Source organism: Hakea prostrata, chromosome 4 (assembly GCF_041222555.1).
Source record: "Hakea prostrata isolate BN-2017 chromosome 4, UWA_Hpros_2, whole genome shotgun sequence".
Taxonomy (NCBI): domain Eukaryota; kingdom Viridiplantae; phylum Streptophyta; class Magnoliopsida; order Proteales; family Proteaceae; genus Hakea; species Hakea prostrata.
The window spans coordinates 17,020,179-17,162,308 of NC_142603.1; the positions used below are offsets into that span (position 1 = coordinate 17,020,179).

The following is a 142,130-nucleotide window of genomic DNA, read 5'->3' on the forward strand; positions in this document are numbered from 1 at the left end:
TTTATGATGCTATTCTCAAGGATGATTTGGTGAAAATTGAGAATTTCCTCATTGAATATCCAGTAGCTTTGACTGCCAAGATTACAAAGGATGGAAACACAGCTCTTCATGTTGCATTAAAGGAAAGGAAGAAGGAAATGGCACTGAAGCTGTTAGCAAAACTGAAGGAAAATAACAAGCATAAGAACCTAGAAAAGCAGGACATGCAGGGCCAAACGGCTTTATACATTGCTGCTTTGTGGGATTTCCAGGATATTGCTGAGGAAATAGTGGAAATGAACAGGAAGACATTGCTAATAGCGTGTGATGACGACGCCTATCCATTTCCACTTTTTACGGCTGTCAAGTTAGGTTACAAGCAAATGTCTCAATATCTTTACGAAAAGATGAGCGAAAAGATTGAAGTGGAAACAATGAAGCCTCCTGGAAAGTGGGCTTCACTTCTTGGTGAATTGATCTATAATGATGATTATGGTGAGAAAGTCAAATATGATAGAAAATGAAAATGAGCATTGTTTCAAAACACTCTTCATTCAAAATTTTTATTTATCTGATCATTTTTGCAGATCTAGCTTCACGCATAGTCGATGATTACCCCCATTTAGCGCTCATTATTACAGCAGACAAATATAGTAGGGAGGAGACATGGACACCCCTATTTGAACTTGTTCAAAGGCCTCTAGGTATGTATATCCATTATCAGGAAGAACAAAGAAAATGAAGTATAGCGATCTAGTTAGTGAAGAGATTCAAGATTAACCCACAAATCATGTATTGATCTTGGATATATAGTTTATTCTATTCATATGTGTTGACATTGCAGTTATCAAAAGAAGGTTTCATCCCGATACTCCTTCAAAAGCTTCAGATTTATTGAAAAAAATAATTTCCAAAGTTGAGGATTTGGAATCGCAGGAGCCCACATTGAGGGCTGCACTTTTCAAAGCTGTGGAGGTTGGAAATGTTGATTTTGTTACCAAGGTCATTGATCATTTTCCTCTAGCAGTGTCATGGCTCAATGATCAATATCAAAATATCTTTCACGTTGCCATCATCTACCGCCAAGACAAGATTTTCAACCTCATATACAAGTTTGACCCTCAAAGGAATGAGCTTTCACGTTTATCAGATAAGTCAAATAATAACATGTTGCATTTAGCTGCAAAATTGGCTTCCCAAGATAAACGGGATAAAATCCTTGGTGCTGCTCTTCAACTCCAACGGGAGCTACAATGGTTTCAGGTTATTCTCTTTCCCTCCTTCCATTGCCCCTCTCTCTCCATTAATTCATTCTTCATTGTTAATCTCCAGCTTGCTTGCATTTTTCATTTTTCTTTTTTCATTTTAGGTTGTGCAAAAACTAGTGCCAAATATTTATACGAAAAAGCAAAACTTGGATGACAAAACACCACAGCAAATATTAATTGATTCAGAGCATGAGGGCTTGAGGCGAGAAGGGGAAATCTGGATAAAGAATATAGCAAAATCGTGTTCACTTGTTGCAACACTTATCACTACAATTATATTTGCAACAGCCTTCACTGTACCAGGTGGGACTGACCAAACTACAGGCGGCCCTATCTTATTGCGAAGGACTCCTTTTATAATCTTCATAATATTTGATGCTGTAGCACTTTGTTTTTCATGCACCTCGGCATTGATATTCCTGGCCATCCTAACTTCTAGCTGTGCACAAAAAGATTTCCTCTCATCTTTGCCAAACTTGTTGATCCGTGGGCTTCTCTACTTATTTGTCTCTATGGCGGCAATGATGTTTTCCTTTGGCGTTACAATTTATATCAATACCCATAACCAATATCTTTGGTTAGCTATTGGAGTTATGGTTGCATGTATGATGCCAATTTTCACATTTGCCCATACAATGTTTCCCTTATTCAAGCAGTTGTTAAGAACTACCATTCTCCCCCCTGTTGGAAAAAGAAAATGAAAATTAGGATCATGCATGTCTAGCATGATAGTGTAACTTTTTATGCAAAAGAAATGTATGAATTGGTTTGCATTATGGAATTTTAGCAAGATTGGATCTTTGATTACTTCTACCACTAATTTATATCAATTAAATCTAAATTAATGTTTTAATTGATATTACTTCACCTTTATATGTGCAATCATGCATATGTCTATATCTGTCATAAAGCCAAATTTTAAACTATGAAGTAATATAATAGCATTTTACATAAAATGTAATATAGTGATGTCTCCTCAAAATTACGCCGTTATAGCACCATCGTAAGTGCCCTAAAGACCCCTTCTCTTGTAGTGTAGCCATGCATCTTGACTTCTAGTTGTGTACGAAAAGATTTCCTCTCATCTTTGCCGAATTTGTTGATCCGTGGACTTCTCAACCTATTTGTCTCTATGGCGGCAATGATGATTTCCTTTGGTTTTACCGTTTATATTATTGCTCATAGTCAATAATCAATATATGTGGTAGTTTATTGCAATTATAGTTACATATGGTGATATCGATTTTCACATTTTGTTTATACAATGTCTCCCTTATATGCTTGTTAAAAACTACGTTTCTTTTCCATCTTGGAAAATGAAGTAGGGAATTAGGGCCGCACATGTCTCACACAACAGTAAAACTTGTATAAAATAGAAATGTATGTAATGCTTTACATTAAAGAACCCTTGCAAGTTTGTATCCTTGATTAATTCTATTGTTGATTTGCGTCCATTAGACCCATATAAATGCTTTAACTGATATTACTTCACATTTGTAGCCCCCAAATATTTAAATTTGATGTGTTTGGGGGGTTTTGGGTTTTATGGTTGATTTATATTTATAATTTTTATTTTTTTTTTTTTTTTTGTGTTTTTATAAAAAAACCCAAAGAGGGCCCCCCCCATCATTTTTTTTTTGCTAGGGGGGGGTTTTTTTCAACCCGCCGCAATGTTATTTAGCCATAATATGACCTTTGGAGATCTTTGGAAAATATGACCGTTGGAGATCTTTGGAGAATATGACCGTTGGGGATCTTTGGAGAATATGACCGTTGGAGATAATATGACCGTTGCAAATAATTTCTTTCCTTATGTATAGCATGTTACATTTATTTTATTCTTTACTTGATTGTATTATATATATACACATGAAGAGGTAATACAAAATCACTCCTACACAAAATCATCTTAACATGGTATCAGTTTAGGACGATCCAAACCTTTTCAAGTGACGCTATTTTTTTTTTCAAGAGCAGTAAACGATCCCTACGTTGTTGTTTTCTTTCCGCTGCCTTTACAATGACGGATCCATCTATCAATGCTCTTGCTACAACTGTTGTTGCTTCCACTAATGTTGTTTCCATCAACTTTGATGGTTCTTCCCCAAATTTTCTACATCATTCGGATAATCCTGGTGCTATACTTGTCACGCAGCTTTCACGCGGCGATAATTATCCCACTTGGAATCGTGCGATGCAGATGGCTCTTGAGGCCAAACATAAGCTTGCATTTATTGATGGCTCCTTGCCTAAACCCACCGCTGATTCTTTGGAGCTTCACGCATGGACACGATGCAACAGCATGGTCCTTTCTTGGTTGCTAAATGCTCTCTCACCTGATATTGCTAATAGCATTCTTTACATCTCTACTGCCCATGAGGTTTGGGATGATCTTCGTGATCGTTTTTCTCAAAAAAATGCTCCTCGAATTTTTGAGATCCGACGTAGCATTTCTAATCATCGTCAAGGAACCTCTTCTTTGGCATCTTATTATACTATTCTCAAGGGTTTTGGGGATGAAGTCAACTCATACAACTCGTTCCCACCCTGCACTTGTGGTCTTTTGTCAAAACACACTGATCTTCAACGACAAGATCGCTTACTTGAATTTTTAATGGGCCTTAATGATTCTTATTCTTCTGTTCGAAGTCAACTCCTTTTGATGGAACCCTTGCCTAACATCAATCGTGCTTATTCTCTTCTATTGCAAGAGGAGCTTCATCGCTCCCTCCATGAGTTACCGAATCCATCATTGCATCAATCTGCCCTTGTAGCCACTGCTCCTCGTACACATTCTAAAAATGGTAAGAAGCCTATGTATCACTGTGATTTTTGTGGCATGGACGGCCATTCAAATTCCCGTTGTTTTAAGAAACACGGTTATCCTCCCAAGAGCAACAATACACACATTAAATCAACATCACATGGACTCTCTGCTCGATCCTTTGCTGCCATCAACCCAGGAACAAATTCTGCCCCCTCCTTTACTTCGGCACAGTATCATCAATTATTGGCATTGATCAAATCGGGTAATCCCCCTCCTTTAGCAAATGCTGCAGGTAATTCCCCTTCCCCATGGGTTATTGATTCTGGGGCAAATTTTCATATGACTTCTAAGTTACAATTTTTTAACACTGATACGGTGGTTCCTTATACATCTCCGATTACATTACCCAATGGTGAAACAACCCTTGTGTCCCATTTAGGGACTTGCACCCCCACCCCTTCCATCTCTTTTAATAATGTCTTATATGTTCCTTCATTCCGTTTTAATTTATTATCTGTTAGTCAAATCACTAAAGCTCTCAATTGTTCGGTAACATTTTTTCCTCATCATTGTGTCTTTCAGGACTTACCAACGAAGAAGATGATTGGATTGGGTAAAGAGCATAATGGCTTATATTATTTGGAGTTGCTTCCCTCCATTATTGCAGCCTCATCCACTCATTCCCACTCCTTTGATGTGTGGCATTGGCGCTTAGGCCACCCATCTCGCAACATTATTAATTCTTTATCACGTTTTAATTCTTGCATTTCAGTTTCTAATAAATGTGTTTGCACTATCTGCCCTTTGGCAAAACAAACCCGGCTACCTTTCCCATCTAGCTCCATATCCACTTCATCTTCTTTTGATTTAATACATTGCGATGTTTGGGGTCCTTATTATATTCCTTCTATATGTGGTGCTAAATATTTTTTGACTATTGTGGATGACTATTCTCGCTATACTTGGGTTTTTCTAATGAATTTCAAATCTGACACTTGGTCTTATTTGCATGATTTTTTGCAATGGTTAAAACTCAATTCAATTTTCAAATAAAAAAAAATTCGCACTGATAATGCTCGTGAATTTTTTAATCACTCCACCACCTCCTTTTTTTTCCAACCATGGAGTTATCCATGAACATAGTTGTGTTGACACCCCACAACAAAATGGTGTTGTTGAACGCAAACACCGGCACCTACTCAATGTTGGTCGGGCCCTTTTATTTCAGGCCAATCTTCCACAAGATTTTTGGGGTGATTGCATTCTTACGGCCACACACATTATTAATAGGTTGCCTACCAAACTTTTAAAAGAGAAAACTCCTTTTAAACTTCTTTTTAATAAAACCCCCACATATGTTCATCTTTGTACTTTTGGTTGTTTGTGCTATGGACACAACCATTCCACCATCAAGCACAAATTTGACCCCCGTGCTTCTCCAGGAATTTTCATTGGGTACCCTTTTGCTCAAAAAGGTTATAAAATTTTTTATCTCACTTCTTGCAAGGTTTACACAAGTAGAGACGTTGTTTTTATTGAACATATTTTTCCTTATCACCTAAAGACTTCCCCTTCATCTATTAACCCTACCCTCCCTGTTCCAATTCCTGATTTTGAATCCTCCTCCATCCCAACCAACCCAGTTTTCCCATCTCCACCATTAGACCCGCCAACCCCACCACACAACCCTTTCCCACCTCCAGTTGTGTTGTTGCCACGTCGCTCCGCCCGGTAGCATAATCCCCCCTCCCATTTGAAGGACTACATATGCTCAGCTACTCACGCCACATCATCTTCTTCGGATGCCGGTAAAATCTTTCCTCTTGATTCTTCTATCTCTTATAAAAAGGTCTCACCTTCTCATCTTAAGTTTATCAGGTCTCCTTCCTCTTCTGAAGAACCCACTAGCTTTGCCAAAGCAATGTTGTCACCTGACTGGAAAGATGCCATGCAGTCAGAGATTGAGGCTCTTGAAACCAATAATACTTGGTCACTTGTTCCTTTGCCGCCTCAAAAGAAAGGCATTGGTTGTAAATGGGTCTACAAAATTAAAAGACACTCTGATGGTTCTATTGAACGCTACAAAGCACGTTTGGTGGCCAAGGGGTACACCCAAACTGAAGGTGTTGATTTTCATGAGACTTTTGCTCCTGTGGCCAAACTCGTTACTGTACGCGTCTTGCTTGCTCTTGCCTCAATTAAAAATTGGTCAGTTCATCAACTTGACGTTAATAACGCCTTCTTGCATAGTGATCTTGACGAAGAAGTAGATATGACTCTACCTCCTGGTTATCATCGTAAGGGGGAGAATGTTGTTTGCCGCCTCCACAAATCTCTCTATGGTTTAAAGCAGGGTTCTCGTAATTGGTTCGCCAAATTTTCTACTGCCTTAATGAGTGTGGGCTTCATTCAATCGACTGCAGATTATTCCCTCTTTTTTAAGGGCTACGAAAATTCAATCATCTTTGTATTAGTATATGTGGATGACATCCTTATTGCCGCTTCTGACGCTTTGGCGATTTCCACCTTAAAGAGTTTCCTTCACCAACAATTTCGTATCAAAGATCTTGGACCCATGAAATATTTTCTTGGTCTTGAACTGGCTCGCTCACAAAAAGGTATTTTCCTCAATCAACGAAAATACACTTTGGATATATTGTCGAATGTCGGCCTCATCGGTGCTCACCAAACTTCATTTCCAATGGAACAAAATCTCAAGTTTACGGACTCCGATGGTGATATCCTTCCTGAACCTGCATCTTATCATCATTTGATTGGACGGTTGATTTATCTCACCATCACTCGTCCAGATATTGTGCACACTGTCAACATTCTTAGCCAGTTTATGCACCAACCTCGCAAACCACATATGGACGCTACAACTCGCCTTCTCCGATACCTTCACAAGTCACCTGGCCAGGGTATTTTGCTTCCAGCTAATAGCACCTTATCACTTCGTGCTTTTTGCGACTCTGATTGGGCCAGTTGTCCCATGACTCGCCACTCCACCACCGGTTACTATGTTTTTCTTGGTTTTAGCCCTATCTCTTGGAAGACTAAGAAACAACATACAGTTTCTCGATCCTCTGCCGAGGCGGAATATCGAGCCATGGCAATGGCCACTTGCGAGCTAATTTGGTTAACTTCGCTCCTTCAAGATTTTGGTGTTCATTTGAAGCAGCCAATCCCTCTTTTTTGTGACAATCAAGCAGCCATCCACATTGCTGCCAATCCTGTGTTTCACGAGCGCACCAAACATATTGAAATTGATTGCCATGTCATCCGTGATAAGATACGCTCTGGCCTCATCCGCACCGTTCATACTTCTAGTTCTACCCAAATTGCTGACATTTTCACCAAATCCCTTGGCAAAGATTATTTTCTATTCCTCAAGGACAAGTTGGGAGTTCTTGATATTCACTCTCCAACTTGAGGGGGAGTATTAGCCATAATATGACCGTTGGAGATCTTTGGAGAATATGACCGTTGGAGATAATATGACCGTTGTAGATCTTTGGAGAATATGACCATTGGAGATAATATGACCGTTGGAGATAATATGACCGTTGGAGATCTTAGATAATATGACCGTTGCAAATAATTTCTTTCCTTATGTATAGCATGTTACATTTATTTATTCTTTACTTGATTGTATTATATATACACATGAAAAGGTAATACAAAATCACTCCTACACAAAATCATCTTAACAGTAGTACCATCCCAAATGCCAGTATAGTCCCCTTTGCTTGTGGCTATTTGTTTATACAATTTCTGTTAACAACTAAATTTCTTCTTTACCTTTGGAAAAGGAAATGGAGAACTAGGGTCATGCATGTCTTGCATAATAGCAGAAATTGTATGAAATAGAAATGCATGTAATGCTTTGCATTAAATAACCGTAGCAGGTTTGGATCTATGATTACTTCTATTACTGATTTGTCTCCATTAAACCCGTATTAATGTAAAAATTAATATTACTTCACATTTGTGTGTGTAACTATATGTGCCGTAAGGCCAGATTCCATACTGATTGTAGACTAGGAAGTAATATCGATGATCAAGTTACATGACAATTCGTATTTTCATGTTACATAGTTTGTATTATTTGTTGGTCCGTGGACTTCTCTTTCTATTATTTTCTATAGAAGCAATAATGATTTGCTTTGCAACTATAATTATAGACTTGTTAAAAACTACATTCCTTGCCATTTTTGGAGAAAGGGAAAAAATATTAGGATCACACATGTCTTGCACAATAGCAAAAATTGTATGAAATACTTTATGAAAATGTATGTAAGGTTTTCTATTATGGAGTCCTAGCTAGTCCAGACATTTAATTACTTCTATTTTTAATTTGTCTCCAGTAAATCCATATAAATTTTTTAGCTGATATTAATTCATAAGGTTTAAAAAAATGATATTAATTGACATCTGTTTGTTTGTAGTTGTAAATGCCCAAGTCTAAGTTCAAACTATTGCAAACTAGGAATACTAATATAAGTGATCAGTTTACACTTGAAGATTCCTCTCCGCCGTCAAGTGGGGTTGCTTGATTGGTAAGTTTAGCACCTTTAGTGAAGAGGTCATGGGATTAGCTCTTGTTGATGGCACATCTAATATCCCCATCCCCTCTAAATAAAAAGTGTCTTTATATCACCCCCCCCCCCCCCCCCAAAAAAAAAAAAAATCCTTCCCGCCAATATGACAAAATAATGTTTTGACATGCATGTGTCTTTTGAATCAAGGTTTAAAGTATCTACACATATTGTTTCCTCTTGACTGATACATATATGTATCCTTGGCATGTCATATGATACAAGCCTATACATAAATGGATTTAATTTTTTTTAATATAATTTCTCATGTCTATCAAATCTTAATAAAACACCAGATTTTTTATCTTCGCCATCTATATCCATTGGTCCTGATTCCAATCCAATAGTCTCTACTTGGATGACCCACAACTGTTTTCTACTAGCATTTCGGGTCTCGGACTTAAAAAATGGGTTTTGGGTTAGGATTATAGGGGATTTCACATCCTCCCTCTCTAAAAAGAAATTTTATCCTTGAAATTGAAGCATATATAGGTTTCCAAAGAGGTAAGGATATTTTGCTTTCATTTCATTATCCTTCTCCCAAGATAAGGGTGTCAATACGGTACGGTATCGGTAATTCGGTACGGTACCACATTTCAAACTGTTCAACCATAACCGTACCATACCATATAAATTCGGTACGGTATGAAAACGGTTCGGTACGGCTTCAGTATGAATTCGGTATAAAATCATATCACTTTGCTAATGAACCTTAATTTAGAAGGGCACTCCAATAGATGAGAAAGAGAAAGAGAAGAGATTGATTAAGCAAAATAACAACCAAGGGAAACATACCCTTAAGATAGCTTGAAGGACATGGATGAGACAAAAAAATGGAGACAACATTAGCTATTCTGGAATTCAAACTTGCCTACATGTTTGTCTGTTCTCTCCTATACAAGACAACATTTTTTAGGCTTCCAATATAATGAAACACCCATGTAAATTTCATACTTGAAATGCTTGGAAAATTGCAAATACAAATGAAACGCTATGCTTTCTTGGCTCTTGTTGCTAGGAGGTTAATGGTTATTAGGCAAGTAGGCAACTTGTTTGGTGGGGACACAAATAATAGAAATACCCCAAATTAGCACAAGTTGTTTAGAGACTAACTGGTTAAGATCTACAGAAATGAAAGAACCATCTATTACAACTATAGTCCTTTAGCACCTTGGTTATTCACCTATTAGGGTTTAAAGGTTAAACTAAAATTACAAAACTAATTTTAAAAACAGTATTCGGTACGGTTCGGTATTCGGTAATTTGGTACGGTATACGGTATGTACCAACTGTATACCATCTGAAACCAAAACCGTACCGTACCAAATTCCAGAAAACGGTTTCGGTACATACCGTACCGAATTTGAATCGGTATGGTACGGTGAGATTTTAAACTGTATGGTACAGTATGGTTAAACGGTTTCGGTACCGTATTGACACCCTTATCCCAAGATGCTTCCTTGGGGGTGTGATTCTTCCATCGATTCTTAACCAAGGATATGGTCCGATTACGTAATTGTTGATCCTTCGATCCAATATTCTCAGTTGTGCCATTGTTTCTTTTAGTTGATCCATGTTTCCCTTCTATACTTCCATTGAGGCTTGCAGGTTTGTGATAATCATTCCATGCTCGGAAGTGATGGTGTTGAGCTGTTTCAGGTTCTCGTTCATTACGTGTAAACGAGTTCAATCGGCCATCCGGCAGGTCGGACCAATGTCACGATCCCGTATCTAAAGCTTAGAGCAGAGGGATATTAGAGGGGAAGAACAGCAATTCAGAAGAGGGAATTGGGAAAGAAGAAGAAGAAGCGTAGAGAGAAAGTTAGAAAATTACAAATATCATTCTCCCCTACAATTGCCTTTCTAGTTACATTTATAGACTAGGGTATCCCTCTAATCATATGACACCTCTACCCCTATATTCTCTCATATTCCCAAACCCAAACCCATGTCTCATACTAACATTCTAACCCTTGACCTTCTTTCAACTACACTTACACTATATCCATGACACTGTCTTTCGCTGATTTCTCGGCTGTGTTTGAGCGTGTAGCCTTTTAATTCGTCGATAAACATTTAGATCCTCTTAAGATAACTTTATGTTCTTTCTTTTCTGAATCAATTATGGCTATTTTTCTCTTCATTCATGTACATAATTTTCTACTATTTTGTGAGATTTTAGCGAGTTGAAATTTTCCCTTCTCATGTTTTTTTTTTTTTCATTCCATTTATAGATAGTATCGCCAAAGTTTGATTGATCTCGTTACTAATATGCTCTATGAAAAATATAGCTCTACAGAGCCCATGCTGATGGATTAACTAACGTTTGTTAAGGCGTCCCCACTTTTTCCAACATCCATGAGAGAGGCAGAAACTAGATCTAGTGAGGAGCAAGAGTTATCGACACTTAAATTTGATGTCATGGAGAAGCATGCTGTATGGACTTCAAATCTTGAAGGTATTAAAGATGACTTTTTCCCCTTTGGAAGTTGGAAGTTAGATTTGGAATTTAAGCTGAATGACATATTCGATCTCTGTTTTTTGGATTATGGATCCATGTTTTATTAAAATTGAATATTTGTTATGATGCAAGATTTGAAATTCACATTTTCATTATTGAACCTTCTCTTCTAAATTTGAAAAGATTTCATATCAGATGAAAACACAAAGATGCATGATATGATGTCAGATCTTGTATTTTGGGTTACCACTTTATATTTTATTTTAAAAATGTGTAAAGATATGTGATTTTTTTTTTTTGGTCAATAACACTGCTAAATAAAAGAACGAGAAGAGAACAAGGGCTCAGAAGACATGACCTCCTGGGCCCAAGGACTGGATATGGGCCACTCTACTTTACTCGTTACAATGAGAGCCCTCCGGGCTAGGGAATGAGCAAGCCCATTAAGATCCCTAGGAATAAAGATAAAAACACAATCTTCAAACTCCTCCTTCAACCTCTTAATGTCAACAACGATGGTTGAAGTCCAACGGCTGCAATACATCTGCTCCTGCGAATTCAACATCTTGATGACCCCTTCACAATCAGATTCCACCCTAAGTGAATTCCATCCTAGCTCCTTTGCTAGTAGCATCGCCTCCTTAATTGCTTCTACTTCTCCTTGCTGAGCTGAAAGAAGAAGGGTTGGAATTGACAGCAACTTCTTGATCATTGTCTCATCCTCCCATATTGCAATACCCAATCCTCCTTTGAGTTCATCTTCCAAGTAGGCTGCATCGCATTGAATTATGTTCCTGTGTGTTAATATTTCCTCATGAAATTGCCTTGCATGTCATTCCTTCCTCTTTATCCAAATAACCTGCTAGGGACCAGAATTCAGCAAAGGCTTTATGTGCCTTGGTAATGACTTCTTCAGCACTCCATGTGATTCTTTGGTACACCAAATCATTCCTAGCCAGCCAAAGATACCAGCATATATATGCACATTGGCTGAGTACTTCTCTACTATGATGTTTACTTTCAAATCTAATCAAGTTCCACCTCTCCAGCCAAGTATGCAATTCGGGATTTCCTTCATCTGGTATACTAAAATTTAGTTGACAGCCGAAACATACTAGCTTTGCAAATACACAACCCATCAGAATATGGTCAATTGTTTCTAATGTTGCTCCACATCGTCTGCAACTATGGTCAGTTTGTATTCGCCTTGCTAATAAGTTCTCCCTAGTGGCCAATGCTTGTGCACAAGCTCGCCATAAGACTGTCTTGATCTTGGGCATAGTTTTGATGTTCCAAATTAATTTCCACACTTTTGGTTTCACTCTATCCCATTTGTGCTCCCTAGATGAAGAAGCTGTGACCTGATTCCCATATCCCTTCGATTGGTGAGAAGGTGATATGCTGATTTTGTTGAAAAATATCCATTTTTGCTAGCCCCCCACACTTGTCTATCCGATTGAGGGAATAGACTAATCTTCATAAGCTGAATTGCCTTCCTGTCTTCCTAATTGAATAGATTCTCTAACATTTCTCTTTTCCATTGTCTAGTCTGAGGGTCAATCAATTCTGCCACTTTAAGGATATCACAATTCAAGGGCCTTAAAGTAGATACTTTATGGTCCAAATTAGTGCTTACCCAACGGCTGCTCCATATATCCACCTCTTCACCTGAACCTATATCCCAAATAAGGCCCTCCTCAAGCACATCTCGACCCACAAGAGCACTCCTCCAAGCCCATGAAGGCTTATTTCCAACTTCGGCGTGAAGAAAATCTGTTTTGGGAAAATAGATTGCTTTCATGAACTTAGCCCATTGTGAATCGGGGTTATCAAATAACCTCCATGCCACTTTTGCAAGAAGCGCTCTATTATGAAGGATTGGATCACGAAAACCAATGCCACCATTTTCCTTCGACCGACATAGCCTTGTCCATGATACCCAATGTAATTTGTTTTCACTCTCCTTTTGGCCCCAATAAAATTTTGAGATGCCCTTCCTAATCGAATCATGTGTTGATTTCGGGAGAGTAAAATGTGAGGCCACATAATTTGCCATCGAAGAAGCCACAGATTTGATGAGGACTTCCTTCCTTGCATGTGACAACATTTTGCTCTTCCAACCACTTAACTTTTTGCAAACCTTCTCCCCAACCTCTTTAAAGACTTTAGATTTGGATACTCCTATCTTTGTTGGTAGCCCAAGGTATTTAGAAGGGCTAGAGCTGTATGGAACCTTCAGTAACTTAGAGAACCACTTCTTAAATCTATGATGGGTATTAGGGCTAAAAGAAAGTGTGGATTTCTTCAAGTTCACCTCTTGACCACTAGCTTTACAGTATATGTCCAAACAATTCTTTAAATTTGTAACCTCTTATAGCTTCATTTCTGAAAATAGAAGACAGTCGTCTGCAAATAGCAAATGGGATATCCTGGGAGCTCGGCTTCTCACACTAATACCTTGTATCAATTTATTCACTTCTGCTTCCTCAATGATGGCACTGAATACCTGTGAGCACAAAATGAAAAGGAAAGGGGATAGGGGATCTCCTTGGCGAATGCCACGAGATGGGGAGAAAGATCCTTTTTCAACACCATTAACGAGTAGGGTGTACAACACGATGTAACAGGTTTCCATTATCAATTGAACCCACTTGTTACAAAAACCCAGTTTCTCCAGAGTAGCTTTTATAAAACACCATTCCATGCGGTCATATGCTTTTCTCATATCAAGTTTTAGAGCTAGCAATTTCTTTTTTCCTTTGGTCTGGTGTTTTATATAGTGAAATACCTCATGCGCAATAAACACATTATCTGATATAATTCTATCAGGAACTGTTAATGACTAAAATGGTCATTCTATATCCCCGGTTTGAACCGACGGTTGAACGGTTCGACCAGGATTACAACCCAACAGGATCCGGCCAGGTGGATCATGGTAGGACCGACCACATTAAAAGTCCATCTTTATGGCAATATGAGATGGCTTGGTGTAGGCAGACTCCTACCACCAAACAACTGAAAAAGAGAGTTAGTAAGGTAAAAGGACTCTTCTAAAAAGAGTTACTCTCCTACAACAACTCATAGCAGGTTATTTCGAATATAACTCTATCACCATATACTATATAAAGACCTCTGGTAAATACTAGAAGGCAGGTAATCATATTTCTTGTGATCAATTACTTGAATTCTCTATTGAGTAGTTGAGATCAGATTATTGGTACTGACTTGTTCGTCGGAGACGTACCTCGACCCTCCAAGGTCGAGCTCGTATCTTGCAGGTTCTTGACAGGGAAGGGCGAGCGAGATTCCGTATCAACAATTGGCGCCGTCTGTGGGAATTGCATCAAAAAGTCATGGTGCGATCGAAAGTGAAGGCTGTAAGCCAGAAGGAGGTGGAGGATGATGCTTCGAAGGGAATTCCTCAACCTGAAAAATCAGTAATTCCCGACCAGGTGGAAATTAATTCCGACCAGGTGGAGATAAATACCGATCAAGGGAAGAAAAGCCCCGAGCACCCGAATCATGGAGCATTAGCAAATCAAGTTGAGACACTCTAGAAGGAACAAATAAAGCTTCGGGAGGAATTATCCTCCATGAATGAACTACTCAGGATGGCCGTGGGTCATATAATTGCCCCTAATGCAGATCCTAAAAATACTCAAAAAATATTGGAGGGAAGCAAGAATAACCACTCGGTCCTTCCTGATCGAACGCCTCGACCATCTCTAGAGGACGGACAGAAGTCAAAAGAGAAGGTAGGCGAAAAATCCCGGGCATCTGAGAAAGAAATTCCAAATAAAGATCCTCTGTTCAATGAAGATCATGATCGTGGAAGTAGCAACGATCCTCTCAAAGAACCAAAAAACAAGAGGGTTGAGTCCGTACCGAACAAGCGGGAAGATCGTTTGAGCAAACAAATCAAAGAGTTAGACGAGAAGGTAAACAAGTTAAACGATCCAAAGAAAGAAGAGCTATATGCTTTTCTAAAAGAGGATCCTTTCATCCAAGCTATCTCTGAGGCGGAAATACCAAAGAGTTTCAAGTGCCCAACTTTCATACTGTTCGATGGCTCGCAATGTCCAAAGCATCACATCACTCGCTACAGATCGACCATGTCAATTTATAAGCATAATGAGGCAGCCATGTGCCAAAGTTTTGCAGCCTCTTTAACCGGTTCCGCATTGGACTGGTTCTTGGCACTGGCAAGCGGTTCGATTGTGAGTTTCGATCAACTAGGACGAATGTTTGTGCTGCGCTTCCAAGGAGGAGTCGGATTGAAGAAAAGAGAAGATACTTTGTTTTCTATAAAACAAGGTAGAGCGGAATCTATCCGAAGTTTCCTTCAGAGATTCAATAATCTTACCATGCAAATTGAAAGCATGGACGAGAAAATTGCCTTTCATGCGTTATACCAAGGAATTACTCATGAAGGATTGCTAGAGCAGAGCTCCAAGATATGCCAAAAACATATGCGGAACTGAGTGAAAGATGTCACAAACAAGCAGAGATTTCGGAAACCATAGAGTCTCGAAAAAGAGAACCAAGGGTCGAAAGAAGAAGCAGTCGAGAAAGGGTTCAACCGACCAGGATGTTAGGGATAAGCTCGACCAAGAAAGGTCGAGCAGAATCTCCAAAAAAGCAGGAGATTAGTAATCTTCACCACTGAATACAAGAATATCCGAAATCTTGATGCAAATCAAAAATCAAGGACATATGAAGTGGCCGGATAAAATCCGAGCACCGCCAGGAAAGCGTGATAAACGAAAGTATTGTGACTATCACAAAGATCACGGCCATTGGACGGACGATTGCAAAAATCTTAAGACGGAGATAGAAAACTTAATCTCCCGAGGACACTTAAAGAAGTATATCCAATCTAAAGAGGATGGCCGACCACATGACAACCATATCCCAAAGAGGGAAAGGTCGAGCCACAGAGAAGAAAGAAGAAGTCCGGCCAAACGCCGACCTGAGGCGGATGAAAAACAAAGAAAAAGATCTCCAGTCTATACTGTATTTGGTGGTCCGACAGAAGAATCAAATCGACAAGCAAAAAGAAAAGTACGATATATTGGGAATACTGAAACCCATAAAAATATATCTACTGAGCCAATAATTTTCTCTTCCGAGGATCTGCGGGATATCACAATCCCTCATGATGATGCCTTGGTAGTCAAAATTCTCCTGGAAGGAACTGAAATTCATAGAGTGCTGGTAGACACTGGATCGTCAGCAGACATATTATCTTTAGATGCGTTCAAAAAAATGAAGCTAAAAGAAAACATGCTCGTCCCATGCGAAACCCAGCTTTATGGTTTCACGGGATCATCAACCCGAGCAGAAGGAACGATCCGATTAGAGCTACGGATTGGAGAGCATCCACGAGATAGAATCATACAGACTAATTTTATGGTCGTACGAGATTTATCAGCATACAATGCAATCATAGGACGACCAACCCTATGTGCACTTGAAGCAGTGGTCTCCTCGCTACACATGAAGATGAAATTCCCAACCACTAAGGGAATTGGAGAATGTTTAGCCGACCAGAAAAGTAGCCGGCAAAGTTACAATGACTACATGCGGAAAAAGAAAAGAACGAAGTCGACCATGACCATTGAAGTTAGAGACGACCGTGATGAAGAAACCTTGCAAAGAGCTGAACCGGTGGAAAAACTAGAAAAAATCCACTTCAATCCCGGCCAGAATGAGCAAGGTACCATGATCGGTTCCGAGCAAGAAACAGAATTCAAATCAGAACTCACCGAGTTTCTAAAAAGAATTCCGATGTTTTCGCTTGGTCGGTCGAAGACATGCCAGGGATCGACGAGGAGGTGGTCGAGCATAAACTCGTATTGATCCACAGGCAATTCCGGTTGTTCAGAAAAGAAGAAACTTCGCCATTGAAAAACATGAAGCCATTCGAACTGAAGTGCAAAAGCTAAAACAATCTGGCTTTATAAAACGCACAGACCACCCGCAATGGCTAGCTAATGTGGTAATGGTCAAAAAAGCAAACGGGAAATGGCGGATGTGTACTGATTACACAGATCTCAACAAAGCCTGCCCAAAGGACCACTATCCATTACCAAGAATCGACCTTCTTATTGATGCAACGGCAGGACACGAAATGCTCAGTTTCATGGATGCATATTCAGGATACAATCAGATCCTTATGCATCCTGATGACGAAAAGCATACGGCATTCATGACTGATAGGGACAGCTATTACTATAAAGTAATGCCTTTCGGTCTAAAGAATGCGGGAGCAACATACCAAAGAGCGGTGAATAAAATTTTCAAACATCAAATTGGTCGGAATATGGAAGTGTATGTGGACGACATCTTGGTGAAAAGCATCTCAAAAGAAAATCATCCGATCGACCAAGCGAAGTATTTAAAGTACTACGGAAATACAAGATGAAGCTCAATCTGAAAAGTGCGCTTTTGGGGTATCTTCGGGCAAATTCCTCGGGTTCATGGTATCCCAAAGAGGAATTGAAGCCAATCCTGAGAAAATCAGGGCAATTTTGGATATGAAAGCACCCAAAACCATCAGAGAAGTCCAATGCCTAACTGGTCGGGTGGCCGCACTGAATAGATTTATTTCTAGATCAGGGGAGAAATGCCTGCCATTTTTCAAAATTTTAAAACAGGTAGCAGGTCAGAAAGGAAACATCTGGAATGATGAATGCCAGGGAGCATTTGAGGATCTAAAAGACAAACTATCCAGACCACCCTTACTTGTTATGCCGACCAGAAAGAAGGAGTTACAGCTATATTTAGCCGCTTCGTCGGTAGCGGTTAGTGCAGTTCTCGTGCAGGAAGAGGGTAACATACAACAACCTGTCTACTATGTTAGTCATGTCCTGAATGATGCCGAGACTCGCTACCCGTAAGTGGACAAACAAGCCCTGGCACTGGTTATAGCGGCCAGAAAACTCCGTCCATATTTCCAATCTCATCCCATTACAGTGATGACGAATTTACCACTCAAAAAAATTCTTCACCGACCAGACTTGGCCGGAAGGATGGTGACATGGGCCGTGGAATTGAGTGAACATCAAATAGAATTCAAACCCCGACCAAGCATTAAGGCTCAATCCCTGGCAGACTTCATTGTTGAAAAACAAGAAACAAGTCAAGAGGAGGATGAGCAAGGGGTAGAATCAATCAAAAGATGGACTCTATTCGTGGACGGATCGAGCAACTCGACAGGAAGTGGAGCAGGCCTATTAATGAAAAGCCCTGGGGGATTTGAAATAAAATATGCCCTTCGTTTCAAGTTCAAAGCATCCAACAATGAGGCTGAATACGAAGCTATGTTAGCAGGACTCAGGATGGCCAAAGCTCTAAGCATTCAACATCTGGAGGTCAAAAGTGATTCACAGCTGATTGTAAATCAGGTGAAGGGAGTTTATGGAGCCAAAGAAGGAAGAATGGAGAAATACTTGAACCTGGTCAACAACTACAAACAGTACTTTAAAGAGCTAGAAATAACTCAAGTACCAAGGATTGAAAATGACCAGGCTGATTCATTATCTCGCTTGGCTACGGAAGGAATGAATGTCCAAGCACCAGTGATCTATCTTGAAGAACTAGATAGTCCTAGCATAAACAAGGTCGACCACATGCAAATTACAACCGACCTGGGTTGGATGGAGCCGATCATACATTATCTTGACAACGACCAGCTCCCAGAAGACCAAAAAGCTGCTCGGGCAATAAGACAGAGAGCAGCCAGGTTTACCATTAGGGACGGATTGTTATACAAAAGATCATTCACTCGACCACTTCTAAGATGTTTGGGACCAGTAGAAGCTACAAATGTGTTAAGAGAGGTTCATGAAGGAACCTGCGGATCTCACGTAGGATCCCGAACACTCTCTAATACAATTATACGCCAAGGATTCTATTGGCCGACCTTAGAAGAAGATGCCAAAGACTTCGTCAAGAAGTGTGATAAGTGCCAGGCGCATGCAAAGATCTCCCATACCCCCGCAGTTCCTTTAACATCAACTCTATCCCCAATACCTTTTGCAAGATGGGGAATAGACCTAGTAGGGAAGCTACCTAAAGCCTCGGGAGGAAGAGAATACTTGGTAGTAGCAGTAGACTACTTTACAAAGTGGGTAGAAGCTGAACCCCTTGCAACTATCAGTACCGAACAAATGAAGCGTTTTGTCAAGCATAACATATCATACAGATATGGAGTTCCAAAAATATTAGTAACCGACCATGGAAAGCAATTCGAGAACGCAGCATTCTCAACATTCTGCAAAGAACAAGGGATTGAGCATAGATTTTCTTCAGTAGCTTATCCCCAGAGTAATGGCCAGGTCGAGGTTACTAATAGAACCATGCTCGACGGACTCAAGAAAAGGCTCGACCAGCTAAAAGGGAGATGGGTAGATGAACTACCTAGTGTACTGTGGTCGTACCGAACAACTCCTAGGACGACCACTGGAGAATCTCCATTCCGACTAGCATATGGAGCAGAAGCTAGAGTCCCAATAGAAATCCAAATTGGATCACTTCGAGAAATAGAATTCGAAGAAGAGGCAAACATTGAAGGAATGCGAACCAATTTGGATCTGATTGACGAAGTAAGGGACAAAGCTCAGTTCCGTCTTGAAGAATATCAAAGAAGAATAGCGACGTATTATAATGCCAAGGTTCGAAATGAACAATACTTGCCAGGCGAACTAGTACTTCGCCGAACAGCTGCTTCAGATCCGACCAATCAAGGAAAGTTGTCCCCCAATTGGGAAGGACCATACATAATCATACGACAAGTCGCTCCCGGAGCATATCATTTACAAGATCCGGAGACAAGCGATAGGATACCTCGATCATGGAATTCGAACAATCTCAGGAAATACTATCAATAAGAATAGTATCTGAGAAAGTCGTAAACATGACAAATTTTGAGCGTATTTCTTTCAGTTTTGCCATTTATTTCAGTATGTAGATAACTTGGGAGATTCATAATCCCAAGAAGTCAAATCAGTATTTATATATAAATAAAGACATTCGTACAAATAATTACGCAACTTCAACAAGACGCTCAAGGAAAAGACCTGAAATTCTCAGAGCGAAAAAGACTCAAAACTCTCGAGTGAAAAGACCAGAAATTCTCGAGGTGAAAAAGACCTCAAATTCTCGAGCGAGAAAAAGACCGAAACTCTCGAGCGGGAGAAAAGACCTGAAATTCTCAGGCAGAAAAGACCTGAAATTCTCAGGCAGAAAAGACCTGAAACTATCAAGCAAAAAAGACCTGAAATTCTCAGGCATAAAAGACCTACACTCGATAGGCAATAAAGACCTAAAATTTCTTAGGTATAAAAACTCCAGAATCATACCAAGTTAACATGCCCGGAGGAAAGGGGTTATGGACGAGCAGTTGTTGACGAACAGCTACTTAGTTCTTGACCGAACAAAACCTTACTATACCGAACAGCATGGCTTGAGATGATACAAAAGTAAACCTTTGTCTACCGAACAAGGGTATTAAACCGACCAAGTAAACTTGATATGAAGGGGGAATATGCCAAACAAGGTTATCTTACCGACCAAGTAAACTTGATATGAAAGGGGAAATATGCCAAACAAGGTTATATTACCGAACAAACCCTACTATACCGAACAGCATCGCTTGGAATGATACAAAAACATGACAAGACGAGCACATATATACCGAACAGAACAACTTGTGAAGAAAATTTTTGACCAAAAAGGACCGGCCATATATACGAAATATATACCCGGACCCTTACAAAAATTTGACCATGCAAAGTACAGAGATAAGGTATCATAACTGGGCAAGAATATTTGAGAATACAAATAATTTGTACCGACTATGTATACTTAAATCAAAACAGAAGGGTTGTCACCTACTTTCCTTTTGGATTTCGAAACTAAGGAACCTCTCTTCGCTATCACCATGGCTTCCTAAAGTTATCAAGGAAGTTTCAAGTAGAAAAACAAAGGGAAAGTACAAACAAAAAACACCACGAAGAAGCATATAAGACTCTGCCAAAAATAAACTGTTCTTTCGAAATGCAGAAAGAAAGCTAGTGGAAGACACTTACTTGTTTAGAGAAAACGAGCAAGGAAATGAAGGAAAGAAGACTGGAAGCTTTAAACCCAGCTCTCGTTTCTCAAACAAAGGAGATGGCTTCAAACACAGCTTCAACAGTTGCTTCAACAAGTGCAGAAAGGAAGAAAACGCAGATGAAGATGCAAAATGGCAGAACAGAAAGGAGAAGAAGAAGAAGCCTGAAGAGGATGTATATATACAGACTCAGATGCCAATCTAAAGGCTGGCATGCATACATCATCAACGGTAAAAAACCCTCATTTACAAATATCTACATCCAACGGCTACTGTAGCGCCTAGATGGACGGTGGGAGATGAAACGTCTCTTCATCATAATAACGAGCATTTATTGCGAAGCGACAGCAATGACACGTGTCAAACAAGGACGAACCCCGAAGAACGTGCATTGATTTACGTGCGCAAAAATGACGGCTATCTATGAGTGGGACGTTACAGATTTCGATAAAGGGGGGTAATGGTCGTTCCGACCATGCATCCCCTAAATGAGAAAATAAACTCCCTTGAGCCGAACACACCGTCCTCGACCACAATGGATTGGGGGGCTTATGTTAATGACTAAAATGGTCATTCTATATCCCCGGTTTGAACCGACGGTTGAACGGTTCGACCAGGATTACAACCCAACAGGATCCGGCCAGGTGGATCATGGTAGGACCGACCACATTAAAAGTCCATCTTTATGGCAATATGAGATGGCTTGGTGTAGGCAGACTCCTACCACCAAACAACTGAAAAAGAGAGTTAGTAAGGTAAAAGGACTCTTCTAAAAAGAGTTACTCTCCTACAACAACTCATAGCAGGTTATTTCGAATATAACTCTATCACCATATACTATATAAAGACCTCTGGTAAATACTAGAAGGCAGGTAATCATATTTCTTGTGATCAATTACTTGAATTCTCTATTGAGTAGTTGAGATCAGATTATTGGTACTGACTTGTTCGTCGGAGACGTACCTCGACCCTCCAAGGTCGAGCTCGTATCTTGCAGGTTCTTGACAGGGAAGGGCGAGCGAGATTCCGTATCAACAGGAACAAAAGCAGATTGTGAGTGAGAAATAATACCTCCAAGTAGTGACTTCATCCTTTCCGACATTATTTGCTAATCACCTTGGTCACCATTCCACATAAGCTGATCGGGCGATATTACTCCGCCAATTCCGGGGATGCCACCTTAGGTATCAAGCAAATGTACGTTCAGTTAAGGTTTGGGTCCAGTCTTCCATTCACAAAAAATTCCTTGACTGCTGCATACATCTCTTCCTTCATGATTTCCCAACATTTTTGAAAGAAAATTGGTGGAAACCCCTCCGGTCCGAGAGCTTTAAGAGGGCCAATACTAAACATTGCCTTGCTCACTTCCTCCATGGTAGGAATTGCACATAGACCCACATTTGTTTCCTCTGAGACACCAGTCTTTATGCAGCCCTAGGCTTGCATCATTGCACTTTGATCAACACCTTGAGATTGTACCACATGATTGAAATGGTCCAGCAATAATTTACTCACCTCATCTTCTTCTTTCACCCATTCTCCATTCTCATTTTTCAGTTGGGAGATTTTATTTTGATGCCTTCGCTGAATAGTAGTGGTATGAAAGAAACTTGAGTTGCGGTTGCCACTTTGGATCCACTTCAAGCGAGATTTTTGGTGCCACATGTCTTCCTCCCTCTCAAACTCCTCCTCTAGACATTGAATAAGCTCGTCTTCAATTAGTTGGTTCTCCTCTGAGCTTGGTTGACATTGTAATACTTCCAAATTCAATTTCAATGTTCTAATCTTCTTTTGCACATGCCCAAACTCTCTTTTATTCCATACCTTTAGATGTTGCCTGCAATTCTGCATGCCTAAACTCTCTTTTAATCCAACAGCTTGTACATAGGATTACTCGATTTTTAAGAGTTTGTTTTCATAGCTCGTATTTTGGATTTTATTTTTTAAATTAATCAGTTAAGATTTTCTTTCCCTGATTAGATTTTCCTTTTTGGTCTTCTTCATGCTATTTAAAATGTTTCATAACACTTTGGTATTTAAGACATTATTTGGAAGAGTAAAAAACTATTTTCCCCTTACTGTTCAAAATATCTTCTGTTGTTGAAACAATGAAAACATATATGCATAAAAGGAACGTATGCATTTTTTTATGAACAAATTACTTATATTTAACAGGGATCAGTGTAGTAATGTTTGGCGAACTTTTTTTGTGAGAAATAAAGGATTTTATTAAAAGGAAAAACCTCTATTACAACCTAAACCTAGCAAATCAGACAGTAAAAGTCAACAAATAAGAGGTGGAGGGGAGTTGATGGTTAAGAAAGCTTCTTGTGTAAGAGCATTATCCTTGGCTAATGAATCTGCCACCATATTAGCCTCACGTAGAACGTGTCTAAACAAGATAGACTCAAAGGATTCTTTGAGGTGCAATGCCACCATATTAGCCTCACGTAGAACGTGTCTGAACAAGATAGACTCAAAGGATTCTTTGAGGTGCAATATGTCTGCAACTATTGGGTAGACCTTCCAAGGTGCATTCGAGAGGGCAGCGGCGGACCTATGTAGGGACCGAGGGGGGCCATGGCCCCCCCCACCGGATTTTTAAATTTTTTATCTAAATTCCCTTAATTCTCTTGTTTTTTCCACTTTTTTCTCTTCCTATATGTGAAATGTCGCTATTTGGCCCCCCTCCAATATTGAGAACAATTTTTAAAGGTCAAATAATAGGCACATATGTCATTCCTAATTAAAAACTAATTCGTCAATCCCTATTTATTCTCCCCACTATTCTCTCTTATCTTTTCTTCCTATTTATTCTCTTCTGTTTCTATAAACCTGGTTAAAGGAAATTTTTGAAAAAACATCTTATTAGGCATTCAAAAATCAAAATGTCATTCATAATTAGAAAGTAACTCTTCAATCCCTATTTATTCTCTTCTACATCGTCTCTCCTCTCTCCTCTTTTTTTCTTATTTATTCTCTTCCTATTCTTTCTTTCTATTTATTCTCTTCACTTTCTATAAGCGTGGGTTAAGAAAATTTGGAAAAAAAAACCTACTCCACAATTAGTTATTCTTTCTCTTTCTCAATTTATTTATCGTTTCTCTTTTTCTCCTTTTTTTTATTCTTTTTATTTGATTTTATATTCTATGTTTATTTATTTTTCTGCAATTTTTGTTATTTGATTTTGAATTGTGAATAAAATATCTATAGTTAGTAGGTAACCAATTGCCATTGATTTGCATCTCTTACCTAAAAAAAATTTGGTTTACATCTCCTACCAAAGAAAATATTGGCTTGCATTTAACTTTTTAAGGTTGAAGTCATGTATATATATTTTTTCTATATTGTTGCTTTATTTTACCTATATTTTGTCGGAAAAAAAATCATTATCAACAATTTACCTTTTATTTTTCAAATATGTGTGGGCCCCACAAAATATATGTTGTCTATTTTTTAATATAATAAAATAATTTAGAGGTGGGACTTTAAATGAATCTTATAAGGACCCACATAATATGTGTGACAAAAAAGCATTAGTGCTTCCCTAACGGGAAGGTTATCTGGCTTTCGTTCTTCGGCCCCCCCCAATATTTCATCCTGCGTCCGCCCCTGCAAGAGGGGGTTTTGTAGGATACAGATGATCGCTTGGTTATCAGAATCTACCTCAATGTTTGATAAGTTGAAGTCGAGAGTCCAAATCAGTGCTTGGCGAATGGCTAAGGCTTCCACCTTAAGGATATCCTGAGCTTCCACTCCTCGTCCAAAACAAAAAAGCATGTGTCCCTGGTAATCTCTCGCTATACCTCCATAACCTGCAACTTGTCTGTTCTGGAAGAGGGATCCATCCACATTTAACTTGATCTGAGGATAAATAGGTGCCTCCCATTTAATGTTGTTATGGCATATGTGAGTGAGAGTTTCCTCTGCGCTTGGGCAAAAAAATTGAAGACCTTTCCAGATTTGAAAGTGTGCCTGAGTAGGAGATGTAGTCTCCATGGAGTCTATCAATCTGGTATAAGCTTTCCAAAATAACCAGAGAGCTGTTAAGATCTTAATTGTGGGCTTTGTGGCTATTTCTGTATGCCAATGGATGATCATTTGTGAGACTTTGTTCTTCAGGTTTCCATCTATGACCATAATGGGAATGTGTAGAGCTTGTCAAACTGCTTTTGCAAATGAGCATTGTATGAAGATGTGATCAGGAGTTGTATTATCTTCACCACAATGTAGGCATAGGTGAGAGCATGAGCATCCTCTTTGGAGCAATAGTGAGGCAATTGGTAGCTTTTTATGAAGAACCTTCCACAGGAAATTAACAACAGAATTTAACAAAACAGTGCAATAGGTGAAATTAAGCATATAAACTATTTAAAATTAGATTAACAAATTGTGTTTAAAATATGCATGTATTAGTGGCAGAAGGAGATTTGACCCTTTATTTGTGAAATATTTGTGTTTGCTAAACTTGTCCCTGCCTGACCCTATTAGGGCTAGTTATTTTGTAACCCAAACCTACCATTCAGGTTAAAAAGTCAAGACCAGGCTTGATTATTGACTTGGGCTTGGGCTGATTTTGACCAACAGGGTTTATTGACACCCTTAAACAGTTAAATTACCATTTATTTTCAAAAATATCCCTATAACAACCGTGTTTGAACGTGTTTGAAAGGTTTTCAGTAATAACTTGGACAAATATATCCAATGAAAATTCAATTTTGGGATTTCTGTGCTTTTTAAACATCATTCGCAATGGAACTAAGTACCTAAGATCCCAAGATAAATAGAAAAGGGGAGAGAGAATTGCCTTGACGAATACCTCTGGTAGGCCAAAAGGAACCTTTCTCCACTCCATTAATCAATAGAGTATAGGACACCGAAGTGGTAAACTCCATAACCATATTCACCCACTTAGATGAAAACCCCATCTTGAGAAGCGTGGCTCTAATGAAAGGTCATTCCAACTGGTCATATACTTTTTGCATGTCTAGTTTCATAACTATAAATTTTTTTCCCCTTTTTTCCGATGCTTCACATAATGAAACAATTCATGGGCCACGAAAACATTATCTGAGATAAGCCTATCTGGGAAAAATGTTGATTGGGAATGAGAGATGATACCTGCTAACACTTTAATATTTAGGTGTGGGTTTTACTTCTTTTCTATTTTTTTTGCCAGTTTTGACACCAATCATTGTAACTAGGGACCCACAAATCCAAGAGGAATAAAATAGGGGAAGGAAAAGATGTGGAGGGAATGGAGGATTGAACTGTCGACATCCTTGGACTTTATGCCTCTAAATAGAAACATAGGTTTAACTCAATTAGGGTACAAAGTATAACTCACCATAGTAATGTTTAGGGTAATTTTCATTTGGATGTCTAGAGGTTTGATTCTATTTTTCTTTTTTAATTTAAAAAAAAATACTTTACATTTGCCTCTGTAATGATATCCAAAAAGACCAACTAAGGACACATTATAATTTTCTGACCAAAATACCCTTATTATGCAACAATCAAGATTTACCATATATGCCTATTTTATTTTATATTAAAAAGGCTAAGTATAGTTGTAATTACAATGTTTTTTATTTAATATTCAACAGTCTTGACATTTCAAATTTACAAAATTATGCCCTTGATTGAAATTCAATAAAAACCCCATTCTCATCCTACAAAAAAAAGTTTGAAATTCAAATCGCAGAACCAGACCCATCTAGCCCACTTTTTAAACTTCAACTGTCCAAAGCACATTAGAATTAGAGGGCTCATGTTTGGATGAATTGGAAACAGACTGAGTGAATAAAAAATTAGCAGATGAAAGACAATCTCGCCAAACTAAGGTATTTTTGCGAGATGGGAATGGGGCTTTCGTTGAGCTCCAACAAAGGGCATAATTTTGTAAATTTGATATTTTAAGACATTTGGTTATAAAATATAAAAGACTATAATTACAACTATAGTTCACATTTTTAATATAAGTCATTGGATCGAAATGGGCATATAAGGTATAATCCTAACTGTTGCACAATAAGGGTATTTTTATCAAAAAAAAATATGATGTTGTTTTGGAAATCATAGAGGAGGTTAATGCAAAATATTTTTTTTTTTAAACAAAAAATAACTTAGATCAAAACTTAGGAGTCGAAATAAAAATTACCCTTATGTTTATAGTATCATATGAGTTTAATTAGCTAGTATTAGGCTATTTCATCAATGACTTAGGATTAGGATTATCTGATAGAAGTAAACCAACATTTGCAATGATGTGTTCTCATTGTATGACAACAGGATCCTAAACTGTGGAACGATCTTGAAATAAATGCATCATCATGCACCATAAATTTAGAAGAAAAAAAAAAAAGACTTCTAAACTCAGGTCTGTATGTTTTGATCTTTGGCACGCCTAGCTAACCGGACCAATAAATTTCCCTAGCTAACCCATTGGTTTTCTCTCAGTCGGTCAGTCCCATGTATGTATCAAGTTCCAATTTTGCCTTCCATTGTTACATAGCAAGAGTAATTGGAATGCTAAGAAGTAGGAATCAGTGAAGCAGAGAAGCAGATGAGAAGTTGCAGCTCTCTTCAGTCTTCACTCCACATTAGATATGGTTTAGCTCTCTCTCTCTCGCGCGATCTCGCTATCTATTCTCTAACAGGTAAACAGACATGTAACTTGGTTCTCCATTTTATTTTCGACAAGTTTTCTATATACAATAGTTTTGTGTTAATGAAATCTTGTCCATCTTCTTTTGATCAATAGGGTTTCTCAATAATATGTCAGTTTTGATGAGTTCTTGGGCTAAATAATCATATATTCTTTTATGGCCAAAGTCATGTTAAGTAAAATCTTTTACTATTTGTAGCTGTTTTTCAAAGAAAATTGTTTGGGTGTTGCGTGATTAATGCACAACACCTGCAGATTTTGATCTCTACTATCCATTTTTGAAAAATATATTTGCACACTTTTAAGAAACAGATAGTTGAGATCTCTATCTCCACCATTTGCAGCACTAAAGTCAGCCACTTCTCAAGTTTCTCTATCCGTCCATGCTCTTGTTTATGAAGGAATTGAGATGTAATGGATGAAATAGGTTTCTAGGTCAACTAGTTGCATGTGTGAGAGTCAAGTCATTTTCACTCATTCGATATCAAATTTTCGTGCCCAAACCTTGTGTTTCAATGCAAGTATCATTGTATTATGCTTTTCCTTTTAAAATGAAAATTTGCATTGGACAGTTGTGTACTCTTTGGCCTGGGCATGAGTGTTACCGGCTTCTGTGGACTATACTAGGCCTCCGGTGGGGCTCCGTTGACGGGGCCAGTGCTTGCGCTGGTAGTGCACAGAGCTAATGCTTGCATAGGTCGCACTCGATAAAAAGTCCGAACATTGCGTTGCGGGGGGCGCTAGGTCGCCGCTACTGCATCCCCTCTCTTTGTTTACCAAAAAAAAAAAAAAATTTGCTTTACCAAAAGGTTTTCATTTTCTATTGGAATAATTTTGAAATTATTTTATTAAAGAAAAATCAGTATAGCATTACCTTCTCCCATAAAGGAAGTCAGTGAAATGTCTCCCTAGATAAAGTATGAGCATTAGTTTGGTTTGATTGACAAACAAACAAACAAAAAAGAGTGGGTTTGAAAAGAAAAAGCAGTAACACCTAGAACTACTCAGTCACAAAGTTTTGATTATCCACAAAGTTCAACTTGGGACGAACTGAATTGATTGGCTTCCGATTCAATTCAAATACTTTGAAGAGATGATGCATGTTGAAATGCCCTAGGATTTCCAAATTATTGTTACAATGCTCATGAACTAACTTTGAATCTAGTTCTTTGTATTCTGATGAGGTATAAGATATCTTGGTGGTCTCCCTATGCTGGAATTTTACTTAAGTGAATGTATAGCATGAGCTCTGTGGTCTTGTTGTGTTGTTGACAATTTCATTTTTTTGCTGGGTAGGGTCTGTCCCAGAAAAAAAGAATTCTGAAGCAACAGACACTGAAACAATTTTAAACTCATCAAAAAATGGCTACCAGAGGTGGAAGACTGACTTGATGAATAAACCAGAGATAGAGGAAATGTTGGAGATAACACACTTTGTCATCTGATCTCCTTCCAGACCTGATAAAGCTAAACGTGAGCATTCTGGAAACTGGCTACAATAAAAACTGTCTCATGAAAACATATCTTCTTGAGCTGATGAAGTTGAATATTGAACTGCTGATGAGATATAAATCATCTGATCTCCTTCGGTTTGCACTCAATCTTAATGTGGATTCTATATACCTTGATCAGCCTTTGGCTCCATTACCCCCTTGTATTCACTCTAATGCCCAACATGATCCACCTCAAAATTTGAAACGTATGTATACCTACTTGAGAAAGCTAAGGCTAACGTTGAACAAGTAGAATTTGTTCAAAAGTTGATTGAGGCCCAAAGGTTCATCCAAGATAACAATGAGCAATTCCAAGCTGAATTAGATCAAGTTGGGTCTCATATGCATTCAGACAACCTAAAACATGACCTGATCAAGCATATTGTCGACTATTCCATCCGACTACCTCTAAATCTAATCTGCACTTAGCCCAGCAGGACCTTGGGCTGATGAAAAAGATCATCAATTCAATCAATCCAGAATTTCAATTCACAAAAAACTGATGTTATGTTCTTGGAACAAGGGAATGATACTAACTGGAAGAAGATTAATTCAGACGCTGCAATGAGCATCCAAAACAGTTTTCCACAACAAAAGGTTTATAGCGACACAAAGGACTCATTCACATGGAAGGCAGCCCTTGCCCATCACTCAGACCTTCATGGGTCTTATTTTTTCAGGGCTAACATCTTCTTGGGTAAGATAAAAGAGTTGTTATGTTAACTCGGATCCAATTAACCTACCCTAGCTCCTCAACCACCATTTAATCAAAGGAGTCTCATTTAATCCTATTATATTTTGACGGATTTGTATATTATCCCAATAGGTTTTGGACGGATTCAGTTAGATTGGATCATAGTCAAATAGTTATTTTCTCTAGTAGATTCTTCTAAATAGGTATAAATATAGATCAAATACAATTTTTGACTACATGTTGATATTTTTACCATTTTATTTGTCAGGGTTAGGTTTGAAATTTAAGAATTTAAGAATTTTGGTGTTTATTCTAGTTGTGTAAAAGAAGATTTCCTCTCATCTTTGCCGAATTTGTTGATCCGTGGACTTCACAATCTATTTGTCTCTATGGCGGCAATGATGATTTCCTTTGGCTTTACCGTTTATATTATTGTCCATAGTCAATAATCAATACATGTGGTTGTTTATTGCAGTTATAGTTATATGTGTGATATCGATTTTCACATTTTGCTTATAGAATGTTTCCCTTATATGCTTGTTAAAAACTACGTTTCCTTTCCAGCTTGGAAAATGAAGTAGGAAATTAGGGTCGCACATATCTCACATAATGGTAAAAATTGTATAAAATAGAAATGTATGTAATGCTTTACATTGAAGAACCCTTCCTACTAGTTTGGCTGATATGATATTTTTTTCTAGTTGCTCTAGAACAATTAGGAGATTCTCTGACAGAAATAGAGTTCTGGCGGCAGCATGCTATTGGGTGATGGTCCATCCAGGGAGAGAAACGTATGGATGAGAAGAATGAAAAAAAATGTTTATGAAGTGATCCCACCTGCGTTTAGATTTCAAATCTAAACAACTGATGAGGAGCTGGTTGGTATCTATCTCAAGAGGAAGATTCAACAAAGACCTCTCTCTCAGTCGAGCTTATCAAGCAACTGGAGTTTACAAATATGATCTTTGTGGATAAACCAAGTAAGATAAACCATCTGTGATGCATGGACTAGATCAACTACTCAAGTAGAAACTCGATATCTTTTTCCTCTTATCCAGCTCCAATGGTTCAATCATTTAGCTCAGTTTGAGACTAATTCACTTCTTAGACAAGGGACCGGAAATATCGGAACAGTGATTGCTCGAGTTACAAGAGCTGGGTTTTGGAATGCCACTGAAGGTACCAAGTGCATTAGCCTAGAAAAGTCCCTTCTGTTCTACAAAGGAAGAGCTGCAAAAGGGATCAAAAGTTCAAAACTGACAAGATAATGCATGAGTTATGGCAGCCTTCTCTGACTGAACCCCAGCCAAGAGGTCTATAGATAAAACATTTCCTGCTGATGTAAAGTTAGAGCCAGTCGTATTTCTAATTTTTGTTTTTTATAATTCATAGTAAACTTATTCACTGTTTCCTTCTCTTGGCCTCCAGGACTCATGGGCGACAAGAAAACCAAATACACGGCACCGAGAGCTCTCTCACTCCTGGGTCTCTCCGTCGCCTGAAACCACTGGATCTGACATTCCAACTGAAGACGCATACTGCACTCAGATCAGTTCAGAACTTCAGATAACATCTCTTTCATGAAGAGTTGGACCTGCTGTTCAGTTTTCTTCTCTATGATATCTTCCAACAGAAAACAACTACTAATCTCTCCCTTCCAGACATTTCTGCCTACAAATCCATTTTTCGTAGAACACCTTTACCGCCTATTACCAATGGAGAACTTTCTGCTGGATTCATGTTCAGTCCACATGAAACACAAAGACCTGCTAGGCGTACAGTTGATGTCACTTTGATGCTGTTCACTTTGTCACCTTCTCGACTCAAAGATGTCTGTAAAGCCTCTGATGGTATAGATTACAATGGCTCACAGCAGCAGTGCAATAGCTTCTCAATCACTTTAACAAAGGAGCTGCAAGGGAACATGGATTCTGGAGTAGAGGAGGCATGCTTGAGGGAAAATTCAAATGCATCCCCTGCAATCAACCCGTTGGGAACTGTCAAATCCATCAAACTCCCACTTAGCATGCCACCAAATGTACCAGATGCATGGGAGATCAATCCACCGACGAATGCATACTTCTGATAACTACACAGCACTCCATCCCGGTTCCTTCTTCATCCCAGTTCCCTTCATTAGACCTCTGATCTTCATGGCTTCTCCCCAGTCACCCTGATCTGCACACATGTTTGACAATGAGATATAAGCTCCAGCATCACCAGGATCCAGCTCAAAAACTTTTTCAGCTGCTAGCCTTCCAAGATCAACATCACCATGTATTCTGCAAGCACCAAGTAAAGTCCCCCACACTAAAGCATCAGGTTCAATAGGCATGTTACTGATAAATCTTTCTGCATCTCTTAATCTCCCTGACCGACCAAGTAGGTCGACAATACAAGCATAGTGATGGGGACCTGGTTCAATTCCATAGTCTTTAGTCATTGAATTCAAATGGAAAAGACCTTCTTCTACCAAACCATTATGACTGCAAGCAGTTAAAACCCCAACAAATGTTACTGAATCAGGTACCATTCCTTCTCTTATCATAAGCTCGTACAGCCTCAGAGCTTCTGCACCTTTTCCATGTTGAGCGTAGCCCACAATCATAGATGTCCAAGTGACCAAGTCAGGTTTTCCAATCCAATCAAACACCTTATAAGCATCATCAATGCTGCCACATTTTGAATACATTATAACAAGTGAACTGCCCACCGAGAGATCTGAATATAAACCTTTTTTCATGATGTAGGTATGTAGTTGGTTACCAATATGTGAGCTTGTTAAAGTTGTGGCCGCACAAAGAAGTGATGAGATCATGAAGCAGTCGATCTCCAAACCAAGCATGAGCAATTCATTGAACATCAAGAATGCCTCTTCAATAAATCCATTTTGGACATAGCCAGAAAGCAATGATGCCCCTGAGAACTGGTCTTTTTTAGGTATATCTTTGAAAACCTGTCTAGCGGAAACCAGGGCTCCACATTTCCAATACATAGTTACAAGTGCACCACCAACAAGAGTCTCCATAGCAACTCCCATGCGAAGAGCATGCCCGTGAACTTCCTTGCCTTTCTGTAAGGATCTTCGAGAAGAACTTGCAGTGAGAACAGCAGCTAAGGTCTCTTGACTGATTCTAATTTCCTCAAGCTGCATGTTTTGGAATAGATTAAAAGCCCGATCTGCATATCCATGTTCTGCAAAACCAGCAATCATTGATGTCCAAGCTACTTCATCTTTGTCATTCATTTGTTCAAAAATGTCACAAGATTCCTCTAAGCTATCACACTTGGAGTACATAGTAAAAAGAGCAGAAGCCACAGAGACATCAAAGATCAGTCCAGCTTTAAAAACATAACAGTGGATCTGTCTCCCCAGATGCAAACAATCAATTATACTCAAAGTGCTAGAGCAACAAGCTACATCAGGGCTCAAACCTTCTTGAAGCATCCTCCTAAAACACTCAATTGTCCTTCCAAAACTCTGGTTCTGAGAAAATGCCGAAATGATAGATGCCCAAGTACCCACCTGCTTGGTGCTCCCTGATTCTCTAAATAGCACCTCAGACATATCAACAGCTCCTAATTTGGAGTACATATTTATCAAAGAATCCCTTACTGTGGAATGTAAACAAAAACCAGATTTTAGAATCCAACAATGAATTTGGATTGCTTCTTTCACCATTTTTGTATTTGCACAGGCTCGAAGTACACTCGTGATAGTGTAAATATTAACTTCTTCCCCTTTTTCCCTCATTTGATTTAAGAATTGAAGTGCAGAAGTGTAATCCTCATTCTGAACGAAACCTGAAATTATGGCAGTCCATGAGACCACGTTGTGGATTGGCATCCACAAAAACTCCTTTAGAGCTTCATCAATATCACCACATTTAGCATAAAGATCAACAACAGCAGTTCCAACAAAGATATCATCTTCTGCACCACATTTAAGTGCCCATCCATGAACTACTCTACCCATCTCCAGGTCTCCAACTGCAGCACAAGCAGTTAAAATACTTGAAAAGGTAAAGCTATTTGGCACCAGCATCTCACCTACCATTTGGTGAAAAAGATCTAATGCCACAAAGTTCTCCCCGTTTCTAATAGCACCAGCAATTATAACATTCCAACAAACCACATTCTCACAGATAACATCTCGAAATAACCTCAAAGAATCTTCAAAGCAACAATTTTTCGCAAAGAGGTCTATCATTCCAGTCCTTACATAACCATCAGAAAAGAACCCATTTTTTATTACAAGAGAGTAAACTTGCTTGCCACAAAACACAGCTTGAGAGGCAGTACAAGCTGACAGAACACTCCCATATGTGAATTGGTTGGGAGTAAGCCCAGAAGAATGGATTCTGCAAAAGATTCTCCAAGCATCCTCGAATTTCGAGCTCTGGTTGTAACCTGATATCATGAGGTTCCAACTGATTAGATTTGGGTGAGGAATTTCACCAAACAAAAGGAGGGCATCTCTCATCGCAGAACACTTGCAGTAGCTGTCAACCAGAGTGTTGGCAATTACTATATCCGAATGAATTACAGCTGTTTTGAAGAAATATGCATGATAAATTTTAGATTCTTTGATTGTGGGATCACGGTTTCTAGTTTGAAGACCAACGAGACTATAAAGGTTAACAGTGGTGACACCATCTTCAACAGGGGCGAGGGAGGAAATAAATCTGATTGATGGAACTGAAACCCTAACTTTGAAGGTTTGGCCAGTCAGAAAAAAGTCAAGGGTGTGATTCGTTCTTAATTTAGAAGATAATTTGTACAACAATATTGTTGCTCTCATGGTTGCAGAAAGCTCGGGAGTCAGCAAAACAAATCACATATGATGTTGATCGTAGAGCTGTCACTGTATATGCAAAACATTCTTCATGTTAATAAGCAACCCAACTGCAATCACGGTATCATACATACATCACTGCTACTTAAACATGCAACACATTCTTCATGTGACTACATTTTACTTTCTCTGCATTCTGGGTAGCTATTGCATGCTAGAAATGCACATCACTTGAGCCCAACAGATCAAAGGACAAGCTCTTGATGCTTAATTTATAAGAAATAGAACATCACCAACCATATGGGCTGGCAGGAAATATTGAATTATTCAGGTACAGATTTAGCATTACACATTGAAGGTGCAAGTACAATGAATACACACCCCTTGGATCCTCTTTCCGGTAACAGGACACATGGGTCTGCTAGCTCTCTTCTAAGAGGTCTGGTGAACGAGCTTTCCAGCTATATTCTGACAAAAAACACAACGATAAACCAAAAAATGTATAAGACAAACCATTAGACAGAAAAAATTAAGCAGATAGAACAGCAAATGAATTAAAGAAGATTAAACATCAGTATGAATATGAGAAAGAATGAAACAAAAACAGTAGTCATAAGAAACTTAAAACTGGGCATCCATTAAACAGATTTGCATAAACGTGGAGCTATGGGCAGAGGGCGACAGGGAAGGAAAAAGATGAACACGCGAAATATGGCTCGAGAAGAATCAAAATTGACGCAACTGCGTGAAAAAGAATAAGAAGCATTGGCTAGAGTTGCAGATAGCAAATAGCAATTTACGAAGCATCAAACGAACTTTTGGTAAACACTTAAAAACAAATATAACGGATTTTCATCAGACTCGGAGAAAAGGGGAATTTTTACACCATACCAGGTTCCCAAGCAAAGCAATAGGCATCAAAATGACACATGAAAAAGAATAAGAAGCATTGGCTAGAATTGCATATCGCAATTTTTTTACGAAGCAATAAAAGAAAATTTTGGCAAACACTTAAAAACAACACAGCCAGTAGGCAACCAAAATATAACAGATTTTCAGAGTCAGAAAAAGGGGAATTCTTATACCATACCAGGTTCCCAAGCAAAGCAACAGGCATCAAAATGACGCAGTTACCATCGAGAACAACGACACAAAATTAAATTAAATTAAAAAAAAAAAAAAAAAAAAGGGACGAACAGTTCGTGAACAACAAAGAAATCAGGTATGAACAATTACATGTAGGTGTAGGGTTTTAGAAAGGAAAGAGACAGATTGAAACTGAGGAGTATTCTCATTATTTAGGTTACGCTGAGAGAAGAAAACAATACCAGGGATTTTGACAACCCTCGTCCGGTTTGGATTTGATGGCATAGCTATGCGGCTTCTATTGGTGAGCCTCTGAACCATCAGGGACTGCGCCTCCTCCCGCACCTCTGAAAATTCTCAGTGTCACCCTTAATTATTCCTAAAGTTAACTTCACTCCTTCAACTCTTTCAATTTATCAATGAGCCTCCTATAAGGAACATAAATATATCAGTAAGACACTCTACTCTTACCGTAAAGGAAATCAAAACAAAGTGATTATTTAAACAAGTCTTTAAAAAGACAAATATATCCAGAGAAGCTAGGAACGATCTAAGCTTCAATGGTGTGGCCTGGAACCCTGAAATCCCTGATAGAATTATTGATAAAGCTTGGAAGGCTTACCACGAGTTCTGGAGTGTCTCTAATTCGGTGGATTTCCTCCCTGAAGTAGTGGCTAGAACCTGGTCTCCGCCGGCTAACCCCTCGGTCAAAATCAACTCAGATTTCTCCTTATCTGCTGAAGAGAAGACCGCTGGTTTGGGGTTCGTGATGAGAGAGTTTAAGGGTGTTTGCCTGTATGCGACGTCAATCCCAGCTTCAATTTCCTCTGTTCTTGCAGGAGAGGCGATGGCCCTCAGGGAAGCATGCTTTTTGGCGAGCGAAGAAGGTTTGAAAAATGTGCTGTTTGAATGTGACTCTAAAGCTTTAGTTCACTTCTTTGAGATCATTTCCTTCAGGTGGATCTGGATGCCCATCGTGCGGTTGAGGGCATCTGTCTCTCTTGCTCTCTGTTGAACCAGTTTAGTCGGTTCTTTTGTTTTTAGATGAGTTAACTCTGTAGCCGAATTGTCTAGTTAGAAAGTCCAGTCCGTTGCAAGTAAGACTGTCTGGCCTAATTCCACTCTTTGGCTTCTTGAAGTCTGTACTTAGGAGTGACCGTCAACTAATTGAAAATCAGTTTACCAAAAAAATATAAAAACAAATACATCCAAAAGGAAGAAAAAATGTCACGTCTTTGTCTTCTTTTATCATTTGCAACCACTCCTTTTCCCATTTTCTTCATCTCAATAATTTCTATTCTCACATGAATATATTTCCCCCTTTCTTTTGCGATCTTCTTCCCATAAAATGTGGGGATATTATTGAAAATGGATATAGAAACTAGTTGAGAATAGTTGTGTTAATCAGTAAAGGGGATAATCAAAATTAGATAACTTAGAGAGTGGTGTGAAAGATTTCACTAATATTAACGCTTTAGATTAGCCACATGAAACTGAATTCTCATAGGAAAGGTTTTAATGTATCCCAAAATATGATAAAATTAGCCAATAAGGATACACATCGATGATGTCTCTCTGTTGATTGCACTAAATTACATTGACCAATATTATACAATACTAGATACAAGATAATATGCCTCTATAAATCACTCGACTAATACGATACTCAATGCTAATACTCTAAACCTTACTTAGTTAATTTTCATTTGAACCCCTTAACTTTGATTCAAATTATTTTTTAATCCATAAAAAGAAATAGTGACATTCTTCATTTGTCTCTAATATCCAAAAGACTGAATCGTTTTTTTCTAGGGGTATAAAGATGCTCTTTGTGTATAGAAATGGAGATACTATATATAAAATGTGCGAGAGTTAAATTCACGACATCTTCCCCAAGAGGTGGTCATTTCGAATCGAGTAATCCTACATAATAAGAAGTAGTGACATTCTTCAAGGAGGTTGGGCCTACTACCAAGGGTTCTTCGCACCACTACCTCCAAGATAAAGCAACTTCCAACTAGAATATGAGGTAATTCTTCTAGTCCTTTCAAGGAGTCAAAAGCTAAAGCACAACATTTAGACAACTCAAAGAAAAAATTAACTTTGTAACACAAAATAATGTGAGAGTGAAGAGTATCTCAATTGCACACCACATGCAAGGAAATGTTGGGTTTATATATATAGGCTCAAACCTCACCTTACACCCCTTATGATTCTTAAGGCAATGAATTGGATTTAAGTCATTCAAAGACCTTAACTACAACTCATGGTAATGGCCATGAATGGTCATGAAATTGAAATGAGAATTGATGGTCAAGAGTTAGAATTGAAGTAAATTCCACCCTTCAAGTAACCCCACAACACCACCATGATCAAGACCATTAAGACCCATGACCAATATCATAAAGAGCCTCCTTTACTCATGGTGCCTCATTACCACCCTTACCTCATGAGTTCCACAAACTAACAAAAAATTAAATAAAAGAAATGCAAAAAACTAATTTTGAAACTTTATATAGATTTTTAATAAAAAAAACTTAACAACTAAATTAGTTAGTGATTAAGTTCGATCCCTCTAATGACCTCAAGCTGATTTTGTTCAATTTCCCCTTTAGTGAGGAGACTTCAAAAGAAAAGAAACCAACGTGTGAAACTATCAATTGGGACAACATCTAGTAATGAAAGATCAGATATTGTCAATGCAGCGTTGGTAAAGTGGTAGAATCCATATTTTTCAGTGGAGAGGTCATAGGTTCGACCTTTGCGGATGACAAACATCTTCCCTGAGGATGTAATTAAAGTGCACACAAACTAGCCTGGATGAACCCCAAATACAAAATAAAAAAATAAATAAATAAATCAGATAATGGCTGCAAGTATGAAGGTTTTGCTCTTTTTTTTGGGTTGCGGACTCTCACAGTAAACTCGTGAGACAGCTTTTTAGGTGGAGTTCTTCCGATGAATCATGTAGTAAATCGATCACAGATTCAATTTGATTCTTTCTTCGATCAGAGTTTTAATTACAAGAGCAAAGCCGTATTGGGAGCTAACGCGCTACCTTCCATCTTCAGTGTTTTTAATAAAGGTTTAAGAGAAGGTTATTCACTTATTCCCTTCCATGAAAGAATCGTTGGTGGGATTCTTTGGTACGATTGTGCAGAGACTTGAAATAGGTCGGAAAGAATGCTCGTCTTCCAACTATTTTGCAGGGACTTGAATGTAGGATTTTTCTTTTTATCCTAATCATCAGATGTTTTAGAAAAATTAAAGAAAAAGATACTAGAGGAGAGAGAAATGGTAATCGCAGGTGTAGTAGGGCAGGAATGTGAGTGCAGCAGAAGATGGAAGAAGACGAAGAAGTTTGGGAAATGGGGTTAAAAAGACGGTTTGGTCTTTATAAGACCCAGTTTCTCTGAATCTGTTGAAGATAGAACAACGAGAATAATCACGAGAAATGGAAAACAATTCAGAAATAATCTGATCAATCTGGGTTTCAGGAATTAACCAGACGGAGTACAGAAGAAGAGAAGCCTGAAAGTGACCTAGGAAAGAAAGAAATAAAGAGATAGATAGATTCATTTGAATTTTGTGGTCAGAAACTGGAACAAATTGTAGATCGAAACAGAAAAAAAGCTGTATTTGGCAGATTATTTTATTTGGATCGCAATACGGTTACCTGGTCAAAGATATTGTCAGCAAGGATCGAAGGACCAAAAAAAAAACTAAAAATAGACAAACGAGCAAGAAGGGAAAAATAAAGAACGAAGAACAACGCCGATATGCTTCGATAAAATCGTGCCCACACGATCGCTAAACGTAAGGGGAGCCTTTGGCAGAGATAAGTTTCACCTTGAGCAGTTTCGATGCCCACAAAGCCGATTGCTTTGCCTTCATTTCTCCATTAGAAGAGCTTTGACACGAAGGGAATGTGGCCTTTTCCAAAAGGCACATTCCTGTTCCCTGTTGTTATCTCTATCTCTGTATGTCCTCCTGCCCCTCCTTGTTCTGCAACTTCAATTCCCCACCACAGTTGTTGCGTAGTATGAGGAAACTGTGCCCAAATTTCGATCGTGAGGATGGGTTAGAGACCGTTCTTGAGGTCCCTATCCCAGAAGAAATGTTTTCATGCATGAGCATGAATAACAATAACAATAATAACAACACAAATTCCAATGCCCTTCGATGGCAGAACATGCGTACCTGGATGAAATCCCAATGTGCAGACAAGATGAATTCTGCTCCTCCCCTCGCTGGCCGCAACGCCGACCTTCAATTTCTCCTCAACGTTGTGGGTTCTCCTCTGATTCCTCTCCAAGTTCAGTATGACACCACAATCATCCGACCCATCAAAGATTGTTCGATTGTAAGCAAAAACAACAACAACAACCCATCTTCTGAATCAATTTTTATTCAATTCCATTTTGATTTATTTATGACATGAAATGAATGTGGGTGATTTCTGATAGGAAGCTTCAACAGCCAAATATATCGTTCAGCAATACATTGCAGCTACAGGAGGACTGGCTGCATTGAATTCCGTCCATAGCATGTATGCCATTGGACAGGTGAAGATGACCTCTTCGGAATTTCACCTAAGTGAAGGTGATGAGAGCGTGAAGGCCAAAGGTAATGCTGAGATTGGCGGCTTTGTTCTCTGGCAAAAGAACCCTGATTTGTGGTACCTTGAGCTGGTGGTTTCCGGCTGCAAAGTCAGTGCCGGCAGCGATGGCAAGGTTGCCTGGAGACAATACGCAGCTCAGCAATCACATGCCTCTAAGGGTCCCCCAAGACCTTTGCGTCGCTTTGTACAGGTATAATGTTTGACCTGAACTTACATCGAACACCTAATAGATTAAAACACTAAATGATTTTGTTTGTGTATTTGTGTAGGGATTGGACCCAAGATCAACGGCAAACTTGTTTGCAGACGCAGTGTGCATAGGAGAGAAGATTATTAACAATGAAGATTGCTTCATATTGAAGTTGGAGGCAAGTGCATCAACCCTGAAAGCCAGAAACACAAACAATTTTGAGAACATACACCACACAATATGGGGATACTTCAGCCACAGAACTGGGCTTCTGGTTAAGTTTGAAGACTCACATTTACTGAGCATGAAGAAAGGTAGAGGAGATGATAGTATCTTCTGGGAGACAAGCATGGAATCAGTGATTGAAGATTACAGATATATTGATGGTCTCAATATTGCTCATAGTGGAAAAACTACTGTTACATTGTTTAGATATGGAGAGGGTTCAACAAATCACAAGAGAAAGATGGAGGAGACATGGACGATTGAGGAGGTTGATTTTAACATCTGTGGCCTCTCCATGGAATGCTTTCTACCTCCTGCAGACCTTAAAAGGGAATAACAAGGTGGTCAGAGGCATTTAAGTTTGAATGAGTGTGAGTGAAACCTTAGAAGTTTAAGACACAGGAAAAAAAGAAGAAAAAAAAAGAAAAGAAAAAAGACAAATTGTATATACCTTCTTATGTAACTGAATTGGAGAGATCTTATAATTTCTTAATGAAATTAAGAACATACTTTCCCCTCCTTAATCTTTGTTTATTTAACTAACAGATTGTTTTTAGAAGACTCTGTGTGATGCATGACCCATGCTTTCAACCATTCATGGTATCAGCTGCATCCAACAATTGCAAGCAAAATCATACACAAAATATTCTGCTTTATTTATTTCAAATTTCTTTCTGTTCATTGACATTACAGAGGTGCAGGGTTTGTAAAGTTGAGTTGGGCACCTGCCCAGTAATCTTCTAGATTATCTTTGTTAATCTGGAGTGCTAAGTGATACATGTAGGGAAGGATTCAGAAAAAAAGTGCATTTTATAAAGTCAAAAGCAGTGGAAGCCAAAAACAAACCCTGAAAGTTCAAAAGGAAGAAGAAAGTGCAAGCCACCAGTGACTGTGAATCGGGAGTTGTGAATTTAGAATAAAAATATACAACATGGTAGGTGAGATGGAAATTCCATCCTCTCCACTTGTTACCAATAAATTTTTTAAGTTATTTACTGTAGCCGTTATAAAAACGCAAACCCCCCTATCAGACAGCCGTAACTGATTCATAGTTCGTCTGGAAAGTTCAGCAGCTCAAAGCGTCGAAAGGGCTAAAGAAATTAGTCTGGTTTCGTGAGTGTTTCAGTTTGATTGAGATAAGAAAAGAGTGAGGCTTGAGATGGCGATGTTTTCAGGGACGACTCAAAAATGTAAGGCTTGTGAGAAGACGGTTTACTTGGTGGATCAACTTACGGCTGACAACAAGGTCTATCACAAGGCTTGCTTTCGATGTCACCATTGCAAGGGTACCCTCAAGGTTTGATTTTGGTCTTTTCTGATTTTCATTCTCAGTAATACGTTTATTCACCTGTGATTTGTATTTTGTATTGGTAGTTGCTTTTGTAATTTCTGGGTTTTTCTTCGATGATTCTGATGATCTCTGCTTCTTTCTTCCTGAATAGCTCTTCATTCATGGTTCGATTTCTGATTATTTTCAGTTCTGTTGCTCTGTTTCTGTTGTGACTAATACTGGATTCTGATTTTCTAAAGGCTCTTTATATGTTCTTTGACTCCTCCTCCAATTCAGTCCACCCCATATCCCCCCCCCCCCCCTTTTTTTTCTTCTTTTTTCGTGTTTTTGTATATCTAGAATAACTGGGTTTCCTTTATGTGATGCTGATGCAATGATAACTGGGATTCCATGTATTTGCCTTCTATTATACATATTTAATATTTGAAAAATGTGGTTTATTTTTCATAGGTTTATCTTTCTCTATTTGCCTTAAAAACAGCATATCCTTTTCTGCCATATGATTGCTTCTTTGAATGTTACTTTGTAACTAGACCACCATAATTTTATAAAATTTGTCTAGGGTTTTCTTGATACTGATTCTTAGTGATGCTTCAGACTAGGGGACGACTAAATCTGAGGGGTTATAATGTAGAGGAGGACATGAGGGAATATAAGTAACAAAAGGCAGAATATAAAGAATGTTGGAAAGCTACTGTTTATTTGATCCAGACTAGTTGAATTAATGAACAGATGTGTGGATTGTCTTTGTAAAACTGTTTCCATCTTCATTCATATTAACTGGGAACTAGTACTAGAACAAGCCAATTCATCACTTAGGGGAATGGTAGAATGCTGGACTTTATTCTTCACGTGTTTTAAGACTAAAACATATAAAATCTTGTAACTGAATGGATAGTCTTTATATCTTGTTGCTTCTAGCAAACACATGAACTATCCTAATTGTCAATTCGAGGAAAGACATATCCCTGTGGTGTCTCCCTCCCCTGACAAAAATAAAGCTTCCTTACTTTTGTTTCATCATTTTATTGGGTTGAAGGGTTTTAACATGATAACAAAATTATTCAACTAATGGAAGAAACGAGAAATATGAATGAGACATACGTAAGTCACTCTAGTTAACCCTGATTTGACTCTCCTATATGTAACATATCCTCCCAGTGAATATCGGTTTGAATGACACCTGATAGCCAGATCATTAGCGTGACATATTGTGAGGGAGCATACCCAAATATTGAATTGTGCAAGGAATCACAGAATATTGTACCTATCTGTGAGTAGAAGAACAGACATGGAATAGAGAAAATTTTGAGGTTTCTTGTTTTTATTATATCATTGATTGATTTCACACATATATAAGATAATTTTATGATTACTGTCATCTTATATTGCCTCATTTCTGGCTCATCTCGTATTCATTTTAATTTTTGAAAGAAGCATTTCATTATCAGACTTTTTTTTTCTTTTGGGTCAATGTTCTCATGAGACTTATATCCTTCAAGTTTCCTTTAAATTTTCTTTTGTTGATTTTTCGAACATTAATAGTAATCTTTGCACAAGTATCATAAGGAGCAGTCTTCCCTTTATATGGAAGATTTTCTTACTTTTGGCTGGGATTGAGAGGATAGCTGGGGGAGGTGGGGATGATAATATTTGTTCCTATGACTTTATACTTTCTTTATCCAATTTCATGTTTTTCTGATTTTATTGCTTTTTCTCCTCCTGTTTTTGATGGCAGCTTAGTAATTACTGTTCCTTTGAGGGTGTCCTGTATTGCAAGCCTCACTTTGACCAGCTCTTTAAGATGACAGGAAGTTTAGATAAAAGTTTTGAAGGTAACTCGCTGTTAACGTATGCCTTTCTATTACATTCTTCTTTTCCAAAAATAGTTTTGCTTTAATCTGGATCACTGTTTTATTTCCCTTTTTTTCTTCTCCCCTCTCTATTGTAGGTGCCCCAAAAGAAGTTAGAGTTTCTGAGAAGGTGCTCCACTTGTCAAGTTTGATGACTACTCTTTTATAGTTGAGAAAACTGGATAATCTGTTAGTTGAAATATCAACTGCTACTAAGTTTATTTTTTTATTATTAAATTATACAGGGCCATGTCAACAGAAAAGTCTCAAGTATGTTTGCTGGAACACAAGACAAGTGTGTGGCTTGCAAGAAAACTGTGTACCCACTTGAGAAGGTAGACTTTCTTATTTCTCCCAGCTGTTGAAATGAATTTTACAAACCACTAACAATTTCCTTCTTGATAGAAGAGAAACTTTCCTGTGTGATCCATATTCACATAAAGAGTTAATCTGCAACTCCTGAATCCTTTCTTTTATGGTCATTATCCCTCTGAAGTTTTTTACTACTACGAGGTGATGGGCTAGTGAGGTCACTGTTGCTATTTTCTTCATTTCAATGAAGAAAATTCATCTTTTCTTTTTGTCATGGACAGAATGAACCATAGCTGACCATTGCTGGTAAGGCATTGCAGTAGCATGTAACAAGTGAAATCTAGTGCATTTTGAACACAGTAATCTAAGATATAATCCATCTATCCACCACTAGTTGATTTAATATTTCTGATCATAGTCTTTCTTAGTGTCAACATATTTTCCATGCATTAGGCAATTGATTGATATATCCTCACAATGTCTGTAGAAACACACTCAGCATTAACAAATGGCTCCCCTCTATTTTAGCCCTAATTTCAATTAGTTCATTGATGATAAGTCATATTTTCTAACACTGTTGCTCTGTTCCACACACCACTTATCTCAGGTAGCAGTTGATGGTACTTCATACCATAAAGCATGTTTCAAGTGCTCCCATGGAGGCTGCGTAATCAGCCCCTCAAACTATGTTGCCCATGAACACAAACTCTACTGTAAGCATCATCATTCTCAGCTTTTCAAGGCAAAGGGTGATTTCAGCCAACTTGCCAAGCATGAAGATGCTACAGCAGTTGATGAAAATGCTGTTTCTTGATTGATGCCCAAGGATGCTCGTCTTTTCCTCTCTAAGAAGACTTGTGTGTCTGTTGTTTTTTCCCCATGTCTGATTGTATGCGAAAATGTCCGATTAAGTCAGAAGTTCCACCCCCCCCCCCCCCCAAACCCCAAAAAAAGGAAGAAAAACACCCAAATAGCAACCGTGATGGATTATATACATAGAGGTATTAAGCCAAGATCATGGCAAAGGAGTGCTTTAAAGTTGAATAGAGTGCTATTATTGTTAATCAGAGAAATCAGTTTTTCTCTGGTTAGTTTCTTTGTTACGTGAAAATTTTGGTGACTTTCGTGTTCGATGTTTGATGTTTTTCACAGAGCTGGTGTTTTTTTTTTTTTCTTTGCTTGGTGGCTGTATTAGTCACCACTTGGCTCATTGGGTTATGCTTATTGTCCTTAATGTTACTCAGTTTTGGAATGGTTGACAACCATTTCGATTCTAGGATGGTTCACATGGAGCTCTAAGGTTATATTGAGCAGCTCGACGACATTAAGAAACAATGCTAGAGTTGAAAATGGTGAGCTCACAGAAGTCTTTTGAGGAAAATCTTAGATTCAAGTCTTACCTGATGCTTGTTTCACCACACAGTCGAGAGGAGAGTCCACACTATTGAACAGAAACAAGGTGGATCCTTCCCTAATGTATGGTGGTGGCCTGGTGCGGGATTTGGGATAAGGTTATTTTCTACCCTCAAGGGTAGAGGAATTGGATATGTCTCCCTAGCCCCAAAAACGGTGAATGAAGATGGGCCTTGACATAATGGTTGCTGAGATCAAGGTATCGAAATACTCTCCAAGTAAAAATTACTCAATTTACATCCCTCTACAATTAGCCATTAGGATTGTGACATGCGATGATAAAACACCTAACATCACAAGTAAAACCCAATATTAGGAAAACATTGATCTCCTACAATTTTTCCCCTGTTTCTCTCATCTTTCCTCATGGCCTTGATGGGAGTGTTTTGTGCTCCCGGACGCTTCCTGACCACAATACCTAAGGGGGACGAGGGACGCACAGGGTAGTACCACTTTTTTTTGTGGGTCCCACCCCTATTTATTTTTTATTAATTTTCATTTGTGGGCCTTACTTGATTTTGTAGTTGAAAAGTGCAAGGGAGCACCTGATTCAAGATTTCCACTCTTGCTCTCTCTTAACAATCTTTTTCCTCCTCTTTCTTCAATTTAGATATTATACTTTTATACATGTTATTCAATCTTTTTCATCCAATTTCTTTAATTCAGCCATTAATAATGTGAATGACTTGTTTTAATGTAAAAATGGAGTTTATAAAGGCTTTACGTTGGATCCCCTCAAAAAAAAAAAAAAAAAAAAAAAAAGAGGGGGGAGAAGAATTTGGGAATTTAGGAGAAATTTAAGGGAATTAATAGAGGAAGTTTCTAATTGAATTTTAATTATTGTTGGTGGAGAAAATATAGTCTTAGCTCCACGGTTCGCTCTGGATCCAGCCCTTGCTCTTGAGACCAAAACAAAGTTAAAGTGGACTCTGTCTTTGAAGACGAGAAGCCACCTCCGATGATCGAGTTAGTTCAGGCCAGCAAATCAAAGATTCTATTGAGGAGTGTCAACCCCAAGAGATGATGAATACCATGCTCTTGAAGGGTTAGAAAGCTAAAGAGAGTAGTGGTTAGAATGTTCAAAGCTTACCCATTTAAGCTTGGTGAAGGGTTATATAAATATATAATTGATTCATACCTCCAGAGATGACATGCTTATCATCCTTTGGATGTTCATGTCATGAGATGGAGGGTGGAGATGGCTTCTACAGCTTGAGGACTCAAGGCGCAAATAAGGGAGTCGCCTTAGCCGTCAGGGGGTTCCATCAGAGGGGAACGCACCTGTTGTGCCTTTCTGCCAATGTGACTGAGGCCCACGAAGAGGGGTTAAGCAAGCCGCCGCCCAAGGGCTCAAGAAGATCCTTGAGTGCGCGCAAATCCTGACGTCTGCAGCAGGGGCTCTGAGCTTATTTAATATGGTCTTGCCACGTGGGACCTCCTTGCCAAATCATGGATTGGTGATTGATATGGGCTTTTAAATTACTTCTCAGTCGGTGGGTTTTCATTGAGACATTAATCGAGAAAGAGCCCAAGCCCAATATGTTGTCAAGGGTTACCCCAAAACCTAGTTCTTTGGACCATACAAAAATGTCAATAACAATTATCATAGTTTAATGTTTTATTGCAACATGTCACAATTTTAATAGTTAATTGTAGAGAATTGTAAAATTGCTAATTATAGAACATGTGAAAATAGTTATTTATTTGAGAAAATTACAGAGAACACCCATAATGGAGGCCTAAAAGCATTGACACCCCACTTTATCTTTGAAAAACAAAGATATCCCAAAGTTGGGTTTACATTGGACACATTAGTCCATTCTGTCAATGAAAACTGTTAAACCCCTGTTTGTATCTTTTTAATTCCAAAAATACCCTTATCATTCCCTTCAACAAACCCCTACACCTTTATGGGGGGGGGGGGGGGGGGGGGGGGGGGGGGGGGGGGGGGGGGGGGGGGGGGGGGGGGGGTTTAAAAACAAATCTTATGGTAGATAGATGTGAGGGTATTTTGGTCATAAAAATCACAAATTGTCCTTAATTGATCTTATTGAATACCTCAGGGGAGGCAGATGCAAAGTGTCTTTTTTGGACTAAAAATGACATGGACCAAACCTAAGGGGTCCGGATGAAAATTACCCTGGAAAGGGAAAACCCAAAATGCGGCTTTTTAATTCCAAAAATACCCTTATCACTCCACTCTCATCTCCTCCCACTCCGGCTCCTACAGCACCAAACTCACCCGTCTCTCCCATAAATGAATTAGCTGCCTTAAAATTTATGCCTATATCAAGTGTTTCTTTAACTGGGTTAGAATCCACTGTAAGATCCTTACCAGAAAACACAAAGAAAAGAGAAGAAATTGTACTATAACGGCGATCTTGCTTTCAGGGCTTCTGTGCGATTAGTCGGCTGATTGAATTTATATACGAAAAGGAGAACAATGGAAACCTTCATAAACTACATTAGTTATATGAATGGTTCATCCGAATAGAAAGAAGTTTTTCATCCAAACAAAAAAATTGAAATCAATTTATTTCAAGCTTGAAAATCGAGAAGAAATGGAAAAACACGACTTTGATCTCCATTCTTCCAAGCAGAAAACCTTGTGCACTTGAGTTGATTAAAATCTCTAAAGTCTTACAAGAAAATAAGCATTACTGTTGTTGTCTCTTCAAATTACGCAGAATCTGGGAAGAGTGATCAAACTCATCAGTTATGTTGCAACTCAAAAATTGCAAAGATGGGGGAGAAAATCAAACCAGCTCTGGAATGAGGGAAACTTCATTTAATTTTTTTTACAAATTATGCTTCTTCTTCACCGGCTCCAATGATTCTCTCAGAGCAGGAGATGGAGACGATTGAGGAGCTTGGGCGATTGAAAGAGAAACGTTAACATCGAAGATCTTTTGAGGTTGCAACTGTTCGAGTTCAAGCTCTGAACGAACAGAAAGAATTGATCGGGAATGATTAGGAAAAGGAATAAGCCATCTTGCAAGAAGATATGCTTGGGTAAACACTTGAATCATCCATGATTAGTTGCTCTTTCCATCGCAAAACATCTAGGGTTTTGGCAAAAAAAAATGCATTCATAATCACAGGGAAACAAATTAGGGTTGATGAACAGAGGCTCTGATATGCGATTCAAGCACATCTTGAATAGAGGTTTGAAATAAAAATTTGATCAAGAGTAAATTAATGAAGGTCAAGAAATAGTTCATCCAAATCATCAGAGAATAGTAATTTTCGGTTAGGTGCAGAGAAGTAGGTTGAGGTGGTGAGGTTGATGCTGGAGCGGAATATGGGGAGGTAGAGAGCCGAGAGAGGAGAGAATTAACCATAGAGTGAGTCCTTAGGTTAGGGCATAATGGAGAGTAAGTTTAATTGAGGGTATAATTGTCTTTTTTAATTGTACAATTAATCATTCTAACATAATAAGGATCTACGTGTTTTTTAAACATAAAGTGGGGTGTCACTGCTTTTAGGCCTCCATTTTGGGGTGCATGTGCAATTTGCTCTATTTATTTTGGATTCAAAAATTATTTGGATGTAGAATTATTCGTAATTATTTGAATCAATCAATTTCCCAGTTTGGTCAACAAAGTGGACAAATTAAAATTTGGATTCAAATTCAAGAATTATTCGTTTGCTAAAAAAAAATCAGGAGAAAATTTTGGATGTTTAAATCAAAGCAAATATTAAAGAATTTCTAAGTGGAATGGTTGATATAAAAGAAAATCCAATATGCTTGGGATGTTGTCTGCGTTGAAATAAATTAAGTTTAAGAGAAATTAATTATAGAAATAATCAAAAGCCTATTGTTATTAAACAAATACTCAGTAGTTTATCAAAATCTAAAACTAACATTAACACCCAATAGAGAAAGTTAATTATATATATATATATATATATATATTAAATAATACTACGGTTTTAGATTTGACAGGTTCAAAAAGTGGTGAACGTACAACAAATTCAGCCTTTGGCTTCAACTAGATTGAAACAAGAGCATGTTAGGACTGGATGTGATAAAAAAAAAAAAAATCCATGTACACAAATAGTCAGAATTATTTGATTCATATCCGATTCATTCAGATATGCTAATTTTAAATTTATATCCGATTCATAATCGGATTTGAATTCATATATGTTAATTTTAAGTCTGGATATTATTCAATTAGCTGATAAATGCCTGATATATTTAATTTTGAAGAATACATCATTATTCCATTATTCTTTTATTAATATTTATTAATAATAACAAATTACATTAAACTAGCAATACATCATTCTATTAATTGGGCCCAACACTCAAGAATGAGTTTAAAACCTCATCTGAATTCGAATATTTTTATTCACCGGATTACTTTAGATTCAGATTAAATATTATCCAAAAATCTGATTAACTAAACAAATTTAAATCCGATTTTATATTTACACATCTGAAGATTTGAATTTAGATAATGTATTTAATAATTAAATTCAAATCCTAATATTACTATATTCTAGCAAAATTCGATCTGTTTACCTAAGTGTGTCAATCGGTACGATTTCGGTACAATACCAACTTTGAATACCTAAAACCAGAACCGTATCGTATTGAATTTACACGGTGTGGTACAGTTTCAATATTTGCAAAAATAGTTCGGTTCGGTTTCGGCATTAAATCAATACGGGAAAACGGTTTAAACACGGTATCTAATGCGGTACATTTTTGGTATGAACAAAATCATGCCACTTTTGTTATTAGTTTATTAAGATTCTAATGAAATTGTGACCAAACAATGGATATAATTTGATATTAACAAAGACAAAACAAGTAAACCTAATTAATAGAGACAAAAACAAGTAAATCTAAAAAGAGGAGTGAAGGACGAAACGAAAAAACTGAAATAGGGAATTATGGATAAGGTAAATGGTCCAATGTTTTCATTGTAAAATTACATTTATATTTCTTAATTTGGTACAGTACCAATTCGATACGTTTCCGAACATATTGACAATATGAGTACCTAAAACTGGAATCGTACCAAAAAATTCGGTTTCGGTACGTACAATATCGAATTTTGAATGATGCAATTTTAGACAGCACAATTCGGTATGGTTAAACGATTTAGATATGCAATTGAAACACCCTTACGTTCACCTCCCCATATGAAACCCGTGCTCAGGCTTAGGAAGCCAAATTAACCCAAGGTATCGGATCAACTCAAAACGATTCCGCCGATTCCCAAATTCGGGCTTTTAAAACCCTACTCCGCGCTCACTGGTGCAGCAAAGGTCATTGAAGGCAGCATCTGCAGAGTCGCGGCCGACGCTGAGAGAGCCGTTGGATACGGGCCTCGAAGAAGACGACTCATATATACGATTTAAAGGATCTCTAGGTTTTTATCTTCATTGGTTTCGAAGGAGCTCTGCATTTCAAAAGAAGCACATGAGCCTATGAACTTAACCAGTCGTTGTTCTGATGCATTGTTGAAATGCGGAACACCTGATCCGTTTATCTACATCTCAACGCTCTTGAGGGTTTCCAGAACAATCCGAAATCTCGAACAAGTTCACGCCCAGATTATTCGAAAGGGAACTGAACAAGATAACTTCCTGATTTCCCAGTTCGTTTGTATCTGCAACTCATTGTCCAACTTAGGTTACGGTACAAGTGTTTTCAATCGCGTTAATCAGCCAAACATCTATCTTTGGAACTCTATCATTAAAGGGTATGGCGATAGCTCTTCTGTGAGTGAAACTATTTCTGTTTTCAAACGCATGAAAGTGTCTGAAGTGACCCCCGATAAATTCACTTTTCCTTCTTTAGTGAAAGCATTCTCCAGCGTGTCCGCGATTAGGGAAGGTAGGGCACTTCACGGCTTAATAGTGAAATGCGGAACAGAGATAGATATTTTTGTTAGTACTAGTTTGATTGATTTTTATGGTAAGTGTAGTGAGATTGATTGTGCTCGGAAGATATTCGACCGGATGTCTCTTAGGAATGAGTTTTCTTGGACAGCTATGATCGTTGGGTACTTAAATTTGGGAAATTTAGCCTTAGCAGCAGAGCTTTTCAATGCAATGCCATGCCGGAACACTGCCTCCTGGAATGCGATGATTAATGGGTATGTGAAGTCCGGTGACCTGACGACTGCACGGAAACTGTTTGATCAAATGCCAGAGAAAAATGTGGTTTCCTTTACGTCATTGATATGTGGGTATGCCAAAGCGGGTGACATGGCGTCAGCACGTTTTCTCTTTTATCAATCTCCAGCTACAGATATTATATTGTGGTCAGCGCTAATATCAGGATATGCTCAGAATGGTCAACCCAATGAGGCTGTGAAGATTTTCCAGGAGATGCTTTCCCAAAACATTAGGCCTGATGAATTTGTACTTGTGAGCTTAATGTCTGCTTGTTCTCAACTTGGTCATTTGGAGCTAACAAAATGGGTTGATTCTTTTGTGGTTCAAAACCTGATAGATCTTTCTCCAGCTCATGTTACGGCGGCTCTCATAGACATGAATGCTAAATCTGGGAATCTAAAAAGGGCTTTCTGTTTGTTTGAGCAGATGCCAAAGCGAGACCTGTTCACGTATTGTTCAATGATTCAAGGTCTGTCAATTCATGGACTTGGGGCCCAGGGGGTCAGGCTCTTTTGTCGAATGCTTGATGAAGGCCTGACTCCTGATGATGTAGCCTTCACAGTTGTCCTGAATGCTTGCAGCCATGCAGGCCTTGTTGAAGAGGGTTGCTTCTTCTTTAATTCCATGAAGAATGATTACTCTATAATCCCTTCTCCAGATCATTATGCCTGTATGGTTGATCTTCTTGGAAGATCTGGGAAGTTAAAAGCAGCCTATGAACTTATAAAATCAATGCCTGTGGAGCCACATGCAGGAGCTTGGGGTGCATTGCTTGGTGCATGTAGGCTTCATGGTGATATTGAGCTTGGTGAGTTGGTTGCTAGCCATATTTTTGAGATTGAGCCTCAAAGTGCAGGTAGTTATGTGTTATTGTCAAACATTTATGCTGATGCAGATAGGTGGTTGGATGTTTCTCATGTGAGGAACATGATGCGAGAGAAGGGGATAAAAAAGATACCTGGTGTCAGTTGGATTTAGTATTTGGCAGTTGTGCCATGAAAGTAATAAAATGCCACCCAGATACCTTTGTAAATTGGGTTTCATTCAGATAATTGTTAGCCTGGTGAATATTTGCTCTCAGGCTTTGTGAAGATCATTCCTTCCTGGGATAGTGGCTCAATGGCACTTTCTCTTAGTGATTGGCTGAAGATGGATGGCTGAGAGAATCACCTGATAGTTGATTTGGGGGTTCCTCACTAAGGTATTCAATCCACTTTCAGAACTTGTGCACACTCAAAATATGGAGAATGGTTATGGAAATTTTATCTTTGCCCTACCTTTACTTTTATATGGTGCATGATGTCTTTAACTATTATTCTATTTTGTTTTACCATGGTGAGCAGGTAACTCCAACCTTGGAATCCCATCAATTCTTCCGTACTGCATCCCATGGTAGAACAGTTCTGAATCCCACAGAATCATGCCCTGACTCTCACAGAACTCACAAGCTCAAGGCTAGATTATTTCTCGTATGCTTCAGGTGGGTATGATCCTCTCATCTTTATTCATTACTTTGTGGAAATAATTAAAATTGGAAGACCCCTATATATGGTAGGAAGAATCCCTTATGAGTTTTAAGTCTTTCTTCAAAATTTAAACCAAGAAAGCATTTAGAATTCCAAGACATCAATCTACTTTGCATTCTCTGTAAATAAATCCAAGCTCCTAAAACATTAGATCTTCCATGAAAGAGGTTCATTCCTAAATAAGTTGAATTTTAGATACATGCCTACCATGTACTAATCCTGTGCTTTCAAGCCTATTGGCAATAAGTTGGGCCAAATTGTTGTATATTGCATTACGAAGGCTAATGGTTTGGAATACCTCAACCTGGTAGGCCTTCTCTGATTTTGGGGTAAGGCATAACAGCATATGGCTGAGGCCATGGGGTAGATTAAAATCAGCAAAAATAATTATTAATGAAAGAAATAATATTTGATTTTATTGAATCCCCAAACCTTCGAAAAAAGAAGGCCAGATGCATGTTTTGAAAATCTTTTATACTACCTTCACTCTTGTTCATGATGGGTTCCAAGTCATGCTTTGGTAGTCTTATCTTTTAGCATTTGATAAATGTGATATTCTTGTTGTTGAATATTCATAGAGGGTGGAGGTTTTTCCTTGACAAAGGATTCTTATTTCAGTAATGCTGTTCTAGCTTCTAATAAGAAGAATTGGGGTTTGTTTTTGGTTTGTGGCTTGATTTTGACTGAAGGGAAATGTTACCATTTTCAATCTTCTTGTTTCTTCTATGCAATGCTATATTTATTGTTCATTATTTGTTGATTTCTTTTAGTTCCATGTTACCTTCTATATTTCAGTGTTGGAAGCAAATAACGGTGCATTTTTTAAACTATCAATGAATGGACATGGATCTCAAGAGCTACTATTGAGGACCACTTCTAGAGAGGGGTTAGCCATTATCTTTTCAACCAATTCATATACTCTATGAAATGAGTGTCTTTTACATTTTTCTTCTTCTCTGCTTGATTATAGAATTGTTTAATCAAGATAACGTCTCCCCTCCAATTGTGGGGCTACTTTATGGTAAGCTTAACATATTTTATGAATCATTTATTGAAGTTTACAATTATATTTTGGTGAAGTGACACAGTGAGAGTTATAATCAGGTAATCTCCAACTAGGTTTACCCAAACATAGTTTGAAATATCATGGTGATAAAGTTGATATTATCAGGCTGACATTGAGAGGGGTTGAATCCTGATGATCACTACACTCACTGTATTGACTTCAAGCACATGCATGAAGATTGGTTTTGGGCACCACAATCTCACCAATATAAACAATTGCAGCCAGTTGTGATTGTTTGTTGGCCAGGGATACTAGGTACGGCACATCCCCTACTATCCTATTGATTGTTGTAACCGTAGTCCAAATTTGCATAAAAATTTCAAATTTTTGGTGAGGTCAAAACACAATGCTACGTTAAAGTAGAAAATGCAGAATCTCAATATTTTGGTTTGGAAAATGCATTGTTTTTTCATCATTCATAGATAAATCTTGTTTTCTATAGCAAACAAAAGGTGTTCATCATTCATAATGTTGAACCCACATGTAATTGGCTGGTTCAGTTTTTTTTGGATATTATCGCTCAAACTCTTGTTTTCAAAATTAATTTCTATGATTTTATGTCATAGTTGCATAATACCCATACAATGACAACATACTTCTTCAATTTTACTAGTAAAAGCAAATAGATGATTGTGATGGAGAAGAAGATGAAGTATAATTTTCCCACTTGAAGATCCTTATTTCACTATCATGAAAATTTCTTGATGTTTCTTTTGGTAATTTGAGTCTCCACAAGGTCTGCTTATAGATGTTACAAGCAACAATATAAGGTTAAAAATATCTTGCCTTGGTGATGGGATCCCATGTGGTTGAAATAAAACGGAGTGCATTGTTGCAATATACTGGTCTATCATATAGAATATCTCGACCGGTATTGAAGTTGCCAAGCTCTTCCCAACCACGAGCTTTAGTATATATATGAAAACTACTTAGTGGTGCCCAAGCATCTGTAGGCATTGCCATGATAACCTTATAGTTATTTAGAAATTGACTAGTGAAGCTAATATCAAACTCTATAAGAATACTTAAGGTACTAGTATTTGTTGTGGAATTTGGAATGGTGAAAGTTTTTTGAGTTGCAGGATTGAAGAGAACCAATTCCTTATGATTCTCATCCTTGTTTTTCAACCCAAGAAGTCTATTGTAAGATCTCAATATTTATGCAATGTTTAATAAGAACTCACAAGCGGTGTTAAGTACGACATAGTCCTCGAAATTTCTCATATTTTTCTCTTTTTAAGTAATCTTGTGCAAGTTTGCCTGACAATGCTTGTGGGTTCTTATAAAACATTGTGAAGATATTAGGATCTTACAAAGGACTTTTTGTGTTGAAGAATACGAATGAGAATTACAAGGAATTGGTTCTCTTCAATCCCGTAACTAAGAAAACTTTCACCATTCCAAATCCCACAAGTACTACTACCGTAGGTGTTCATATAAAGTTTGATATTAGCTTCACTAGTCATTTTCCAGATAACTGTAAGGTTATCATGGTAATGCCTGCAGATGATTGATCATCATTGAGTAGTTTTCATATGTATATGAAAGCTAATGGTTGGAAAGAGATCGCCAACTTCAACACTGGTGCTTAAGATGTTCTATATGAAATGCCAGTATATTGCAACGATGTACTCAATTTTATTTCAATCAAATGGAATTCTTTCATTAAGAGAAGTCTATATTATAAACCTTATATTGTTACTTGTGGCATCTATAAGTGGACCTCGTGGGGACTCAAATTACCAATAGAGGCGTCAAGAAATTTTCATGATAATGAGATGAAGATCTTTGAGTGGAGTAACTCTACTTCATCTTCTTTTTCGTTACAATCATCTATTTGCTTGGTAAAATTGAGGAAGTCTTTGTTCATGGTATGTGTATTATATGACTAGGACATGGAATCATGGAAATCAATTTTCAAAACAGGAGTTCGAGCAATTATATTTGAAGAACCAAACCGTCCAATCATACGTGGATTGAGCATATTGAATGGGGAGTACCTTTTGTTTGCTACAAAAAAGAAAATTTATCGTTGTGGGTTGAGTCTAAGGTATGATGGAGTAAGATTGCCAATTGCAGCTAAAGAGATTGTTACTAATCCCTTTAAACATGCATTCTATCTTGGATTTATACTTTTATTGGGAACTTGTGTACGCAATGCATTTTTTATTATTTATTGTGAACAAGTCTAGGTTTAAGTTTAAAAAAAGTGTTGACTTTTCTATTTGTTTTATTAAAAAAAAGTGCCCATTTTATGCATAGTGTACAAATTTCTGTTTCATTTTGTCATAGAAATGTGCCTATTCTACTACATACAAGATTTCAACACACAAAAACGTGAAAAATGGTGTCTTACCCAAGAAATGGGTGAGAAATGTTGCCATACAATCCCCTTGGTGTTTCTCAAAATAGAGAAAACTTTTGCCAAAGTGCTGATTCATTCCCTTTTTTAAAAATGGAACACAAGAAACGAACCGGTTACCCTTATAAGTTCTCTTGTTTCTGTATGCAAAATTGAAAAAGAAAAGAGAGAGAGAGAGAGAGAGAGAGTGAGTGTGTGTGTGTGCATTTTCTACACCAAAATACTCTCGCCGACCTCTCCCCCAGAAATAGGATGGATTCCCTTTCCCTTTTTTTCGTTCTTTAATCATGAGTGTGACATGCATCCCTGCGCTGCGGCTCACAGTCTCGGTCTTATATGTGTGCATTTTCTACACCAAAATACTCTCGCCGACCTCTCCCCCAGAAATAGGATGGATTCCCTTTCCCTTTTTTTCGTTCTTTAATCATGAGTGTGACATGACATCCCTGCAGCTGCAAGTGCTCTTTACAAGTACTTTACGGTCTTATATACTTCCAACTTCTCTAATGGTAACTGCTGTCTGTAATGACTATTAATACAGCAACCTACTGCCAGATTGTTAGGTTTATTCCTGTTAAGGCTTTTATCATATAGTTACATACCTAGAAGATATTAGTTGAATGTATCATGTGTATGTTGTGAGATTTGCATGCAAGTTAATTGTAAATTTTGGGTGTAACTCGACATCAAATATGGTGAGTGGATTAAATAATTGTCATTTTAGTCATAGTTGGCTCTACAAGGCTCTAATTTGGTTATCTCTGAGTGACAACAGTTTCTGAGTTTTAGTTTAGATGGAATTTGTTGTATAATTGTTAGTGCTTTGGCCTTTTTATAAACCATTTGCCAGCTTGCTGTGACTTGCAGAATCAAATGACTAATTTTGAAGACATGGACATCTCTGGCTGGTTGCGTATTCCTTTGATGATAAGCAAATGATTGTAGTTTGCTTATATATTGCCTTCCTGGAAAAGAGTAAATTGCCCATCATATTTGCAAGCTATGTGAGAGATATGCCTTCCAGGAAACAAGTAAATTACCCATCTTATTTGCAAGCTACATGAGAGAAGCTTGGCTTCAAAGTAGGAAAAATACATTTAATATCTCCTAGGTTTTAGGTTGGCTTGGGAGCACTTGTAATGAACTTGAGAAGACTTGAAGATTCAGACGTTCTGTGGAGAAGCGTTATTGTAAGGTAGCATGGACATAAGAAGTTATTTGGATATAATCCGTTTGTTTTATTGCGCACTGATACTATCTGATAGATGGGCTATGCTGCTACCTGATTCATGTTTAGAATTGGTTGCCACTGCAATTTCATGGTGCAATTTCAAGCCAAGTTCTCTCAGGGGACAATGATGGACATTATTTTTCATTGCAGTATTCTTTGTATAGATCTGATTCAGCTGCTCAACAGTTCTGCTGCTCCTGATCACAGGGTTTCAGCATTCGTCATTCAAGGTAAGTTTTCTGTTTTAATTAAGTTACATTCTTCCCGGCTGATTGCGCACTAGTTCTTCCCTCTGTTGCCATATTTGGAAATCTATAGGAATGATAATCAGCGGGACCCTCTTTCTGGGTTTCCTCTATATTTGTTTGTATGATTTGGTCTTGCTACACTTGTTCATGGATTCAAGTTCTGGATACCTGGTCATGCTTCATAGTATTGCATGGGGTTATATCCATATCATTGCATTCTTCATTGATCCCATTGTAGCCATTGTATTGGAGTTGGAAAGGGCGAAGTTTCTTCTGTTAGTCTACAGTCAAGACCTGCAAGTTTATTTAACATATATAACATATATAACCTGCCATGGAAGCTATGACAACAATCGACCAAAGAAGTGTGCAAGCTAGAGGCTGTATTTTGCCGCAAGCCTTCCTGCGTTTATGACAATCCTTCAAGAGCTCTAGGTGATCTCACAAGGATTAAAATGCATTACTGTATAAAGTTTCGAAGAAATACGTTGTTCAGTCCGATTCGAAAGCCCATTTGAAGGTCTTAATTCTGAAGGTCTTTTTAGCTTTTCTCTAGATAATTAATTATTTAGTTTGTTTCGTCCTTTCTATTGTGATTTCGGTGGTGATGGTTTGCTTTCTCTATTTGTTTCCTTTACCGTGGAAGGGATAGCTTCATCACACACTTGGTTTTTGTAATGCTTTAGCGGATGAAAGCGCAAAAGCTCTCATTGTTGCAAATTCGAAATCAGAAGATGACTCCAGGGGCAAGATTGTTGCCTACTTGAAGGAAGCAACCGATGATAGGAAGTTACCAATAATTAGTGGGAAAAAAATCTAAATTATTTAATAAAGGGTTCAGATTTAATTTAATAAATTTAATGGTAAGATTTCTATGATTCGTTCAACCAAGTTAATCTCACAACCAATTAGCCATATTTATGCCTTATTTTAATTATTTTAAAATATTATAAATTCAAATTATATATAAAATCAGTGGAATGACTTATGAAAATGTATAAAGAATATGAGAAAGATTTTATATGGTCTTTGTTGACCTCCAAAAAGCTTTCTACCCATAAAAGAAGAAGAAGAAAGAAAGAAAGAAAAAACTAAGAAAAAGCTTAAGAGAGAGTCCCTAGAGCATTAAATTGATAAGTATTAGAGAAAAAAAAATGTTGTAATTAAATATGTGAATATAGTTAAAAAGTAGGGTAAATATCACTTAACTCCCCTCTTAGTTGGATAAATAGCATTTATATCCCCTCTTAGTTGGATAATATCACTTACTTCCTCTCTTACCTAGCAAATATATAACACCTCCCCACCTCCCCTCTGTTAATTTTATCGGTTAAATTTAACTTTTACCGTTAAATATTTTTCTAAAATCCCAAACTACCCTTAGGCTAAAAATATTTTAATTTTAAATCCTAAATTACCGTAACCACTATAGCAATTAAAATACTTATTAAAAATCAAAACACCATAGTTCAAAATTCAAATTATCTTCAATTATTAAAAGCCCAACATACGCTTTTTAAAAAATTTTTATCAAACAATTAAAAAAACCCAAAATATTAGTACGTATTTAATTTTATCAACATACCCTTTGTGTTTTTTAATTGCATTTTTTATTTTACTTGATTATAATACGTGTTTCTTTAATTGTTTGATAATTTTTTTTTAAAAAAAAAGGGTATGTTGGGGTTGGTCCAAATGGTAAGTAACTTGGTCCGCTTAAGCAAGGTTTCGGTATCGAAACCTTGTGGATGCAAAAATTCCGTGCTGGGAGACTCACCCACCACAACTACGTCGCACATCGGATTAGTCTGGGCAAAGCCTTGGAAATCGGGGTTGGCAACCAAAAAAAAAAAAAATTTAGGTTTTAACTATGGTGTTTTAATTTTTAATAATTATTTTAACTGAGGGTAATTTAATATTTTAATTGCTAGGATGATTATGGTAATTTAGGGTTTAAAATAAAAAATATTTTTAGCCAAGGGTAGTTTGGGGTTTTAGAAAAATATTTAACGGTAAAAGTTAAATTTAACCCAGAAAGTTAACAGAGAGGAGGTGTTTGATACATTTGCTAGGTAAGAAGAGAGGTAAGTGATATTATCCAACTAAGAAGGGGTGTAAGTGCTATTTGTCCAGCTAAGAGGGGAGGTAAGTGGTATTTACCCTAATAAGTATTATATAGATAAATTTAGTATAGTAGGAATAAAGATGCTAAGATGGATGAGTGACAAAACTAGGATGTCAATAAAACCTTATTGGCTCGAACCAGCCCAAACCTCGAGTTTTTATGACACCAACAACAACTTATGTGTTATACATGATGAGAAGGAGATTAAATGGGTTATGCTTCCAATGAAGGCTCCTAGTCTAGATGGCTTGCCATTGGCATTTCATCAAAGAATGTGGTTTCTTGTGGGTAAGGATCTATGCAGTTTCGTTCAAGAATTTTTTTCAAACTGGTCACATGCTATGTCATGCTAATATTACATACATTTGTTTGCTACCTAAAGTGAATCAACCTGAAAAAGTTGATCATTATAGGCCAATTAGCATTTGTAATATCTCTAGCAAAGTGATTAGTAAGATTATGGCAAATAGACTTAAACCTTATCTAAAGACTCTCATTTTCCCAGTACAATCTGCTTTCATTTCAGGTAGACTCATTTTTGATAATATTTTAGTAGCACATGAAGCATTTCATTATATCTCTCACAAGGAGAAGGGGAAGAAATTATTTATGGCTATCAAGTTGGAGATGCAAAAGGCTTATGATTGGATGGAAGATGTTCATTGAGAAAGCATTAGGGGCTTTTGGGTTTTCTAAAAAGTGGATTGGCATTATTATGTCATGTCTCACTTCTGTCTCATATCGGATTCTAGTGAATGGAGTCCCTCAGAAACCAATTGCTCCCACTAGAGGCATAAGGCAAGGAGATCCTCTTTTTCCTGCTTTGTTTTTCTTATGCTCTAGGTCATGAATGCCATGTTGATGAAGGTTAGAGATGCATGAATTATCTGTGGAATGAAGATAAGAAATAGAACTCATCCTGCTACTCATTTATTGTTTGCAAATGATAGTATTATTTTCACGGAGGTAAAATTGAAAGAGGTGCATAATCATAAATCATGTTTAAAGCTGTATTGCAAGGCAAGTGGTCAATGTGTTAACTTTCAGAAGTCTGGAATCACTTTCTCTCCTAACACTCTCAAGAAGTTCAGAAGATGGTTCGCAAAAATTTTGATGATTCCCCTCTTTACTGGTCATAAAAAGTATTTAGGTATACCTATAGAATTCGGTATTTCAAAGGTGGAATTATTCAAGGAAATCAATGAAATGATGGATAATAGACTACAAGGATGGAGGAAGAGATTATTATCTAAGGTAGGAAAGGAGGTGATGATTAAATCAGTGGCTCTATCTTATGCAAAATTATGCCGCATCGCATTTCAAGTTGCTAGAAGCTCACCATAAGAAATTAAAAAAAGGCAATCAATCAATTCTACTGGGAGGAAAAGGTGAATAAAGTAGTGATGTGTTGGGTTACATGGGACCAAATGTCTAGAGCAAAGGATAAAGGGGGGGTTTGGGGTTCAGAGATCCATCTCTCCATAATAGAGCTATTTTGGACAGGTTAGCTTGGATGATTTGGTCCAATCCAGAGTCCAAACTTATTAAAGCTCTTTATTTCCCTCATTGAGACTTCCTAGAAGCTTCTTTAGGGTCATAGGCCTCTTGGGCTTGGAGAGGCATTTTAGTTGGGAGAGAAGTAAACAAAAAAAAAAAAAAAAAGGGGGTTAATGTGGAAGGGTGATTCAAGTGAGTATATTCATATTTGGGAAGATTCTTGGTTGAATTCTACATGGAATTTCAAGGTGCAACATCAGGAATTTCGAGCAAACTCAAATCTGACTAAGGTTGGGGAATTGATTGATCAAGAGATTAGAAAATGGAAATCTTAGTTAGTACTTCAAACCTTTCATGTTGATGATGCAAAAGAAATCTTAAAAATACAGTTGGATCTTTTTCAATTGGAAGATAGACTTATTTGGGGTGCTAATAGAAATGGGATCTTCACTACCAAGAGTGCTTATCACCTCCTTACCAATGTCAGAGACCATTCGAATCAAGGTAATCAAACCTCTCAATTACCGGATCGGATTTGGAAAAATGTTTGGAGCAATAATGCTCCCTCGAAAGTGTGTAACTTTATTTGGAGGGGTTGTTCTAAAGCATTGAGCACGGGAGTTAACTTAGGGAAGAGACAAATGGTGAAAGATATAACATGACCAAGATGCGGATTATGTGAAAAAACAGAAAATCATATAATTATGGATTGTGCATTTGCAAGAGCTGTTTGGTTTGGGTCAGATTTCTCTTAGTTTACTAAATTTATGTTAGATTGGTTGAAATTAGATAGCATAGGTCAAAATAAAGGGTATCAAGTAGGTTTAGCGGCACTAATATGCTAGAATTTGTAGCTTTATCATAATGACCTCATCTTCAAAGGAATGGATTCGACACCATCATAGGTGTTCAAGAAGGCTCTTGTTCAATTTAAAGATCTTTGTTGTTCCCAGCTTCTCTTGGTTAAGCCTCCAATATTGGGTGATGGGAAAGGAAAAAAGAAGGAAGTGAGGTGGTGTAAACCTTTGGGTAGTGTGGTTAAATTGAATTCTGATGCAGCTAAGGTGGGATCAAAAGGGGGACTGAGGTTGATTATTCAAGATTTTAGAGGATTATCGCTAGTGGCGGTGTCTATTTCAGCATATGCTTGAAGGAGAAGTTTTAGTGCTAAGAGAGGGATTACTTCAATGTTTGGCAGAGGGGTTTGAGGTGATTGAAGCTGAGATCAATTGTTTGCAGTTTTACAATGCTCTTAAAGACAAGATTCAAACCCCTTTTTACGTGGATAGTGTGATATGAGATATTAAGTTTTTGGTTGGAAAACCTGTAGGTTGCAAATTTCTTTTTCTCCAAGAAATATTAACAGTGTAGCTGATTCTTTGGCACGGAAGGTTGTCTCCTTATCAAGGAGGGTTGATTGGTCTATTTCCACTACTGAATTTTTAGGCATTGTAACTCGAATATTTCTCATGTTGCTTGTGTGAATGAATTGTGGTTTACCAAAATTGAAAATAAAAAAACATTAATTATTATTATTATTATTTTCTTTCTTCCAGGCATTATTAATATTCCTTATTCTTCAGTGGAACGGATTTTCTGACCATTCTCGATGTATGCGTTTCGATTTTGATTTGTAGCTGTCAGATCACCCTATGGGAAGTGGGAACCACGCAACCAGGCCGCGTTCATTTTCTTAGATGAATCCAACGGTATGTAGATACGAGATCGGAGATTGACGTGTCGATTACCTGTTGAACTACAACTCTGATTTCCTAAGGTTCATGTAACACTTCAAGTATTAAATCTTCGATTCTTCACAGATCCTCACGTTTTCCTGCGGTTCTGAAAGAGATTCAACGAGATTGAATTCCCGTTAGCCCTGTTATTCTGATTTTCTTGTGTCTCGTGAATAGCTCAATCTTCCTTTCTGCAGCGTTATTTTTTATTCTTCTTCTTGTTTCGAAGCGAAGTTCTAGGGTTTCCTAAGACTACGAATTCGAAACTCTTACTTGTTGCAGGACTTCTGAAGTATCCAGCCATGACTTCTATGGAAAGTGAAGATCCAGAACCTCCCGATCCTGAAGCCGCCGAAACAGACCCAACAGGTCGCTACATATGCTACAAGGATATCCTTGGCAGAGGTGCGATGAAGACGGTCTACAGGGGTTTCGATGAAATCGATGGTATCGAAGTTGCTTGGAGCCAAATCGAGCTCGATTGCATATTGGAGAAGCCACAAGACATTGAGATGCTTCACTCCGAGGTAAATCTCCTCAAGTCTCTGAAGCACATAAACATAATCAAGTTCTATAGTTCATGGGTTGATGAGAAAACAAACTGCATCAATATCATAACCGAACTGTTCAGCTCTGGTAGCTTTGGACAGTACACTAAGAAGCATAAGAAGGTGGATATGAAGGCTATGAAGGGTTGGGCGAGGCAGATTTTATTGGGTCTCGTTTATCTTCACAGTCACAACCCTCCCGTCATTCATAGAGATCTCAAGTGTGATAACATCTATATCAATGGGAACCACGGCGAAGTTCGAATTGGGGACCTTGGATTGGCAACGGTTTTAAGAGGGACGAGAGCCAGGACTGTGGTTGGCACTCCGGCCTTCATGGCACCAGAGTTGTATGAGGAGGATTACAATGAGTTGGTGGATGTATATTCTTTTGGGATGTGTTTGCTAGAGATGGTGACTTTTGAATTGCCTTATAGTGAATGTAGGAACCCAGCTCAGATATATAAGAAGGTGACTAATGGAGTAAAACCTGTTGGTTTATCTAAGGTGAAGGATCCTGAAGTGAAGAGGTTCATTGAGAAGTGTCTGGTTACAGCAGAGGAAAGGTTGTCTGCTAAGGAGCTCTTGGAGGACCCGTTTCTACAACTTGAGGATTGTGTGTGTAATCAACCCTTTAGTTGCCCCTCTTTGCAGCATGATGTGAATAAACCCATTTGTATCCAAGCACTGTGACTTACAGCAATTGAAGTTGTGAATATTTTGTCATTGATAGGCATGTCAGAATTTTTATTTGGTAATGAAATTTCGCATTTGGGGTTCACATCAAATTGATGTTAACCTTGATTGGTGTATGTAGTCAATCTTCTGTGGCTTCTTATTAGAGTATGAATCCATCTAGAGTGAAATATCTTGTTTTTTGAATAGGACTTGTATAAATTCTTGGGGGAAAGAAAAAACAGAAAAAGATCTGGATATATCCTACCCAACCCAAGATCGAAACTTCTCTTGTAGGTCTTGTTATCGCTAAGGGTCCCAGGGTTCTATTATTGAGTCAGCTAACTACATCCAACTAGGTTGTTCCTCAAGGAATCCTTCCCTTTTCTTTAGAGTTAACAAGCACAATGTATGTTTAATCTTCTATGAGAACGAACATTTATGCTAGCCAAGTAGCAATTTGTGATTGTTCAAGTCATCCCATTCCCATTACAGATAATGCTTCTTCCTAGCATTTCTCTCATCTCCATACTCTTTACACTCCCCTCCTAAGAGAACGAACATTTATGCTAGTCAAGTAGCAACTTGTCATTGTTCAATTCTTTCCATTCCCATTACAGATATATGCTAGGTAGATGCTTCTTCCTAGCATTTTCTCTTCTCTATACTCATGCCGCCTCACTCAGTCGAATTTGGTTATCTGTGCCTGGGCTTGTTTGTGTTCTTGCTTTTTGTTTAGGGTGTGTGTTGTCAAGAAAAAAAGGGAAAGAAAGGGGGTTGGGGGTGTTGTTGATTGAGGGAGGAAGAAGAGCTGATATATATTAACTGATATTGTTACATAACTGTACACGTGTACATGATACTGTGAAAAGCAACTGTACCCAGGTAAATAAATGCCCATATAAAGGCTTACATTATATTTGCCCTATTATATACATAGGATTTTGAGAAGTACAAATAAACAAAGAACCCTATGGCACTTAGACCAGCAAGAAGTGAGTAGAAATAATCAAGGTGAGCTCTGTTAAGGTTGTTTGAGAACCAACTGTCATGGCCATCCTCACTAGTTAACTTATCAATGGCAGAGACAAGGAAGCTACTTAGAAAGCTTCCTACACCAAAGATGCTGAGGTAAAGGGCAAGACCAACACTCCTCAAAGCTTTGGGCATCTGATCATAGAAAAACTCTTGTAGGCCAACCATACTGAAGGCTTCTGCAATTCCAAACAAGATGTATTGAGGAACCAACCACCAAACACTCATAGGAACTGTTGCTTCTGGTATATCCACTATCTTGTAATCGATGGCGGTTTGAAGCCTTTCCCTTTCAACCGATGCTGCTACCAACATGGCGATCATTGATAAAAATATTCCAGTGCCTATTCTCTGTAATGGTGTTATACCATAGTGTTTTTTGGTAAAAACACGAGCAATCGGAACAATTACACAACCATAAAAGGGCATGAAAAGAACAATGGACAGACTGGTACAGGTTTGTAAGGAGGCAGGTGGTATTTCAAACCCTGATAACCCTATTTTCCTATCCATTGTGGCCCCTTGCTTAGTGAAGAATGTGGAGGATTGTGAGGTTACAATTGCAAATACTAAACATGCAGTCCATATAGGAACCAACCTTAGTAATGCCTTTGCTTCTTCCACTTGATTAACACTACAAACTACCCAACCTTTCTTGAAATTTTCAGATGCAGTAGCCACTAATGCCTTGTCAAGAAACCTGAAACATACCAGGAACAAGAAAGTTAGTGTCTGATGGGTGTTTGCAGTGTCTTTTTTTATTTAAATGGAATTCTCAACTTACCTGAATTGATTAGCACCAGGGAGGGGAAGAGTCCCACCACCTTCTTCATCAACCTTGGATGCCGGTGGACTGGCTCGCCAATTCTTTGCTGCTGCAACAAACACTTGCCCAATTCTTCTAAATGGATTGTCATTGTCAACATTGAAATTGTAGCGATAACTGTTGGTCCCAAGCAAGAAAACTACCAGTGCTATTATCATACAAACACATGGAATTCCAAATCCAAGACCCCAGTTCAGGTTGTCCTGAATGTATGTTAAGATCAAGTTGGTGCAGACAATACCACTGCACATTCCAAAATACCACCAGTTAAAGAAAGAGCTCTTGGACTTGCATTCCTCTGGATGTTGCCCATCAAATTGATCTGCACCAAAAGCTTGTACGCATGGCTTGTGCCCACCTTGTGCAAGTGCCACCAAATACAGAGAAGAGAAGAAGAAGATGATTTGGTATAGAGGAGGATGACAAGATGTTGAGATAGTGTTGATGTCTCCACAACTTGATGGAATCAAAGAAGGAAGCACTGCTGATAACGTTAAGAAGCTCAACCCCTACAAAACATAACCTGTCTTTCATAAGTAGGTGTTATAGTCTTCACTTGGAAGTTCAATGAATATGGATACTCTCTAGCCAGCTTGCCCATACTAGTCTACACCTATACACTCACATGATCAGTGTGGACTAACATAGCTCAACCTAGGGTAAAGTAAGGTTGGGCCGAAACCGGTAAACTCAAATTTGAAAGTGTGAATAGCGAGGGTATAAGGTTGCCACTACTGCATCCCTACCCTTCTTTATTTATCTTAAAAAAATAAAAAAATAAAAAACTAAATAAAATAAACTCTATTAAATATGTCAATGAAATAGAAAAGATTCCGAGTCTTTAACCCTTTTTAGAAAGACCAAGCCAAACTGGTCCAGCCAGAAAGAGAAAGGAGTTTGAGTAATCTCTCACGTGGTTGGACAATGAAAAGGCAACATGGACTTATTACTTTTTTTTTTTTTTTTTGATAATGACATGGACTTATTACTCAACTTGTTCTAGCGTGCAATCCTCCCCTTGCTTGTAAGTCTTCATATAACACGCATGGATTTCAATGGATGATTAGACTTCTGCTCACATGGGTGGACGAGGGGTCGCCTAGATCAAATTTTACTTGGAAGCAGCAAGGGGCAGCGCTGTTCCAAGGGGTCCACATCTGGACCGTTTATATTTGATTCACTTAATCTGAACCACTTACATGTGGGTTTTGTTCGAGCTTGGATTTGTCCTCCAGCAGGACCAGCAGAGAACAATGTATTTTCCTCATATTTTTCCACGCTACAATAGTAGTGGAAGTTGACGTATAAATGTTGGAAAATAATTATAATTAAAAATCTTAGTGGGTCCATGTAGACGTCATCCTTTACTGTGGGATAGATTAGGGGAGAAAATTTGGAAAATAAATTATAAAAAAAAAATAGGGGAGAACATTGTTTTCCTTTGACATAAGGTTGATCCATACTCCAATTAGGGAGGCATGGGCCATGTTAGATACCAAAATGATGAGAACACTTAAAGCAGATAGTTGTATAGACATATGACCGGGCCTAAAATCTTCTAGAACACACATATACAGTCCAAATCAGATCAAGTGTGAGGTTCTAGGTGACCTCCTAGAAATGGGTACACCTATTTTTACACTCACACACTCAACTTGACACAGCCACCCGGACCCACTGTGTTAGGTCAGAGTATGGAAAAGAAAAATGGGTGGACCATGCACCTAGGTGGAGAGGATCTGAACTCCCTTTTAGGTTATCGAAAAAATCTCTTCAAGCTGAATGTTAAAGCGGTTAAAGGTCCAACTTCCTTAGGGGAGGTCTTGGGTTCGCACCCATTCGGCGACATTAATATAAAAAAGCTCTCCTGAAATGTAATCGAGGTGCGCGCAAGGATGAACCTCATATAAAAAATAAAAAAAATAATAAAAAAACAAAAAAAAAAAAAAAAAAAAAAGCCTCTTCAAGCCCCCACACTTGTTCACCATTCTCTTTCTCATGAATGGTGGATATTTGTCTCCTACCAAAAAAAAAAAAACAAAAAGAATGGTGGATAAAAGCCCAACTTTCCCCGGGAAGAAAAAGAATGGTAGATAAAAGTTCAACTTTTCCACGAGAAGTCTGATACCAGTGGCACCTATATTAATAATATTCCCCCACCCAATATATAAACTCTTCAGGTTTAAAAAATAATAAAAAAATTTCTCGTCAATAGAATGGGTTCCATGAATACCTACCTAGAATTTTGTATTATTAAAAATGCCTTTTTGAAATTCATCTCATTTGCTATAAGCCAATCTCAAACTCTCGATCATGCCCTTGCACAAGGACACGTCCAAGCCTTTATGGAATCTAATCGTATAGAGTCTGTTAGGAATGAAATCCATTGAACATCCTTGTACAAGAACATGATCTGAAATTACCAGAAACATTCTTGCAGACAAAGATGAAAAGAGAGAGAAAGAGAGAGAGAGAAAGAGAGCGAAACCTACCAAAACATAGAGAAGAGAAGCAAAGAGAATAGTCCAGTAACGGCCAAGATAAGCATCAGCAACAAAAGCACCCAAGAGAGGAAGCATGGAAGCCACCCCTGACCAAGTATTCACGTTCACCGCCGCCGTCACCGTCGACTGCTGCAGTGGTCCGGTCAAGTAGGTTATGAGGTTACCTTGAATCCCATAATAAGAGAACCTCTCTCCTATCTCCACTCCTGAAAAAATTTTTTATTCCATGAAATTAGAGAATTGCGTGAGAGAGAGAGAGAGAGATCTAGCTAGAACCCTAAAACTCAAAGTTGCAGGTTGTTTTAGCTCTACATCGATCACATACCAATGATAAAACCAGCAGATCTCCATCTGCCTGTCTTTGATCGAATCGCCGGCTGCCCTTTGTGGTCGATGGCACCTTCAACAGTGTCACTTAACAAGGGAGCTTCCATTGCTGATCGATCACCACTCCTGCAAATTAAATTAAAGCTTCCTTCTCTCCCCCTCCCCCCTCGGGCTCCCTATATAAGATATTAATTAGTCCATGATGCCAACCAAGGTCAGACCAGTGGTATCTCATTTAACAAACCTTGTTGTTCCTCATTTGAATCTTTCATACGCAAGCACAAATGTAGAAAAAACCAAACAACTAATTAAAAAATAATAAAAAATGGAGGGTTTGATCCCATGGTTCACTTTTTGGTAGAAATTTATTAAAAAAAATCTCTAGTAGGGTTCATTTTAAGGTGTACAATAAGATGTTTCAACTGTGTCTGAGATACTTGAGAAAATTATTTGGATAAGCATATGTTAATGCTTTAATTAAATAATAATAAAAGATTCTTTGAGTCTTTAGAATGATATTTGAGACTCTTCAACTTTTTCTCTCTTTCCAAATATGTATGTTTTGCATATGAAATGTCGTCGCATTATCCTCTTATATAAGTGACACCGTGTCTTGTTGGTATTTTCTATGAATTTATGGTTAGGTGAATTTATGATTTAAGATCATTCAATTTGAATAAATTATGTAAATTATTATTTTTTATAACAACCATGCGTCTATATCAAGATTTGTCATTTTCTATGTAGACTTTAGCTTCATGGAAACTAACCTCATTCATTATTAGCAAGATAAAGGTGCATATTTGGAATAATTTTTTTTTTTTATCATCAGTGGGTTGATTACGATTAAAAAACCTTATGAGATAGTAGATGTAATTGTTTACAATTCCAAGGGATGTATAGATAATTTGTTCTTTAATTTTCTCATATTGGTATTAAACTTATGATAAAGACAATTAAACATGTATCCCACACCTCAAACTCATAGCTAAAGGTTCCACCTAGTGCCTACACAAGCTTGAGTGGTTGTTTACATAAAAAAACAATGCCACTAGGTCTTTGTATTTGCTCATATTCTTTATAAGTTTTTGGATATTTATAAAAAAAATAAAAAATTTCAAAGACATTTGAAAATAATTGTTGAAAAACATAAACATCCTAAAAACATGTCAAATTGACAATCAACCCCATTTTTTCTATAACTGTTAATTAGTTAGTTTAATAACAATATATCTATCTTTAATTGTATTATTCTATGTCTTATAATATAAAATGATGAATAAAACAACAAGGAAGAACTATGAAAGAAGAAAGAATATGAAATTTAGGATTCTATTTTATTAGGAACAACATTGTAAAATCACAAGAGATTAAGAGCAATACAAGAATAATGTTATCTAATCGTGACTTAAGCGTAATTTGCCAACGGAATGTACTAGTGTACAAACTTAAGAAACATTTTGAGTTGTCTCTACCAATTTGAGTATATTTTTAGGTATTTGTACTTTTTGCCAATTATCTTGGGACATCTCTAAATTTTTTTCCAAAAACAATGTTTAATGTAATTTTTTCTATAGAATATTTTTTTTGGGTAAATTTTAAATTTTTTCTTTACATTTAATATTGCAATAGTTGTAGGTGTGTATATTAGTCTAAGATGCTTGCATGGTAAAAAAGAAAAAGAAAAGAAAAAGAAGATTGAACTTTAATTTCAAGTGAACATTGCCATTAGAGGACAGTAATACTTTCCTCTTCTTTCTGGTCTTGTACATTAAAAATTCGATTGCTTCTATTTTTCATTCAATTTTTTATCGTTTTCGTCTAAGGAAATAGCTTGTAAGTCTACATCGAATACGTAGGAAGAAGATTCAAAGAATGAATCATGTGTATGGTAGATGAACATGTGAGAGCTAGCCACTTGTCCTTTTTGCTTCAGTTATACTTCATTTTGATTGTTGAAATGAACAAGTGATTGCTTCCATGTTTGATTCTAATATCAATAAATAATGAGGGAAACGAATGAAACATTGATGACTGAAGCAAAGAAAGTCTCTTGAGGTTACCTTGAATCCCATTATAAGAAGAAAACCTATTAAAAAAATTCTGAGTTGTATAAATTATCATAATTTTAGTTGCATTTTTTATGCAATATTTGACATAAATATTTAGTTAATATTTATATTTTTTTATTTTGAAATACTTTACTTGTTTTATTTTCCAACCAACCCTTGAAAGATGGGTTGTTTGCTGACTTTTGAGCACCTTAAAAATAAATATGAATTGAATTGTCTTACATAATTCTGAACCTAATGTTAAAATGTGACCACATTCATATATTTCAGAGTAAATACATATTAATCTACCTCAAATTATTTTTTGACATTTCTATATATTGATGTGGGTTTGGTTGCAATGGTGCAAGTGTCATCGCATAGACGGGAGTGGGGTTGGTGTTTCTTCTTTCATTTTCTTCTGTTGCTAATTTGTTGAGACTGTAAAATTATTTGCTATAAAAAATTTAAAAAAAATAAAAACCATTTTTTTAGATTAAAATTGCTAAGTTAACTTTGTGTAAAATGATCATTTTACCCTCTAAAGTGATTTCGATGCCCAAACATTACATCTTACTAATTGGACATATATTGGCATATAAGTCTTCTTATGTACAGAAGTAAGCAATTGTAGCTGCATCGATCAATTGTGGCCGCGTCAATCAATTTGTTGGTGTCACAACTCAAAATGTGAGCAAAGAAAGAGATACAATAGAAAGAGACTGAGCAGGTGGGGGATTTATATTGACTTTGTTTAGGGAAAAAGTTATTATAACCACTCCAAGACAATTTTAAGAACTTTTGGCCATGAATCACACATTTATGATTAGTCATTTCTTATCTTCTTTTTCATCATTTTTCATCATTGTATAATTCCTATTAAAAATAAAAAATGATTTTATAATTATTATCTAAAATAAATTATGAAATGAAAATCAAGTTTGGAAAATTTGGTAATAATTTTTAGAACAAGTCCCGAAGCAATTTGTAATTTAAGCTGTGGGTGAAGAGATGCTATTTTCACCCATCTTCTTCCCCAATCCAAAGTCTCTTTTTGCTGTATGATAATTAGATTTGTTAATGGGATTTTAATCAAACAATCATATGAACTGTAAGAACTACTCCAGATGAAAATGGGTACTTCTAGCACAAGGTGAACCAACTAAGCCCATCAAATACCTACAAGCCATATAAGGCAATTCAGCTTTGAAAGAGAGCAGCCTAGATCGGATTTAGCACCAGCAAATGGCTTCTTCCTTGACCTGAAACTCCAAAACCTCAAACTACCTTTCCTCTTCCATAGAAGATCAAAGTCATCAACTCAGAATGTGAATTGACTATTCTACCTTTAATTAACACTTGGAGTTCTAATGGCTTATGCAAAAAATCTATTATGAACTTTGAAGTATTCTCTAAACTAAATATAAGATCTAAAATGAATACCAAACACATCAAAGAAATAAAACATTTTAAAAATTAAGAATGAGAATTGATACCAAAAAGACCCTAGGTAGATGGAAGTATATTTTCTTTCATCTATGATGAGGAGACTATTTTTGCCCATAGATTTATGTTTTGCCACATGAACATGGGGAACACTATAAAATTAAAGTGTTTTTCAGTTTTGCATCAAAGATATATGGTACAATAACAACCCTAAATTCACTGAGTAGGTGAAAGCTAGGTTTAATAGGATTGGGGGGGCCGAATGTATGTGGGCCAATGTGGGACCCACTGTAGGTCTCATCTCAAAATATTATTATATTTTAATGTGGAGTCTACATTAAAAATTAGGTAAATTAATAGAAAATTCATGTGTGAGAGAGAGAAAGGAATAATTTGAGAAAGAGAAAGTGAATACCTGATGTGGAGAAGATTTAGGAAAATTCCAAAGTTTGCTAACTACTTTAATATTTGGTGAGACGTGTGAGAAAAAAAAAGGAGAAAAAATAGGAATAAAAGAGGAGATTCATGAGAGAATAAATAGAAATGAAAATAGGAGAGAATATATAAGGAGAAATTCATGGATCGTGAGTTAGTTTTTAATTATAATTTAATTTTTTATTCCTTAAAACTAGGAATTTAATGATAACTATTAGATAAAGATTATGAATGACATTTGTACCCATCATCTTTATCTTAAATTTTTATTTTTAATTTTTGGAGGGGGGCCAAATAGTGGTATTTCACATTTAAAGATAGAGAAATAAGGAAAAAAACAAGGATACTTACAATTTCAAAAAGTCCGGGGGGCCATGGCCCCCTCCGGTCCCAACGTGACTCCGCCACTGGTTGGCCCTAATCCTAATCCTAATCCTAGCTTACAAGGCCAGGAGGGGCAAGAGTAGTTTAGACATTTAATGCTGATGCTAACCCTAACTCTAACCTTAAGTATAAAAGAATAAAATAATGTACAATTCTATATTCCATACTTTTGCATTATTTTAATAAAAAAATAACTTACAAGAAAATGGGATTGGAGTAGGACAAGAGCATCTGTTTTTCGCAAGTAAAGAATGTCAACTCATCCTTTTAACCCTATGATGGGTTGTTGACATCGTCAACTTTATTGTAAAGAAAAAAATTACATTTACACCTCAGAGAATTTATTTTAAGGTAAATACCATTTATCTCCCTTCTTTGCTGGACAAATAGCATTTACACCCCCTCTTACTTGGATAATATCATTTATCTCCCCTTTTACCTAGCAAATATATCAAACACTTCCCCCTGTTAACTTTCTTGGTTAAATTTAACTATTATCGTTAAATATTTTTCTAAAACCCCAAATTACCCTTGGCTAAAAATATTTTTTTAGTTTAAACTCTAAATTATCGTAATCACCCTAGCAGCTAAAATACTAAATTACACTCAATTAAAATAATTGTTAAAAACCAAAATACCATCGTTAAAACTCAAATTATCTTTAATTATTAAAAGCCCAACATACCCTTTTGATAATTCAGTATTGAAATTGCATTTTGATATCAAGCAGTTCGTGTTATTTTAGTTGTTTTATATATATAAAAAAAGGTATGTTGGGTTTTAATAATTAAAGATAATTTGGGTTTTAAATATGGTATTTTGGTTTTTAACAATTGTTTTAATTGAGAATAATTTAGTATTTTAGTTGTTAGGGTGATTAAGGTAATTTAGGGTTTAAATTAAAAAAAAATTCAGCCAAGGGTATTTTGGGGAGAGAAATATTTAACGTAAAAGTTAAATTTAACTGAAAAAATTAACAGATAGGAGGTAAGTGATATTATCCAAGTAAGAGGGGGTGTAAGTATTATTTGTCTAGCTAAGAGGGGTGATAAGTGATATTTACCCTTTATTTTATTAAAAACATCTTTCTAAACCTAGTAATTTTAAACATAGGACGACATTTTACTCCTATTGAATCTCAATATGAGATTTTATATCTTTTTATGTTTAAAACTATCAATAGGCGTAAATATATATTTTTTTATGTTTAAAACTAATGGTACTATAAACATTTGTAATAGAATAAATTATAGGAGGGACCAATGCAATTGTTTGCATATAAAAAGAGTGTAAATGTAATTTCTTCTATTATAAAAGATTGTGCTTGATGTATTAATCGAATGCTCATTAATCAAAAAAGTTGATAACAGTTTTCTTAGAAACTAAAGTGGTGTTGTTATATCACAAAATTGTTGTGTAGCCTACAGTCTAGATCAAAACTTGTGGTTGAGACGAAATCTCGACCATCGTTTCTCGTAAGTGATTATTTTGATAAATACAGCCTATAGTCTAGATTTCGTCTCAACCACAAGCCATGCACACTAGCTTTTGGTGTAGATACAACACCCAGAGGAATGCAAGTCCAAGAGCTCTTTCTTTAACTGGTGGTATTATGTGCTCCGATGTGATCTTAACATACATTGTTCAAATAGAAAGGAATTGGCAAGCTAGTACTCCACCAATGGCCATTGTTGATGAGGAAGGTGGTGAGAGTGAGACTCTTCTCATATGCAATGAAAACAAGTCCAGGTAAGTGATGAAGTCACTCCTAGTATTCTAATATTGAGCTGAAGTATTAGTAAAACTCAAAGGTTTTTCATATTCAAATTCTTGAATATCTAATAAAGCTATTTTTTCTAAGCAGCTTAGTGTCCTAAAAATAAGTCGATTCACCCTAAGTATTGACTGACTTTAATGTATATCATATTCAAACTCCTGAACATTTAATACTATTTTCTAAGCAGCTTCTTAAAAGGTCTCCTAAAAAGTAAGTCGATTCACCCTAAATATTGACTGGACTTTATATATATATCATATTTAAACTCTTGAATATTTAATAAAGCTAAATTTTCAAAGCAACTTCTTGAAAAGTCTCCTAAAAATAAGTCGATTCACCTCAAGTTAATTTTTCTAAATTTATGCTTAATATATATTATATTAAACATAAATTTAGATTCAATGGAGATAGATACGTCTTTTTATCTTTAAACTAATGGCATTCAGAACAAGGTGACTTGTATAATAGAGTAGTTGATTCCACAAGTTGTAAACGTAATTGTCAGCAAATAGAAGTGGTGTAAATATGATTTACTCATTTTTTTTTAAAATTTAATTAAGATATTTTTTTATATTTTGATTGTTAGGATCATGGTTCCTCATGTCGGCGATATATCGCCAACACGGGGCGAAAAATTGCCATGTCACTGGGGGGGATACGACACCCCCCAACGACACCGAAGTAACCAAAAGTCGGCGATATATCGCCGACGGTCGAAATATCGACCCTAAGATCTTCATCTTCTCAAGCCAAACTCTGCAAATTCTTCTCCTCTCACACCCTTAGGGTTCCTCCAACAAGCTTCTACTGTTTACGGTGACTGTACCTCCATCGTCTACAATGAAACCACCTTCACTTGGTCTCAAACCTACTAGCATTGCCTCCAAATCGCTTCTGCAATCTCCTTTCTCGGAATTCGAAGAGGCCAAGTCGTCTTTGTCTTTGCCCCAAATATTCCGGCCATGTACGAACTCCACTTCGCCGTTCCGATGGCTGGAGCAATTCTCAACACCATCAACGTCCATGAGTCCATCTCGACACTCGCACCATTTCAATCCTCTCCGCCATGCCGAATCAAAACTCATCTTCGTCGATTCCCTCTCTCGCTCCGTCCTCCTCAAAGCCCTCTCGTTATTTCAACCTGAGCTGTTGCACACCTGCAGCCTGCACCGATTCTGCAGTGGCCATGGCAGAGCGAGTGTTGGCAGCAGGAGTTTTGGGAGGCCCTGGTAGATTTACAGTAGCACCGTCTTCTCTTCTCACTTTCTCTCTCAAAGATCCAACAAGAACAGAAAAGCCCTTTGCCGAAGACGATGAACCACCAGACCAGAGAAGACCTCTGCGCGAAGACAATGAACCACTGGAGAAGACGACGTTAACAATTTAACCCTCCCAAAATCGCCTGACTTTTGGCGACATGTCGCCCGAGTCTCCGTGTCGCTAGGGTCCGACACGGCGACACGGGCCGACATGCCGAACCTTGGTTAGGATAGGGCTAGGTCAAGGCTAATTAAGATTAGGGATAAGAATAGAACCTTTCAAGTGAAGAACTTGGGCAAGGCTAGGGCCCACTTGTCATGACTAGACCCAATCACGGACAATTAAATCAAAATTGAGCTTGGCTTGGCCCATCATGATTCAAGATTAGAGACAAAAATTTTAGACCTTAAGTTAGGATTAGGGTGATAATGGGCTTACCTAAGAAACTACATCACAACACAGGGGAGGTATGTCTAAATTACCAAAAATAATAAATAAATAAATATTCTTCATTTCAGAAAATATTATCCGCTGATCTTCCTCCTATTCCAACATGTTATTTTTCAAAGGGGTGTAAGCGGATAGGGTAGTACCGTAGTAGTAATGCCATACCTATATCCTATTATATTTAGATGGATTTGGATAATATTCTATTAGTTTTGCTAAATAGATTCTTCTAAATGGATATGGATCCATATTGAATATGAGCTTTTGACTACTTGCTGACATCTTTACTCTTTTATTTGTGAGAATTAGGTTTAAAATTTAAGAATTTGACAACTTTGTATTTTGTTTTAGAGAAAATCTAAAAAAATTTTTTACATTTCTCAAGTAAAAAATTTATAAAAATAAGAAATTGAATTCAAATAAGTAACATAATCAGATTATTTTATTGGTCGAAAATGAGTATTACCATATCCTTATCCCATTATTATTAAACAGACGGATTTGAATACCTCTAAACAAATTCAAATGCAAATTCAGAAGAGAATTTCGATTTTCCATTTATACCTCTATTGTAAAGTTTCCAAGGCTTCCTATTGCACTTCTTCCAGTTCTCCTATCTGAACTTAATCTTTAACCACCATGAACCAAGCCAGCTCCCTGCTCAAAGCCTTTGCTATCGCTAGTAATTAACCTTGGCTTCCCTTGCTCCTAGCTCGGTCTCGTAAGCAAATGATGAAACCTACTTTCTAATTCGTTAGATCGGAGAAATCTCTCTCCAGCATGCCCCTCTCTTTGAATTGCTCTTCCATGTCATATCTCATTGATTTGATCGTCTATGTTGTCCAGAAAAATCACTTTTATATCATACATAGATCCTTCTCATTTATATTGCCTTACACGTGAACGTGAATACTGTAGGAAAGCTTGTAAAACACTATATAAAATTCTCTCTTCTGTAGACGTAAGATTTGGCAAAATACAAATAAAAGAGCAATGCAAGAGAACTTAGACCAGCAAGAAGCCAGTAGAAGTAATCAAGATGAGCCCTGTTAAGATTGTTTGAGAACCAACTCTCATGGCCATCTGCACCCGTTAACTCTTCAATGGTTGAGATAAGGAAGCTACTTAGAAAGCTTCCTGCACCAAAGATGCTGAGATAAAAGGCAACACCAAGACTCCTCAACCCTTTGGGCATCTGGTCATAGAAGAATTCTTGCAAACCAACCCTGGTGAAGGCATCAGCAATTCCACACAAAATGTACTGAGGAACCAACCACCAAACACTCATAGGAACTGTTGCTTCTGGGCTATCCACTATCTTGCAATCTATGGCAGTTTGAAGTCTTACCCTTTCAACTACTGTTGCAACCACCATGGAGATTATAGATAAAACTATTCCAATTCCTATTCTCTGTAACACTGTTATGCCAGAAGTTCTCTTAGTAAAACTTCGAGCGATTGGAACAAGTATACGATCATAGATAGGCATGAACAGAACAATGGAGAGACTACCAAAGGTTTGAAGAGAAGCAGGTGATATCTGGAACCCTGATGACCCTATTTTTCTGTCCATTGTAGCTCCTTGCTTAGTGAAGAATGTGGAAGATTGTGAATTCACAGTTGCAAATACTAAACATGTAACCCATATAGGAGCCAACCTCAGTAATGACTTTGCTTCTTCCACCTGATTGACACTACATCCTTTCCAACCTTTCTTTGAATTTTCAGATGAAGTAACCATCAATGCCTTGTCAAGAAACCTGCAACAGATGAGCAACAAGAAAATAAGTAGCTGCTCTTTGATATACGAGCAATAGAGAGTCTTTTAAGAGTTATTTACCTGAATTGGCTTGTAGGACTGTGTATGAGAAGAGTCTTATCTCCTTCTTCGTCAACAATGGCTGCTGGTGGGGAGGCTCTCCAATTTCTTGCTGCTTGAATAAACACTTGCCCAATTCTACTGAATGGATTCTCATTGCCAATGTTAACACTGTAGCGATAAGTTTTGGTTCCTAGCAAGAAAACTGCAACTGCAGCCATCATGCAAACACATGGAATTCCAAATCCAAAACTCCAATTTAGGTTGTCTTGAATGTATGTTAAGATCACATTGGCAAACAAAATACCACTACACAACCCTAAATACCACCAGTTAAAGAAAGAGCTCTTGGACTTGAATTCTCCTGGGTGTTGCTCATCAAACTGATCTGCACCAAAAGCTAGTACGCATGGCTTATGACCACCTTGTGCAAGCGCCACTAAATATAGAGACGAGAAGAAGATGACGACTTGGTATTGAGGAGGATGGCAAGATATTGTGTTTTTTACATCACAACTAGATGGAATCAAAGAAGGAAGCAGCGCTGATAATGTTAATAGGCTCAACCCCTACAAAACATAACATGGCTTTAAGACCAATATATCGATTAAAAAGTGTGAGGACATAAAAAGTAAGAATTCGGATCACCAATCCTCAACTGGTAGAGGTCTTACTCCCCTCACACTTTTCTACTCTAAGGGCACAACTTTAAACTTTTAATAAGAAAAATCAAAGGCTGATGTTCCTCCTAATTTGTGGTGGAGAAATGTGAGAGGACCATAGACTTCTACCTTGACGGGTAGATGATATTCTAAATCTAAATGGTATCACATATTATTTTCTTGGTTATTTTCATTCTCATCTCATGTTGATTTTGATACTAAATGATAGGTACCATACTTTTGCCCATCTATGCTAAACTAATTCAAAGTAATGCAAATACACTAGATCAAGCCCCATTAGGCATAAAATAATGTTTACTTCTATAAAACTCAAAGCTTTATTTAATTGAAAAATAGAATGTTAAACAATAGAACACCTTTTAAGTATTTGATCCAACCAGATTTTTCTTGGGGAATTCTCCGATTAAAGTCAAAAAATTCATAAATTTTTTTCCAGGCAAATTTTAACCGGAAAATCCCAAGCTCATCAAGAGAGAATTTCTATATTGATAATTTATTTTCATTTCCCCAAACTATATGGATAATTTCATGTGTAATTCTATAACAAATTTTCGTGGAGAACACCAAAAGAGAGAGAGAGAGAGAAACGGACCAAAACATAGAGGAGATTAGCGGAGAGAATAGTCCAGTATCGCCCAAGATACCCATCAGCAACAAAAGCTCCAAAGAGAGGGAGCATGGAAGACACCCCTGCCCATGTATTCACGTTCACGGCGGCCGTTACCGTCGTCTGCTGTAATGGACCAGTCAAGTAGGTTATCAGGTTGTCTTCAACCCCATAATAAGCAAACCTCTCTGCCATCTCCACTCCTGCATCGTTTTTTACAATTTCACAACCTTGAATATCCACCCCCACTGCTACTTCCATGAAAAGATTGTTAAATGAAGCTCTGTAATGAATAATACTTACCAATGATGTAAACAGCAGATCTCCATTTTCCGGTCTTTGATCGAATCGCCGGACCGCCTTCGTGGTTGACGGCTCCTTCAACGGTGTCGCTGCTCAGTAGGGGAGCCTCCATGACTGAGGAAGAAGCAAAGCCTTCTTCCCTCAGTTCCCTCCCGTAAACCCTGTTGGCAGTTCATGTATATAAGCTAATGTGAGACGTGTACGTGATGCCAAAATGGGATATGTGATCTCATGTTACAATTTTTCGTGGCTCCCACTTGTGATATCACAGACTTTATTTGGTTTATTGTCTCAAGGAGGGCTGAGAAATCTCATCTGCATGAGTCCTCCATGACTGTTATAGGAATACCATATAAAGCTTGGATATTCAAAAAGAAAAAATAATCATCTCTCCTTTTTCACCTAATGAATTGTTACATAGTCATACACATTCTCACGCAATTCTAACGCAATTCTAGCATTCTTTCACCACATATTTAAGACGGAACCTATCTCAATGATGACAAATTGGATGCTTGATCACCCTACCTTAGTTTATTTCCGTCGTATATTCAAGAGAAAAGTCTACTTTTGAACATTAATAGATCCACTGACAAAAGTTGTTAAATAATGGTCAGAATTCTCACCCCATCTATCTAATATATATCCTTCAGTCACACATTTAGAAAGAAAATTCTACCTCTGAATTTAAGATGAATTCCCTAAATATGGTGAGATTTTACCCTCAGATTAGAAAAACCTTTCTCATTTTTCTTTGGTAGAAGTCAGGAGTAGAGAAATTAGACTTAGAAAATGTTTTGATCCCTTGGGTTCAAGGAACTGATGAAACGTTGAAAGTGACAAAGTGATAGTTATATAAAAAGTAAGAGAAAGAATCCTTGTGTTGTCGTTTCATGAGGATCCATTTTTCTTCTTTTGAAATTTTAACTACTACGCGCAGGCCTTTGAAAACTTGATAGAGGCATGCGCATGAAACATGCATTTATGCCTAACTTGTCACTCTACTCTAGCTTTTTGCCTAACCAATGTAAAAGTGAGAGGATGCCTCAACCCTATGGTGAATGTCATTTTCATGTTTCTATCACTATATATATACCAGTATGGGACAAGTTCCTCTTCGTATATGGTGATTAGAAATTTTGGATAATTTTCTTTCAATCCCCTCAGATTTGATTTATTTGTTATTTAAAAAAAAAAATGATATTTTGCATTTCTTATTTTGTATCGATAATTTTATGACCACAATGGCCTCATTTCTTATTTATATCGATTTTTTTTTAATTAACAATGACTTGGGTGAGACCCTGATAGGATCTAAATGAAAATTTTATGAGGTGTTCATGTCTTGGGATGAATATAAGGAATAGTAGAGAGGGTATTATCACCTCTGTACGGTAAGAGGTTGAGTAATAGTAACCCAAGAAGGTTGGATAAACTCAACTATTAGTTTTCACTTTAAGAATGGTATCTTTGACAAAATTATTGATGGAAAACCCTTTAATTTATATTAAATTAATGAGACATCAAATGTCATTTACGTATGGTTATTGCCCAAGACATCACTAATGTTGCCAGCAATTTTTGAAGCATGGAATTATACAAGAGCATTGCAAACGATTGATGTCAGCAGTACTAGAAGACACTACATGGAGGCTTATGTAATAGGTCACCTTCTATAGACATAAGATTTGGCAAGCTGCAAATAAAAAGGCAACACAAGAGTACCAAGATGGTCACCAGCAAGAAGCTAGTAGAAGTAATCAAGATGAGCCCTATTAAGGTTGTTGGAAAACCAACTGTCCTGGCCATTCTCACTTGTCAACATCTCAATGACAGACACAAGAAAGCTACTTAGAAAGCTTCCTATACCAAAGATGCTTAGGTACTGGGCAAGACTGAACATAAAAAAACTCTTGCAGACCAACCATAGTAAAGGCATCAGCAATTCAACATAAGATGTATTGAGGAACCAACCACAACACTCTCATAGGAACTTTTGCTTCTGGTACATCCACTATCTTGTAATAACTGGCAATTTGAAGCCTTTTCCTCTCAACTAATGCTGCGACCACCATGGACATTGTAGAGAAAACTAATCCAGTGCCCATTCTTTGTTAGTGTTGTTTAGCCAGAAGATTTCAGGGTAAAAGCTCAGGCAATTGGAATAAGGATGTGCTCATTGATGGGAATGAGAAAATCAATGGAGAGGCTGAAAAGGTATGGAGGGAGGCAGGTGGAATCTGAAACCTGATCCTATTAATGTTCTGTCCATTTTGGCCTCTTGCTTGTTGAAGAATGGTGGATTGTGCACCCATAACTGCAAATCCTAAACACGCAGCCCATACAGGAAACAACCTTAGTAATGCCTTGGCTTCTTCCACCTGATCGACACTACATACCAACCGACCTTTTTTGGAATTTTCAGATGTAGTAGCCAATGCCTTGTCAAGAAACCTGAAACATATGAAGAAGAAATAAGTATTCTGGGTACTGAGTAAAACTGCTCTTATAGTATGGCATAAATCAGAGATATTCTCAAAACTGTCATGATCTCTCCCAGCCTAACTGGGAAAGCTGATGGCTCAAGTGTTGTAAGAGCACAAAGTAATGTCTATGGCAAAAATACTCACAAAGTGGACTTAATCTCGATCTGCTTGTAAGTAGAGTATGCAATTTCCTATACTAATTAATAGCATTAAGTGAATCAAATCATTTTACTAAAGCCATATGACCCTATTACAAGTCAAAATCCCTAGTTTCATTTGGCTGCAGGGGAAACAAAGGGAAGGGAAGTGAAATCAATTGGACTCTCTTCTTGGCACCAAATCATTCCAAATTTGTTTATTGAACTTCAATTTACTCTTCATTTACTACTTCTAGTTTAGAGAACAGATATGATCTTTTCTTCTTCTATCACCGAATAAGCATCCAAACCTCCCAACCCAGACCAACCACACAACAGAGTATAGAGAGAGCAATGCAGGGGAGGGAGGGGTGGAAGAACAGCAGAAACTGAGGCTTAGGACAGAGAAGCTGAGAGAGGGTTGGGGCAGGACTGCAGTAAGGGAACAGGACGGAGAAAAAGAGAGGGGGAGCCCCCGGGGTTACCTTGTCTACCATTCCTTTGGAACAAAATCAATAGGTATAGTGACAGTTGTCTTGGAATTAACAGATATTTTTGTCCCTGCTGGGAACATATTACATTAATTAGTAGACCCAAAATAATTTCAAAGTGATTTCAGTGAAGCAATTGAAATAGTTTTCAGATATCAATTTTTAAAAAGGTAAATATCATATCATACATCCTAGTTTCAACTTATAACACCATGAAATAAATAAACATTTCAGTGTGCAAAGCTCCTACTACAACAAGTTCTGGGAGGGGAAAATAGACGCAGCCTTACCCTTACTTCACAGGAGTGACTTTCTCAGTTTCCCCCAAAAAACCAACAGGATGCAATAGCGCAAGAATTGGTTAGCACTGGATAGGAGAAGAGTTCCATCACCTTCCTCATCAACAACCACTTCAGGTGGAGTGGCTTGCCAATTCTTTACTGCTGCAAAAAACACTTCCAAGATTCTTATGAATGGGTTATCATTCTGCATGCTATAAGTCTTGGTTCCAAGCAAGAACACTGCAATTGCAACCATCACACAAATACATAGAATTCCAAATCCAAGACCCCATTTGAACACACAATACCCCCACAGATTCCAAAATACCATCAGTTAAAGAAAGAGTTCCTAGACTTGCATTCCTCTACATGTTGCCCATCAAATTGACCAGGACCAAAAGCTTGCACGCAAGGTTTGTGCCCTCCTTGTGCAAGTTCCACCAAATATAGAGAGAAGAAGAAAAGGATGATACAGTACTGAGGAGGTTGATAAGATGTCAAAATTAATGTTGTTTTTCCAATCAAGTGGAGTGAAAGAAACACTCATCGCCGATAATGTTAACAACCCCAATCCCCACAAAATTTAATACGCATTTAGTAGGTTGTACAATCTTCAAGTTCTCTCATGATAGACTCTCTTGTTTCACAATCTTCTGCGTCATGTCCAGGTTCCCAAAACACACAGTAGCGTATGGAAACAAAAGCCTGAGAGAAAATTATATACAATCTAAGATGAAGGTGGTTTTGGAGCATGTTTATGAGTATACATATATGTGGACATCAAAGCTTCACTATATATTGAATGATAAAATCCACTATGAAGAGCCAATATGAGTTCCAAGTTAGGAATCTGATAAGGTCAGAATTTCATCTTAATCCAACCTAACTCTTTAACCATGGAGTGTTTTTTCTTCACTCAATTTGAAAAAGTGATGTCAAGGACTGGAAGAAGAGCCATCTGTCTCAACAGGATTCAGCTTTAAGGTCATGCCTCCTGGTTTTATTATTTCTGCAGTGGAGCCTAGGCTTCAGGTTTGATATTTTAGCTTGGAGCTACTCAAAATAATGAACTGGTGTGTCTTCTGATAAGCACCTTCACCATGATTTGTTTGGTTAGTGTGAGCATAAATAGACTAAACCATGTGGTACAGCCTAAGGCCAATAGAAGATGATACCAAGGGAAATGGCCTGCTTCTCACCAATAGACCATGTCTGCAATTGGGTTTGGGTTAATTACTAGATAAGTCATCTACTTACATGGTCAATATAAATAAGGGAAAATTTCTCTCCCCTGAACTACCCCCTATTTACTCAAACTCCCCTTTCAAATTTTCTACTTCTGGTTCCCCAAAAAGTCTAGGTCTTACATCTCCTTCTTTGTTAGTTTAAACACCCAAAAATACTCCCTCATTATCACATCTTAATCAATTAATCTATTTCCCTCTCCCCCTTAATTTGTCATTATTTTTCAAAAACTTTTTTGTTAGTCTTTCCTTCTCCCTAAAACACAGTTGCAGCAACCATCCCCTTTCTTCTGAAGGCACCCCAAACCCAACCCTCCTGCAACCCACTATCACTCCACCCTAACCTTTTCCTACGCCCTCAATGAAGGGTGTCAATGGGTCTGTCCGGGCCAGATCCAATTTTTCTTTTTGGTTCAGGCTGAAAGCACCCAATCTGAACAGGGACTATTAGCAAAGTTTCGAGTTGGGTTGGAGTTTGATTTGGCTTGTGCTTAGAATTGTTGGATTGATTATGAGACCATCAACAACCCATTTCAGCCCGTTTGAAATTAAATTACATGTTGGGGTTAGGTCTTGGGCTTGGGGCATAATACAGACTTGGAAGACTACTATTCAGATTGTAGTCACAATCAGATTTGAGGAATACCTTTATTTTCAACCAAAAATGATTTTTGTTAAACCTAGTTAAACATGGCCAAGATAAAAATCCGATAACGATAGATAGCAAAGACAGAGTAGAGAGACGAACCAAAAAATAGAAGAGTGAAGCAAAGATAACAGCCCAGTATCACCCAAGACAATAAGCATCGGCAACAAAAGCTCCTAAAAGACTGATCCAATGGCCCAATCAAGTAGGTTATAAGGTACGTAGCAATTCCAACATACGAAGACCTCTCTGCTATCTCCACACCTGCAACCAATATTTCAAGATTTGGGCAACAAACAAAGACCAGCTTAACCAGAAGGTTGTGCTATTAAACTCTGTAATACTACCAATTATGAAAATAGAAGATCTCCATCTGCCGGTTTCTAATAGAATTGCCGGGCAGCCTTTGTGATCGACGGCACCTTCAACAGTATTACCCACTAAAGGAACCTCCATCGGTTAATGGAGCTAAATGCCATCCCAATAATTCCACATTTTTTCCATTTCTTCGCTTTAGAGTTCCACTTGATTCATTTCAGTTTAGCTTTGATGTTGCCATGGTTTTGTATAGGGTGTAAGCTATTAGGCACTGTACAAAATGTCGGCGACATATCGCCGACACGGCGATATTAGCATGTCGCGGCGTCGACACCCCCCGCCCACTCCGATCGCTATCCTTGCGATTTGCATTTCGCCCTTCTTCTTTTTTTTATTTCTCTCTCTTCTCTCTCTTCTCCGGCTTCTCTCTCTCTTTTTGCACTTTTCCTTTTTTCGTCCGTCTTCGCCTCGTCTCTTGCTTCCTTGTTGGTTCCGTTGTTTCGTCGTGCTTTCCTCGGTTTTTTGTGCGTCCTTCTTATCCGTTTTTTTGCTGCTTTGTTTGGTGTTTTGATTTATTGTTGTCCTGTGAATCTCTTTCCGGTCTTTTTTCGTGTTTTATTTTTTTTTTTTGTGGGTTGTATTTTGATTATCTTGTATGTTACTTTTTGTGATGTGGTTGTATGATGTGAACTTGTGGCTCCGTGAGCGATCTTGGACTCCGGTCGTTTTTTTGCCCTGTTATTTTTTTTTCATATCCCGATTTTTTCTTTTGTGTGGGGTGGGGGGTGTTTTTTTGGTTTTTGTATTTTTACTGTTGGTTGTGTTGTCCTGTGCTTCTGCCGGTTTTGTTGGCGCTTTTTTATTTTTCTCTGCTATTCTTTTCTTTGTTGTTTATATGTGTTCTTTTGTTTTTATTTGTTATGTTTTTGATGCCGGTCATCATGTGCTATGGTCGGGGTGGTCTTCGGTGGGCGTGCCGTCGTGGGGGCCCTGCTTTGTGGCTATTGATGGTCTGTTTTTTGTCCGTTCTCGGTGTCGTAGGTTGGGTCCTCCTGGGGTTGTGTCTTCGGGCCTCCGTGTTCGTTACTCGGTTTCCGGGGGTTGGGTCGGCCTGTTGTGCGGGCTCTCTTGTGTGTTCTTTGGGTGTTGTCCTGTTGTTGCGTCGTTCGGCCTGGCTTCCTCCGGTTGGCGAGCTGGCTCGGCTGGTCCTCTGGGCCTCGGGGCTAGCCTTCGTTCGGGGGTGGTGTGTTTGGTGTTTGCGTCCTCCGGGCCCCTCTCTCGGTTCGTTTCCCTCCGCCTCCGTTTCCCCGTGGCCTGTCCTCTTCGGGGCCGTTCTCGTGCTGGTTGGCGGGTGGCTGTCGTGGTTTTTCTCCTCCCCCCGGCCGGGTCCTCTTCGTTTTGTCTTTGCGGCGGCCGGTTGTGGTCCCCCCTCGGTTGTGCCCCCTCCTTCGGGCGTGCGGGTTTTGTGTTGCCCTTTTGGGTCTTTGGTGCCTCTGTGTGGTGGCCCCGCGGGTCCTCATCCTTCTGGTTCGTGTTGGCTGTCTTCTTGTCGGTGGTGCTCTGGTCTCGGCCGGTTTCTGTCTCTGCGGTGTGTTCCGGTTGGTGGTGTGTGCTTGTCCGCTGGCTCCCTTGGGCTGGTGTTGTGCTTCCGTTTCCTTTGTGGCCCTTGTCGCCTTCTTGCCTTCTGGCTTGGTCGCTTGTCCCCCCTTGGGTGCGCGTCCCTTCTCTCTCTCGTTGCTTTGGCTGTGCTCTGTGGGGTGGTTGGTCCTCCCGTTTGCTTTGTCGCCTTGGCGCTCGTGGTCGGGCCTCGGTCCTGTTTGCTCGCGGTGGTTTGTTGTGGTCCGTGTCTTCTGCTTTTCTCTTATTTATTTTTTTTTTGAGTTTTGATTATCTTGTATGATTTTTTGTCTATTGACTTTGAGTTTGTGTTTCCGACCATGGGCGCGCCGCCGGCCAATATCTCGATGTTTCGGGTGTTTCGTGTGTTGCCCTGATCCTTGTGGTCTTGCGTGTGGTGGCTCTTCCTTGGGGGCCCCTTGCCCCCTTGTTGCTCCCTTGGCGTTGGGTGCTTGGCGCCCCTGGGCTCGCGCTTTCTTAGTTTGTCGGTGCCGTGGCGGCTCTCGTGCATCCTCTTCTGGGCCGGTGTTTTCGGTTGTTGTTTGTGTTGTGTCTTGTGCTTGTGGGCTTGTGCTTGTGGTTTGGTTTTTGGTAGTTGGTACTTTTTGCTTTTTTTTTGCGCTTTTTCTACCCTGTTCTTGTCCTTTGGGTTGGCCCCTTTGGTGCCGTCGGTGTCGGTTGGGCCGTGGTGGTCCATCTTTTGCCACTGGGTGGCTTGGGTTTCGCGTTGTGGTTGTTTTTGTTTTTTTGTCCATCTACTTGTTGTTTTTGCAGATCTTGTTTAGGTGCTTTGGGTCTTTTGTGGGCTGGTGTTGTCCCTTCCGTTGTCTTTTTTTCCTTGGGCTTGTGCTATGTTTTGAGTCTTTTGACTTTTGGTTTCTGTTTGTTTTTGTGATTGCCTTGGTTATCTCTTGCATAGTTCATCAACTTCAGATTGCTCATCCTCTCGGCTTCTCGCCTCTGTGTGGGGTTGGAGTACATTCCTGTCCCTCCCGGAGGCCTTGCCCTCTTGCCTCGTATTTATTCCTATATTGAGTTGGCTCTTGCCGCGCTCTGGCTCATCATCTCTGTTTTTGTGTTCCAGTGACCGATCCCCTCACTCTGGATGTTGGCTGAGCCTTTCCCTAGGGCCCCCCCGCTCGCTCGTTTGTGGTGTTATTGGCCCCGAGGTCACACATGCGCCTGCCCTCTGAGTTGGATGATGGCCCGGGCCGGGCCGCGGACACATCCCATGACCTCTCGCCTGTCCCGGTGGAGTGATTGGTGTGGTGGTGGTGTGGTGGTGGTGGTGGTGGTGGAGGAATTGGAGACGTATCTGTTCCACTACCAGCCGGCCCCCCCCGGATCCGGGGTCTTTTGATCTGCCCTCGGTTTTCTGTGGTGTTTCCTGGTCGTCATATCCTTCGGGCCGTCCCTCGGCTCCTCTTGTTAATCCTTGGATGCCTTCTCTGGGTCCTGCTTGGATGGTCCGTGGCTCCCCCAGTTTTGCCTCGTTTTGGTTCCCTCTCCCTCCTTCGGATGGACGGATGATATGGTTGTACCCCTCTAGTTCTTCGATCTGGGAGCTTGGTGTCCCTCTCCCTCTTTCCATCGGTCATTCGTACCAACAAGGGCATCCGATGGCTGCCGTTCCTTGGCCCTATTCTCACTTCCCTCTTGGGTTCTCACGGCTGAAGATGCCGCTATGACTCGTGATGATTACTTAGACATTTTCAATATCGTTGGATGGATGAATTGTATTTGTTGGGGGCATCATGGGCGTCGGGATTCTCCCCTGGCCGATCTGTCAGCCGGGTTTCTTTTATTGGTTGGATGACTTTTGTATTCGTTTGTACATGATTGTAGCTTTATATGTTTGGTTTTGGTTTTGGTTTTTGTTTGGCTTTCGTCCCTATGTGACATGGGTCTTCATTGTTTGGTTGTTTTAGATCAAATCACTCCTGTGTTTATTAGCCTCAAATTGGCTACACTCAATTTCGTCAATGCCAACCCATCCGGGTTCGTTTTCTCGCCCCTCCGTCGCCCGCTTTTGCTTCGCCTGTCGCCGTGTCGCCGCGCCGCCGTCTTTCCTTGCTATGGTCCTATTTAAAGCGTATGGCCAAATAATTGCATCTTCATGAAAAAGAAATTATTTCCATTTGTTATGATCTTTGTCCATCTATCTTTTCCCAGACATTATAAAGAAAAAACGATTTCGTTTAGATAAAAAGCCAGCAGAAATATTGGCCTCAATGTTTCTTTCGTTTGATGGTACCTCTGAAGGGCTCCAGTACCCAAAAAAAAAATTCTTTCATTTGATGTCCCTCTGAAGGGCTCCGGTACCCAAAAAAACATTTCTTTCATTTGATGGTGCCTCTGAAGGGCTCCAATACCCAAAAAAACCTCTGAAGAGCTCGTAGTGGGCTTACTTTTAGTGGGAAGAAGCGATTTTCCATACGTAACAGCAATGGGGAAGACTCATTTGAAATTTTTCTCCACACTCATTACAATTCAGAGAGCAACAGTAATAACCACCATTGTTAAAACTCACAACCACCTTCAATAGGAGTCTTTCCTCCAGATCAACTTGATGTTCGCACCAAGAATACTTCCAGGGGAGGTTTGGGAAAGAAAGAATCAACCACTTATGGTCTAGGCATGGGAAATACTGAATTGTCTTGTCCTGTAAAATTTCTACCTTTTCATGAAGGGTTGAGACTTGGGGAGGACGTCTAGTGCAGCAACAGTTAGCTTCCTTAAATGCATATAGTACACCAAATACCAGGACATAGAATATGGCAAATCTACCTTACATGTCAGCAAGGATAGTGCCTTATGTGGTGGGGGAAGGTTGATACCAACGATGATCCTATAAACATTGCTGTAATACTAAAAAAATTAGAGCATTCCATATCAAGTAAAGAGTTGCAATACCATGAAACAACATTCCTCTCAGTCATCTCAATAAAAAAAGCACCTTCAGTGCAATCTCCACAATAAAATGGCTATGTATTATATTCCTTGTTATATACATATGTTTTTGCAAAATACAAATACATAAGAAACCAAAAAGCACTAACACCAAAAAGGAGAGCATAGAAGTAATCAAGATGAGCTCTATTAAGATTGTTTGGGAACCAACTCTCATGGCCATGCTCACTTGTTAACTTGTCAATGGAAGAGACAAGGAAGCTACTTAGAAAGCTTCCTACACCAAAGATGCTGAGGTAAAGGGCAAGACCAACACTCCTCAACCCTTTAGGCATCTGATCATAGAAGAACTCTTGCAGACCAACTCTAGTGAAGCAATCAGCAATTCCAAACAAGATGTATTGAGGAGCCAACCACCAAATACTCATAGGAACTGTTGCTTTGGGTAAATCCACTATCTTGGCATCAATGGCAGTTTGAAGTCTCTTCCTCTCAACAAATGTTGCTACCACCATGGCAATCATAGATGTAGCTAATCCAGTGCCTATTCTTTGTAGTGTTGTCAAGCCAGAGGGTTTCTTGGTGAATGAACGGGCAATTGGCATGATAACACGATCATAGATGGGCATGAAAAGAACTATGGAGAGGTTGATAAACGTTTGAAGGGAGGCAGGTGGAATCTTGAAATCTGACCCTATTGTTCTCTCCATGGTGGCTCCTTGCTTCGTGAAGAATGTGGATGATTGTGCATCCACAACTGCAAATAATATACATGAAGCCCATATAGGAATCAACCTTAGTAATGCCCTCACTTCTTCCACCTGATTGACACTACATACTGGCCAATCTTTCTTGGAATTTTCTGGTGCAGTAACTAATGCCTTGTCGAGAAACCTGAAACATATAAAGAAAATGAAAATAAGTCTTTACTGGTCTTCCAAAGCTTGTATGTTCTTATCACTTTTTCTTCATTTATGAATTTCTAGCAAAAACACTGATTACTAACTGATGAAGCTGCTCTGTGTTACAGTATAGCTCAGAAAGATTTTTAAAACGGTCATGATCTTTGCCAGCTCAACTAGGAAAGCTGATTACTTCCCTGAGAAAAAATACCTAAATGGGGTCTTAAGAGCTCTGAAGGAATGTTAATATCATAAACCACAGCTCTTAGCCTCTAGACCAAATAAAAACACAGCATGGATGGGCCAGCAACTGCTCTGCTGCTTTTTTTCTTGGGCAAAAAAATCAATAGGTACAGAGTGGTAACTGTAAGGTTAGACCCTGTTGAGCTTCTTAAATAGTAAAGCAGGAAAGTTAGTTTGAAGTGAGTCTAAATTAGATGAAATTTATTTCAATTTCTCATACATATGATGATAAAAAATAGCATACCAATACCATAATTTCAATTTAAAACCTCTAATATTTCATGAATCATACCAAGGAAAGCCTAGCATTATTTCCCTGCCCCACTCTATATCTGGTGTAAGCAGTAAATAGCTTGCATTTCTTACCTAAATTGGTTAGCCCCACGTTTGAGAAGAGACCAATGAAGAGCCCCACCACCATCCTCATTACCAGTGGCTGGTGGTGGAGTGGCTCGTCGATTCCTTACTGCTGCAACAAACACTTGCCCAACTCTTCTGAATGGGTTAACATCATCAAGATTAAAACTGTAGCGATAAGTCCTTGTTCCAACCAAGAAAACTGCAAGTGCAACTATCATACAAATACATGGAATCCCAAATCCAAGACCCCAATTCAAGTTATCCTGAACGTATGTTAAGATCAAGTTGGAAAACACAATACCCCCACACATTCCAAAATACCACCAGTTAAAGAAAGAGCTCCTAGACTTTATTTCCTCTGGATGTTTCCCATCAAATTGATCTGCACCAAACGCTTGTACGCATGGCTTGTGCCCTCCTTGTGCAAGTGCAACCAAATATAGAGAGCAGAAGAAGAGGATGATTTGGTATTCAGGAGGGTAACAAGATGTTGTGCTGTTCTGGCAATGAGTCGCAGTGAAAGAAGGAATCATTGCTGCTAATGTTAACAGGCCCAATCCCTGCAAAATGTAATCTGACTTTAGTAGGAGTCACAGTCTTTCAGTTGTCTAATGGCAAATAGTGAAGTGCTCTGCTTCACCAAGCATAATGATGAATAAGAAAAATTAACTGACCCAGATTCAAGAACAAATAATCAAATCATGCTGTTCAGTAAATAGGGTTTTTTTAAGAATCCCCAAATTCAGAAGATATCTGGGAGGAGAGAGAGAGAGAGAGACTAACCAAAATATACAGGAGAGAAGCAAAGATAATAGTCCTGTAACGGCCAAGATAACCATCGGCAAGAGAAGCTCCCAAAAGGGGAAGCATTGAAGCTACCCCTGACCAAGTGGTGACGTTCACAGCGGCAGTGACCGTCGACTGACCCAGAGGACCAGTCAAGTAGGTTATAAGGTTGGCAGCAATTCCACAATAAGAAAACCTCTCTGCTATCTCCACTCCTGCAACCAATTTTTTCCAAGTTTCACAACTTCAAAATCCACAAAACCATGAAAGATTTGGCCATTTGGTAACCCATAATACATACCAATTATGAAGCCAGAAGATCTCCATCTGCCAGTGTTGGATCTACTCGCCGGACGACCTTTGTAATCGATGGAACCTTCAACTGTGTCATTTAGTTGGGAAGGAGAAGCCTCCTCCAATTCCTCCTCCATTTTTTCTGATGAAGTCATCAATTTTCTTCCTTCTTCCGCTGAAACACCTAGCACTGGCCTTCGAAAAAATAAGGATTTCATTTACAAATAAGACTAGAAATGTAGAAATATAAGGAATTCAAAATGGAGTTATCACAAAATTTCCGCTTTGTCTGCTCTACGAATCTCAACTCTCAAAGGATTTCCATAAGTGGAGTTATCTTCCTTTGTTATTGGAGAGAAAATCTAACCCTTTATTGGTTTCTTTCTATTGCGATTGGGTGTATGATGGATTTCTTCGTCAAAAGAATCTTCCGTCTTTGGTCAAATGAGATTTAGATTGATTACAAAAAAGGGAAAAAATTGAGATTTAGATTCCTTTTTAATGAAGAATGACAATGAGAGTAAATCCTTTCTTACTTTGCAACTGGTCCAACCGTATCAATGGTAGGCGCCATCCCCTCTCCCATGTGGAATGATAGAATCAAACTCACTACATATGTCAGAACTTATCCAAAGCTAACCTCGAAGGTAGCTTAGTTGTAATAGACAACGCTTCTATGTAGGTGCTCCTATGTAGCCTGTAGGAGGTCAAAGTTCGAATTCTCTTGGAGCCACGTGTGAAACCTGCCTATATTAATTATAAAGTTGTCCTGAGGATGTAGTTGAGGTGCGCGTAAACTGACCCAAAAGTAAGTTATCAGTGCAAAGATTCAAACTTAAAACCTCTTTAGTTTTACTTCTTATTGGATGCCGTCATCACCTTTGCTGGTTGGAGGCTGTCAATCACCTTATCAAAAGAACGACCAGAAAACTGTGCACGTTGACCATTTTCAGATCCAGGATCTACGGAAACCATGTGGACTGGAGTCACTGGATACAACCTTTTTAGTAGATGGGATTAAAACTGGAACTGATGTTACCATTTCCTGTCTGGGTTTCAGTGAAAGTTGCATAGAAATTTATCCATTTCTGGAAACAGACCAACATGTATATCTACCGAACAAAAGCCTCAAGATGGTAAAAGAGCAACAGGAAAATTGGTGTAACTCACCGTTGTTCACAACGAATACTTTGCCAAGAACAGAAAATTCATCATCAATACTATATCAGAGTTCCCATCTATATATTTCTGCAGATGTGATGGAAGTCGTTCCTTTTACCAAAAAAAGAAAAGAAAGAACTTGTTGCAGAGAGGGTTTGAAGGGAAACTCCTCCAAGACGCAGAGGAGAATCTTCTCTTCTTCTGGATTCTTTCGTCAACCTCGAGACTCTGGAGAAGTTGGTTGAGATGTTCTTTCCCCTTTGAAGAGCCATGAGAAGCTCTCATGGCCCTCTCTTCTCCAGCTTTCCTCCCGTATCAAAGCTAAGTCACCTTTTAACCTAACGGCAAACCTGGGCACATTCATTGGATGATCCACTTGGAGCTCCACTGGTGGACCCGCTCAATACCGGTACCGGTTCAGATGAGGAGATACAATCCCAGCCCAAATTGGATTTATTCATCCTCAATATTTAAGGGATAATATTCCTTCAAACATAAGATCCAAATTAACTTCATGATCTAAATCCCCAAGGGATGGGATAAGACCAATACCACATAAGTAAAAATCTAAATTCTCTATTTGTCAAGGCAAAGTTCTATGCTTTCCTCAAGCCTCGAGGCCTGGATCCTCTAAGTTTTGACACATTAAATCAAAGGTGGAATCGATCCCCAATGGGTCTCCCGTAGAGCCCCCTCTTAATATGTGAAGGAGAGGCATGATTGCAGTTCATAAGATAGAGGATCTGGATAAGAAGTCAAGAGTTACAAATTTTTGAGATAGAGCTTTTTTCCTATACACATAAATTGTGCCTTTAAGATTAGTTGAGGTGCTTGTAAACCAAACCAACTGATAAAGGAGAAATAAATTAGCCTGAACCAATTCGGTTAGACCGAGCAGCTTGAACCAGGTTGAACCGACCAAGGTAAGTTTGGCAGAATAACAAGACGAATCCAATAAGACTTGTAGCCGAAGAAAAGGCATTCCATTAGAATTGAACTACTCGTATTTGAGTAGGATTCAATTCGTGAGATTCGTATTGCAGACTGACTAATGTTTGAGTCCTAGTCAAACTCGTATATAGAAAAACCATAAAAAAAGTATGAGAACACAAGAGAAAGGTACACTGAATTGAGCGATCACTATTCAATACTTTATTGTTCATTGCTTTCTTTTCTTCTTTAATCGAAGAATTTCCAAACTAGATCGTCGGAGGTGAAACTCAATCACTCCGGTCGAGCTTATTCTTACAGGTTCATTCGGTTGAGGTGAGGAGACGTGCAAAATTGCATAGCAACACCAACAATAAAAATTTTGATTTGATTGGAATAAAATATCCAACTTGGATAGGGAACCGGTCAAGTTGTTATCTCTTTTTAATGAATATGACATTATCTATAAATAAGAAAAATAAAAATCATAATACAAGTATACAACTACATAGTTGTGAGAATATGATGGGTTTATTTAAAAATTAAAAAAAAAAGAAGAAGAGAATATGATGGGTTCTTTGATTAGCACTTCCACCTAACGTACTTGAAAATTAGGAAAAATCAAATCAATGTCTAACACCTAGAATAGAATCTGTGACCCATATAAAGAAAATTGATTCTCTAACTATTTTCCTACAGAGAGAATATTCCTTATCCAAGAGGTAAAGGACAGTTTATCAATGAAAACCCAGAGGAAACAAACCAGCTTATCTACAGAATTTCTTCTCAAGATAATCAAAAACAGTTCTTTTGAAAAAGAGTTAACTCACCGTTGTTCACAGAGAAAAAATTGCCAGAACCAGCAGTTTCAATTCCGATCTGCTTCCTTAAGGAGCTGCAAAAGAAATTAGTGCAGAGCACAATCCTCCCTTCTTCCTTCAAAGCGTGAAGTGAAGAATGAAATCTTAAAAACAAAAAACTTCACTGTGAGAGCTTCTCCTCTTATGGGTTCTTCTTTCCAGAAGTGGGTTTCCTCTCTTCAGCTTCTCAGTTGAGATCTCTCTGTCTCTTCTATGGTAATGGGAGAGGCTTAATAAGTTAGATATTGTCCGAAAGAGAAACAGAAGACAGGTTCTGGCTCTTAACCTTCCCTAAAACTGGACCACATTCATTCTAGCCAGATACGTGCTTCCTCAGATCTAGCAACTTCTTAACCATCCCCAAAACCTGGCCTCATACATTCATTCAACCCCAACTAATGAACCACTGGTTCAGAATGAGACAGATACAAACCCAACCTAAATGGATTTTTGGGATAATTATTGGTGTCCCCTCCACTATGTTTAATTACAACTTATTTTTTACCTTCTATATTTTTTTTTTTTGTAATGATTTTATTAAATTATTAACCTTAAACTTTACATATAATTATTGTGGCCCCCTACCAATAAACTCCATTAAAGGAGATGTGTTAATGTTTTTATTTATGAATTCCATGCTAATTGTTTTTTACTTTTGACTTGTAAAATTCCAAAATAACATCGAACTAGGTTCAACCACGGTCGGGTTGGTTCAAGGGGTGAACTGATAAGTAGCGTGAAGAAGAAGGAACCCGACAATTATGGGATAAAATGTGCTTGCACAATCATGGTATATGGGGAAATCATAACCGACTCCGAAGGATGAGGAGAAAACCCTTCAATCAGATAACCACCAATAAAAAGTAGGACGAATCTAAAAGATCTAAAAGAAGAGGTAAATCCTATATAAACTAAAGGATAGCACACAATGAAGGTATCTAAATTGTTTTCCTCTATTAACGTTATTCAATTAAGCTCTGTAGTCAACCAAAGCACCTTCGGAGGTGGTTTCCCGACCATCTAGTCGGCCCACATCTAACCTAATTTTTTGGAAGGCAAGCTTCAAGGAATCCGAGGACAAAACAGTTTTTGGACACATCAATACTTTATATTAAATCTTTTTTTTTTAATATATATATTAAATCACATTAAAGTAATTAATAAGAAATTAACTCTAATTAGGTAGTTCCTTATTTTTTAAACTTTTTTATATTTACTTTTCAATTTGGTGTTGTTTCTATTAGTTTATTGTTATTTATTTTTCAATTTGATGTTATCAAATTTTAGAAGTTCTCATTTACATTAGATTTTCATTTATTACTATCTAATTTGGCGTTATCAATTTTAGGTAATCTTAACATAAAAGAATAATATAGATAATCTTTTTTTGAAATTCAAAATAATAAGAATACAATTCTAAATTTGGTATTTGATATGATTTTTTTTCTAAATGAGGTTAGTATTATATTTGACTTTAATTTTAGATTGACAAAGATAGACATTAAACATTCTAACTATAATGATTTTTTTAATACGGTTAAAACGAAGGGGGCAACAATAATTATTCCATTAATTTATCATCTTTGAGGATAACTATTATGAAAAATTTTCAATCCCAACTCCGAGTTATTCTCTAATATTAATTGGCTTTATTTTAGTTTTACAATATTTTTTGAGGAATTAAGATTAAGGAAAAAAAGTCCTAAACAGGGAGACAGAAAAATAAAGACAAGTATTGGTTTTCCACTCAATGTTATTCTTGTTTTTTTTTAAATATTTAACTTGTTTACATCAGTTAAAGTATTTATTTATTTATTTATTTTTGGTGTAGAAGCTGTGATTTACTAATAATAGCAAGGATAGTCGATGATATATTTTTATCATATAGGAATCTAAATGATAAATTAGGTAACTAACGGTGATACTAATTTTAGGTTTTCTCATGTGGCTGAAAATTAACCATTTTTTTTTTTTTTTTTTTACCCTTCTTTTAAATAATAAAAAAATACACCATGGTCACAGTTACGACCGGCGCTTGCCCTCCTCTGGCGGGGCCGAGGGTTGGGTCGCCCATGGTCGCCCTCCCTTGCCCCCCTGGGGTCCCCCCTTGGGGTCCCCCCTGGGCCCCGCCCGGCCCCTCCTCGTCGTGTGCCGGTCGGGGGTGTGCCCCTCCGCTCGCCGTCGCGTCGCTCCCTCTTGTCCCGTTGGGTTGTTCGCGTGTGCCCTCGCTCTCGCCCCCTCCGTTGGTTCCCCCCCCTCTGGGCCCTGCGTTCCGGGCGGGGCCGGGGGCGGTCCGCGGCGGGGGCGGCCGGGGCGGTCGGTCGGGGGCGGGCGGCGGGCGGGGCGGGGGCGGGCGCGGGGGCGGGGGCGGGGCCTGGGGCGGGGTGGGGGCGGGGGCGGGGGCGGGGGGCGGGTGCGGCGGGGCGGGGGGCGGGGCCCCGCCTCCCGTCTCGTCGTGGGTGCGGCGGCTGTGGGGGTTCTTTCTCTCTCTCTCTGCCTCTCCTTTAACCATTGAAACTTAAAATTTAAGTTTTATAAGACGAAAATCCTGATGACAGAATGATTAATTTATGTGTTTCTGTTATGTCCCATTTCAAAATTTCTGACTTTTAAGTTGTCTGTGATACCCTCCATCAAGGGCCCACTGGCTAACCACAAAGCCCATTGTTCATGATTGTCCTTTTAATTGTTTATATTCCAGTAGCAGCTCCAAGATCTAGGAATAATTAAACACAAATGTTATAACGTCATTCATACGTAAAATTATACCGTACCCATCGGACCGGGTTCAGGCCCTACACCCCGGTTGGATCATGATTGGGACCCATCTTGACCTAATCTTCACATTCGAATAAGAGGTACCGCATTACGGTTACAAGCCATGAACGGCATCCCGAATCTTGTGGGATACGGAGCTGGGTTATAGGAAGCAATTACCGTCGAGGCGGAGAGGGAATCGTACTAAGGTTGGTAACTACCCACAAGCCCTAAATATGAGGGGCCAAACCCGATGATCAGACAGTCACCTGTAGAGATTGAGAACTCTTCCAACGTTCGAGAATTGAAGGTAAAATCTATATAAATGAGTGATCTATTCACTCTAAAGGTATCTGAATCGTTTCCCTTATACTCGTACTCAAATTTACGCTCTGCAACTTGCCAGAGCTTTGTGATCAGTTTAGCAACTGACTTAGCCTTCGGAAGTGGCTTCCCGACCCCCACGGTTGGGCAACGTGTAACCCTATTTTGCAGGTTATCTTTGCAGATTTGGAGGCTTAACCGATTCTGGATGCATCAGTGATAAAACAAATCCCCCAATTTAAGGGTATGAACTCTGGACCAGGCCAGTAAAACCAAATCGAACTGGCCCATTAAGCCTTGAATCATACCAATCGGAGGCTAATTGGACATAATACAAGTTAGGGATTGAAAAACCTTCGCTTCAGGCTGGTTCAATCCAACCCATTAGTAGTTCGTTAGATCGAACTAAATGGAGCAAATGACTAACTGAGCCAATCCATTAAAACCCAACCCGATTTTAAGAGGTTAAAGAAGTTGGTTTATTTGGGCCTTAAGCCAAAGAAACAAAATCCAAGGTTCAAATATAATATTTTTTTAAACCAGGCTGAGACGGTTTGATGATGGGTTTGATAATGAACTCAGAACCAACCTGGTCCAAAGCCAAATGGCATCAACCCGAAACAAATTTTGTTACTGATCTGTGCTTGAGTTTTGATGCTTTCAACCTAAAATCATAAAGCCCAACCCAAATCCTGTTGGGTCCGGCCCATGGCCCATTAAAACCATATGGGACCCAGTTTTAGTGAGCATATTTTCTTTGAATTCTTGCCGCCTCCTATATTTGCCCACCTGAAACGAGGAGGAGTAGCCGCTACGGGGGGGGAAACGAACCGGTGGGCCGAGCGGGAAGGGTTTTTCTGGTTTTGGCATTCCGGTGTGTTGCGGTAATGGTCGTGGCCGCTCTCTCCGGTCGGTCTCCCCTCCGGTGCCCCCTTCTCTCGTTTCTTCTGTGGTTGTTGGTTCGGTTCGTGGTTTTTTTTCTTTTTTCTTGTGTTTGTGGCCGTCTCGTGTTTTTGTTGCGTTTTTCGGCGCTGGTTTTGTTGCTTTTGTGTTGTTTTTTTTCTTTTTTAGCCCACAAATCTAACATGCACCAAACTGTTAACAACCCTTATTCAAATTAATTAATGAATGGTAAAAAGGTGATTGTATTGTATCTCTCTTCAGCAGTTTGTTTGGTAAGTCTCTTCAATAGTGATATATATCAGCAAATCACTCTCCTGAAGTTGTTGATAATTCATACCATTATGGGTGGAATCTACTTAAATATCAGCCAAAAAAGTATTCCTAATTAGGCTCATGCTCACTTGTTAGAAAAATTGACTTGTCTTTTTTCTCCTATTTGGAAGGGAGTAAGATTAGTGCAGATCTTCTCCACCTAACTACCTAGTTTTCTACTTTTCCACGCTCACACAAATAAAGATTCTCTCCACCTAATCTATTTATCGGTGCCTTCATCCTCCCACACTAAGCCTAACAAGGATACATAGGCCAACAGGCTGACCTACCTAGGGGCCTGAGGGCTTTTATTTTATTTTATTTTATTTTATTATTTTATTTATTTTATTTATTTTATTTATTTTTATTTTTATTTTTTTCCACCCTCCAAGTTGGAAATTTTTTCAAAGTAAACATAACCGGTGTAAATATTATTATCAATAATTATCCAAGTATTACTATTAAAATCTTATTTTAAATGAAGAAGATGGTTAAATTTCAATTAGAAATTAATTCTTCAATTCTTAATAATAATTCAAATGTGGAATTCAGTGGAGTCCACACAGTATGTGTGGTAAAAACACATTAGTACTCTCTCGATGGAGAGATGATCCAGACTCTTGTTATTTGAATTCCATCTTGAATTTTGGCTTGGTTCTTAGGTACACTTTTGGGGACACTGTTTTACGCCTTATATGAGTTTGGGTAGAAAGATCTGAATCTTCCTCACACATAGATCTATCCAAATCTGTCCTTAAAAGGCGAGTATAGGGACTTTACTTTAATCGTACATATTGAATACTCATGTCGGTTAAGCAAAGCATTTTTTGCGTTCTATACATAGGGAAATTGAGGATGGAAATATTACATATACTGCCGGTAAGGATTGAACCTACAATCTCTCTTTTGAAGTGAGATTCTTAACCATTCCATTATCCTTCCATTGACAAAAGAATTTTTATTCACAGATTGTTATATCAAAATTTCAATCTTGGCCATTCAAATTCAAGACATTTCAGATCTGACGGTCCGAAATTCTACCTGACGTTAATGTGCATGACCCAAGCAAAATTGACTGATTAGATTTGCATCAGACCCACTGCTGAGTGCAAGAATGGGTGAGGAACCCACCTGCCTCACCCACCTTAATGGAGAGGATTTAGATAAAGAAGAAGTGAGATGAAGTGAGCGTCAAACCCGCAAAGGAGTTAGAATCCGCCACGCTTATGTCAAATCATTAGAGAGAAATTTGAGGAAATGTGATGCCCATGCCGCATGCCGCATGTCGCATACCGTGCATTGGCTCATTGTAAAACTAACTTTAATTCTATCCATTCTACCAAAAAAAAAACAATAATTCTATCCATACCCTGCCGGTCGGTATCCATTTATTGAAGACGCGTGGAGCCTGCATTTCCCGCATCAATTATATCATTTTGAAAACGGCAAAAAGCAAGAGGATAAGCGAAAGCTGTTAATTGTTACCAAAAAAAAAAAAAAAAAAATCAAAAGCTAATATTCTCGTTTTAAGAGGCTAAACTAGCCTGCATGTCACATCTTTTTCCATTTCTTCTATCATTAAAAAGTTGATCATGCTTTTACTGGAAATGACACCATCTCCATCTCCTTCTCTTTGTCGCTGAATTTCTCAATAAATTTCTATTTGTTCTTGAAACTAGTGGATGATTATCTACTTTGTTACTCTAGCTATGGGGTTTATATTGAGATAGACTACTCTTGTATCGTGGTTGCTGTTGATATTGGTTTCTATTTTTTATTATTATTATTATTATTATTATTATTATTATTATTATTATTATTATTATTCAGAGTTAAGGTTTGTGAGCCAGCCTTGATTTTGCTTCAATTCTACAATCATTGGATTGTCAAAATGTGGTCACTCATTGTTTTAAATCAAGAAATGAAACGAGTCACGTTTCGACAATATAACGATTGCAGGACCGTCTAACACATGATCTCTGCACAAGACTGAAGCTCGATCTAAGCCAGCCTACTACATCTTCAAAAGATAGCTTTATAATAACCATTTAAATATACATTGGAGATTCAGTAAAGCTCCAAGGAGATTCAAACTGAGCATTGACTTCTATTTGTATCCGACTTATTGTTGTTGTAGTTTCTAATCATTTAAATATTAATTTTTGTTTCAATTAATAAAAAATCAATGCCTCATAGTATGGAGTTAAGAATTTGAATCGTCTTAAAGACAAGGGCAAAGCCTCGTCTAATTTTATGTAAAAAGCTACCCCCAACTTCTCAAATCCTAGAAAAAGGTCCACTAAACCCATAGGCAAAGATGAAGCAACAACAAACAACAATAACAAGACTTGTCCCAACTAGGTACAAGGCCTAAGTCATGTTCTCACGATTTCTTTTAGGGATAATTACTGTTGCCCCCCTGTAGTTTGATTTTATTACTAATAAAACCCTGTTCTTTACGAAATTACTGTTGCACCCCTTCCTTATAACAGTGTTAAGTAGTCGTTAAGTTTGAATATGTAATGTCTAATTTGCCCTTCATTAAAATTAAGAAATCAAAAGACGATGCTACCCCATTTATAAAAACCAGATTAAATGTTAATTTTACCTTAAACTTCATTTATTTTGAATTAATGAAATGGCCAAAATCCAAATCCGATTTGGTTTCCCCCCTTCACTAAATTTCATTTCTTTTGAATTAAAGAAATAAGCAAAATCTAAATCTGGTTTAGTTTCCCGCTTTCACTAAGCTTCGTTTATTTTGAATTAAAGAAATGAGCAAAATCCAAATCCAATTTGGTTTCCCACTTTCACTAAACTTTATTTATTTTGAATTAAAGAAATGAGCAAAATCCAAATCCAATTTGGCTTCCCACCTTCACTAAACTTCATTTATTTTGAAAATATATTAGGTGATGTTCAGTTTCCAATTTGAGTTGAGTTCAATTTTCCTTCCTCTTCGGTTTCTATTTTGAGTTTTATTCAATCATTCTTTCTTTATTTGGTGGTTTTTTTTTGAATAAAATGCATTATAGTTATTTTTTTCTCCATAGTTAATTAAGGGTACTACTGTAACTTGACAAAAGGGTAAATAAGTAAAGAGAGTTAAGTATAAGGGTATTTTGGGATTTTTGAGAAAATATAAAAATGCCACATCATCATAAACTAACAAGAACTTAACAGTAGGGGGCAATAATAATTGTAGACCAAGTTAAAGGTTGGATTAGTAATTTTGAAAAGTACAGGGAATACAATAGTAATAAAATCAAAATACAAGGGGCTAATAGTAATTATCCCTTTCTTTTAAGGTTATCTTAGGTAATTTGCCCATAGTTCTTCTAGTCTTTTAATCTGGATTAAATCACTTATCCATACAGTGGCACTTAGAGCCTCTAATGAATGTGGCCTAGCCACCTCGGTCAACTTTCTCATAGCTTGTCATTTATCCGAATTATTCCTAGATCAACTCTAATATGATCATTCTTTATATTATTTTTCCTAGTTTTGTCACGCATCCATCTTAGAATCTTCATTTCTTCTATACTAACTTTATTTATATGATGCTTCTTAAAAGTCCAATACTCTACATTGTACATCAAAACACATAAAAACTTGAGGAGTAGCCACTAACTAGGCCCAGCACGCCCACACAATCCCTAGAGGAAGTTTAGGATCTTGAGGGTTTTATTTTTGTTTTTTTGTTTAATTCCAAAATGAATTAGAACCCTAAACTCTCTCTCAACCCTAGAAATACCGTACTGGAAGAAGTTAAGAGTCTTGAGTCAAAACCTGCCCCTGAATTGGAGAAAAAACCAAGCCGATGAGTAGCTTCACCCTCTCCTTTGCAAGTGTCCATCCAATCTCCTTGTCGGGCTTGGTCTAGGTTCAAGTGGGAATGCTTACTAGGGAATAGAATCATGTTTTCAAACAAGGATTTGCCCCCCCCCCCCCCCCGTATTTTATGGAGGGGTGTGTCTCTCTTTTTATACCGTTAATGTTACCTTTTATGTATTTGGTAAGTTTATCCGACGGTGGCTGTCGTTTCTCCTGAGATCACGCCTTCCTGTTGTCGATCCCGCTCGATCAGTATCAGAGTTGACTTTCCTCATTGAGAATGGTTGCCATATTAGTCGAGCGTATATTGTGCCTTGATCAAGCCAGTCAGCTCTTATCCCGATCAAGCCAGTCAGCTCTTATCCCGACTTAATGTGGAGCCCTAACCGGGTCTGACCCAGTCGAGTAGGAAATTCTGTATAAATACTCACATAGATGAGATAAATCATTGTAGAGTTGCATAAAACTTAAAAGACGGGAGAGAGGTAAACATTTGATGTTAATCATTAACATAAGAGACCTTTTTGTATGATTTGCAAAGTGGGGTGGGGGTGGGGGGGAATTCACAAGGTTCGGTGCAAGGTCGAGAGGGGGATGTAAAAATTTAAAAGAACAAATGCATAAAAAATGTATTTTTGGGAAAACACCTGTGATGCTAGAAATGTTTCCAATAACAAATTTTATCGAACTCTTTAAGATTGCTTTTTAAATTCCTCTTTTCTTTTTCTTTTTTTTGTGCAATTGGTTTTTTATTTCAAAACATGAAAAGATGTTTTTGGTGTTGTTTTTTCTCATAGAGTTTTTGGTGTTACTTAGAAACCAGAGCACCAATTTAACCAAAAAAAAAAAGCACTATCAAGGAGTTCCTTAATGGTATAGGAGGTAAGCTTCTCATTTAATTTTTTTTTTCTTGTTTTATTGTGAAGCACATTCTTCCAATGTCCAGTAAACAGTAGGTAATAAAAATCAGAATTTGAAAATGCAAACTTAGTATGATTCAAGTTCAGTATGATTTAGAAAATGCCCCTGTCTTTGTTTCCCAATATGTACAGTTTTCGGTAGACAGGTTCTAGAAATGGGGTCATTTCAATGAAAGCAATGTGTTTATCTTTCCCTTAAACTAGCCACCGACGGACAACAATCAGGTCAAAGCCCGAGAAGTGTTCCTTGCAGTCTCATATCCATCCAAGTTTGGCTCGGTGGTTGTGGGTGAGAGGTTGGCACTCTGAACAACAGTACTTTATGTTGGTCAAGAGGATTGGAGGTGTGTCATTCCCCATCTGTAACGACTAGATAGTTGATTTATGTTTTAGAAAATTGTAAATTTCCTTTTGTTTCTAGGTCTTGTAACTCACTTGTGTATGACCTAGCCAAGCATACCCAGTCGATTGAGGTGCCCACGGTTTGCTCGTTTTTCACTCCATGGCTTAGTAAGTCTTTCCCTATATTCTCGATTTCTCTTCAATAAATGACTTAAAAAAAAAAAAAAAGTTCAGTATGATTTAGGTTTAATTTAAATTTAATTTATAAGGTTTTAAATTAAATTAAACCAAGAATGACATTCAATTTCAAAAACGAAAAAAAAAAAGAAAAAGACACAACAGCATAATTAATTGTCTTTCTCACCGTTTATATGGGGCCCACGCACACCCAATGGGACAATCTTAGTGTCAGAAAATAGTAGTCAGCGATCGAACCCTCCATCAAAACGTGGAAGTGGGGAACCATATTTGAAAGCTCAGTTTGTGACTTTGTGCGTTCATACCTGAATCACATGGGCGTCTCTGACACTATCACTGCACATGATCGAATAATCAACTTAATTTACGTTAACATTTCAAAATAATCCATAATCAACTAATTAATCTTATTCTACCCAAAATAATAATTAATTATTACAATATATTAGCACTCTTGGAACTGTTAGATTGTTTATTCAGTTACTAATTGTCATTTATCAGTTAAGCCTTCACTTCCTCTGGGAATGTAATCGAGGTGCACGACAAACTGGTCCGGATAAATCTTGAAAAAAAAAAAAATTTTAATATAAGTTCAGAAATACTAATTTCTTGAACTTCTTTATGAAGAAATATAAAAGAGTTGAAATCTAAAATTAGAAAATAGTTTGCAAAGTGTCCAAAAATCCATTAATGGAATATCTTAATCCATTGGAGATCATGGTACTAAACAAATCAAAATAAAAAACCCAAAAAAATCTATGAAAAGGAAAATTCCAATTTAAAGGTTTATAATTCAAAGATGACTTACAGTCAACTCTATCAACCATGTGGAATGTAGGATTCCAATCCAATGGCTCGAAATTGTAGATTCCCGCATAAATTTAATCTGTCTCTGCAGTCAACGCTGCAACATCCATAGTTAATGCCCCAATACCCGATGCATGTGCCTGACACGTGACGCACATATCCCTATACATTCATCTTAACATATTATAATACTCCTTGTACCACCCGAGCAAGCCTCTCTGCATGATCTCACTCCCTTCTTTCTCTCTCTAAGGTGCAGGGAGAGAATCCTTTTACTTGCCAATTGTGTTCTTAATATTTCCTCTGTCTCTGCAAATTCTTACTTTTTTTCTTTTGAAAATTCCAGCTTTTCTCCAGAAGTGATTCTCGATTCAAACGATATCAGTGTTTCGAAGGTAAGAAATCCACGTTTTGTCTCACTCCTTAAGGTGCGGCGATTTTGGAGATCGAAACCAAAAAAATAAAAAATTAATAAAAGCTTGATGGAAAGCTGTTGAATGCATACTTTCGATTGGATTGTAAGTCTCTCTTTTTTAATTTTTTCTAATAGTTGTCTTACGTGCTTCCTTTAAAAGCCAGGCTTCCGATTTCGGTTTCGTCTTCAGTTTTTCTCTGTAAGTGAGCTCGAGAACATGAAGTGTAGCTGAAACTTGAAAGAGGTTTGTGAATTGGTGTTCTTCGTTGGTCGATAACTGAAGTTTGATAATCGGAAGAGAAAGGGGAAAGAAATGGATAGGTACGAGCTTGTGAGGGATATTGGGTCTGGGAATTTTGGTGTGGCAAGGCTTATGAGGAACAAGGAAACCAAGGAGCTTGTTGCCATGAAATATATCGAGCGTGGACAGAAGGTTTGTTCCGATTCAAGGTCGAATTCTTTGCTTATGGTTTGAGCTCTGTTTCAATTCTTTGTTGTTTATGTTGTTACAGATCGACGAAAATGTGGCTAGAGAGATCATAAACCACAGATCCCTTCGTCACCCGAACATAATTAGATTTAAGGAGGCAAGTTTTCGTTTTTTTTCTCCTTTCAGTGCTGATTTTCAATGCCTATGCTTAGGGTTTTTTCTTTTATTTCTCAGGTCGTCTTGACACCTACACATCTCGCTATCGTCATGGAATATGCCGCAGGTGGAGAACTTTTCGAACGAATCTGCAATGCTGGAAGATTCAGTGAAGATGAGGTCCTCTTCCTCTGTATCTGTACCTCCGAATCATTTTCTTCGTCTCCTTTCTCTGAAGTTTTACCTTTTTTTTTTTTTTGGGTGTTTTCAGGCTAGATATTTCTTTCAGCAGCTTATCTCAGGCGTCAATTACTGTCATTCAATGGTAAGAAAAAGCCTCGTTTTATCCCGTCAAATATTCATAGTAACCTTCAATTTGTTCTCTCAGTCGATTAAATCTGTTCTTTCTGCTCTGCAGCAAATCTGCCATCGAGACTTGAAGCTCGAGAACACCCTGTTGGATGGAAGCCCTGCTCCTCGCCTCAAAATCTGTGATTTTGGTTACTCTAAGGTAGCAATATTTTAAGTCTCAAAATTTTGATCTTTTTAATCGTTTCTAAATCTCTTTGCAACGCTGCAGTCGTCTCTGCTACATTCGAGACCCAAGTCGACGGTCGGAACTCCGGCGTATATTGCACCTGAGGTGCTTTCGCGTCGTGAGTACGATGGCAAGGTACATTTCGTAATTTCGCTTCCGCTTCTGGACAAATAGATAAAATATCTTATGGGTTTTAAAGATATGCATGGTAAAGAAGATACGCACTACCGATGAGCCCCAACCCGCCACGTTTGTTTTGTGTTTATCATTTAAAATGCTTGCGCACCGAACACAATTGGGCCTACTGTTTTTCGCCTTTTGAATTATTTATAATAACTTTATGGATATTTTTGATCATAGAAGATCCAAGGGTGGATGTCTATTCAATGCAAGAAACTGCCTTTTTGGTGGTATGATTTAGGATTGAAGTTTCTTTTGAAGATTGTTTAGAGATAATGTAAATTTTTGGTTTGTTGCCAGTAAAGGAAAGCAAGTTTGGCAAATTTTTAGCTGCATATGTAATATCCCCATCCCCTAATTGTTAAAGTCTCCATTATATCCAAAAAAACAAAAAGAAAGCAAGTTTGATCAATTTTTAGAATTTTATCTGTTATTTCAAGAAGAGAGCATTTGATTGTGCCTTTATTCAAAGTAGGAAACTGAATTTTGGATGGTTCACCAATAATTTCTGTTCAAGCAGAAGGGCAATTGTTTCTGAACTGTCTGTGTTTGATCAAATGAAATTTAATGTCAATATTAAAAGCTTTTCATGCGTTTCTGTACTGTTTTGCTTCTAATGCATGCTTATAGAATTAATTAACAAAAAAAGAAGAAGAAAGAATGCTTGTAGAATTTTTTTTTTGTGGTGGAACTACACTATTTGTTGAATAACAGAAACTTTATACAACTGAACTAATGGCATGATACCCACCAAATGAGAGAGATTACAGAAATATAATACTACTGTAAACCATCAGGTAAATAGTATCAATTGTTTTCTAAAGCCCAGTACTTTTTAACTTGATGATGGTAACCATCTAAGCTGCATTTTCTTTGGAGATTGTGGATAACATTTTCTTTTCAAGCTTTTCTATAGACCACTCTGGTTGCTTCTATTTTGTAGGGTTGATGTCCTTGTGTTTGTGAAAATATCTGACTGCATACATATCTTGAAGCCATCATTTACCAAAGCCAAAAATTGATGTACCCTTTTTTTTTTTTTTTTTGGGGGATGAATAAACTACCGTTACCAAAAAGGCCCAAATGGAGGCAGAATCGATGTATTAGTTTACTCCATAGCGTGTTTGTGTATAAGAGATTTTCAATTCTGCCCATCTGATGAGATTTTATTGCATGATTTTACTGTCCTTTTAGATGGCAGACGTTTGGTCATGTGGGGTTACTCTCTATGTTATGTTAGTTGGGGCTTATCCTTTTGAAGACCAAACAGACCCCAAGAACTTCAGGAAAACCATCCAAGTTAGTGTCTCTCCTCTTTGATTGCTTTAGTCATCCCTGCTTACCAATTCTCTTCATCTTTTATGTTTCCTTACCATATATATGTATTTCTGCAGCGAATAGTGAATGTTCAATACAAAATCCCGGACTATGTTCATGTATCTCAAGATTGCAAACACATTCTTTCTCGCATATTTGTTGCAAACTCGTCCAAGGTATGTGTACTGTTAAAACTATCAAAGTGTTTCAGGTTAATTAATTATATTCAACCAGTATTAACTGGTGAATGTCATTGAATTAGTAAAAATTTTTCATTAGTAGGTACTTGGATTTAGGATGGGGTGCTATATCGTCAATTTTGTGGGTAAGATTTTAAGAAGAGTTGGTCAAGGATCCCAATGATTCAATAAAGTCTAATCGTCTAGTCTGTTGGTCTTTAGCTGAAGTTAGCAGACAACATTCACATTGTTGGGTTGAATTTGTGCTGAACTATGGGGGTGTACATGGGCCGACTTTAAAGAAATTGTTGTTTTTCTGGCCATACAAAAATGATTATTTGATGGCCATAATTTTAATTGCGGACAAGATGTTGACATAACAATTGTTCGTTAAAGGATATGACAGTGTGGGGAAAAGAGGAGTTATTTTGCTTGAGAGAGTCTTGCTGGCATGACCACTGCTTTGTAGGCCCCTCTTTACCAAGAGGTATACATAGTTTCACCATTTTTAGGAAAGATCGATGCCATTAAATTGGCAAGCACAATTTTGAGCAGGACATAAGGGTTCCAAGTCTTAAATATCTGTTTCTTCTTCTTCTGTCTGTTTATTATTATTTTTTCAGTACCTACTGGAACAGCAATGGCTGCAAGAAATGTCCCTTTCTCTCTCCTCGACCCTGCATTCTAGTTTTGTACTTTATTGCTGACGAAGATGATAATGATTATCCTCTAAACACCAAAATCCATGCTTTTTCTCTCATGATGATATACAAAGACTTGATGCTTGAGTCTTTGTTTAATTTCTAATGAGGGAGACACTACAAAATGTCAGGGAAATAGATCAGTTTAAGGTTAAAGAACAGAGAATATATCACAAATGAAAGTAGTGCTTTGAAATTCTTGGAAGATACTAAACTGTGCTAGTCATGATCCAAAATGAGGAATTTATGTTTACTCTCCTATACATGAGTTTTGTTGGAAATGTCAAGAGGTAGCGAATGAGACCATGGGCTAGTGCCTTGTGGCTTCGAAGGGTTCAGCTGTTAGAGCAGCCTGGCCAATAAACATCCCTTAGTTTTGCTATCCAAGGAATTTGATAGCATAATTTGGAGAGCTAGGCATCCTAGAAATCACATAAACTATTTCTTCGTGATGTTCTTTCAAGGCTATCTCCAGAGATTTAATTGATCTTGTGCCTCATGATGGCAAGAAGTGGTTGAACCTGATTTATGTATGACCATTGTATGATCTAGAGCTTTGTAATTTTGTGGACAGTGGTGGACACAGCTACTCAAAATTAATGAGCTCTTTAAGTTCTAGTTACACAATTCACATAGATAGTATGGTAAAAAAAATGACATTTATGAACTCAACCTGGCAGCTTTTGAAATTGCATTGAAGCATTGCCAAATCAATTCAAGAGGAATTGAACATTGAAATAGAGCATCACTTTAAAATGCTAATAAATAGAAGATTGGAAGAGAAAAACAAAAGAAATTGAAGGATATACTGACCCCAGATATTAACTGGAGAAAAATTATAAAATATTTCCAGAAACAAATCCTTTCCTCATGAATCATAGAGGCCTATGGCACATCTGATGAATCGGCTTGATTCCTGAATCTTGACCAAGGGTTTAGTGGTTTGATAAATGATTATCCCATAAAATAGGAGGGTGCATTGAACCCTGAGACCGTAGAAATTGTCTTCTCCTAGTAAACTATTAACCACTTGTTTCTCACATGCCATTAATTTTAGAGACTAAGGCCGTCAAAGCAGTTTTCTACTAGTAAATTATTGATTACTTATTTCTCACATACTATTAGTCATAAAAGTGAAGACATGAACAGTGGGCAAGATCATATCCATCCTTAGAATGAATTTAATCTGGGTGGTAGGGATCCTTGTTATATTCACTGGAAGTTTTGAGGTAGCATGGCCTTCCTAATTTTCTTGTTTCATTCTATGCTGGAAATCAGGTCTCATCTACATTGCATGAGGAAATCTTCCATGCTATTATGATCTCTTTCTTGCAGAACTTTTTAGGAAGAGGCATTTGTTAGAACCAATAGACCAATTACAGAATCAAGAAGAAACAAATATATAAAATATTCTTTATGTCAGAATCACTTACCCGAATGGAGTAGAATGAGCGAAAGGAAAAAACAGCACGAACTTTCACAGAGTGAGTTGAGGTGTACGAACTGTACTTTTCCTTAAGGTATTTGAACGCCCCCTTTATGCTGCTGGGTTTGACCTTGACGTTTATGCTGCTGGGTTTGACCTTGACGTTCTTACCTCCAAGATACACGGAGTCTACTTGCAAAGGAGATCCGAAGGTAATACACAGCACCGAATGAAGAAAACAAAAGAAGGAATTTTCTAACACTAGATTTTCGAAATTCTGTTTTTCACCAAAAACGGAATAGAATCTTGTTCAGAGCTAAACATCTATTTACTGACTCGTATGGACACCTTCAGAGGGCTGCACATGTACGTAAGGTCACTTGCAGAGGGTTGTGACTGTATGATCAGTCACCTCCCTACTGCAAAACCCAAAATCGGGTTTTCTAGATCCATGACCCACGACCCCAAGTCCAAGTCCCAAGTCCCATCATAGACAACTTAATATTATTTATATAATATTACAGTGCCCCATGGCTTGGTTAGACTAGGGTCTATGGACCACTACCGCAACCACGCCCGACTTGGTCCAGCTCGTTGCATGCGCGTGATCCACGCATAGCTCTCTACCAGCATACACCCCACTTAGGAGCTATATATGATTATATAATCATATAATCATTAGCTCCATCCGATGTGGGACTAAACATATAGGGTAAATTAAATTACCTAATATACATCCAGAAGAGTCCTATAGAAACAAGAGTCCTAAAACAAAACTAGGGAGATAGAGTTTTAATGATTTTGAAACTTATCTAAATAGTATATTATATTATATTATATATTTTTAAAACAAAATCCAACAGCATTTTTGGTAAAATTTTCATCCTTGTCTTTGCATGATGGAAGTGTTATGGGTTAGTGAAAGTGAGTGAAGCCTCTCAGGTTGTTACAAGATATTTCTTTCAGTGTGTCCTCATCTTCTTCGGCAGGTGTATAGGCTGCAATCCCTTATTTGAGATATATATCTTAGGTTATGATTGCATGGTTGCTTTTCAGGTGTCCCTTTCTTAGTGCTTGCAATTGTGGCAGCATATAGTTGTCTTATAGAATATATATTTACAATGGTGAGAAAATTCATTCTTTGATGGTCATCTCATTCCTCTTCAGATGAAAACCTATAATTACCTTGTTTGATTTATTTTTCAGTTCAGATGATTTTTCTAATTATAGAATTCTGGCAGATTTTTTTTTTGGGGGGGGTGGGGTGGGGGGGGGGGGGGCTAGGGAGACTCTTATTATAGGTGCAGAATAGACTTACAGACTAATTGGTCTCTTAACAACTGAACTTAATAATATTTACCTATTTCCACCTTCTTATGCGTGATTGGCATCATTGTCTGATGACTTGGCTAAAGCCCAATACTAAGTTGAACTTTCTGCTTAATCATTTGGACAGAGTTGTGGTCAACCGTTTATGTGCTGTACAAAGATCAGTAACAATGAATGGATTCATCAGAATATCATTTTCGCTTATTTGACTGCTTCACCAATTGTTGGTATTGAAAACCTGCTTGTTTGGTAAATTTGCAGAGGATAACCATTAAGGAGATCAAAAATCATCCATGGTTCATAAAGAACTTGCCAAGGGAGCTGACAGAGGCAGCACAGGCAGTCTATTATCAGAGAGACAGCCCAAACAATCCAAGCTATTCCCTGCAAACCGTAGAGGAAATAATGAAAATTGTGGGAGAAGCAAGAACACCTCCTCCAGTCTCTAGGTCCGTTGGTGGCTTTGGCTGGGGTGGTGTGGAAGATGAAGATGACAAGGTAGAAGATGGAGATTTGGAAGAGGACGAAGAAGATGAGTATGACAAAAGAGTGAAGGAGGTACATGCTAGCGGGGAATTCCCGATCAGTTAAAAGACTGATCATTTCTTCATTGTTGGGAAAATTTCTATTTTAATTTTGAAAGTCGCATAGACCAGGATGTTTTGATGTCTGTATAAAAAGTTATGTACTGCTGCTTCAAGCTTTAGGATTTAGAGGATTGTAACTCCTACTGTTGTTCCATAAGAGTTCTATGTATTAGGAAGTTTGATTCCAATCATATAATTCAGAGTAATTTGGTCTTGCTGACTTCCTGTGAATTGTTAAGTTTATTAGACTTTTTAAGTAATGTCTCACCCTGATTGATATGGAACTCATTGTGGTGAATTGATATTGGGTCTTCTGTAAATGAAAATTTGAGAAAGGGAATTACACTGACATTGAAGTCAGGTTAATCAGGATTTGGAAGAGTTTCTGTTGTGAGGGTCGTCAATGGCCAATAAGAAATCTGTATTGGAAACTTGGAAAAGAGGGTCGAGGTCTTCTAGGCATTTGGTGAATGGGATTTCAAGGGGTCAATAACAGAAAGAGCGATTAAAAGGAGTAGGGTTTTTGATGACATGGCTAAAATGGTAGGTAAACAATTTTCTATAGGTTTCTCCTTTGAAAAATCTAGTAGCTCAACCACCAAAATTTGAAAGGGATTTGATCATATTAAGTTGCTTTCAGTTTGATTTTATGCTTGTTTGATTTTGGGTTTCTCTCTCTCCTTTTATTTATTTTGTTTTTTTTTTGGGTGGGATCGCCTGAAGAATCCCTTTCAACTTAGGAGGGGGATTCGAAAAGAATAATGAAGGGACCTCTGGACTTAACTTCACTTTCAATATTTGATTGGCAGTTTTATTTGCCTACCTACTTACGCATGGTTGAAAGATATATGCCTGCCAAGTCTCGTGATGGTGCGGACTTCTTCCACGAGCTGCACCACCGTTCTTTAAACACGTGAACAGGGAAAACATCATCTATTGTGCATAGTAGTGCACTTAGATGCCAAACAATATGATAAAAAAGAAAAAAAAAATTACACATCTATTTTGACATTTTTAAATTTGAAATTATGCTTTAAATTTCAATTTATTGTTTGGCATCTAAGTGCACTGTTGTGTACAACAGAAGATTTTTTTCCCAATAAAACATAATGCCTATAGGAAAAAGCTGAATGTTCTTACAATATAGCCTCTTCCTCTTTGCGCCTTTGAAAGGTTAGCAAATCATTTTTAACAAAAAGGATTTTGAAAAATCATTTTTTAAATACATAGCCTGGAGTTGGAATCTTCCATTCGTGAGACTAGAGGACTTCACTTTTCTCACTCTTCTCCACCATATATTTAAGAAGAGGGTTCACCTTTGATCCACCTTGTTTGTGTTTAGTGATAGATTTCTTTTCTAATTTGTTTGGACATATATGTAAAAGAAATTCAATTCTCTATCCCTACAAGTATAGGATTTGAACTCCAAATAATTTTTATAAATGTCTATTTTTAGCCATTGCTATGTAGGTTATTTTACTTTTTTACCAACAAGAATTTGAAGAAAATAAATTTTTTAGATACGATTCATATACAAGAGATTATCCTTCTTTAACCCTGATTTATAATAGGATGCTGGGGCTATGATCATTGTTGAACTGACCACATCCACACAATCTACACAAAAACTTTCGTGATAAAATTTTTATGATTATTTTATAAAATAGATAACAAATAAGTTAAGTTCACAATAATTTCACCCAATCAAATGTTCACACTAACAGTTTTTGGAGTTTCACAAATGCAATGGAGAGGTCACTAGTTTTGTTTCAACGAACTCCCTTTGGTTTAGGGTATGGTACTGCAAGTCAGCAACTCAAGAAGTCAAGATGTTTTTACTCTTGAAGCTCTAGTAGCCATAAGGCAGACTATGCTTTGGACACAATATCTCAATTTGCTCAAAATAGATTTGGAAAATAATAATTAAGCACTAATTGCCATCCTTTAAAAGCACCCTACAGAGGCTTCTGTGGGAGATTTTTCCAATCATATCGGATGTCAGAAGACTGACTGGAAAATTTGACTATAACTCTTTCACCCATGTACCTAGGGAAGCAAATTTTGTGGCAGATGATTTGGCAAGGGAAAGAGCGTTAACGTAGGAATCCTTCTTATACTTACACACACCCCTTTCTCATATTCGACAATTAATGTTATTTGATGTTTTATCGTTAGGTTGTAAATGTGATTTCTCTCTTTAATAAAGTTTTCCTCTTACCCATAAAAAGAAAACTCGCTTTGGTAGATTTTTTATCAAAGGATGTCTTTTCAATGTTCTGCCATTAAGAATTTGGCAAAAATTAAAATTTTGGTTTCTAAATTTGTGTAATTCAAATATAACATTTGTAATACTCTAGTTCTCAATGAATTTGTTTTTTAACCCAAAAAAATAAAAAATAAACATGTGGAAAAATTTTCAAGAACATATTTAATTAAGGTGGCTCTTTTTTGTATCAATTCTCATTTTCTATTATGTCTATTTAAAAGAAATAAGTACAAGAATTCATTATTGGTCAATAATGAAAAATGATTTTGTGAATTTTGTCAAAAATAAATTATAGAATTGAAAATAAGTTTGATATATCAAAGTAAAAAATTAATAGAAAATGCTAATGAACAAATGAGAAAAGAGAAAATAAAAAGTATGATTTTTTTTATAAAAGTGTGTATTAACTATTTTACACTCATCTTAATTATAAAATTTTAAGTAACCATTTGCATAATCGAAGAGAATGAAATTCTTACTATAATCCATAATAAATAAAAAGCCTATTATAGATTTTGAAAATTCTTCTTTAAGTAAATACAAAACTGATAATAGATGAAAAACAATTTAAAATAATAAAAAACCCATAATTAAGAATCATAATTGATAAAAATAATCTCCTATTCCACCAGTCCATCTTCATTGGGATAAAAACAGTTTATTAATTTATTATTATTATTTTTTGATTATATAATTAGTATTATTATTATTTTTTAGGGATTAATATTATTATTTTAGCTTTCCGTTGTAAGCTCCAACCACCAAGTTCGGATCCAACGTCTAACTTCTAAATTCTGTTTAGAGAATAAATAAACAAAATTGCTTCATGTTCGAAGAACTTGAGAGTAATTCAGGAAGAACAAGATAGGGAAGCTGAGGAGCGGAAAATCAAACAAATTTATAACAAGGATCTTCGCTTCATCGTTAAGAGCAAAGGGGTTTCTTTCGCTTTCTTTCGTTGTTCTACAAGTGCTACGGTTTAAGATGGTAAATTCTTTTCCTTCTTAATAAAATTTGTAACCTTTTGTTTGATTCCTTCACGAATTTATGGTTTTCTGATTATACAGTTCCATTGTTTTCATTCTTTCTTTCTTTTCTTTTCTTTTCTTTTCTTTTTGCTTTGTAGTTGTTCTTCTCTTATTTCAAGGATTTAGTGGGAAGAGAAGTGACGGTTGAATTGAAGAATGATCTCGCCATTAGAGGAACTCTCCATTCGGTTGATCAATACCTAAATATTAAGCTAGAGAACACGACGGTTGTTGATCAAGACAAGTATCCTCACATGGTAATTTCCGTTTAAGTTATTGCCATCGTTCCTTATTTGGAGAATTCTCTAACTGGTTTAAATTTACTATCTGGGCGCAAGATACTTGCTAGGCAAAAACCTGAGAATGTAGGGGATTTAGGTTTCTGATTAGGGTCGGAAGATATGGAAATTATAAATTTACCACGAAATATGAGGGTTCTTTGTTAACTAGTTTGAAGGAAGGAGAGAGCCTATAGCGCTCAGTGCTCACCAATTGAGCTGCAATTCCATCAAGTAAAACCCTGAAAGAAAGATGGTGCATTATAGAGACCCAATGATCTTGTGCTGAATGATTTGCAGGCAAGCTGATATTTTTCCACTTCCGTTTGGACAACCATGAAATCATTGAACTTGGTTAAATCTTCCAATGTTCTAACATATGGGTGGTCTGCAATATGAAACTTTATAGTTACCATGGTATCATTGATGTATCCATGGTGTGATGAGAAGGGACATATAGATATAGATTCTGTTTTCATACAATGTTCTTCTGGTGTTACAAATGCGTAATGGATACACTAGTCTTGAATCACAACCTATAAGTGACTTGGCAAGTGAAGATGTGATGGAGATGAAATTTAAGCTGATAAAAATCATGTCAGTCCAGTTAGAGGGCAGGGATGGGGTAACCATATTTATAATTTGATCAATTTTCCCTTTTCATATCGATGGTACATTGACTTTGATAGAGTAGTATTGATCCACTAGGCTCTCATTATGCCTAAAACACATTGTTTGGGTTCACTAATATCATACAATAATCTAAATGTATGACATGTTGAGATATATGCATAGCATGTAGTAGAGTGGATATGCAATTTTATTTTATTTTTTTAAATTTTAAGCTGGTTGGTTTATATTGATGAGTTACACATTGTAGTTCTTTCCAACTATGTCAATATGTTTGACAAATGGCCATGATATATTTTTAAAAGAGTGTAAGCCAGGAACCCAAGTACCCAACGTTAACAAACATTGTGAGGTGTTAACGTTGGGTACTTGGGTTCAAGTATGCTAGCCCAATGATGTTAAAGCTGGCAGTTGGCTTTATTTAGTGTGTAAATTTTAAGGTATAAAATCTTTTCATGTTTTATATTGTTAATTGTATTGGGTATGGGGCTCATTATACTTTGCGCCCAAGGTGACAGCAAAGTAGTTGAGCATTCTTAAATTACTTCCCCTTTATTTGCTTAACTCCAGATGGGATTCCCATTTTAACTTCCCTCACTTGGTTGAGTCTAAGTGGGACTCTAATTAAGTCGTAGTGTTGAGGAAAAGAGCTTATAATAAATAGACGGAAGGAATACGAGAAAGTGACCGTGAAAATTCGGATTTCCTCTCCTTGCTCTCTGTGACTTCTCTATGAGGAAGAAGTTAGGAAGAAGTTGAACCTTAACCTCCATCATCCTAGTTTCCCAATTTGGAACATGGAGTGCATGAATACAAGAAGATAGATTAAGGAAAGCAAGGAGGCACCGCCTATGTCTAGCAACATTGCATTCAAGTACATAGAGTTATGTGATCTTGAATCCATCTCCACATATGTTGTTTAATATTGGTGTCAGAGCCAGATTGATCTGTTACTAGAAGACCCTATGGGTCAGCCCAGCAGCGTGGGGTAATTTTTCAACAGTAGGGGCATTTTGAGCAGTCATATTCAGGCCAACTAGGTCTAGCTACAAGTAGAATTTTATTTAGAGTCTGACTATGTTCTTATTTTGTTATTTGAGTCAGCCTTTGTCAAGTTATTTAGCAATCCTTATGCACTTAGGAGTTTTATTTAAAACAGAATTCCTTTAGTTGATGTCCTATTTCATCAGTAGTCTAGTCCTACTTTTATGTTGTTATTTGGGTTAGCCTAGGAGTAGTTAAGTTGGAGTCTTATTTTAAATAGGATTCCTTCTTAAAATAAGAGTCCTTTTCTGTTTTGCTTTTAAAGTTGATTCCTAGTAGGAGTCTTTCCATAAAGGCCATACATACAGTCTATTGCTTGTAACCAAATCAGTTTTGATGAATAAAATAATTGAAGGAGAGTTATAGCGGAGATCAAGAGGATCGAGTAGGATTCTAAGGTTCTCAAGTGTAGGAATTTCCTGCGGCAACAAGGTTATTTGCATTCCTCCATGCAATCCTCTTCCACAAGCAATCAAATTGGAAAGCCAACAATCCCAAGCCTGCTTTTTACCCCTTCCTCTCCAATGCATCTAGCCTTCCCCCTTCTTCCCTCTTCCATCGCATTACTGTAATTCCTCTTACCGCCCATTTGGCCCTTCCCCTCTTCCTTCAAAACCCTAAATCCCATATCTCTCAATCCCATGTACCAACTTCCTTCCCCTTTAGAAGCACAACCCCCACCTCCATCTATCATGTTAGTCCTAACCCTAGCCCTATTTACACCCTACAAACCCAATAAAATTGAAACCCTAATTTCCTAAAACCCTGGACTTCTGCAATTTAAATCTGAAACCCCTAGACAACCCTATATCCTTAACTGCAGGTGTTTAGTAACCCTAATTGCCTGCTGATTTCTTTATTGGATCTTGTATTTTGGCCCTCACTAGTGTGGTTACGTCACAAGTTTAGGTTAGGGTTGTCAGCAATGGTTGGCTGTCGAAATCCTATCCTCATCTTTGTCCACCAACTCCTCTCAATTCAGATCATTGTACACAGGCCTTTAACCCCCATATCTGCATAAAATCTACAAACACAGTCGCCACCCTAATCTCCCCCTTCCTGCGTTGATCCTCCTCTCTTTATCTTCTTGTTACTGCATTGCATTTGATCCACTTCTTCCATGGAGATCCCTGCCAGCATGCTCTCTCTGTTTTGCATCTTCATCATTCCAATTAGATTCCTTTATGACTTTGATGGAAAATATACCCAAAGCATTCCCGATGACTTATTTCTTATCAGCTTGAATTTCATCTCACATTTTGACATATCAAGTCACTTATATGTTGTGATTCAAGACTAGTGTATCCACTATGCATTTGCAACATCAAGAAAACATTGTATAATAACAGGATCTATAGCTATATGTTCCCCTCATCACACAATGGATATATCGTTGGCAAATCACAAATAGGATCTAACTGATTCAGCATTTATCATGCCCCCTTGTATTATTGTTTTTTTTTTGTCACTTTTGAAGTTCAAAAAAATCATTTGTTAGGTCAAAATTGTTGTTGAAAATTTTATTTGCTTTTAGAATTTGATTTTGGGATTGGGCTTGAAGAGAAGGCATGAATGGGGTTCGAGACACTTGAGGATTTCTCAGGTTTTATTAGGGTTTAAGAGTTTGGCATGCAAAGGCTTAAGGTTTGATGATTCTATTTTCATTATGTTTTGATACAAAAGTAGATAGATGGACAAGCCCTGGATCCATCTCAGCAAAGCATAATTTGTCCCCTTTTTTTTTCTTTCCTGAATTTTGTTTTCAACACTGTCTTTATATTTACAGATGAGAGTTGATAGTTGGACCTAACGGACACAACTATTGGAGTGGGTTCAAGTGCCATTTATTTGGGAAATCAGGGGAGGTGCATGAAAATAGTGAAAGTTGATGAGTGAAAATGGAAGTACAACTTACCTTAAGAGAGGTGCAAGTGAAATTACCTACTTTTTAATGTACTCAATTACCAAGCAGAAGTGTGGATTCCACCAAAAGGAGAGGTGATGTTAAAATTTAATATATTCCACTGGGGATCTAGGAACTTCTGGAGTTGGAGGATGATCAATTCAAACAGTGGTGATATTCTGAGTGTCTAATGTGGTACAATTGGAGTTGGAAATAAAGTGTGGGCTCGATTAATGTTACCAGTTTGGGTTTGGAATTATCATCATTGAAGGACATATATTTACAATTACAATCATTGTGTGACTGGCTTCCTATAAAGAGAGCTCAGAAATGACTCATTCTTATATGGCATGTGCAGTTTGCTGCCTTCCAAATTTACTGCTTGTTCAGATGGAAGCCAAGGACTAGAATGTGAAAGATTAATAGAGCAATGAAACATATGAAGCTGGGTTTCTGCACATTCCATTTCCCTTGTCTATATGTGAAACATTGGTTTGTTTTTGTCATGGCTCTCTGTTTACAAGGGAAGGGAAGGAAAGTGAAACCACTTACAAAATAGCAAATGGAAACTTTGTACTGATGCTTTTACAACTACCTTAAATTCTTAGTAAATATGGTAATATAAATTTTTAAATTGAATCTGTGTTTTCCGTTTACAAATGAGAAACCTAATCACAAATCTTGCAAAATAGTAATCACTAGATTCAGAATATTCCGTTGTAAGTTATACGATCATGTTGGATAATTATCACAAAAAGTTTCCATTTTAGTTTTAATTTTGTTCTGTTTCCCTTCCCTTTTTCTTTTGCAACCAAATGGAGCCTCTGTGAGTTTCATGTTTGTCAATCATATTTTGCTGTGGGTTGCTCTATTTTGTGCAATTCTTCTGCCATTTTTCTTTTGAGAGGTTCCTTGTGTGCATTTAATTATCTTTTCCACCAAAAAAAAAAAAAAACAACCACCCTGAACTTACTAGTTTCTCTACTCTTGACAGCTTTCAGTGCGGAACTGCTTTATCAGGGGATCAGTTGTGAGGTATGTGCTGCTTCCCTCAGATGGAGTTGATGTTGATCTCCTTCATGATGCCACTAGGAGAGAAGCTCGTGGTGGCTGATTATTATCTTATTTCTCTTCGATAAACAGGGGGAGAGCTTAATAGGGTGTTGTTGTGGTGATAGTCACTTTATAATTTAGTATTTTAGATGTATTGTTCTTAGGTGTGGTTAACTTTTTACCTGGCAGACAATTTATTATGTTCCTTAGTTGGTGAGTTTGGGGGCTGGGAAGATGACTTTTTATTTTTGAAGTCATATTTTGCATCATTGCTTGTGAGGAATTCATCTATAGAGGTCTTTAACCACCCAAAAAAAAAATTACTTGAGGGATTCGGATAATGTTCCATACATGTACAAAAATGATCTAACATCTGTTGGAATGTATTTTTCCTTTGAGAACCAAAATTTGATGAAGCTTGCCACCACAAGTATGCAAAGGATCTAACAAGTTACAAATGTGTCAGCTGGGATGTATTTTTCCTTTGAGAGTCAAATTTTAATGGAGTTCCCCACCACAAGACCACCATGGTTGATTTCTTTCATTATCTTTGAACTCCTTTTAAACTTGGTTGTGACAATTTGCCAAGAGAAGGTTGATTCTTTCCATTGATTGTATACATAAAGGTCACATTTATATGTGGAATTAAAAGCGCTTGGTTAAAAGAGAGAGTAATTCATAGGAGATTGGAGACTAATTCGAATTTGATGCAATAAATGATTTGCCACCTATGGGAGAATTCAAATAATTCCAAGAATTGATGACTTTGTGATGCCTAGAAGATAGGTTAACTTTGATTTGTTACAGCCTGGTCCTCTCAAATAAAAAGATTGAAATCAATTAATCAAAAAAAAGAAACAGGGGGGGGGGGAGGAGAGAGGGAAGGAAGAGGGGGGGGGGGGGGGTTTTTTTTTAATTTTTTTTTTACCCCCCCCCCCCCCCCCTCCTTCTTCTTTCCCACTCCTGCTTGGTTTTTGCCTCAGTGTTCCCCCCCCCCCCCCCCCCCCCCTTTTTGGTGGGTGGCGGGCGCCCCCCGGGGGGTTTTTTTTTTGTTGGTTGTTGGTGGGGGGGGGGCCGGGCGGGGCTGTCCCCCTCGCCCCCTTGGCCCCCCCCCCCCCTCCCTCGGCCCCCCCCGGGGGGGGGGGGGGGGGTCCCCGTTTCCCCCCTTTTTTTTCTTTCTTGGTGGTGTGTTCTTCTCTTTTTGCACCTTGGTGCCCTTGAAATCCCCCCCCTTGTCTCTCTTCAGTCTTGTATGTACTCTTTTGGGTGTCTTTCGTTCAATTTGTGATATCATGAAAGCAAGTAGCTCCATTGTGTCTCATGGACCCATCTTCCATCTCCTGTCTGGATTCGTCTCATGCTAGTGGGGAACTTTCCCCAGGCACTGGTGGATTGGTTAGCATGTGACATCTCCTTCAAACTTGACCTCTCATGTGCTGAGTTGAAGAGCCACCGTATGTACTAGGGTGGCTGATAAGACTCAATCTACACTGCCCTGAGCCCTACCAATAACCCTTCTAACAGCAAAATAGAGTTTCATCCATTAACACAAAAAAAGTAATAACAGCAACCTGAATTAACTCTGTTTATTTAATGTCATTGTTAATCATTCTTCAGAGATGTATGCAACTATCAATGGATGAATAAGACTCCTAGAATTGAAATACAGCAAGTAACCATGACCTCTCCTCCTATTCAGATTCAATGGTTTCCTTACATTACAATTCCCCTATCCTGAGAGGTACTCCTCTCCCCAGCAAGCCCTTCAGCTGCTACCTTTCTTCCCCCTCCCTCTCTCCCTCCCCCAACTCCTTACATATTTCTCTTCTTCTTTGATCCTAACCAACTCAACAAACTCCTCACGCATAACTAAATTTCCCACTCTCAACCAATCATTTGTTGCCAGCTGGATGGTGCCCTTAGTTGCTGCCGTCCACTTGGGTGTTGCCCACTCTCAACTAATCATTTGTTGCCAGCTGTACCCTTAACTGTTGCTGTCCACTTAGGTGTTTCCAGTTGGCTTCTCTTTAGCTGTATTTCCCGTAGTATCAGTAGGTTGCATCTTGTAGTCCCTACCCTTCTTTCTTTTGTACACTTTGACTATTAGGGGTTTATCAGTGGCTAATGAATAATGACCATGCTGGGTTTTTTTTTCTTCTTTGTGCATGGAAATGAGATCAGTGAAAGTTGATGAAGTTCATTTTGTGTTGGTTGCTCTGGACAAATTTTTGGGGAAGTTACAATAACTCTAGGACATGCATTAGGTGTTATTCTCTCAGCCTTAAATTTAACTTTGGTTATCCAGGTACCAGCAGATGAAGGTCCTCTTTTCCTTTGCTATTGAGTTCCTGAAACTTCATTGGATGTCTTAACGAATATGTCATTCTAGCTATAATTGTTATCCATGACAGGGTAATGGCTAGATGATGAATGCTCCTGTGGGTTTGAGCAGTTCAACAAATGTGAAAATCCTCATTCCCCACTCTCATGTTATGGCATCCAGTCTCTCCTGAGTACATAAATATCAACACATGTCTACCCCTCAGTTGTCCAATTTGTCCATGGATGTCCAACAGGAGCACTTCAACAGTATCCAATTACATCAGTCTTTCACTTGGACCTGTATCCATGTCTGAAACTGAGGTCAAAGTTTAATACCCAATCACCAACTCTTAACCAGGGTTTCTCTCTTTCTACCCTTTGGGTTTGACAATGCCATGGCAGCACCACCTTCTGTTTCCTCTTTCACCCTCTCTGGCTCTGGCCGTCAAAGCACTAGAGCATAATTGATGAGAGGAAATACATATGTGGGACAATTTAGGTTGTTATGAATTGTGTGCCTCAATTGTGTGAGAATCAGGACATAAAGGGATTCTTTGGCGCCCCCTTTCAATCTTTTTCTCTTAAATTCTAAACCCAAGTTCATTCAAGTGGCAGTGTGCACAGTGGTGCCAATGGTGGCATGGCCTTTCCACACTGAGCAACACATGAACATCGCAGTTTTGGTGTAGCAGATGTAATTGGCTCTGCTAGCGGAGGAATTGGAAGATTGGTTGGTGATTGCATAGGAGATCGAGAAACGAGCTTTGCTGTAATTGAAAAAAAACAAAGGGTTTTGAGAGAAGGGAGTTAGAAGGTGAAGAAAGAAAGAAGCCATGGCTGCATATATGGTCTCATGGTGCAGTGGGGGCAACATGGCAAAATCAAAATCTAAAGGGTCCCTATGTTTGCAATTAATTACATCTACTACTTTGGGAAAAAAAAAAAATCAATTATAAATCCTCCCTTATGTTTTAGCAAAGTTGTTCATTTATAGCTTTCAATTCTATATGTAATTTTTTCAATTGGAAAATTATCGATTTCCTAAATTTTCTCCAAAAACTTTGATTCCTTTGTTTACCTAAAATATTCTTTGATGCTTGAAATTTAAACCACTGATTTTATTAGATTTAATCATAACCATTAATTTTTTTTTTCTCACTAATTGACTATTTTCGCATTTTTAGTTGATTGACTTCAAACTTATCTTTTATCCTATAATTTCTCCTCTAACTTTTTTATTTCGGCATTCATAAGAGTATTTTCTCTCTATTAATTTCTTCTTCTACTTGTACATCTTGTGCTTCACTTATGTCAATTACATATTAGGATTTATCTATCTTTATATCTCATTCTTTATTTTTTATCTTATCTCTTTGATTTTTCTCAATAGTTTACTCCTAAATTTAGTAATCACTATTCATGATCTTATAAAGTTTTAAATTTTAACAAATCTATTCATACCATTTTGGTACTCATGCTTTATTTCAATATATTTTTAATAATTTACATATAATTGTATTACTTATATTTTAATCCTCCTAATAATTTATGTATATTTTAATGTGTGGATTTCACGTTTGAATATAATAAAATGATTCAAATATGAGACTCTTCATGGGTATCATATGGCCCCTACATAATATGTGTGGTGAAAAGGTGTTAGTGCTCGTCCGATGGGAAAGTGATTCGAATTTTTATTATTTGGCTCCCCTCAAAATGTTGAATCCAGGTTTTGCCTGTTAAGATTGGATTTTGATCTAAATAGTTTTCAATAAGATAACGTACTTAAAACTTAGGATGACTATTGTTTTTGTTTTTTTTAACGCACTAGAATAGAATTGGATTTCTTGGGTGCTTTAAAGAGATGACTAAATATTCAGAATGTCTAATCACTTATAATATTCACACCTTCGAAGAATAATGTAGAATTACAAAGATTCCTACTAAAGGAAGAAACTCTATTGCCAACCATTGAGATACAAGAAATCCATGTTAAAAAATAATGCAATTCATCATTACCAAAATTATTCCAAAGCATACTTGATGCTCTAAATCCTAAAATAACCTTCGCTACACAAGGCCTCTCACAATGTATTCTTATCCACTTGAAATAGAACATTTAAAGTACTTTTTAGCTCAACCATGATATTATCATCAGTTCACTTTGATTTTTTTATCTAATTATTTCCAAGATATTTGCTGTATCTTAAATGGGCTATGTTCAAAACTTTTTCAATTCCTTCCAATATCTCATATCTTAAATTAGAATCTTCATTGCCTCTCTAGAAGATTAGATGATTATGAAGTTGATGAATATCATTCGCTTAATTCTCTTTAGTTTTCACAATGTTATGGATACTTTATTTTGGTCCATTAAACCACCAAATTAGTCTACAATTAAGAAGTTCACCAACTGAGGTTGAACCTATATGTATGTTCAAAATGCATTTCACAACGATTTCATATTGAATGAATTACGCATGCTAAGTAATAAAATACTGCTAAGTGTCCGTTATACTGAGTCAACTCGTTAATTTTTGTCATCAAAATGGTGAGGCGAAAACAATGATTTCATTTCAGCTATTCGTATCAGCATTTATTCTGTTTGATCTTGTGTGTGAGAATTGAATCTGATCTTGGTGGAGTGAGGAGAGAGTTTAACTCTTATCTTCTAACCCTGCATTTACAGTTTCAAATTTCATTACTTCTCCAGTTCTCCTCTTCCTCAACTTCTTCTACTGATGAAACCTGAATGAATCAAAACCCCAATATAACCGATTATATATAGATAAATTGGGGATGAGAATATTACAAAAAGATAATTATTATTATCCCCTATATTATTGTTTAATTATTACTTTTATCCCCTATACTTTTTGAAATTACTGATTCAATTTTAGACTTTTACTGTAATTATTGATGTCCCCTTGTTGTTAAGTTCAATTAGTTAAGTGATGATGTGGTATCTTTGATTTATGTAAAAATTCAAAAATAATCCCAAAATTTTACTTATTTTATACTTGATATTAAATTATATATATATATGAGGAAAAAATATTATTTTTTTGTTTCTTAATTCAAGAAATATTAAACATTCAACTATAACTGTCTCTTAAAACCATTAGAATTGAAGGGGCAACAGTAATATTATAAAGGATAATGTCATTTTAGTAATTAAGTAATAGCACAGGGACAATAGTAATTATCTAAAAAATAATAATAAAAAAGGGGGTAGAGCTACATTGGGGCTAGGGGTCGTGCTCCCAAAAAAATATATATGGTTTTTTCTCCTTTTCAAAATTTTGGAATTTTCCCGATGACCCTCTTTCCATGTGAGAAATATCAATAGTATCGTTGAGTCCTTGATTGGAGAATTTTTTTTAACTATAATGATAATGAGTTAAAAATTTGTTGTATTTTGTACGAAATATTCGTATTTAGCCCATTCTAATGTTAAATCTTAAGTCCGTCCTATTACGGTGGTTCATTATTTACTGCATTCTCCAAAATGATCGATTCATGGATAAGGTGATGCCAAGTGAACCTTGTGGCAAAATTAGGTAGGGCATTCCATGAAACTCAAAGTCCTTAGGCTTTTCAAGGGATTTTTAAAACGCAATGTTAGTACACTAATATCTTTACTTCTACCCAACGGCTATTTTCTGTGTCATTTGCTTTGAATGCCTATTGGAGTAATTGTATTACAAATTTTATAAAATACAAAAATTGAAATTGCAACACAATTGAAAGATGAAGATCCTTAGTCAATCCGGAGAGCTTGATGTTGCAACCGAACGAACCACCGATCAATAAGGTTGAATCACACCTTGAGTGCTGTCTTTAAGGTAATTGATGCACCCTACTACCAAGGGTTCTTCGCACCACCACCTCTAAAATAAAGCAACCTCAAACTAAAAGATGATGTAGTTCTTCTAGTCCCTTCAAAGAGCCAAAAGCTAGAGCACAACACTTAGATCAACTCAAATAAAGAATTTAACTTTGTAACATAAATTATGCAAGTGTGATGAGTGTTTCTATTACACACCACATGCAAGGAAGAGTTGTGTTTGGCCCAAACCACACATCCTCACAAGGGGGAGAATCAATGGGATTGTCCCTCCTCCACTAATGTGGATAAACCCCTTTTCCTAACCTCCTTACTACTTAGAGAAGTAACTCTTATATTCACTTCTTTGGAATGAATTGGATTTAATCCATTCAAATACCTTAACCCCACTCATGGTAATGACCATGAATGATCATAAAGTTGAAATGAAAAATGAAAGTCAAGAGTTAGAATTTGAGTAAATTCCACCCTTCAAGTAAACCCACCTCATCACCATGATCAAGACATTTAAGACTCATGAAGGGCCTCCTTTACTCATGGTGCCTCATTATCACCCTGACCTCATGGGTCCTACACACAAACAAAACAATTAAATAAAAAAAAATGCAAAAACTAATTTTGAAAATTAATATATAGATTTTAATAAATAAAAAAACCTAACAATACCTAACATTCATTTCCTCATGGATGACCACTAGAGTCCGGCAGGTTCCTACCTGTGTTATGGTTATTACATCAATTGCAGCTGGGTTTTCCTATTAGAAGGACTTGTAACCTTCTTCTTATGAGTTCTAATTAGTTCATTTCCTTTCAAGAGAAAACAATGTATTTCCTTGATGGTTTTGAGCCACACAGTCGGGGGCGGAACCAGGATTCAATATTAGGGGGCCGAAGAATGGAAGTCTAGATTAGGGAAGCACCAACGTTTTTTTGTGGCCCGTATAAGACCCATTGGGAATCCCACCTATGAATTATTTTATTATATTAAGGAAAAGGCCCACATATATTTTGTGGGGCCCACACATTTGACAAAAAAAGTAAATTATTGATAATGATATTTTTGTTCAATATATATATATATATATATATATATATTATTTATTATTTTTTTTTGTTAAGATATTTTTGTTCAATAAGATACAGGTAAATTAAAACATCAATACAAAAAAAAAATTCACATGACTTCAACCCTAAAATGTCAGATGCAAACCAATTTGTTTTTTTAAGTAAGAGATGCAAACCAATGGTAGTTAGTTGCCTTACTAAGTATTGACATTTTATTTATAATATAAAATCAAAATGACAAAAAAAATTAAAGAAAGAAAGATAATAAATAAAGTGAGAAAAAGAAAGACTACCTAATAGAGAAGATTTTTTCCAAATTTTTCCTTAACCCACAATTGTAGAAATGGAAGAATAAATATGAAGATAAGAGGAGAGAGGAGATACGAGAGAATTAATAGGTATTAAGATTTTTTTTTCAAACATTTCCTTTCAACCTAGAAAGAGAAGAGAATAAATAGGAATAAAAGATTTGAGAAAAAAGAGAAGGGAGAATAAATAGGGATTGAAGAGTTAATTTTTAACTAATGATGACATTTATATTCATTATTTTATCTCTAAAAGTTATTTTCAATATTGAGGGGGCTAAATAGTGATATTTCACATGTAAGAAGTGAAAAAATTGAAAAAATGAAAGAAATTAATATAAAAATAAAAAAAATAAGGAACTATAAAAAAAATTTAAAAATCGGGTGTGGTTTAAAACTATTAGAAGAGCACATTGTTTTTCTTTAGTGGGAGGGATCTTGCTTCAATGGTAATGCTGTCTATGATGCCCATGTCAAATGTATGACACAAAGATTTTATTAAATCTCAAATACTAAAAATTAGATTTGCATGCTTGAGTAGTTTTCTTTTTCAGGGTTGCTAAACTCCGTTTATTTGTTACCCAAAAAAACAAATTTCCAAACAAATCAGATTTGGCTCAAATACATTAGTATCCAAATACAAATTCGATTAGAAAAACCACTATCTAAATAAGAATCCGAGACTTATTAACCCTTTTTTAGAGAAAAGAATGTTTAATACATTACTCTAACAGGATCATTTCCAATTTTCGATTATCTGGTTACCGATTATTGGATTTCGAATCCGATTATCATCTATTTTGAAATAAAAAATTGTTGAATACTTTACTCTATTCAAATAAATTTTTATCTGAATATTATCCAATCTAATAAACAATCATATGAATTTAGTTACAGTTCTACTAAAAATACCATGTGTATTTTGCCAAGTTAGGATTGGTTTAATGTAAATATTTATATTTCTCAGTGGAGTGATCATGGGTTTAACCCTTGCCGACAATATTTCATTTTCAGTATTAAAAAAAAAAAAAAAAAAAAAACAAAGTGTACATTTAATCAATTTAAGGGAAACAAAACTATTTGCAGTTGAAATTTAATAAAATTCATAAAAAAATAAAATAAAATAAAAGGACACACGAGACGATATGGACGATTTTTTTTGTTTTCTTCTCTGAAATATAGATTCCTTTCAAATTTCAATAAATAAATAAAAGATGGGCAACAGATTCCACGCGTCTCTAGCAAGCTGACAAGGGAGTGATTCGTCAGATAGGCGACCTTTTACCAAGCAAACTAAACAGTGACGCAGGCAGTGATGGAAGCTTCGGCAATGACGACCAATTTATTAAGCTATTAGCACTTTCATCTCGGGGACCGATTTGCAGAAGCAGAGAAGAAGAAGAAGAAGAATCAATGGAAGGCACCGTAGTGTTGTATCCTCTGGTGGCCATAGGCCATCTGGTATCGATGGTTGATCTGGGTAAGCTCATCCTCCATCAATGCCATCACCGTCTCTCCGTCACTGTCGTCGTCACAACCGACCAATATGTCACTTCAGAAGTCACCGCCTTCCTCCGCCGCGCCGCCGAAACAACCCCTTCCATCACCTTCCACCACCTTCCTTTCCTCTCGATCAAACCTTCTCCTAATCGAAGCCACGCAGCAGTCGGCACCGAACTCATCCGCCTCAACAGCCCAAACCTCCTCCGTGCACTTCAAACCATCTCGGAAACCTCCACCATTCGAGCTTTTGTTTTGGATTTCCTCTGCGCTCCTGCATTTAGCGTTCCATCTGATCTGGGTATCCCTACTTATTATTATATCCCTTCAGGTGCCATCTTTCTCAACTTCATGCTTTATCTCCCCACTCTCCACAATCAAACCACCAAGAGTTTCAAGGACCTCACCACAACCAATCTCTATTTTCCGGGCTTGCCGCCCATTCCTGCTACGCAAGTGCCTGAACCCTTACTGGATCGAGAAGATGAGGGTTACCCATGTTTCTTAGATGTGAGTTTTAGCCTACCCATGTCAAAAGGAATCATAGTAAACACTTTTGAAGCCCTCGAATCAAGAGTGATCAAAGCCATCACAGATGGGCTTTGCCTACCAGGAGCTCCAACCCCTCCTGTTTACTGCATCGGACCATTGAACGCCAGTCCCATTAGCAAACCTGTAGAGGTTGTTGACTCTGCAAATCCGTGCTTGTCATGGCTCGATAGGCAACCGAGTCAGAGCGTCGTGTTCCTCTGCTTTGGAAGTCGAGGTGTGATGTCGAAGAAACAAATCAAGGAGATTGCAGTTGGGTTGGAGAAGAGTGGACAGAGATTCTTGTGGTCTCTGAGAAAGCCGCTCTCAGAGGACAACAACAACAACAAACACTATTCGATGGGTCAAGAAGAGCCAGGTTTGGAGGATTTGTTGCCGGAAGGTTTCTTGGGCAGGACCAAAGACCGGGGACTCGTGGTCAAGGTGTGGGCCCCGCAAGTGGAAGTGCTTGGCCATGAATCGGTGGGTGGGTTCGTGACTCATTGTGGATGGAACTCGGTGTTAGAGAGTGTATGTGCAGGAGTGCCAATGGTAGCATGGCCTCTGTATGCTGAGCAAAACCTGAACAAGGCAGTTTTGGTGGAAGAGATGAAATTGGCGATGCCGTTGGAGAAATCTGAAGATGGGATTGTGTGTGCAGGAGAGATTGAGAAACGAGTGAGAGCATTGATGGAATCGGAGGAAGGGAAGGTTTTCAGAGAGAGGAGTAAAAAGATGAAGGAAGAGGCCATGGCTGCCTGGTCCGATGTTGGTTCTTCTATGAATGCTTTTACCAAGCTAGCTGAACCATGGACCTCTTAATGTCAACTCTAATTGCAATTGAGTCCTTCGTGGACCGTGACCAAATATTTCCTTCCCAACTTCAATTGATAACTTTATAAGAAAAAAACTATCAAAGAGTTTGGTTTGTCGATAATGATTAATTCTTCTTAATAAAAAAGTAAATGCTCGTTTATACTATAATTAAATTATATATAAAAGCGACCGTAAGGATACAAGGGAGCTGCACTGTGCACGTACTTACGTAACCTTCAAATGAACGTTAAATATAAATAAACAAAAATTTCTTTATGATTATATATAATAATAATTTTTCACTACTCAATATAAATTAATAGTTAAACAAATTAAAAAAATAAAAAATAAAATAAAATCATCCATTAATAATATGTAGTGGAGGTATCAATATGATTAATTAAAGATAAATTATAATTTTTATGACACCAAAATACCATCGTACCTATTCTTCTACTCTTCATTTCCACTTCTCTACTATAATACCGTCTGCTTCAGAGGAAATGAAGAAGGGTTTTCACTTCTTTGCTAAAACCCGCAGTTGATAATTATCTAATAAAATCTCTACCCACTTACCTAAAATCATGGGAGACATAGACCTGAATGGTGATTTTGAGGTCGATGATCCTCTTTTTATCCAAGATCTTAAGGGCGAAAGCTTGGCCGAGTCGAGGTACCCGGGCGTATTTGACCTTTCCGAAATTCCCCTCTCCTAGAGTTCTTCCGAGTTCGTACTTTCCTAGTCGCATTCACCTTTTCTCCACCTCTTTCACCATGAAAGTTTCACAATCGATCACCACCACTACCAGTACCGGCTGAGTCACCACCGAGCAAGTAAGGCTGAGGCGACCAATCTGCACAACTCCCAAACTCAGCTGATCCTCCTCAAATTTCAGGTTTGAGGTTCTACTAGGGATATCAAATGAAATAGAATCTATGAAATAAACGAGAGAGAAATAATGGAGGAAAACGGAAATGATGGATTCGCACACAACTATTAAGATTTCTCAAGTGGCCAGAGACAACTCTGAGAGCGAAAGCGCCAGGAGGCTGATAATGTAAACTGTCGTCCATTCAAAAATTTGAGTCTTTCTCTGTGTGTGTGGCAATGACGATAATGTAAACCAAAGAAATCTCTGATTAAAGTTTAGTAAAACAGAGGCAACCAGATAAATTTGGAAAGAATTTCACCAATTCCTCCAATTTTAAAAATAGGTTAGTCACCGGCTAATTGCCCTACCACCAAGCTTTTCTCCAACATCGCTTTCTTTCAGTCTCATCTATCTAATTCTCTTTATTCCATCTCAATAGCTAAAGCCACATTAACTTTATGTTCTTCACTCCAAGTTGTAGCTTTCATTTGTTCCAGCCCAACCTTTCTTGATTCTTTCACTGATTTGGTGAGAGATGAAACAGAACTGCAACACCCAACCGGAATACTCGCCGAAATAACAGCTCCAGAGGAAATGAAGAAGGGTTGGGCTGTCCAGTAAAAATGTTATTGAATCTAGGGTTTGGATTAGGGTTTGGTTTGAAGGGTCTTGAAGGAATTTTTTTAATTAATCACCGGAGTAGACGAAGAACGTGGTAAAGGAAGAATAGGTATGACGGTATTTTGGTCATAAAAATTATAATTTGTCCTCAATTAATCTTATTGGATACCTTAGGGGAGGCAGATGCAAAGTGTCTATTTATTTGAACTAAAAATGATATAAATCAAACCTCAGGAGGTCCAGATGAAAATTACCAAAAAAATTTTTATAAATGTTCCCACTGTTTGGGCTAGCACTCTAAGCCTGAGGGCTCTATATGATTTTTTTTTTCTCCTTTTGGGTCATACAAAAACCTATAGCTCTCCAGAACTAAATTAACAGTGGCTAGCACTCTAAGCCTGAGGGCTCTATATGATTTTTTTTTCTTCTCTTGGGTCAAACGAAAACCTATAGCTCTCCAGAACTAAATTTCTAAAGGTAAAGAGAGAAGTTTGTACAATAAAGGGTGGAGGGTTCTGCCATCATGTCCGGCTGAGGGAGAACTTTAATGCCCCCTTAGCTTGAAAATTTGCATGAGTTGCTGATTTATTTTGGTTTTTTTTTTGGGCTAGGGTATGGATCAATCCCAATAGCTAGGATTGCATCTCTCTATTGGACTGAACCATTGCTGAATCACATCTTCCTTCAAAGTGCAGGTTTGTTGAAAAATTAGCTGTGCTACATTTTCTAAAAACTTATCGGTTGATTAGATTGAATTTGAAATATTCTCAAAGTTGGCGCCCATTTATGAGACCATTTTTAATAGAACTTCCACTTCCTATCTTCCAAATAAGTTCCATCTTCAATGTGTTTTGCTTCAGTGTTGCACATTAATTGTGCAACACTGAGCTGTGAATGCTCCTGATTTTGCCAGCACATCCATTAAAATCTTGCCATTAATTAATAGCATGTGCGATTTTAATTGTGCAAATGAAGTAAAATCGTTGAACCGAACTGTTCAACGGGCCCCCCCCCCCCCCCCCCCCCCCCCCCCCCCCCCCCCCCCCCCCCCCCCCCCCCCCCCCGGCTCCCAAAACCAAAGAAAAAGGGAAAATTCCCACCTTCCCAACACGAGGGGGGGGAGGGCCCCCCCCCAACAAAATTTTTTTTCCCCTTTTCTCCATTCTCAAACCATACTGTTGGTAATACATCAAAAGTAATTCAATTCAATTAATTGATGGGGAAAAAATTCCTTACCTGAATTCGCTTTCCCTTACTTGAAGTATTCGCAGCGGAAGTCTAGATCCACGTTCTCGTTCCATCACCAAAGGTTTACCGGCGAGATTCCTCAATCACAGGGAAAGGGAATAATATCCACAACCCAAATGCCGTGGATTAATGGAGTGAAGATCAAATACTAGCAAAGAAGAAAATCTAAGCCTGCGATTCTAAGAGAGAGGGAGAGAGAGATGGAGCCGCCGTTTCTCAGAGATTCGCTCGTGCGAATGAATTACTCCGTTACTTACTCACTAATGCGGTGGTTACTAAAATATATAACCTATTTTGTAACCGCCCTAATAGTGAGTTTCCAATATTGCCCTTGGGCATTTAATTTATTAATCAAATTAATAAATTCCAACAGCTCCCACTTGCACAAGGGCAAGTGTTAATCTTTCAATGTGTCCCGGACACACTTGTATATCCCGATATATACACATTCAATCTCTCCTGCTATGTATCCCGAGATACATAGACCTCTTGTGTCCCGGACACACATGCATATCCCGAGATATACATATATATTGATCTCTTCACTATGTATCCCGAGATACATAGACCACCCGTGTCCCGGACACTAATATCCACAAGTCATACGGCAAAATGGGTTGTGCGACCGGTGATATACACACGCGTGAGCCCCAAACTAGAAACCTTCCCGAGAAGGCCGAAATGGCACATCACTCATAGAAACAAATCAAATAAGCATTAGTATAACACGGTGTCCTAGGTTTATTCAAACTCACCGGACTAAAGGTATCTCGATCCCTCCGAGAGATCACCTTCTTGTCCTTAAAATGTTCACTACTTGTAACACATACGGTTGGCGCCAACAGAACACTTTTTAGGGTGCGGTTGAATCAAACATTTCCTTTCGCCCCAGACCATCACTACACTTAGGATTGACTCCTTTCCCGGTAGTGCCCCTTTAGGTCGAATCTATCATGACCATAGGTAACACCCCAAAGTAGCCACATCAACCCTTCGTTTCATGATGTCGTCGAAAGTCACTAAGAACACTAATGGACCATAAGGTCCAGGACTCACACAATGAGAGGAGCGGGGATCCATCCTCTCATTTCCAATGATCGCTAAGCACACATAGTATGATATATGTGCTATGGTGGAGCATTCTATATACAATAGAACGTATGTCCATCTCAACACCATACAGGTCTTAGTCCAGTCGCAACCCCTTGCGCCTAACCCGAGTTACTTTATTGTCGCCACCCTAGCGCCACATAAAGTACTCGCACCTGGCTCCTATAGGCAACATGAATAGTGGGAACATTCATGTCGATTCTCTTCACAATAGAGAAACTCATCTTGATTCCAAATCAAGACGACATCATAATTATGAATTGACCTACACAAAGTCATTCACAATCCGTCTCATCTCTGCTCGCCTCCAAGGCGCCGGGAGGCGAATGCTCGTGTGAGTGAGCCATTCTCTTGCCTATTGACATATGTTTATGCTAGAAGAAACACAATCACACGAAAGTGAATAAGAATAAATGCTTTGGAATGAACTCATATTACTCATTAATAAGAAAGTCTCAAGACAAAAATAAGTCACAATCTCACGCAAGCCCAAGGATTTTACATGAGAAATAAAAACATCCTTGGCTATAGGTTTGGTAAGAGGGTCAGCTACCATCAAACTAGTAGATATGTGCTTAAGTACAACTTTCTTTCTTGATGTAATGTCTCTAACAAAGTGATATCTCAATTGTATATGTTTGGTCTTCCCATGATACTTGGGGTCCTTGACATAGCTAAGAGCTGCCGTACTATCACAGGTAGACAAGGGCAGCCTCTTTGGATGTCATCACAATCCCAAGATGTCGAAGGAATCTCCTTAACCAAACAGCCTCTTGAACCGCAGGCTGAGCATGCCACATACTCTGCTTCCATGGTCGAGAGGGATATACAAGCCTGCTTCTTGCTACACCACGAAATGGCCCCGCCATTCAGCAAGAAAGCATATCCGAGAGGTTGATTTGCGCTCATCGATGTCTCCAGCCCAGTCGGCATCACTATAGCCAACTAACCGCAAATCCGATCCTTGGTAACACAACATGTAGTTACTCGTTCCTCGAGATATCTCAATATTCTCTTGATCGCTTTCCAGTGCTCTATGCCCGGGTTTGATTGGTACCGACTAACCAAACCCACGCATAACAAATATCCGGCCTAGTACACATCATGGCGTACATAAGGCTACCCACCGCACCTTGGAATATGGAACTCTTTCCATCTTGGTTTTCTCCTCTGGAGTCTTAGGACCCATATCAAGGCTCAAATGCAAACCCTTCTCCACTGGAGTATCAATTGGTTTGCGGTTGTGCATCTGTATCTCGTCAAGACATTGTCAATATAGGTCTCTTGAGATAAACCCGGTAATCTCTTTTGCCTATTTCGACAATCTTGACACCAAGCACATAGCTTGCTTCACCCATGTCCTTCATATCAAATACGGAGGACAACCATTTCTTAATGGTTTCCAATAGCTCCTTGCTATTGCTAGCCATAAGTATGTCATCCACGTACGGTGTCGAAATGACATAATTATTATCGATCTCTTGGTGTAAACACAGTGGTCTTCCTCAAGCATGGAAAAACCATTTTCCATCATAGCTTGGTGGAAGCGCACATTCCACTGTCTAGATGCTTGCTTTAAGCCATATATGGACTTCTTAAGCTTGCACACTTTGCGCTCAAGTCCATGTGCTTCAAAGCCTTGAGGTTGATCCATATAGATCTCTTCCTCAAGTTCTCCATTGAGAAAAGCAGTTTTTACATCCATCTGATAAAGCTCCAAGTCCAACTGAGCAACAATGGCTAGTATGAGGCGAATTGAGGCAAACCTAACCACAGGGGAAAAAGTTTCCTCATAATCAACGCCCTCTCGTTGGGTGTAGCCCTTAGCCACTAAACGAGCCTTGAATCTCTCAATAGATCCATCCGCCTTTCTTTTGATCTTGAGAACCCACTTGTTCCCAATCGCCTTTCGGCCTGGCGGCAAGTCAACCAAGTCCCGGACATGATTAACTTTCATCGACTCCAACTCTTCCTTTATTGCTTTTAACCATTCCTTTGAGCTTGACCCCGCAAGAGCTTCCTGCACGCTCTTTGGTTCATGCTCATCGACTGAAATCATCTCACAATCAATCTCTTCAGGAGTTACCATGTAGGCTTCATCCTCTATGTCGAAACGTCGACGAGGAACTAGCCCGCGCCTACTACGGCGCAAGTGCATGTCGATTGCTCACCGTCTAAGGTAGCTATCACATCTGCACTCCCACTCCCACTAGGATCTTCCGGATGAACCCCAGGGTTCATTATCCGAATCCGATTCCCTGGAGTGACAAGACCACTATCTTGTATCTCAAAGAATTCCGATGATTCTTTGTTAACTCCTGAAAGAGATGGAAAATCATTCTCCAAGAATGTTGCATCCCTAGACTCAAGTTCCGTTCTCCTCTCACTCTCATCTAGTCCAATGAAGACATGGCCCTTTGAGGGTTCAGAATATCTCACAAAGATACACTTTCTTCCTCTGGGTCCAAGCTTTCCATATTGGTGAGAAGTAGAGTGAACATATGCTGCACATCCCCATGCGCGCAAGTAACTCAAATCTGGCTTCCTTCCGGTCCACAACTCATATGGTGTGGAAGGAACCGATTTGGTTGGAACTCTGTTGAGGATATAGGCCGCGATCAACAAAGCATCTCCCCAATAAGAGATGGGTAGATTTGCTCTGCGCCATCATGGATCTCACCATGTCTAGCAAGGTTCTATTCCTCCTCTCAAAGCAACCCCATTTTGTTGTGGAGTCCCTGGAATAGTGAGTTGTCTAGATATCCCATTTTCATCACATAACCCTTTGAACATATCGGAGAGATACTCTCTACCTCTATCCGTTCTAAGAGTTTTAATCCTTTTATCTAACTGATTCTCAACCAAGCTCATGAATTTCTTAAAACATTCTGGAGCTTCGACTTATGAGAAATTAGATAAATGTGACCATACCTTGTATAGTCATCTATGAATGTGATGAAATATGACTGTCCTTTTCTAGTATGCACATTCATGGGTCCACACACATCCGAATGGATAAGTTCTAAAGGAAGAGAGGCTCTCAAAGCCTTTTTAAATGGTTTTCTAGTTGCTTTTCCCGCTAGACATGACTCACAAGTTGGCAAATCGGATAGTGAACCTTGGCCTAAGAGACCTTCTCTTGCCAACCTTGTTCATCCTATCTAAGCCAATATGTCCTAGTCTAGCATGCCACAAATTAGAATCAATACACACGAGTATTTTGGCAAACAAAAGCATTACTAGAATTAAATGAATAATCAATTGTATCCAATACAATGAAACCATTATCAAGAAAACCATAACCATAAACTGTATCACCCGAGATACAAAACCAAAGAATTGTTTTCAAATACAATTCTAAAACCATGTCTTAAAAGATAAACAACGAAACAAGATTTCGCCGAATGTCCTGGAGCATACAAGACATCATGGAGTAACAACGTCGGCCACCTCGCAAAACTAATTTGCATGTGCCTATTCCATGAACCTCCACGCTTGAGCTGTTCCCCATCGTTATCCTTTTGCTTCCTCTTGGAATACGACGGTATTCCACGAAGCTCGAGCGTTCCCTTGTTATGTGTTCTGTCGCACTGAATCAACAATCCACAAAGGATTTAGTTCAGCAAGCATAGTAGAACTTGTTACATAACAAGATGAGGTATAACACACAGTACATACCTCTTGCTCGGTGCAATCACGAGCAAAATGACCAGAGCTTTCGGCACTTGAAGCAAATCAAAGCTGATTTCTTCTTGCCAAGCACTAGTCCCCCTTGAACGCTTGGGCCCACTCTTGTTTTTGTTCCCACCACAGTTACTTTGCTTGGACCGCTGAGGTTGAGCTTTCTCTCTCTTGCGCTTGAAGCCTGCACTCTTACTAGTGCTAGCTTCAGCAGCAAACACATCGAGTTTGAGGGGTATCGGCCAACATCCGATCCTCATCAAGCTCAAGGTGCTTGGCAGCTTGATCGAAAGTCTTGACCTCATCGGCGCATGAGTCAAGAAGATCTTCATATGCTCCCAAGTCTTTGGCAATGACCGATGACTGCGGAGACTTGCTCCTCATCGGTCTTCCCGGCGCCCACATGCACTCAACTCACTAATCATGTTAGACATGATGGTTATATGCTTGCCTCATGGTGTGACCACAGCGCATCTTATAACCGTCAAAAGTGAGTCCGAGCTGGCGGCCTCTTGTGGTGGAAGTCCCTCCATACTGGAACTTCACAGCCTCCCACAAAGACTTTGCGAGTCCTATGCTTCTCATAACGAAGCATCGGGTCATCCCTCATGGAGCTCGGGATTGTAATCCCGGCTACCCGTCTTTCCTCTTCCAAGCATTGTATATATCAAGGTCCCTGCGATGCTGTGCAGTGGTACCTTCCTCAGGTGGGTTCATGGTCTGGTTTATGGTCTCTAGCATATCCTGCTCTTCCAGGAGATATTGCACCTTTCGGTGCCAGAGGTCATAATTCCTCTCATTCAGCTTATCTCCTTTAGTGAGGTCAGCAACAATGCTCTTGGTAGTAGCCATTTTTCTAGAGATATTACATACAAGAATGAGTTCAATAAATCTAGCATAAAATACAACTCATGCAACAAAAATCACACTAGCATAGTCAACCTATGGGATAAGCACTTAAACCAAAAGAGATGCTAAAAAAACATTCAATCAAATTCTCATGCAAACCCACATAGACTTATACACTAACTTCATTCTGTGCAAGAAACATGATTGATAGACCCATAAATAAAAAAAATAGTTTTATCAAAATAAAACATGCAATCATGTTAAAGCTATGAGGTGGTTCACACAGAACACTTCTACCTCATTAGCTCCCACTAGGCCCCATTAGGCCCTTAATGCTCAAACATCACATAGATTGTGAGCCATAGATGTCCAATAAATAGAAACACATTCAAAATTGGACAAAAAATTCAGACGGATTCTGAGACGGATCACCGTCTGACAATCCGTCCGATCTGATTCTAAGACGGCTCTCCATCCGGAATCCATCAGCCCAGACGGATCGCCGTCTCACCAGACGGACGATCCTTCCGCATTCAGGACCAGACGGATTCCGAGACGGCGCACCGTCCGAGAGTCCGTCAGGCTTACGTGGACCAAACGGATTCCGAGATGGCGCACCATCCGAGAGTCCGTCTCGCTTCGTGACCAAACGGATTCCCGAGATGGCTCACCTTCTCGGCATCCGTCTCGCTTCGTGACCAAACGGATTCGAGATGGTGCACCATCTCGAGAGTCCGTCAGCTTCGTGACCAAACGGATTCTGAGATGGCTCACCTTCTCAGCATCCGTCTGGTACACAGACGTCAATTCCCCATTTAACGATTTTTTTTTTCTTTGAACGAAATTTTTTCAAAAAAAACGCAAAATCACGTTTTTTTTTTCTTACAAAAATTCATCCAAAAACACATGAAAAAAATCCAACAATAATTATTAACAAAAATTATCATCATGGATTATCAATTC

The 142,130-nt window shown here is 38.0% G+C and overlaps 10 protein-coding genes and 3 pseudogenes across 20 annotated transcripts; 8 read left to right on the top strand and 5 right to left on the bottom strand.

Annotated features, from left to right (window-relative positions):
• The first annotated feature begins 14,426 nt into the window (after positions 1-14,426).
• LOC149018240 (uncharacterized) lies at positions 14,427-32,127 on the top strand (annotated as a pseudogene).
• On the bottom strand, positions 30,909-36,883 carry LOC149018241 (pentatricopeptide repeat-containing protein At1g74600, chloroplastic-like). 4 transcript variants are annotated; one of them, XM_089152551.1, is made up of 4 exons: positions 36,545-36,883; positions 36,165-36,350; positions 35,218-35,297; positions 30,909-34,905 (listed from the first exon to the last, which is right to left on the bottom strand). In XM_089152551.1, exon 4 carries the CDS (start codon positions 34,840-34,842, stop codon positions 32,131-32,133), a length of 2,712 nt encoding a protein of 903 aa, XP_089008677.1. In that variant the 5' UTR covers positions 34,843-34,905; positions 35,218-35,297; positions 36,165-36,350; positions 36,545-36,883; the 3' UTR covers positions 30,909-32,130. The 4 variants fall into 4 exon arrangements, 2 of the variants coding, with proteins under 2 accessions (XP_089008677.1, XP_089008675.1); XM_089152549.1 differs by having other exon boundaries at positions 35,218-35,304; XR_016172907.1 differs by having other exon boundaries at positions 34,370-34,451; positions 35,218-35,304.
• A 2,263-nt stretch (positions 36,884-39,146) lies between these two features.
• On the top strand, positions 39,147-41,388 carry LOC149018242 (spindle assembly abnormal protein (DUF620)). Its single transcript, XM_089154316.1, has 3 exons — positions 39,147-40,285; positions 40,389-40,733; positions 40,813-41,388. The coding sequence occupies exons 1-3, from the start codon at positions 39,905-39,907 to the stop codon at positions 41,293-41,295; spliced, it is 1,209 nt and encodes a 402-aa protein (XP_089010442.1). The 5' UTR covers positions 39,147-39,904; the 3' UTR covers positions 41,296-41,388.
• A 606-nt stretch (positions 41,389-41,994) lies between these two features.
• On the top strand, positions 41,995-45,555 carry LOC149018243 (LIM domain-containing protein WLIM1-like). Its single transcript, XM_089154318.1, has 5 exons — positions 41,995-42,255; positions 43,988-44,084; positions 44,201-44,232; positions 44,348-44,437; positions 45,022-45,555. The coding sequence occupies exons 1-5, from the start codon at positions 42,118-42,120 to the stop codon at positions 45,226-45,228; spliced, it is 564 nt and encodes a 187-aa protein (XP_089010444.1). The 5' UTR covers positions 41,995-42,117; the 3' UTR covers positions 45,229-45,555.
• A 5,563-nt stretch (positions 45,556-51,118) lies between these two features.
• LOC149018244 (Pentatricopeptide repeat (PPR-like) superfamily protein) lies at positions 51,119-59,476 on the top strand. Of its 4 annotated transcripts, none has more exons than XM_089152553.1 (4): positions 51,119-53,163; positions 53,306-53,442; positions 54,284-54,374; positions 57,784-59,476. In XM_089152553.1, the coding sequence occupies exon 1, from the start codon at positions 51,270-51,272 to the stop codon at positions 52,938-52,940; it is 1,671 nt and encodes a 556-aa protein (XP_089008679.1). In that variant the 5' UTR covers positions 51,119-51,269; the 3' UTR covers positions 52,941-53,163; positions 53,306-53,442; positions 54,284-54,374; positions 57,784-59,476. The 4 variants fall into 4 exon arrangements, with proteins under 4 accessions (XP_089008679.1, XP_089008681.1, XP_089008680.1 ...); XM_089152555.1 differs by lacking the exon at positions 57,784-59,476 and adding an exon at positions 54,660-57,211; XM_089152554.1 differs by lacking the exon at positions 57,784-59,476 and having other exon boundaries at positions 53,306-53,446; positions 54,284-57,211.
• Positions 59,477-63,682: 4,206 nt separating this feature from the next.
• Positions 63,683-64,994, top strand: LOC149018245 (putative serine/threonine-protein kinase WNK6). Its single transcript, XM_089153867.1, has 2 exons — positions 63,683-63,726; positions 64,036-64,994. Exon 2 carries the CDS (start codon positions 64,056-64,058, stop codon positions 64,992-64,994), a length of 939 nt encoding a protein of 312 aa, XP_089009993.1. The 5' UTR covers positions 63,683-63,726; positions 64,036-64,055.
• A 799-nt stretch (positions 64,995-65,793) lies between these two features.
• Positions 65,794-69,811, bottom strand: LOC149018246 (protein NRT1/ PTR FAMILY 5.10-like). The gene is made up of 4 exons (XM_089154319.1): positions 69,667-69,811; positions 69,330-69,547; positions 66,796-67,346; positions 65,794-66,711 (listed from the first exon to the last, which is right to left on the bottom strand). The coding sequence occupies exons 1-4, from the start codon at positions 69,773-69,775 to the stop codon at positions 65,886-65,888; spliced, it is 1,704 nt and encodes a 567-aa protein (XP_089010445.1). The 5' UTR covers positions 69,776-69,811; the 3' UTR covers positions 65,794-65,885.
• An 8,448-nt stretch (positions 69,812-78,259) lies between these two features.
• On the bottom strand, positions 78,260-81,016 carry LOC149018247 (protein NRT1/ PTR FAMILY 5.10-like). Its single transcript, XM_089152556.1, has 4 exons — positions 80,881-81,016; positions 80,563-80,780; positions 79,309-79,856; positions 78,260-79,228 (listed from the first exon to the last, which is right to left on the bottom strand). Exons 1-4 carry the CDS (start codon positions 80,990-80,992, stop codon positions 78,403-78,405), a joined length of 1,704 nt encoding a protein of 567 aa, XP_089008682.1. The 5' UTR covers positions 80,993-81,016; the 3' UTR covers positions 78,260-78,402.
• A 1,444-nt stretch (positions 81,017-82,460) lies between these two features.
• Positions 82,461-86,681, bottom strand: LOC149018248 (protein NRT1/ PTR FAMILY 5.10-like; annotated as a pseudogene).
• Positions 86,682-90,916: 4,235 nt separating this feature from the next.
• LOC149018249 (protein NRT1/ PTR FAMILY 5.10-like) lies at positions 90,917-96,856 on the bottom strand. Of its 5 annotated transcripts, none has more exons than XM_089152559.1 (5): positions 96,517-96,856; positions 93,603-93,785; positions 93,299-93,516; positions 92,522-93,075; positions 90,917-91,904 (listed from the first exon to the last, which is right to left on the bottom strand). In XM_089152559.1, exons 2-5 carry the CDS (start codon positions 93,748-93,750, stop codon positions 91,085-91,087), a joined length of 1,740 nt encoding a protein of 579 aa, XP_089008685.1. In that variant the 5' UTR covers positions 93,751-93,785; positions 96,517-96,856; the 3' UTR covers positions 90,917-91,084. The 5 variants fall into 5 exon arrangements, with proteins under 5 accessions (XP_089008685.1, XP_089008687.1, XP_089008684.1 ...); XM_089152561.1 differs by having other exon boundaries at positions 93,603-93,790; XM_089152558.1 differs by lacking the exon at positions 96,517-96,856 and adding an exon at positions 94,766-95,953.
• Positions 96,857-107,205: 10,349 nt separating this feature from the next.
• On the top strand, positions 107,206-114,591 carry LOC149018250 (serine/threonine-protein kinase SRK2A-like). The gene is made up of 10 exons (XM_089152562.1): positions 107,206-107,338; positions 107,523-107,791; positions 107,871-107,945; positions 108,023-108,124; positions 108,216-108,269; positions 108,363-108,455; positions 108,525-108,617; positions 109,857-109,961; positions 110,057-110,155; positions 113,876-114,591. Exons 2-10 carry the CDS (start codon positions 107,672-107,674, stop codon positions 114,203-114,205), a joined length of 1,071 nt encoding a protein of 356 aa, XP_089008688.1. The 5' UTR covers positions 107,206-107,338; positions 107,523-107,671; the 3' UTR covers positions 114,206-114,591.
• A 2,655-nt stretch (positions 114,592-117,246) lies between these two features.
• On the top strand, positions 117,247-123,189 carry LOC149018251 (sm-like protein LSM2). Its single transcript, XM_089154320.1, has 3 exons — positions 117,247-117,454; positions 117,594-117,752; positions 122,345-123,189. Exons 1-3 carry the CDS (start codon positions 117,452-117,454, stop codon positions 122,462-122,464), a joined length of 282 nt encoding a protein of 93 aa, XP_089010446.1. The 5' UTR covers positions 117,247-117,451; the 3' UTR covers positions 122,465-123,189.
• An 8,136-nt stretch (positions 123,190-131,325) lies between these two features.
• LOC149018252 (UDP-glycosyltransferase 88B1 pseudogene) lies at positions 131,326-133,174 on the top strand (annotated as a pseudogene).
• Positions 133,175-142,130: the final 8,956 nt, after the last annotated feature.

Coding starts and splice junctions, on each gene's coding strand:
- LOC149018246 (XM_089154319.1), bottom strand. CDS start 69,775: ATGGAAGCTCCCTTGTTAAGTGACACTGTTGAAGGTGCCATCGACCAC. Junction 67,347..69,329: donor CTTCTCTTCTCTATGTTTTG/GTAGGTTTCGCT, acceptor TATGTTTTGTAG/GGGTTGAGCTTCTTAACGTT. Junction 66,712..66,795: donor CCTGGTGCTAATCAATTCAG/GTAAGTTGAGAA, acceptor GGTATGTTTCAG/GTTTCTTGACAAGGCATTAG.
- LOC149018241 (XM_089152551.1), bottom strand. CDS start 34,842: ATGAGAGCAACAATATTGTTGTACAAATTATCTTCTAAATTAAGAACG.
- LOC149018245 (XM_089153867.1), top strand. CDS start 64,056: ATGACTTCTATGGAAAGTGAAGATCCAGAACCTCCCGATCCTGAAGCC.
- LOC149018251 (XM_089154320.1), top strand. Junction 117,753..122,344: donor AAGACAAGTATCCTCACATG/GTAATTTCCGTT, acceptor TACTCTTGACAG/CTTTCAGTGCGGAACTGCTT.
- LOC149018243 (XM_089154318.1), top strand. CDS start 42,118: ATGGCGATGTTTTCAGGGACGACTCAAAAATGTAAGGCTTGTGAGAAG. Junction 42,256..43,987: donor ATTGCAAGGGTACCCTCAAG/GTTTGATTTTGG, acceptor TTTTGATGGCAG/CTTAGTAATTACTGTTCCTT. Junction 44,438..45,021: donor CTGTGTACCCACTTGAGAAG/GTAGACTTTCTT, acceptor CACTTATCTCAG/GTAGCAGTTGATGGTACTTC.
- LOC149018247 (XM_089152556.1), bottom strand. CDS start 80,992: ATGGAGGCTCCCCTACTGAGCAGCGACACCGTTGAAGGAGCCGTCAAC. Junction 79,857..80,562: donor CTAATCTCCTCTATGTTTTG/GTCCGTTTCTCT, acceptor TATGTTTTGTAG/GGGTTGAGCCTATTAACATT. Junction 79,229..79,308: donor AGTCCTACAAGCCAATTCAG/GTAAATAACTCT, acceptor CATCTGTTGCAG/GTTTCTTGACAAGGCATTGA.
- LOC149018250 (XM_089152562.1), top strand. CDS start 107,672: ATGGATAGGTACGAGCTTGTGAGGGATATTGGGTCTGGGAATTTTGGT. Junction 107,946..108,022: donor ACATAATTAGATTTAAGGAG/GCAAGTTTTCGT, acceptor TTTATTTCTCAG/GTCGTCTTGACACCTACACA. Junction 110,156..113,875: donor TTGTTGCAAACTCGTCCAAG/GTATGTGTACTG, acceptor GTAAATTTGCAG/AGGATAACCATTAAGGAGAT.
- LOC149018244 (XM_089152553.1), top strand. CDS start 51,270: ATGAACTTAACCAGTCGTTGTTCTGATGCATTGTTGAAATGCGGAACA.
- LOC149018249 (XM_089152557.1), bottom strand. CDS start 94,181: ATGGGAGAGGGGATGGCGCCTACCATTGATACGGTTGGACCAGTTGCA. Junction 93,791..94,131: donor ACGGTTGGACCAGTTGCAAA/GTAAGAAAGGAT, acceptor ATTTTTTCGAAG/GCCAGTGCTAGGTGTTTCAG. Junction 93,076..93,298: donor CTTCTCTCCTGTATATTTTG/GTTAGTCTCTCT, acceptor TACATTTTGCAG/GGATTGGGCCTGTTAACATT.
- LOC149018242 (XM_089154316.1), top strand. CDS start 39,905: ATGTCCTCCTGCCCCTCCTTGTTCTGCAACTTCAATTCCCCACCACAG. Junction 40,286..40,388: donor CCATCAAAGATTGTTCGATT/GTAAGCAAAAAC, acceptor GATTTCTGATAG/GAAGCTTCAACAGCCAAATA. Junction 40,734..40,812: donor CTTTGCGTCGCTTTGTACAG/GTATAATGTTTG, acceptor GTATTTGTGTAG/GGATTGGACCCAAGATCAAC.